The 142819-nt window shown below is 51.0% G+C and overlaps 1 protein-coding gene and 2 long non-coding RNA genes across 3 annotated transcripts; 2 read left to right on the top strand and 1 right to left on the bottom strand.

Moving 5' to 3' along the window:
- The first annotated feature begins 36527 nt into the window (after positions 1–36527).
- Positions 36528–98401, top strand: CASTOR2 (cytosolic arginine sensor for mTORC1 subunit 2). Its single transcript, XM_070566466.1, has 9 exons — positions 36528–36949; positions 76048–76118; positions 85428–85621; positions 86311–86443; positions 86977–87100; positions 87567–87677; positions 88168–88250; positions 92359–92453; positions 92536–98401. The coding sequence occupies exons 1-9, from the start codon at positions 36837–36839 to the stop codon at positions 92599–92601; spliced, it is 990 nt and encodes a 329-aa protein (XP_070422567.1). The 5' UTR covers positions 36528–36836; the 3' UTR covers positions 92602–98401.
- Positions 41688–49697, bottom strand: LOC139074726 (uncharacterized). Its single transcript, XR_011524417.1, has 3 exons — positions 49486–49697; positions 47683–47774; positions 41688–42064 (listed from the first exon to the last, which is right to left on the bottom strand). It is a non-coding gene; the product is annotated as an uncharacterized lncRNA (long non-coding RNA).
- Positions 98402–116407: 18006 nt separating the features above from the next.
- LOC139074725 (uncharacterized) lies at positions 116408–125781 on the top strand. Its single transcript, XR_011524416.1, has 3 exons — positions 116408–116560; positions 125112–125220; positions 125680–125781. It is a non-coding gene; the product is annotated as an uncharacterized lncRNA (long non-coding RNA).
- The last annotated feature ends 17038 nt before the right edge of the window (positions 125782–142819 follow it).

Here is a 142819-nt window from a genome sequence, read left to right as displayed (position 1 = left end):
TGTAAGTTTTACCACCTGGAGCGCAACCAGCTTCTCAAAGTGAAGAGTGGAGAAGTGCTCAAGCTTCGTGCTCCCAGTACTGGGAGGGGGAAGGTGGCCATTTTGAAATGCACCCAGAGCATTCTGTTCTTCTTAACAAGGACTGCTATCTCGGGAGAAACTATTTCACCAGAGCCTAACTGACTAGCATTTTACCAGAGCCTAAATGGCTGGGGAGGGGGAAGGGAAATACCCAACTGCAGCCCCCTCCACCCTTCCTAGCTCACCTGCGGGGAGGAGTGTAACTGGGAAGCACCTGTGCAGGTCACAGCCCAGGGGCACGGGCTCACTAAAAGACTTAGACCCAATCAAAGGACTATAGGATGCTTCCTCGCCCCAGAAACCTCGCCACCACATCCGGTATAATAACAGGGAAATACAGCTAAAAGGATTGCACATCTCAGACTTTAGTAAGAAGATATCACTAGAGAATCTCAAAGACAACAGGAGAGACAAAAACTAGGACATCAGAGGACATTTTAGCCTCTGACACTTACAGCTAGAGCAAACAGTAAACAGGGCCTAACTCCTAGCCAGGTAAGCATAAAGCCTGACACTAAAGGCCTCTTTACATCAGTTCTTTTAGCCCAGTACCTCTAAACTATGAGGCATACTAAAGCCAGAAATCCTGGTTTGCAAAGACAGCAAGCACTGGAACCAGACTCAGATATGGCAGAGATGTTTGGATTTGAAACTCAAGGACAATCTCTTTAAAAAGAAGTATAATTGATACTTGGTACACAAAGAAAGGAGAAAAAATGAAATCACATAAAATGCTCAATTCAAATGAGTCAGAAAAAGAGTGAAAGACAAAAAAAGAAAAAGGGTAATGCTTAGAAAACAGTAACAAATATGGTAGATCACTTTAACCATCGCTTTCCATATCAACAGTCTAAAAATAACAATTAAAAACAGAAACTGGCAGAGTGGAAAAAAGAAAAATAAGAAAAAATAAGAAGAGGGGCCGGCCCCGTGGCCGAGTGATTAAGTTCACGTGCTCCGCTTCAGCGGACCAGGGTTTCGCCGGTTCGGATCCTGGGCACGGACATGGCACCACTCATCAGGCCATGCTGAGGCAGCATCCCACATGCCACAACTAGACGGACTCACAACTAAAAATATACAACTATGTAATGGGGGCATTTGGGGAGAAAAAGGAAAAATAAAATCTTTAAAAAAAAAAGAAGAAAAAAAAGACCCAACTGTATACTGTCTACAAGAAATCCATTTTAAGTATGAAGACACAAATAGATTAAAAATAAAGGGAAGACTACCAATGTAATCTGTAGAGTCAATGCAATCTCTATCAAAGTCCCAACAATATTCTTTATAGAAATAGAAAAGTCTATCCTAAAATACATATGGAATCTCAAGAGACTCTGAATAGACAAAATGATCTTAAAAAAGAAGAACAAAGTTGGAGGTCTTACACTTCCTGATTTCACAACTTACTACAAAGCTACAGTAATCAAAACAGTGTGGCACTGGCATAAGGACAGACATACAAACCATTGGAATAGAAGAGTGACCCAGAAATAAACCCTCACATATGTGGTCAAATGATTTTGACAAAGACACCAAGACCATTCAATGGGAAAAGGACAGTCTTTTCAACAAAGAGCGCTGGGAAAACTGGATACCCGCATGCAAAAGAACCTTACAACACATATAAAACAACTCAAAATGGATCAAAGACCTAAATGTAAGACCAAAAACTATAAGACTCTTAGAAGAAAACATAGGAGGAAAACTTCATAACATTGGATATGACATCAAAAGCACAGGCAACAAAAGAAAAATAGACAAAGTGGACTACATCAAAACTAAAAACTTGTGTGCATCAAGGAGAATAATCAACAGAGTAAAAATGCAACCAATGGAATGGAAGAAAATATTTGTAAATCATATATCTGATAAGAGACTAATATTCAGAAGACATAAATAACTCCTATAACTCAACAATGAAAATACAAACAACCCGATTAAAAAATGGGCAAAGGGGGCCAGCCTGGTGGTGTAGTGGTTAAGTTCACATGCTCCGCTTCAGCAGCTCAGGGTTTGAGGGTTTGGATCTCAGGCATGGACCTAGACACCGCTCATCAAGCCATGCTGTGGCAGTGTCCTATATACAAAATAGAGGAAGATCAGCACAGATGTTAGCTCAGGACCAATCTTCCTCACCAAAAAAATGGGCAAAGGACTTGAAAAGACATTTCTCCAAAGAAGATATACAAATGGCCAACAAACAAATGAAAAGATGCTCACCATCACTATTCGTTAGGCAAATGTAAAACAAAACCACAAAATCACAATGAGATACCACTTCACATCCATTAGGATGGCTACTGCCATAAAAAAAAAAAAAAAAAAAAAAAAAACAGAAAATAACAAGTGTTGGCAAGTACATGAGAAATTGAAACTCTTGTTCCCTTTTCTTGGGAATGTAAAATGGTGCAGCAAGTACAGAGAACAGGATGGTGGTCCCTCAAAAAATTTAAAGTAAAATTACCATGTGATCCAGCAATTCTACTTCTGTGTATATGCCCAAAACAATTGAAAACAGTGTCTCAAAGAGTTACTAGTACATTCATGTTCATAGCAGCATTATTTATAATAGCCAAAGGTGGAAGCAACCCAAGTGTCCATCCACAGATGAATGGATAAACAAGATGTGGTATGTACATACAATGCAATATTATTTAACCTTAAAAAGGAAGGAAATTCTGACACATGCTGCAACATGGATGAACCTTGCGGACATTATGCTAAGTGAAATAAGCCAGACACAAAAAGTCAAATACTGTATGATTCCACCATACGAAGTACCTAGAGCAATCAAATTTATAAAGACAGAAAGTAGCAGGGTGGTTGTGAGAGGCTAGAAATAGGGAGGCATGTGGAGATTTTCTCTAATGGGTATAGAGTTTTAGTTTTACAAGATGAAAAGAGTTCTGGAGATTGATTGCATAACAGTATAAATATACACAATGCTGTTGAACTGTACACATAAAAATTATTAAGATGGTAAATTTGTGTTATGTGTATTTTATCACAGTTAAAAATTTTTAAGTAATAAATTTTAAAAAGCAAAGGGGTGGAGAAAGCTACACCACGTAACACTAACCAAAAGAAAGCTGAAGTGTCTATATAAATTTCAGACAAAACAGACTTCAGAGCAGGGAAAATTGGGGATAAAGAGAAGCACTATGCAAAGATAAAGAGATCAGTTCTCCAAGAAACCATAACAATCTTTAACGTGTTTGCACCTAACTACAGAGCATTGAAATACATGAGGCAAAGACTGATAGAACTTCAAGGAGAAATAGATGAATCTACTATCATAGTTGGAGACTTCAACACCCCTCTGTCAGTAATCGACAGATCCAGCAAGCCGAAACTTAGAGAAGACAGAGTTGAATTAAACAGCACCACCAATGAACTAGATTTAATTGACATCTGTAGAATATGTCATCCAAACCAAAGGCGAATATACATTCTCCTCAAGCTCACATGAAACATTCACCAAGATAGACCATATTCTAAGCCATAAAACATACCTTAATAAATTTAAAAGAATAGAAATCATACAAAGTACACTCTTAGACCACGATGGAATTAAAATAGAAAAATAACTGGAAACCTCCAAAATATTTGGGGATTAAACAACACATTTGTAAATAACATATGGGTCAAAGGATAAGTCTCAAAAGAAATTTTTAAAATATTTTGAAGCAAATGTAAATAAAAATACAACTATCAAAATTTGTGGGATGCAGCAAAAGCAGAGTTTAGAGGGAAATTTACAGCATTGAATGCATATATTAGAAGAGAGGAAAGGTCTAAAATCAATAAGCTAAGCTTTCACCTTAGGAAGCTAGAAAAAGAAAAACAAATTAAACCCAAAGAAAGCAAAAAAAAAAAAAAAGAAACAATAAAAATTAGAGCAGAAATCTATGAAATTGAAATCAACAGAGAAAATCAATGAAACAAAAAGTTGGTTCTTTGAAATGACCAATAAAATTGATGAAACTCTAGCCAGGTTGACTAAGTTAAAGTGAGAAAAGTACAAATGGCTAATATGAGAAATGAAAGAGGGGCCATCATTACTGATCCCATGGGCATTAGAAGGATAATAAAGGAACATTGTGAACAACTCTATGCCCACAGATTTGATCATCTAGATGAAATGGACCAATTCCTTGAAAGATACAATCTACCAAAACTCACACAAGGAGAAATATATGATCTGAATAAGCCAATATCTATTAAATAAATTGAATCGATAATTAATAACCTTCCAAAACAGGAAGCACAAGGCCTGGTTGGGTTCACTGGTGAATTCTACCAAACATTTAAGGAAGAAAGTATGCCGATTTTCTACAATCTCTCCCAGAAAATAGAAGCATAAAAAATATTTCCTAATGCATTCTATGAGGCCAGTATTATCCTAGTACCAAAATCAGACAAAGATATTACAAGAGAAGAAAAACACAGACCAATATATCTCATGAACCTAAATGCAAAAATCCTCAACAAAATATTACCAAGTCAAATCCAATAACATATATTCACAGTCTGCAAAGTATGGTTCAACATTTGAAAATCAGCTACTGTGATCCATCACATTGACAGGTGAAAGAAGAAAAATCACATGATTATATCAACAGATACAAAAAAACCATTTGACAAAATCCAAAACTCACTCATGATAAAAACTCAGCAAACTAGAAATAGGGAGAACTTCATCAACTTAACAAAGAACACCTACAAAAAACCTACAGCTAACATCATGCTCAATGGTAAGAAACTAGATCTTTCCCACTAAGATCAGGAACAAGGCAAGAACATCCCCTTTCACAACTCCTATTCAACACTGTACTGGAAGTTCTAACCAATGCAACTAGACACAAAAAGAAAATGACAGATAGATAGATTGAGAAGGAAGAAATAAAATTGTCTTTGTTCACAGATGACATGATTGTCTATGTAGAAAATCCCAAAGAATCAACAAAAAACTTTTGGAACTAATAAGCTGCTATAGCAAGGTTGTAGAAAACAAAGTTAATATACAAAAGTCAACTGCTTTCTTTTATGCCAGCAATCAACAATAGTATTTAAATTGTTTTCATTGAAATTGAAAACACAATACCATTTACATTGGCACCACAAAAAAAGTGCTTAAGTATAAGTTTAACAAAATATGTACAAGACCTACATGAGGAAAACTACAACTATGATGAAAGAAATCAAAGAATATCTAAATAAATGAAGAGCTATCCCATGTTGATGGATAGGAAGACCCAATATTGCCAAGATGTCAGTTCTTCCCAAATTGATCTACAAATTCAATGTAATCGCAATTAAAATCCCAGCCAGTTACTTTATGGCTATCAACAAATTTATTCCAAAGTTTATATGGAAAGGCAAATAACCCAGAATAACCAACACAATATTGAAGGAAAGGAGCAAAGTTGGAGGACTAACACTACGTGATTTCAAGACTTACTATAAAGCTAGGGTAATCAGGAGAGTACGATATTGATAAAAGAATAGACAAATGGATCAATGGAACAGAATAGAGAGCCCAGAAACAGACTCACACAAATATAATCAACTAATCTTTGACAAAGGAGCAGAGGCAATTTGATGGAGAAAGGATAGTCTTTTCAACAAATGGGGATGGAACAACTTGAAATCCAAGGGCAAAAAATTAATTTAGATGCAGACCTTACTCCTTTCACAAAAATTAACTCAAAATGGCTCATAGACCTAAATGTAAAATGCAAAACTATAAACTTCTAGAAGATAACATAAAATAAATCTAGATGACCTTGAGATTGGTGAAGACTTTTTATAAAACAAAAGCATAACCCATAAAGAAAAATTGATAAGCTGGACTTGATTAAAATTAAAAACCTCTGCTCTGGGAAAGACATTGTCAAGAGAATAAGAAGATAAACCACTGACTGGGAGAAAATATTTATAAAACACATATCTGATAAGGGGCTGGTATACAAAGAACTCTTAAAATTCAACAATAAGAAACAAACAACCCAATTTAAAAATAGGCAAAAAAAGATATACAGCTGGCAAATAAGCATGTGAAAAGATGCTCCCCATCATATGTCATTAGAGAATTACAAGTTAAAACAGCAATGAAATACCATCACGTACCTATTAGAATAGTGAAAATCCAGAACACTGACAATACCAAATGCTGGCAAGGATGTGGACAAACAGGAACTCTCATTCATTGCTGGTGGGAATGCAAACTGGTACAGCCACTTGGCAGACAGTTTGGCAGTTTCTTACAAAACTAAATATACTCTTATCATACCATATGACCCAGCCTCATGCTCCTTATTATTTACTGAAATGAGTTGAAAACTTATGTCCACACAAAAACCTGCTCACAGATGTTTATAGCAGCTTTATTCATAATTGCCAAAACTTGGAAGCAACCAAGATGCCCTTCAGAAGGTGACTGGATAAATAAACTGTGGTGTATCCAGACAATGGAATATTATTCAGCACTAAAAAGAAATGAGCTATTGAGCCATGAAAAGACATGGAGGAACCTTAAATGAATATTGCTAAATGAAAGAGGCCAATCTGAAAAAGCTACATACTGTATAATTCCATCTGCATAATTCTGGAAAAGATAAACTATGAAAACAGTAAAAAGATCAGTGGTTGCCAGGGGTTAGTGGGGAGGGAGGGACGAATAGGTGGAGCACAAAGAATTTTTAAGGCAGTGAAACTATTCTGTGTGACGCCGTAATGGTAGTTACATGTCATTAAACATTTGTTCAAACCCGTAGAATGTACAACACCGAGAGTGAACTGTAATGTAAACTGTGGACTTTGGGTGATAATGATGTGTCAATGTAGATTCATCGATTATAAGAAATGTCCCACCCTGAGGTGGGATTGATAGTGGGGAAGGCTGTCGTGTGTGGGGGTAGGAGATATATGGGAACACTCTATACTTTCCTATCAACTTTTCTGTGAACCTGAAACTGCTCTAAAAGATAAAGTCCATTTTTTTTTAATGGAACACTGAGTTTGGGCAACCAAGAGGGGGTAGGGAAGGGAATGAGGAGGATATATGTCATTTGTAGCTGCCCTAAATATGTTGAACACCTTCCCCATGATTTGAAGACTGCAGTACCCCATGTGACTACATTTCCCAGCCTGCCTTCCCACTGGGGGACATGTGATTTAGACTCTGCCAATAAGAAGCAACGAGGTGAAACTGACCAGGAAATGAATTAGGTGAGGAAACAGATGGGTCGTGAGATGTTCCTTTTGCTTCAATGCAGAGGCTGCATGGTTAAGGTCATTGGCAGGGGCAGCAGACTCCTGGCCATGTCAGAGACAGGGTGGTGTGGAGTCAGTGGCAACAGCAGCTTCCTTCTCGGCCAGTCTGCTGTTCTGGAGACTATTCCTGAAAACCTAGTATAGACTTTGTTCTCCATCCCTTCCAAAAATTCTGTGAGCTCTCTAGTGTTTTATAATAAATTCCGGCTTAAAACTAGCTAGGGTGAATTCTGTTGTCTGCAACTAAGAAAACTGACTGATATATGTAGGTTTTGTTCTAAATTTCTTTTTTGCTATTAAAATTAATTAAAAATAAATAGAGAAAGACAAATGCCATATGATCTCTCTTATATGTGGAATCTAAAAATAAATAAGCTCATAGATACAGAGAACTGATGGGTGATTGCCAGAGGCGGCAGGGTGGGGGTGGGAAAAATGAGTGAACTGTTTTGTTTTCGTTTTTGTTTTTTTTAGTTTGAAGAAATTGAATAAAAAGTTAAATAAATAAATAAAGATTTTTTTATCTATAAATCTTTGTCTGCATTTCTGATTATTTCCTGGAATTTAGGCTATGATTATTTTTCGGTTATTGATCCACAATGTCAAATGGCTTTCCAGATAGTTGAAACCAATTTATATTCCTGTCAGCAATGTATGAAAGGTGTGCCTCATCCTCACTTCTGCCAGAATTGTGTTTTTTCATTGTTATGGCACAAGAGTGAGGGATGCGGGGTGAGATGGGGCTAGAGCTAGGCCAGAGAAGAAGCTGTCTGTGCTTCCTCCCATCTCAGAGAAGGGTCCAACCGGCACAGAGCTCCTGGGCTGTGGAGACTGACGGGGAGGCCAAAGTCCCTGCCCTGAGCTTGGTCACGGTCCAGGGAGTGAAGGCCCAGATGGCAGATTCTGGGTGGAAGGGGGTTCCTGTCAAGGAATTCCAGGTCCTTGAGCTAGCACCTTGCGGGTGGCCAGCTCCTCTTGGCCCGAACTCCTGAGTGTGGTTTTTTCCTCTACTGCTTCAATTCAAATGCCGTGTTACAGAGAGACTGCTATTCTTTCTGCTTCTCCCCTTGGAAGGTTGCATGGTTTCTTTTTTGTTAAAAGATAAAAACAAAAATAACCAGTACCTACAAAGATAAAAAAGGCAGACTGAAATCAGACAGTTATGGGTTTATGTCCAAACCCAGTGAAATGAGCTGTGTGACCTTGAGCAAATCTCTTAACCTCTCTGAGCTTCAGTTGCCTCTTCTTTAAAACAGGGATGAGAACACCCACCACTCAGAACTGGCGTCAGGAACAAAGGTGGTCATATCTGCTCAGAACCTGGAACAGAGCCTGGCACACAGAGACCCTCAACAGATGCTCATCTTCCTTTCCCTCTCTCTCAAGTCTCCCAACAACAGTCAGTTCCTCCAGCTTGTCCTGGGGTCACTACTACGGATGGAAGGAGCTGGTGAGTTCTGTTTTTCCTAACCACAGCTTCCGGGGAGCTGCTGGAGGAGTGTGGGACTCAAGGCCCAGGCTGGGCCTATGTGCCCCACTGGTGCTTCTGTGCTGCCGTTTGCACAGGGTGTCTGGTGCGAACGGTGCACAGCCTGCACCAGGGGCTTCTCCACGCCGCTGGCCCTGGCGCGCAAGCAGCGTCCACTGACTAGCTCTCCCTGCCCTCTAGTCCCAGCCGCCATTGAGAAGACAGAGGGTCTTTGCGGAGAAGCCCCACCCTGTGCATGGCACGGCCCAGGGTCACCTCTAGGACTGTGGAGAAACGAAAGGCAGACTACCCGAGCAGTGCATATGGGCAGATGCTGAGACTGTATGTTTTTGTCAGTGCATATTTGGTATTAGCTGGGAATTCTGCCACAATTTGATGTACTTTTATAGTTCTAAAAATTACGACCCTTGCAAGTTATAAAAAATGTCCCAGGGCATTGTGAAGGGGGCCCTAAACCCAAGCCCTTTTGTGTGTCGAGTAGGCTCATCCCGAGAGGCTGTCATCCTGTTCTGAGGGAGGTGCCCAGCAGGGCGGGGCTTTGACCTCCCTCATGGGACACACGACTGCTTGGGATCAATAGGGGGCAAATGGCAGAGGGTGGAGCTGGGTTAAGCTCTCCACCTCAAGCCTAGTCTTCCCAAACCTGTTACTTTAATGATGCTCTTTGCTTCAAGTAACAGAACAATCAGAAGGGCTTAAACAGTGAGGAATTATCTCCCATAACAAGTCCAACAGAAAGGTGGTTCCAGGGTTATTTCAGTGGCTTAATGATGTCATCAGGGACCCAGGCACTTTCTGTCTTTTCTCTCTGCCACACTCAGTGTGACTGCTGGTGTTTGTCCTCAAGGTTGCCAGATGGCTGCCATTGCTCCAGACTTCACACACAGGCACAACAGTGTCCATCAAAAAGGAGAAAAGGCCTTGCTTCCTGTACATCTCTGGGGTTTGCCCCTTCCCATGTGTCTTCCTCTTCAGTCACACCCTCTTCTTCCCCCTGAGTAATAATCACCATCCTGTCTTTATGATAATCTTTTCCTTGCTTTTCTTTATAATTTCACCATCTGTGCCATCTATGTATGCATTCCTGAATAATACCATTTTGTTTTGCCTTTTTTAAAACTTTGTATGCATTAAATCATATTGTACACAGTAGCCCTCCCATATCCATAGGGGATTCATTCTAAGACCCCCAGTGGATGCCCGAAACCACAGATAGTACCAAAGCCTGTATTGACTATATTTTCTCCTATACATACATACCTAAGATAAGGTTTAGTTTATAAATTAGGCACAGTAAGAGATTCACAACAATAACTAATGTAATAGAACAATTATAACTATATGCTGCAATAAAAGTTACCTTAGATCCCAGCAACCTCAGTGTACAAATTTTTTTTCTTTCCTTATTAAGGCAAGAACTTTCATCTTTCCACTTAAAGGCCGTACGTTCTGGCTTCTCTTTGGCATGTCTGAATTGCCAGCATCACTACTCTTCGCTTTGGGGGCATTATTAAGTAAAAGAAGGGTGACTTGAACACAAGCACTGTGACACCGTAACAGTCTATCTGATAACTGAGACGGCTACTAAGTGACGCATGGGCAGGTGGCGTGTCCAGCGTGGCTCCACAGGACGAAAGGATGAGTCATGTCTGGGTGGGACGGAGTGGGATGGTGCAAGATTTCATCACACTACTCAGAACGGCACGCACTTTAAAATATGAATTGTTTATTTCTGGAATTTTCCATTTAATATTTTCAGTCTGCAGTTGACCACAGGTAACTGAAACTGTGGAAAGTGAAACCCCCGATAGTGGGGGACTACTTTAGACTCTTTTGTGTCTCACTGCTTTGTCTCATCATTATGTTTGGGGGATTCATACATACTGTTGCGTGTAGCAGTGGCTTGTTCTTTTTCATTCCGTGGGAAGAATATCCCACAATGCATTTGCCCATTCTCCTGCTGATGGACACTTGGGTCCTTCTGGGGCCACTATGAATGATATGTCATGAACATCTGTGTGACACGCACACACGTTTCTTTAGACCTCGCACACAGGAGTGGAGTTGCTGGGTCGTAGGGTCCGCGTCGGGCCAGCTCCAGCACTTGTCTCCTGGTGCGTGTGCAACCCCATTCCCACCAGCACAGGGAAGATCCCTTTGCTCCACAGCTTCACCGACACTTAGTATTGATGAGATGGCTCTTCCCGAAAATGTGAATCAGATCATGTCACCCTCCTGCTTCAAGTCCAGTTTACTGGATAAAATTCAAACCCTTTACCCTAGTCCTCAGGGCCCCCAGCTGCCACCTGTCACCACTAGACTGGAGCTCACCATCTATTCTGCTCCAGCCACAGCTGCCTTGTTTGTTCCCAAAATTACAAAATCAGCATATGGGTGGGAATGGAATAGACGAGGCTGGAGAAGGGGCTGGGGCAGGCTCAGTAGCTGTGCCAGGAGCGCCAGGAAGGTCCACTCTGCAGACATGGTCACTCCACTCCGTCTTTCAGGGGGTCACAGGCCCATGGCCCCTGGAAGTGTGGGCATCTCCCTGGCACGGGCTCTATGAACTTTCCTGACAGCATGGCCCCTAAACCTAAGTCAACATGTCACCAGCAACAGAGACCTGCCCCAACTCCAATGCTGGCGGAACATCTGCGGCTGGAAGAAAAGAGCAGCAGGGAGTCATTGAGCATATTGATGAGGCCAGAGTGAAAAGACAGAAGGAACAAACACACAGGGGGGACGTTTTGAAAGAGGAACCAAAGCATAACAAACCCCACTGACCATTCCTTCAGAACACGTTAAAGGTGAGCACCTGAATCCCAGGGTTCCGGGAAGCAGAGTCCATCACCCTCCATGAGTCGGCATGCCTGGGGAGAAGGGTGACGAGCTCTGGGTTTTCCCGCCAGAGCTGAAGCGCTAATATTAAATTGGGCTCCTAAGTAAACGTTTCTCTTGATCAGGACCTTGACTTGGAAATTGTGTCCTCTCCTCAGGTTTCGTCTGACCGAGAATAGTGAGCCATCCTCAAAGTCAACTGAAATCAGTGGAAATCTGAGAAGACATTGGCCAAACATCCATTTGGGGGCTGGAAGAGGCAGCAGGAAGAACCAGCAGGAAGCAGAAGCTTCTTTTCCTGGTGCCCTGACCATGCTGAAGCAGGTGCATCTGAGTTAGGACAGGCCATCAAAGATGGCATCTGGCCAAACCCACCTCAGAACTGATACAGAGGGTGTGGCAGATTGCATCCCAAATGTGGCCACAAGGATCTCTCCTATTCCATGTGGTCTTGCCACTCCCGCATCAAGAGGTGGGGCCCAGCTCCTCTCCCCTTGAATCTCGGCAGGCTTGTGACTGCTTCTACAACTAGAGTATGGTGAAGAGGCTGAGACCCTCCAAGGTTTAGTCAGAAAGAGCCGTGCAGCTTCCACCTGGCTTTCTTGAGTTGCTCACCCTGGGGAAGCTACCTACTCTGTAAGAAATCAACCACTCAGACCCTGCCACACTGGAGAGGCCACATGGAGCAGCTGACAGACAATCCACATCAACTTCCAGCCTTGCAAGTGCGCCATCTTGAACGACTGGCCCAGTCATGCCTTTGGATGACTGCATCGCCAGCCAGCAGCAACTTCAACCAAGTGGGAGACCCCAAGGGAGAGCTCCCCAGCTGAACCCTTTCTCAATTCCTGTCCTATAAAATAGAGAGCAAAATAAAATAGTTATTTTAAGCTGCTCCATTTGGGGGTAATTTTTTACGCAGCAGTAATAACCAGAACCAGAAAGAGAGGAGGGGAAGGGCACAGGGAGGCAGTGTTTGCCACCTTCAATGGAGGACATTAAAGAAGAAGGAGATGAAGATGAAGGTAAAGAAGATGAAGAAGATGGGGAGGGGGAGAAGAGAGAGGAAGATGGATAAAACATTGCTAGAGTCTAAACCTCCTTTTGTGATTAGCTTTTCTAATTTTCTCTTGGCCCTGACAGCAAGGGGATGGTCTGTTCTTTTCTCTTATGTTTAGTCACCTGGCGCTCCTGCCATCTCTCTTCTGACCTCTTTACACCTTGATACACAACTGATTTGTGATGGGGAGCTGGTGGCGGGGCAGGGGTGGGAGGCATTGTTTTCTGTTCCAAGTCCCTCTTTATCTAAACAAAGCCTTTCATCTCAACAAAACCTTTACAGAATCCACACACCACTATGTTTGGCAGGAAGAAGGCCATAGTCCACTCTCCTGGCCCTGCTGGCCACTGGAGGCTGCCAGGCACCTGTCGGGAGGCAGGCAGAACTCCAGCTTCTTCCTTCTTTCCCTGCAACTGTATCCATCTGAATGTGGATGACAAGCAAACACCAACACATATATGTCTACTTGCTGTGTAAAACAAAAACGAAAAAGCAGGATTGAAGTAGGTCAGCAAAGGGCGGCTTGAGATGTTCGGGAGGGTTAAGTGGGCATTTTGACAACATAGCTTCTCTTTGCGTGATGCTTAATGGATGCTCTTGCTGTTTAAACTGTCACTTTAAAAATAAATCCTATCCCAATGATGACTGGAGCCCCACCACTTGACAGCGAATCAGCAGAACGTAAACGATCTTATTTGGAAATGACATTCTGTATTGGAATTTTTATTCTGTTTTATTTTTAAAATTTCTTTTTATGACATGTCTATGGTTTGCTTTAAAACTTTCCAGCCAAAAAAAAAAGAGAGGGGGGGAGAGTAGGTGAAGCAAGATTGGCAGCATGGTGATCGATATTTAAGTAGGTGATGGGTCCATGGGGGTTCAGTGTACTATTCGCTCTGCTTTGGCGAATGGTTAACATTTTTCCATTATAAATAGTTCATTGTTTTTCTTTTTGTTTCTCTGGAAAGAAAAAAGATGTTCCATTTTAAATCTTAAAATGTGCAAGTTATCTTGTTACAGTAAAACCGAATGTGTATACAAAGATTTTGATGCCTCTCAGAACAGATTGTATTTCAGACCTTCCTGGTTTGATTCACTTACTAAATACATTGTCAGACTTAGTTTCTCTAAATGTAGCACGGCTCTGCCCTGTGCACATTGCGAGGCCATGTGGATTGCCCTAATACAACCCCTCAGTGGGTATAGGTCACCAGCAGTTATGTCATCAATATGCACAACCCCAGGGATACCACATTGCTCGGCATTCAGTCCTTGACTTCTGCATTTAATTTTTATTTCAAATTGGTTGTTTAAAAAATGGGCCGTCATATCCACGGAGACGCTCAGATCTACCACCACAGATGGACCTTAGGTGCGCTAATGCCCAGGGACAATCAGAGCGTTTGCTGGCAGGCCTTCCTCTATAAACTGTGTCCAAGGAGATGAAGAGGCTCTCAAGGGCATGCAGTCAGCATTTGTGGAAAGAATTTGGGTAGAGTGTACTTTTTTCTTTACTTACATGCCAGCTATCAAGCACAAAGCAAAGCCAAATGGAAATCATCCCTGTGATCTGGTTGAGGTGATGGCCCTGCTCCATCTGCTAAATGCCAAGGTGCACACATGAAATGCTTTAAGAAAGATGCTACCAAGGGCATACACTTAGCAAGCTGTAAAACTGAGTAGCTGAGGTTCAATTCCACTCAAGGGCAAAAGCACATTAGAGATGTGCGTTAACACCTTTTGGCGGAGGACTCTCGCGGGCTGAGTTTTAGCTCCTCAAGATGTGTATGTTGACGCCCTAAGCGCCAGTACTACAGACTGGGACTGTATTTGGAGACAGGGCCTTTAAAGAGGGAACTAGGTTAAAATGAGGTCCTGAGGGTGGACGCCAGCCCAGATGGCCCTGTAAGAACAGGAGATCAGGACAGACACACACAGAGACAAGACCATGTGAGGGCACAGGGAGAAGACGGCCACCTACAAGCCAAGCAGAGAGGCCTCAGAAGGAACCAACCCTGCCGACATCTTGATCTTGGACCTCCAGGCCCCAGAAATTCTAATTCCAAAACAACGAAATAAATTGCTGTTGTTTAAGCCCCCTGGTCTGTGGCTCTGTCCTGGCATCCTGAGCGGGCCAATGCGAAGGCAAAGGCTTTTAACATATAAAACTTAAGAAGCGTGGATTATATCAAATGTTTCTACGGCACTGAAGATATTTTCTCTAGTAAGCTGTTAATGTAACAAATTTTGTTGATAAACTTCTCGAACCACATTTGCACTCCTGGGATATACGCTGTTTGCTAATAGTGTATTATTTTTGATATATTGCTAAACTCTATTTGTTGGTATTTAGAAGTTCCGCATCTCTATGTATATGTGAAATTGGCATGTATTTTTCTTTTTTAATATCATGTCATGTTTTGATATTTAAGTTACTATGACTTCTTATGATAAATTTGGGTGCTGTTCCCCATTTTCTTTGCCTTGGCATAGCTTACGTAACTGAAATTATGTGTTATTAAAAGCTTAAATAAAGCTTGCTCATGAAGCCAAAAAATAAATAAATAAACAAGACTAGTCCATCAAGAGGCAAAATAATATAACAAAACCTACTTAAATGATAGAATGAAATTTCTCTATATGGATCAGAAATATTGGAAATACAGGAAAAATTTGAAAATAAAAGAAAGGGAATCATTTCATTCAATAAAGGAAACAGATTTTTTAAAAGGCAGCAAAGCCACTCTTGCCGTGGCACTTAATAGCACTCTGGGTTCTCCCCATCCCTTATCACTGTCTGAATTACCTTATTTACTTATTGAACCTCTTCTGTCTCCATAACAGCAAGGACCTTGCCTGCCTTGTCTGCTGTTGAAGTCCCAGCACCTGGACAGCAGCAAGCTGGCTCTCAATAAATATTTGTCTAATGAATGAGCCAGCCCGGAGTTACTCTCTAAGGCTCTGCTATCCCGTTCGGGAGCCACTAACCACATGCAGCTATTTACATTCAGATTAATTAAAGTATTTTAAAGCTGCCCAACACTCAAGTGCTCCAGAGAGCCTGGGCTGTATGTGCTCCAGTGGCCAGCATATTGGGCAGCACAGACATAGAACATTTCCATCACCGCAGAAAGTTCTAACGAGTAGCACTGCTCTCTCTGGGCATCGTGGCAGCAGAATCTCTCAGAGTTGGGCAGGAGGGAGATGGAGCAGACTGTTTTCAACATGAGGAGCCAGCACTGGCCCTTCCCTGGGCGCTTGCTGTACGCTGGGGGCTGTTAGATGCGTTAGAAACATTATCACTGTCCCTTCAAACAACTCTGCTTGGAAGGTAATATCCCCTACTAACAATAAGTAAATTGAGTCTTCAGTGGTATAGGCTCCTAGCAAGTGACCAAGGGATGGGGACAGTCCCTGGGGTCAGGGGCTGGTAGGAGTTGGAGGGGGCATCAGGGGCACAGCCAAGCTGGCTAGATCTCAGGGAGGAACGGCTCCAGTGAGGATGTGGAGCATGAGATGGGAAATTAAGGCAGGAGCTGCCCTCTGTAGTTGGGGGCACTGGATGAGGGAAGGGGACCTCACAGAAGTGGGCTTACAGGTGCCCAGGGCTCCCCCACCCATTGGGTGCCAGGTCTGAGGCCATGAGACAAATGCCAGCCCCAGTGTGGAGGAGCTGAGGCAGCTGGTCCAGGCTCTGTCCTGGCTAGGACTGGGCCTAGCATTCCCCCCACCCCACACCCCCCACCATGGGGAGGCCTTGGTCACCCTGGCTGCAAAGTGCTGAGGAATGCTGGAGATAACAGAATGGCCAGGGTGCCAGGGCACCCTTGAGACCCCAGTTAGCAATGCCTGCACCATTCCTGGCCTGCCCCATGCTTCATGGTTGATTTGTAGAGTGTCTGGGGTAGGCAGCCTCCTGGGGGGTGAGCAGGGGGGTACCTGGGCTCCATGCACCTGGGACCTCAGTGTCCCTGAAGTGAAGGACCTCTATCTGATGATGGAGCCACCCTACTCTGGACAGGAAGCCCTTGGCCTCGACGGTACACTTTGGGTTGTCACCCAAAGCAGTCAAGGGGTGGGAGGGGCCAAAAAGGAAACAACCCCCCAAGAACCCTTCAATCAGCCTTCAGAGGTGTCAGCAGTCCACTCCTGGAGCCCCAACACAACCCGAGTTCTGACTCCAGGCATCTCCCCCTGCCTGTGAAGCAGCCCCTGGGGACTGGTCCACCTCTCTTCTCCTGGGCCCTGGGAAGCTGTACAGAGTTGCAGAGGCCATTCATGTGCCAGACAAGACTTCTCTCAAGGGACTGCAAATCTGCCTGAGGTGTGACGTGTCTGTTTTTAGAATAAGAACGTCACATCAGCAGGAAGCAGTGGCCAGAGATGGAGGGGGGCGCAGGGTGAGGGAGATGACCATCCGTCTTAGAGCCTCAGGGTTGCAGCCCAGGTACCTAGGGCACCTCTGCCCAGCCTGAGGGCTACCCAGCCAGCCCAGCTGAACGAAGTTGCTCCACGCCAGCACTGCTGGGGCCCTCTGCACGTGGTAAGTCACAGTGTGTTCACAACAAGGCTACAGGCAGATGGCATTATCCCTGCTTTGCAGATAGTGAAATGGGAGCTCCAACTTCTGGGTCAAGTGGAAAGCGTGCCCCAGGCTCCCCAGTCCAGGGCCCAGGATCCAGCCTCTGCAGCACTTGGCCGAGGGCTTCTCTGGCCTCTGAGTCTGCTCTGCCTCACTGGGCAGGGGTGAATGCTGGGGAATGAAAGGCCCCTGGGGGTGTCCTTCACCAATGACTGATGGGAGCTGATGCATAAACGCCGCAGCAACCTCATGCCGCAGGCGGGACAGCTCCGGGCCCCTGCGTCTGCACTGTTTCTCGGAGGTCCCCACCAGACTTAGCTCAGCCGCCACAGTGGCACCTTGCTTGATAACAGCCCCCTGTGGTCCACCTTCCTTTCCTCGTCTTGCTTCTCCATGCCTTTCCCTGGGTTTCTGGGATGACTTGTGCTTGAATCCTTGTCTCAGGGCCTACTTCTGAGGGAACTCAAGCTAAGCAGAGAAAAAGAGGAAAAAGCTGAGAACTAGGGCGGCCACTTGTGGCCACCTCACTGTATAGCCTGGGTGGAGGCGGTTCAGGGGTGGGGAAGCCTGGTGCAAGCTGGCTGGCGGTGATGTCCAGGCTGGCCATCAGGGTGTGCAGCCCAGCAGCAGAGTCTCCAGGGATGGAAGCTGCTCAGATTGGTGCTGGCACAGGATTCTATTCCTTGCATACTGTCCAGGTTAGAGCAGGACCTGAGAAAGGGGTCTGGCCAGGCCTGGGAAGTTAGGCCAGGGCTTGGTACTGAGGCATAACCACTGGGTTCATCTCAGCTGAGGCAGAAACCAAGAAGGATAAACTCAACACATTCAGTTAGTCAGAGGAGAGGCTAGTACTGGGTAGAAACAGGATTCTTAGGGCCCACAGGACACCTGATTCACTCAAGACCCCATCCCTGGGAGCCATCTGATATGGCTCAGGCAAAGAACAGGCAAATTATGTGCAGGAGGGTCTCACCTGGATAAGAGGAAGCAAGACAAGCACTTGTGCCCAAACTGCCATGCCCTCCTAGTGGCAGCTGGGCCCTGGACTCCCTCACCACCACCAGCCACTCCAATGCAATCCATCACCACCCAGCTTGTGTCCTAAATATCTCTCCATCCATCCTCTCTCTCCATCCCCACTGCTGCCTTGCTGGGCCTGGCTGCCACTGCTGTCTCACCCAGACTGCAATAGGGCTGGTCTCCACACTCCTGCCCTTGCTCTCTCCTGTCCTCTGCTCCACAAGGCAGCCAGAAAGGCCTGCCAATAGATCAAGTCTTTTCTTGGCTTAAAGCCTTCTAGTGGCTTTCAATTTCCAACATTCTTTTGTTCTTCATGTCACGCATCTTCTCTTCTTGGGAGCTTTATAAACCCTGCTCCCTCTGCCTGAAGGACTCCCTACTAACCCACTTTTCTCTGTTCCTAAATGGCATCCTGCCATCCTTCGGATCCCAACTCAAACACCACTTTCTGAGCACAACCTTCCACGGACCGCCATTCAGATGACCATTCTGTTACAGAAGGTGTCCTGACCACCATGAGTGCAGCAAGAGCCAGAGAGATAAAATAAATAAACGAGCAGTTAGGAGAACTGGAGGAGAGATGGAGGGAATGGAACTTATGTCTAATAGAAGTTCCAGAAAAAGAGAAAGGAGGAAAGGATAGAGAAGCAATATGTAATGGGACAATCAATGAGAATTTTTGAGAGCTAAAGAGCAATATGAGATCTCCAATCAAAAGTACACTCCAAGAATAGACAGCATTATTAAGCCACATAAAATCAAGGATAAAGAGGAAATCTTTAAAATTATTGAAAATTAAGCATAACCATAAAAAAAGAGAGAAATAGCATCTCAACCTTCCAAACTAGCAAAGTTTTATACTTCAAAATGTGTGTGTGTGTGTGTGTGCGCGCGCGCGTGTGTGTGTACATATGTGGCCAATTGAAGACAAAGAAGACAAAAAGGAAAAGAAAAATAAAGTGAGTACAGGGGCTGGCCCAGTGTCGCAGCGGTTAAGTTCACATGCTCTGCTTTGGCAGCCCAGGGTTCACCAGTTCAGATCTTGGATGCAGACCTACGCACAGCTTGTCAAGCCATGCTGTGGCAGGCACCCCATATATAAAGTAGAAGAATATGGGCACGGATGTTAGCTCAGGGCCAATCTTCCTCAGCACAAAGAGGAGGATTGGCAGCAAATGTGAGCTCAGGGCTAATCTTCCTCAAAAAAAAAAGTAAATAAAAGTAAGTAAGTAAATAAAAAACACACAATCAGGGAGGATAAGTCCAAATATATTATTAATCACAATATATGCCATTTGAACAAAGCAAATAAGTCTAATCATATATTTGATACATATATATATATAATGCTCCACCCAACAAATTGAGAATATTCATAATTTTCACACATACATTCAAAATTTAGCATGTATCAGGTCATAAAGAGAATTTTGACAAATTTCACAAAAAATGTATATCATACAGACCAGATTCTCTGCCCACAATTCAATTATTGACCTCAATTCAACTTGATTAAACAGATTTTTTAAAACTTCGGAAATTTAAAAATTCATCCTAACTACCTCCTGGATAAAAAGAGGAAATTGTACTTAAAATTACAAATGTTTTGTAACTAAATGACAATCAGAGTAGCACTTTTCTAATGCAACCAAACATAGGTTTTAGAGGTAAATGTGTAGCCTTATATTCATGTGTTAAAAACATCAAGAAAGACTAAAATAACAGACTAAGATAAATGTTCTGTGATCAGATAAAGGAACTGGAAAAGGGCACCAGAGCAAACCTAAGGAGAGCACCAAGATGGAAATAACAAAGATAGACCAGAAATAATGAACTAGAAAACAAGAAGAAATAGAGAGGAATTAAGAAAGAAAACACAGAGCAGACACTGCCCTTGCCCTCATTTCCACTCTTCTTCCTACAATGTGATAGAATCTTTAGGAGGTGCGTGGCCACCCAGTAACCTTTGAGGCCATATGTGAAACATGGAAATGGGTACAGGTACTGTTTGTAACCTCTGGGTCCCGCCTTTATAATGAAGCAGTGCAGCCCCCTTTCCCTTTCCCTCTTCCAGCTGGCTGGAATACAGGCATGATGGCAGAGCAACAAGACAGAAAGAGCCTGGGCCCGCAATGACCTTCATAAAATTTGGGACATTTATATGAGATAGAGTATTCATTGCTAGGGCTGCCATAACAAAATACCACAGACTGGGAGCCTGAATGTGAGAAATTAATTTCCTCACCTTACTGGATGCTGGGAGTCCAAGATCAAGGTTTTGGCAGGGGGGGCTTCTTCTGAGGCCTCTGTCCTCGGCTTCTGGATGGTCTCCTTCTCACTTTGTCCTCACATGATCTTTTCTCTGGGGGTGCACATGTCTGGTGTCTCTCTCTGTGTCCAAATTCCCTCTTCTTATAAGGACACTAGTCAGACTGGATTGGGGCCCACTCTAATGATCTCATTTTAACTTAATTACTTCTTTAAAGACCCTGTCTCCAAATACTGTCACATTCTAAGGTCCTGGGGGTTAGGGCTTCAACATGTGAATTTAGGTGTTGGGGGAACAAAATTCACCTCATTACAGGTAATAACAAATGCATGACTGAAGTCATTAATCATTTTAGGTGCTGCTTTAGCACTCAAATTTATATCCTATCCAAAAGCAAAACCAAAAGCTAAGGTTTTGGGGGAAAAAGTTAAGATAAAAAGACTACTAGTTATCCTATATAATAAAAAAAAAAAAAAGGGAAGGACAAAAATAAGCAATATAGGAAATGAAAAGAGGGCTATCCATTCAAACAGTAATTACACTAGGAAATATGTTTAATCAATTCAGAAGTTGGCCTCTGCCATCCTAAGCCCAAATAAGTTTAGAGGCAAATTTTCCCAAATGCTAAGGCCAAGAAAACATATACTTTTTACAAAAATGTTTCATAGGATAGAAAAAGAATGAAAGCAATCTATTTGAATTTATGAGGCCAGTATAACCTTGATAGCAAAACCAGACAAGGATAATTTTTAAAAAGGAAATTATACATCCATTATACACTTATGAATATGTATTTTAAAATGTTAAATAAAATATCAGCAAATTTAATTTAGCAGCTAATTTAATTTAACAGTGAAAAAAATTAATAATAGTTGCTGGCCAGGTGGGATTTATCTCATGAATAATAAGTAAATCTATTAACATAATATGACACTTTATAGGATTAAAGAAGGAAAAATGATGATTAAAGAAGAAAAATGAGATGATTATGATCATCTCAATAGCTCCAGGAGAAACATTTGATAGAATTCTATACTCATTCATACTATCAAAAAGTTAAAAAGAAAAAAAACAATCAAGAAATAGAATATAACATCCTTGATGTGATAAAAACTATCTGTTTAAAACTTACTGCAAATGTCATATTTTAGGGTAAAATTTTAGAGACAATTCAATTCAACTCAGGGCAATAAAGGGTGCTTCCTTTTAGCATTACCCTAACGTACTGAGCCAATGAAACAAGGCAAGTAACAGAAATAAAAGACATTAAGTGAAAAACAAAAGTGTGTCTGGAGAAAGTATGATTGTCTACATAGAAAATCCAACAGAATCTATTCACAAACCCGTAATCAGCAAGATTGCTACACAGGAGATTGACACACAAACATCCATAACAGTACATATCATTAATAACTAGAATATACTACTCTTAACAATTCCATTTACCATAGCCAAAAATTACAAAAAGAAATTAAGAACTACAAATAAAAAACTACAAACTAATTCGGGCAAGAGTTGTGCAAGACCTTTACGATGCAAATTACAAAACATCATTAAGACACTCAAAAGAATATTTGAATAAATAAAGAAATATATACCACATTCATGGACAGGAAGATTTAATATCATAAAGGCATCAATTCTACCCAAATTTATCTATAAATTGAATAGAATTTCAAAAAAATATCCAAAAGGATCCTTTGGGAACTTCACAAGATGCTTCTAAAATACATATAGAAGAGCAAAGGGCCAAGGATAGCCCCAGACAGATTTATTAGATAGAAAAGTTCATTGCATAACTAAGATGGTGTTATATCAATGCAAATGTAGGCAAGTAGACCAATAAAAGAGAATAGAGAGCCCAAAAGCATGTATAAACCAGTGGAGACAGAGTGGACTCTTCTATAAAAGATGTAAGATTATGCATGTGGAAAACAAAATTTAGATCTCTACATCATACAAAAAGATCAATTCCAGAGGAACTAAAGACTTAGATGCAAAAAGCAAAACTTTTAAAAGTTTACAGGAAAATGTCCTTTACAATCTTGAGGTAGAGAAGGATTTCCTAGACAGGACACAAAAAAACATGAACCATAAAGAAAAAAGGACTAATAAATTCAATCACATTAAAATTACAAATTTCTATCAACAAAAGATACTATTAGAAGTGTTACAAGACAATCCACAGACTAAAAAGATATTTGTTACCCATACAAGGGATTATAATCAGAAAGATGTTGGGGAAAAAAACCCTCATACAGATCAAGAAGAAAAAGACATATTAAGAAATAGGAAGAGGGGGTGGGGGGACATAGAATATGAAGCAAGTTACAGAAGCAAAAATCCAAATGAGCAACAAACATGAATGAATCTCACCGGTAATCAGGCAAATTGCAAAATAAAACAACAAGATACCATTTTACATTCATCAGCTAAGCAGAAATTAAAGTCTGATTATATCAATTGTTGATGGAGATGCAGAGAAATGAAATTCTCGCTCAGTGTTGTAGAGTGTCTGTTCCTATAAGCCCTTGGAAAGCAAGGAGAAGATGCTCATTACCTTTGCCCCACCTGTTCCATCGACTATCCTAGGTAAACATCCTAGAGAGAAATCTCAGCACCTGTGCTCCAGAATACATTTCCAGGAATGTTCATGGCAACATTGTTTAAAACAGAAGAAAAAAAATAAGACACAAAGTAAACGCCCACCAGCAGGAAAATGAACAAACAGATTGACATATAATATACAAAGGATATGATGTGGCAGTTAAAATGAATGCACAAGAGCTACACATCTCATTATTACACACATAGTGTCAACTTGTATGAATCTCAAAAATCATTAATGGTGAGCCAAAAAAAAAAAAAGCAAGTTGCACAAGGATACATACAGTATGATACCACTTACATAAAATGTTTTTTGGTTCAATTTTTTTAGTCTAGTTTACTGAGATATAATTTGCATGCACTAAAATTTACTCTTCTTAGTGTACAGTTCTGTGAGTTGTGGCAAATGAGTATAGTTGTGTGGTCACCCTCATAGTCCAGTTATAGAACAGCTCATGGCCCTCCAAAACTCCTTAGTGCCCTGTTAGAGGCACCAAATCCCTTCCCCCCACTGCTAACGCCTATAATCATAATCATACAGTATGTAGCTTTTTGAGTCTGGCTTCATCCACTTAGCATAATGCTTAGAGAGTCATCCATATTATTGAATGTATCAACAATTTTTTATTGCCGAATAGTATTCCATTACATGGATATACCAATTTACTTATCCATTCAACAGTCACAGTGCATTTGGGTTGTTTCCAGTTTGGAGCAATTACATGCTATAAACATTTGTGGACTGGTTTTTGTCAAAATATAAGTTTTTGTTTCTCCTGGGTAAACACCTAGGAGGTGGATTTCTGAATCATATATTTATATTTAGTTTAATAAGAAACTGCAAAAGCATTTTCCAAACTTTCTGTACAATTTTGTATGAGAGTTTTAGGAGCTCTGCATCCTAATCAGCACTTGGAATTGTCAAGGTTGTCCATCTGTTTGTTTGTTTGCTTTCTTGCTTGCTTGCTTTTAAAATCATTGTAATGGGTGTCTAGTAGTATTTCATTGTGTTATTAATTTGCATTTCTCTAATAGCTAATGCTGCTAAGCATCCTTTCATGTGCTTATTTTACCATCCATATGTCCTTTTGGCTGCAGAGTTGTTCAAATTTTTGACCATTTTTAAGCGGTTATTTGTTTTCTTATTATTGAGTTTCAAAGATTCTTTATATTCCAGATCCAAGCCCTTTATCACATGTGTTTTGCAAATATTTTCTCCCAGTCTATAGCTTGCCTTTCCATTTTCATAAGAGTCGTTTGAAAATCAGATGTTTCTACTTTAATGAAATCTAATTTAGCATATTTTTCTTTTATGGTTCATGGGTATAGAAGCTATATCTAAGAAACTTTTGCCAAACCTAAGGTCACAAAGATTTTCTCCTGTGTTTCCTTCCTGGAGTATTTTAATTTTAGGTTTTGCATTTAGGTCTGTGATCCATTTTGAGATAATTTTTGCATAAGTTGTGAGGTATAGATAGTCAAGTTTCTTTATTTTTCTTTTTTCTTTCTTTTCTTTCTTTCTTTTTTTTTTTGCATATAGATGTCCAATTGTCCCAGCACCACTTGTTGAAATGACTACCCTTTCTCCACTGAATTGCCTTCATACCTCTGTCAAAAATCAACTGATCCTAGGGGCTGGCCCCGTGGTGTAGTGGTTAAGTTTGCATAGTCCGCTTCAGCAGCCTGGGGTTCGCAGGTTCAGATTCCGGGTGCAGACCTAGCACCACTTGCCAAGCCATGCTGTGGCAGCATCCCACACAAAATAGAGGAAGATTGGCACAGATGTTAGCTCAGGGCCAATCTTCCTCACAAAAAAAAAACAACAAACAGAAAAATGCTATAAAAAGAATAATCAACTGATCATATACATGTGGGTCTATTTCCAGTGTACAAAGTTTCAAAACATGAAAAATAGGATAGGGCTTTACCTGTTAGGGAGAAATGAAGAGAAATTTAGATAGATAAAATTTTTATTTTATTTTATTTTATTGAGGTCATATTGGCTCCTAACATTGTGTAAACTTCAGGTGTACATTATTATATTTCAGTTTCTATATAGACTGCATCATGCTCACCACCAGTAGTCTGGTTTTTATCTGTTTCCATACCTACATGCCCCTTTATCCCTTTCACCTTCCCTCCCACCTCCTCCTCTGGTAACCACTAATCTGTTCTCTTTATCCAGGTGTTTATCTTCCACATATGAGTGAAATCGTAGGTGTTTGCCCTTCTCTGTCTGACTTATTTCCCTTAACATCATACCCTCAAGGTCCATCTATATTGTTGCAAATGGCACGATTTTGTCTTTTTATGGCTGAGTAGTATTCCGTTGTGTGTGTGTGTGTGTGTATATATTATATATATATATATATATATATATATATATCACGCAACATCTTCTTCATCTATTCATCTGTTGACGGGCACTTGGGTTGCTTCCACGTCTTAGCTATTATGAATAATGCTGCAATGAACATAGGGATGCATAAATCTCTTTGAATTGTTGATTTCATGTTTTTTGGATAAATACCCAGTAGTAGGATAGTTAGATCATATGGTATTTGTATTTTTAATTTTTTCAAAATATTTTAGCCAGTGACAATTATACCAGTGAGGTTCCCCAGGAAACAGGCTCAGATGGAGTTGAGCATGCAGGGTGCTTATTAGGAAGTACTCTTGAGATCAACACCTGTGGTCAGAAGAAAGCAGGAGCCAGCAGATGGAGAAGGTGTGCCCCCACTCACTCCAGAGGGAGCACTAGGGCTGGAATGGCCCTTCACAGTTGTCCAACATGGCTAGGTTTTTACACAGTGGGGCCACAAATCCAGGGAAGGGGATCTGAGCAATGAGCCTTTACTGTCAATCACAGTAGGGGGTATGCTTTGGGTTTTAATTTGCATCTCTCTGCCAATAATAAGGTTGACCCCTTTTCATATTCCTATTGACTATTTGGATATATAGTCTGTGAGAGGGTGATAAAGTGACTTGGGGCCTTACTGAGACACAATGGGACCCCTCTGGAGCATCAGCCTCTGCACACAGCACAGGGAAGCAGCCTCCAGGACAGGGGAGAGTCCAAATCTCAATCATCCATTTCCTAGCTGTATGCCCAGGGTGAGTGATTGACTTTCTCTGTATCTCAGTTTCCTTCTTATAAAGTAACTGGGATTATGACTAGAAGGGAAGGCTAGGAAGGAAGGGAAGGAGATGTCCTGGTTTTAATCTAAACTCTGGTCCTTGGGATTGAAGGATGTCCAGTCAATTCCAAAGGACTGGTGAAGTTGCCTCCATGGGTCTGTTTGTGAGAGAGACCCAAGAGCTTCCCAGGAAGCGATTCATCCTAAAGGAAGAGAAATGTAAGGCCCAAGTAGATGGAGCCAAATCAGTGCTTCAGATTGGCCCTGGGCTCAGCCCCACGCATCCAGGTCTGAGTCCCAGGAAAGGAGAATGCAAGAGAAAACTGTAAGAACCCTGTATCAGCGGCCTACTGAAGTGAAACAAACCATGCCAAACTTAGTGGCTTCAAACAAGAACAAATATTTATTTTTCCCATGAATCTGTAGTTTGGGCAAGGCTCAGTGGGGACAGCTCATCTCTGCTGCAGGTGGCATCAGCTAGGGTGGCTGACTGACGCTGGATGACCCGCTTTTCAAGATGGCACACTCACATGGCTGGAAGGCAAGAGCAGGCTGTGGGCAAGGAACCTCAGATCCTCCCCATGTGCTGCTGGGGCTTCCTCATAGCATGGTGGCTGCGTTCTATGAGGAAGCATCCCAAGAAAACCAGTGGAAGCTACATCACTCTTTATGACCCATTGTGTCACTTCTGCTAGTCACAGTCCATCCAGATTCAAGGAGAGAGAGGAGCGTCAAAGTCACCGTGTATGAAGAACATGTGGGACGGGAGATGTTTTTGGAAAATACAATCTGCTGCAAGCCCTTTCCCTAAAACCTTTGCACAGTGCTGACAGCTGATGTGGCACGTTATTTTGTAGTTGTGTGACCATGGACAGTGAGGTTGGAGGGACAAGTGTGGAGAAGAAACTCCTGAGATGGGGGCAGCTCAGAGGCCTGGGCTATGGCCAGGCCAGCCTTCATACAGGAGAGGTCCTCGGCCTTCCAAAGGGCCGCAGAGGAGGAAGGAGACTCTAGCTACAGAACATCTGCCTTGGGCTTAGCAAAAAGTTTCAAGCAGCCATCCCAGCTTGGATGTCGACTGCAGGAGGAGGGAAACAGTGATACCACATGGTGGGAGGACGCTTGTGAGCACAAGTGAGACACCACCTGGGGCTCCTGGAAATAAATAGCAGAAACTTTGAAAGGCATAGAGGTCCCATTAGACCAGGAAGGAAACAAGCCAGAGGAATACTTTTTATTACCATTGATGTAACCCCATTTCTCTCCCTGTACTGGAGAAAGGTAACTTACAAGAGATAATGCATATCACGTGCCCATCACATGGCTTAACACATGGTGGGACCTCGGCAAATGCTCTTCTGAACTGTCTGATATGTTCCCCACCCATAATGAGCCTTGATTATTCTATAGGGGGAAGGGCTAAGCTTGAGGTTCTCTTGGGAGTCCACCACCCAGTGGGCCCTGTGGCTACTCATCAGCAGATAATGCATATGCAGCTGATATAAAAGTCCTGTCAGGACTGAGATCTGGCACTGCAGTATTAAGTGTCCAGGCCTCATCTAAAGGGACAGGGAGCTCCCATCAGGGCCAGGATCATGGGGACCAGAACACGGTCAGGGCCAAGGGCCAAAGTGGACCAGGCAAAGGATTTTCCCAGAGAGGATGAAAGAACACTGTGTTAGTTTCCTGTGGCTGCTGTAACAAACGAACAAAAATTTAGTGACTTACAACAACAGATATTTATTTTCTCACAGGTCTGGAGGGTGGAAATCCAAACTCTGTATTACTGGGCTGAAATCAAGTGTCATCAGAGCTTCCCTCCCTCTGGAATCTCCAGGGGAGAATCCTGGTGGCTGGATTCTGATGGCTGCTGGCATTCCTTGGCTTGTGGTCGCATCACTTCAGTCCCTGCCTCTGTGGTCATGTCACCTTCTCCTCTTCTGTCTGGGTCAAATCTCTTTTGTAAAGATATTGTGATTACATGGGGCCCACCTGGATAATCCCAGCTAATCTCCCTAAAACCTAATTTCCATCTCAAGAGCCTTAATTTACTCACATCTGCAAAGATCCTTTTTTCGATATAAGGCAACATTAACATGTGCCAGGGCTTAGGACTGGGAAATCTTTGGGAGCCATTATCAGCCCACCACAAGTGCAGACACAGGTGTGAGTCTGAGTGATGATCAGGAGGGAGACTAAGGTCAGAGCAGGAGGAGGAGGTTAAAGAGCTACGTGTGCAGAGTGAGCAGAGGAGGGATGGCCACAGGAACTAACCTGGGGTCAAACCTAGGAGACAAGAGCTGGTCATGAAGTCCATCCAAGATGGGGCCAACAGTGCAAGTCCTGGGCTGAGGCGCCCTCTAGCTGGTGCCCCCAGGCCAGAGTAGGAAGCAGAGGGCAAATGCCAGGATCCTACCATAAGGAGAGTGGGGGCTTAAGTGAGGGAAGGCCACTGAGGCAGTGGGGGAAGGCAGCACAAGCCATTCACACATACTGACCTTTGGGCAAGTTGGAAAACAAATCCCTTTCTCAGGATGCTTTACTTCCTTCCTCGGAAAATTATCATCATATACTGATTTTGCAACAGTAAGCAACTTCACTGGTTTTGGGGGAGAGTGTTGTAAAACAAATGTAACGGTGACCCTTAGATGTATCTAGAGCCTGTACCACCACACATGTTGCACAATATGCACGTCTAACAGGAGGTGAGAACCAGGGACAGTGAGCTCAAGAAGCTCCCAAGTCCAAATGGCAGGTTGGCAAAGGCTTGGGCAAGGTGCAGAGATGGACTCTGACGCTGCCCGTGGCTGGCTTTTTACACCCATCCATCCATCACCTATTTGCCTGAGTGGGCTGGCCCCACTGAATGGTCAGACTGGGATGGGTGGATGAGCAGGAGGTGAGGGGCTTGAAGGCTGTTTTATTTTATGCTGATGGCATGATCCCAGTGCAGGGCCATGGATGTGAACATCCCCAGGACCAGCAGCAAGCATGATTTCCTCTGAGAACTTTAGGTCTCAGGGCTGCATTTCACTACACAATGACAACTGCCATTTATTGGTCATCCACCACATGCCAGGCACTGCCCCCTTAGCCATGTCATCTCTAATCCTCACCTCAGTATTATCCTCCCCATTCTACAGATGATGAAACTGGGTCTTCAAGAGAGTAAGTGATTTGCGTTGGGGACACACAGGAAGGAAGCTGCAAGGCTGGGATTTACCCAGGCTGCCTGGTACTCTATGCCACCCTCCACCAGGAGATGGGCAGCTCCACTGAGAAGGCCATCAATAACACACTGAGTGCCCTCAGCCTCCTGAGCCTGAGTCCAGCCTTCCATCCCCTCGGGCCTGAGGCGTGGATGACGCCTGACCTGCTCACTCTATTTGGGAGTTGAACAGTAAATTAAAGGGCTTCATTATCTCATTTAAGAGTGGAATAAAACACTTTGGAAAGGCTGGCACATGAACTGCAATCAAGTTCTGAAAGGTTCTCCATCACTGGAAGGAACGGCCGCTGATAAATTGCTCTTTTCACCGAGATGTGGCTAATATCTCATGAGCGCTCCCAGCAGTGTCCACTGCTGATGTTTCTGCATCTTCACAAAGGATTTTAAAAAAACCAGATTGCTTCCCAAGAGGGCAAATCATCTTTGCAAAAAGATGTCAAAAAGGTGCCCTGGGTCCACTCCACCTCCTATGACCTGCCGAGAAGGAACTCTGGGGCAGCTTCAGATCTGGGGCCATTTGGGACCCCCAGGACACCCCCCAGTTGCCAGTCACCAAACATGCATCGTGAGTCACTCCACAAGCCTTGAATGAACACCACTGTGGGAAGGCCACATGTCGTCCCAGCCCTGCCCTCCCGGGGCTTACAGTGCAAACCGGCTGTGTATTAGTTCCATGGGACTCGGTTACAGTTTTCCTGTCTCAATGATTTAATGACCAGCATCTCATCACCTTCCTGGGAGGCAGCCATCCAGCGACTTGCATTTTCATTTTATCATGAAATTGAGGCACAATTTACCCAAAATCACACCTTCAGAATCTCAGGCCCTGATCCTCTCCGGAATTAGTTCACAGGGTATTAAAGAGCTGCAGTAGTGCTGGCCTGAGGAATTGGCAAAGTAACAACAGCACCATTCACACCACTGGGCACTTCCCACTGGTCAGGCCTGTCACCCGAATCCTTACAACAACCCCAATTTACAGATGAGGAAACTGAGGCACATGAGTGTGAGTGGTAGGGGTGTGGAGGCCCCTCAGCCCTTATCTTCCACCGTGTCAACCTTTTAGATTTTAGAGGCTATGCAGGCTGGTTCTCAGTCATAGATTATGACAATAAAAAAAAAGAAGAAAAAAATGCTGAAAGCACAGGCTGAGGATCTGTAGGAAGGGGGAGGAGGCAGAAAGAGGGTATAGAAGGAAACGATCAAGACGGAGAGCGAGGAGGGAAAGAACTTGGTGGCCTCTTGTCCTGCCTGAGCCCTGCCCAGGGACAGCATGAGCGAAGTGATGGGGCTGCCCCAGTCACCACGACACCTAATGTTCACTCATTGATTCGACTAATGGACATTCCTTAAGTGACTCTGCGTGCTCAGGCTTGCATGGGCCCTTGGGAGACCCAAGAAAAGCTGTGTCCACAGGCTCCTCTCCCCCTCCTCCCCTGGCCTCAGTCTCTCCATCTGTAGAATGGGCATATGAATCCCTACCTCTCTGGAGAACCAGATGCGACAATGCAGGCACCATGGAGAAGGTTTAGCCATACCTGTTTCCTTCCTTTCCTCCTTCACTGAGGGCAACCACAAGCTGGGAAGGAGTAGAGAATGGGAGCCACAGAGGGGGCCCACCCTCAAGGCCAGAGTGCCAAAGAACTGTCATCTATGCATTCATTTATTCGTTCACTCATTCAACAAATATTTACTGAGCATCTACTGTGCACCAGGAACAGTGCTGGATGCTTTCCCAAAGGCATTCTTTCATTTAATCCCCACGCACACATGCATGCACACACACACATGCATGCACTCCCCATAATGAAAGAGGCACCATTATGCCCATGTTACAGATAAGGAAACCAAAGCAGAGAAAGAAGACCTAACTTGCACAGTGCAGAAAGGGACGGAGGCCAAATTCAGACCAGGCCTGGCTCTCTAGGATCCATGCTGGCTGGCTGGCTGGCTGGCTGGCTTCTCATAACCCACACTCTCTGCTGCAGTAGGGCTGAGTGAAGCCTAGTGCCTGTGTCTGCAGCACAGAGGCTGCCATCTGGTCCCTGGGGGCTCCTGGTAAGGCTGGACAGGCCTGCAGCATTGGAGAAGACTCTGTCCCTGAGACCCAGATAATGGTTGGTGGGATTAAGCTGTGACTGTTTATATTCATCCAGTCCACTCACTCTGGGTACCAAGAATTCTGTCCTGTAGGGGTGCAGGGGAACGTGTGGGAGGGGCACCTCTAGCAAAGAATCAGAGAAATCTCTTCTTCCTGCAACCCTGTGGGAAAGCGTGGGAAAGAAAAGTGGCTGAGGCCTGGTTCCCTCAGGATAGGCCAACAGGGCATCCATTTCACTGGGCTCCTGCCCTGCTCAAGAACCCTCAGTGACTCCCCATGGCCCTCGGCTTTGTTTGTTAAACCCAGAGGAGGAGATTTAAGGTCAGCTCACCTAGGGACTAGTGAAGGATCCAGAAAGAACCTGAGCCCCAGAAAAAGACCCCTCTTGGCCAAACAGAGTTACCCTGACTCTTTCCTCCCCCTTCTTTCTTCCACTCCCACCCTGTCTGAGCAGCCCATGCAAATAAAGCTGACACTAGGCCTTGGCTAGGCAGACTGAGAAGTGCTGCCTGCCTTTGGGTGCTGCTTTCCTGTGTCTAGAGACTCTAGGCTTAAGCCGAAAGAGGTCGCTGGAGTCCACACCCCAAACCTCACTCAGCCACGGTGGAACCAGTGGGCCCTGTAGAGCTGATAAACAAGAGACCCAGGCTCCCCAAAGCAGCCTCGGGCCTGGCCTGGGCATTTTTACCGAGTTCCCCCATGATTCTGACACCAACCACATTTGAGAACCACTGGTCTACAGCAGTGCTGTCTGATAAAAATGTAATGCAAGCTACATGTCATTTTGAATTTAAGAAACTAAAAAGAAATGGATGAAATTAATTTTAAGAATATATTCTATTTAAACCAATATCTAAAATGTTATCATTTCAACATGTAATCAACCTAAAAAATTATTAATGAGATATTTTACATTCTTTTTTCTATATAAAACCTTTAAAAGCCAGGGTGTATTTGACATTTCTAGCACATCTCCAGTCGGATGCTTAAGATTCATCCACAACACTTGATCTGTATTTAAAATTCATGGTTTTGACAACCAATTATTTCAAAGTAGTGTGACCAGCTTGTCCCAGTTTACCCAAAACCAAGTCCTGGTTTTAAAACTGAAAGTCCCACATCCTGAAAACCTCAGTCCCAGGAAAACCAGGACGGTTGCTCACCCTATTCCAAACAGACTTGAAGGTTTTCCAGTAACTGAATGGAGCATCGGTTTTTAAATTTAAATTAATTAAAACAAAGAAAATGAAAACTTCAGTTTCTCATGGCACTAGTGATAATTCAAGAGCTCAGTAGCCATGTTTGGCTAATGGCCACCATATTGGAGATCGTGGGTCCCGGAGCCAGGAAGCCCCTTCCCCTGTACATAAGACCACCTGAGGAGGATCTGGGCTCAGTTTTCTTTTTTCTTTTCTTTTTTTTTTTTTTGGAGGAAGATTAGCCCTCAGCTAACTACTGCCAGTCCTCCTCTTTTTGCTGGGGAAGCCTGGCTCTGAGCTAACATCCGTGCCCATCTTCCTCTAGTTTATATGTGGGACGCCTACCACAGCATGGCTGCCAAGCAGTGCCATGTCCGCACCCGGGATCCGAACCAGCGAACCCCGGGCCGCCGAGAAGCGGAACGTGCGAACTTAACCACTGCGCCACCGGGCCGGCCCCTGGGCTCAGTTTTCTTAAGAGACCTGTGGTTTCCTCATGGCCCGTAAAGGGTGTCAGGCAGAGGATTTATGAGGGTAGGGACACAGCATAGAGCAGCTACCCTGGCAACATGAGGAGGATGGAAGGGCATTAGGAGGCCACTGTAACCATCCAGGACAGGAAGTTGTGTCCTGATGTGGGAGCATGATGATCAACATGGAGAAAGAGGCTAGATTACAGAGGTGTGAAATATACAAAATCATTAAGACTTGGTGATTGATTAGATCACCAATTGATTCTAAAATGATTCTTTGGTCAACTTCCACCATCCCCTCAACCCCCAACCAGGTTGATTCCAAGATGTTCCAGTAATCTATTGCTGCTTAACAAACCACCCCAAAATATAGTGGCTTAAAACAGCAATAATTATTTCACTCTTATCTCTCATGGTTCCAGAGTCTGATTTGGTTCGGCAGAGTGGTTCTTGTTTAGTGTTTATCATGTGTTTGTGTCACACAAAGGCTAGGGCAGGAGTCACCTTGAAAGCTTCCTCACCACATCTGGAGGCTGATGCTGGCTGTCAGCTGGAACCTCAGCTGGGGCTGTTGGCTGGAAAACTGCCATGGGCTGAATTGTGCCCATCCCCCTACCCAAAATTCACATGTTGAAGCCCTAACCCCAGCACTTCAGAATGTGACTGTATTTGGAGATACGGTCTTTAAAGAGGGAATTAAGTTAAAATGAGGTCATTAGGGTGGACCCTCATGTGATATGACTGGTGTCCTCATAAGAAAAGGAGATTAGGACACAGATACACACACAGAGGACAGACCGTGTGAAGACACAGGGAGAAAGCAGCCATCTGCAAGCCAAAGAGAGAGGCCTCAGAAGGAACCAACACTGCTGACACCTCGATCTTGGACTTCCAGCCTCCAGAACTGTGAGACAATACATTTCTGTTGTTTAAGCCTCCCAGTCTGTGGTACTTCGTTACACACCCCTAGCTGACAATACAAACGACTAGCTGTGGTCTGTCCATGTGGCCTATGCTTCCTCACAGCATGGCACATGGCTTCCAAGGGTGAGCATCCCAAGAGGACCAGGTGGAAGCAGTGTCGCCTGTTATGACTTAGTTTCAGAAGCCAGGTAGTGTTGTTTCCTCTGCAAACACAGGCCAGCTCAGATTCAAGGGGAGGAAATGTACACCTACCTCCTAAGGGGACGTGATTGTCAATGTCATGTCTTGAGAAGAGCGTGTAGAATGAAAGGGCTTGTCGTGGCCATCCTGGAAAATACAATGTGCCATCCCAGGTTGGTAACTTGAGGGATTGGGGATGGTGTCGTTAACCAAGACAAGGATTACAGGAGGAAGAGGACAAGGTCTGAGTGGGTTAGATGAGGAGGAAAGGTTTGAACAGGTTGGGTTGGCCAAGCCTGTGAACATTTAGGTGGATGTAGCCCACCACTAGGAAGTTAGATATGTGAGTAAGGGCCCTGGGAACACGTTCTGTTTAAAATGAGTTTCCCAAAACACAAAAAAGATAATTGTGACCTTTATATAATATATATTCATAATATATATAATAATATTGCGCAAAGCTCTGTGCTGCTTTTCATTCAATTTTTTTTTTTTTTTAATGCTGGTCATGCCCTGCTAAATTGATTTCACAATCCACCCAAGGGTCACGGCCTACAGATTGAAAAGTACTGACTTGCCCATCCAGAGCAGAAGTCAGAAAACTGGCCGAATCCTGCCTTTAGCCTTGCTAGTTTGGTTTCACCTGTTGGTTGCTTTTTAAAAACTGAATTTTATGCCTTCAGACAGGCCTTCCTTCTCTTCCACCATTTCCGACAGTCAGATACCCATCACTTAACACATCTATGCTACTTGCCTGGCCCCTGAATGCATTGCTGTTTGGGCTGCGTTTCTCCAGCTTCTAAAGGAATAGATGTCTGCATTTACGCATTCCGTGCGTATTGACTGTGTGTCTCTCACACGGCAGTCACATTGCAGAGACTGGGAATAAAGCAGAGAGCAGCCAAAAATCACTGCCTTCATGGAGCAGAGATTCTAGACCAGGGAAACAGACAAGCCAAAAAATCAGAAGAAGAAATATATTCTTTATTAGAAGGTGACAAATTCTTTAGGGAAAATAAAGGGAAAGGAGATAGGCGCGCTCTAAGATCTACCAGATTGCGGGCTTCACACCCCTTTGTGGAAATGAGGAAGCCTAATATGTTCCTATCTAACAGAGGAGCGCTGAGAGAGAATGTGGGAAGCACAGCCAGAATTTTCCTCAAAAGAGAGTCCCAGCCTGCCCCAGCAGGTGAACCTGACCTATCAGGTCCCTAAATTACTCTGTCAAAGGGTGAAGCACCAGTAACTTTAACCTAGAACGTTTCAAAACCAGTCAGCCACTAAGGGGAAATTGTTGCCAGCCATGGTCACCGGCACATTGGCCCTGGGGTCGGCAGCCCTTCAGACGTATTTCAGACTGCTCCCTCATGCGGCCTTCGCAGTCCCTACCCCTCCCTCTCCAGCGGGATAAACGGCCACCTCATTAGCTCTGCACACATGACCCCTCTCGACCGGACTCCTGGTTACCGCGCCTGCCTTATCTCTTGCCTCTCCTCCCTCACATTTTCCGCTCCAACAAAGCCAAACACAGGACCGTGGGCGCTTTCACGCTTCTGTGCCTTTGGACACGCTGTTCCTTCTGCCTGGAAGGCCACTGGCCTCCATCCCTGGACGCCCCTGCCCCCGTCCTCGGAGAGGTCCCATTCATCCCTCAGAACCCAGCCGGGATGTCGCCTCCTCCGGGAACCCCCGTTAGGCCCCTCGGGGGGGCCCCATCTCTGTGCCCAGCACCCATCTCTGTTTTGCTTCTCTGCACGATATTTACCGATTTCTCCAAATCTCTCCCCTCCCAGACTCGGGCCTCCTCCAGCGCTGGAGTAGTGTTGCCTACTGGCTTTGCACCCCAAAGCGCCTAGTCCCGAGGTCTGAGTGACAGAGCTCGCACGTAGGCTCAGGCTGGCTCGAAAGGCCCCCATTTCTGCCCTCTGCCTCCCTAGTGGTCCTGTGGGGGCCGGGGCTCCGGCATTTCGCGTGCACCCGGCCGGCCCCTCGCGCGGCCGCCCAGCGCCTGACATCAGCAGCCGGCAGCGCCCGGGCCGCGCGCGACTACAAGTCCCGGCACGCCCCGCCGCGGCCGCGCATGCCCAGCGGGCCGGCGTTTGAGTGGCAAGTTGTTTGTTACAGCGAACACCAGCTGCTCTCCGCGCCGGGCGCCGTGAGCCGCTGCTCCGCCGGCTCTGCCGCCCTCGCCAGCCGCCCGCGGCCCCTCTGGGCTTGGCGGGCCTCCCCTTTGTCCGCCGGCCCGCCAGGCGCCGAGCTCCCGGTCCCCGGACCGGCTGCCCGCAGCGCTCGGTGCTGGCTGGGCGCGCAGGGGGCGGGGGCCGCGGCTCGCCCCCCGCCGATGAGCCGCCGTGGAGCGCGGGCGGACGATGGAACTCCACATCCTGGAGCACCGGCTGCAAGTTGCCAGCGTCGCCAAGGAGAGTATCCCGCTCTTCACCTACGGCCTGATCAAACTTGCCTTCCTGTCGTCCAAGACCAGGTGAGCGCGCGGGGACGCGGCGCCGGCCGGGGAGAGACAAAGAGGCGCACCCGGGCGGCTGTCCTCGCCGCCGCCGCTCAGAAAACAACTTCGAGCCGCGGGGAGCGCCCCCGCCCCGCCGCTCGCCTTGTTTTTGACAAAGCCACCCAATCTGCCCTCGAACGGGGTCCTTCAACCCCGACCCCCCCACCCCGATGCACCCCCGCCGCTGTCTCCCCTTATCTCAGTCCACTGCTTCTCATCACCTCCCCGAGATCCGGAGGCCCCGGGAGACTGCAGTGACGAATCCGTGAATGAATGAACGAACGAACGAATGAATGAAAAACAGGTGTGGGGACGCGGCAGTGGAAAAAACAAACTACCACCCCCCATCCCCCAATCCCTCGGTTGGGCCGGCCCCCGTCGCCAGGGCGGAGGGAGAGATTCTGCTGAGCGCGGCTGCCCAGAGCAGAAAATCATAAAATCATTAGTGGGTGTTTATCTCAAGGTGCCTGCGAAGATTGCGGACGGCGGGGGGGCTGGGGAAGGGCAGGGCAGGGGCTGTGGGTGAGGGTCGCGGTGGTTCTTGCTCGGGTCCGGGAAGCGGTGGGGGGGGGGGGGGTGCTGAACCCTGGAAGGGGGAGGAGCAGGCGTGTTTATGGCTCAGCCTTGAGGCAGGGCTTGGATGCTGCAGGGGGAAAAATAGTTGAAGGCCTTGGGAGGTTGAAAAAAAAAAAAACCAAGTTGGATTTTCCCAGTGCCAGGTAAGAATCTGACTTTGTGAGCCCCAGTAAGTGCTTGGATTAGGGTGTTTTTTTAAGGAGCCCGAGCCCAGTGAATTGTGAGTGCTAGCTAGTGCTGTAACTTAAATCCCTTTTTTGTCCACCATTGTGCCTGTTGGGAGGGATGAAGTTGTTGCTGGTTGTGGTTTTTAGGGGTTGGGGCGGTGGTGGTTCTCTCTTTGCAAAATGAATGAGTAGACTATGGATCAAGGTTAACATTAAAATGATGGGTCCTCAGGCTGCCCACCTTGGGCACTGAGCTCTGGGGATGCAGGCAAATAATTCAATCTGAGTCTGTTATCTGCCTGTTAAAGTTCTTGCCTGGAAATCTCACTTTGATGTGTGTGCCTGAGCCGGCAGCTCAGTCCCGCCATTGTTTGCGAGATGGAGCGAGATCTGCCAGTGGCATCTTGTTTACTTTCTTGTCTGGCTGCTCGATGGGGTACGGGTGATCCTCGGCTTCCTACCTTGCTGGGCCCTGGCTCCTTTAATTGAAAAGGTAATTATTAAACAGGTCATTTGAAAACAAAAGCCAACAGCTCAGATTCTCAACCCTCTCCCCCCCCCCGCCCCCCCCACAGCCCCCTCTGGCTGTGGACATCCACCCTTGCCCATCCCACATCTACCTGCCCTCTGCCCCCCACCCCCTAGCCTGCCTTAAGATTCCAAGACTGGAGGTAAGAGAAAACGGCCTTGTTTTTCCAACCCTTGGCCCTCAGCCCCAGGCAGCCCCCTGGCTGATTTCTCCGCTACCATTCACCCAGGATGATGACTCAGGCTGCGGCTGTGCGGGGCCTGGGTGCTGGGAGGAGGGGGCTTTTGGGGGCTTCTTAAAAGACAGCAAAGGATGACTGCCTCTGCCCCTTTTCCTTTGTGGAGGGCCTGGGCCTCTTCCCGCCCCCACCCCAGGGTCCAGTTTGGAGGGCTCACAGATAGGCATGTCCCGGGGGTGAGCTCCTGCTGACCTGTCTGACCAGGGAAAATCCACCCGTCAGTGGGTCTCACTTCTCCCTCTGTGCAGGAGGCAGCTGGTCTGAGGCCCAGGTGACCACTCCAGTCTCAAGATGACTCAGAGGTCAAAGGTCATCTCGATGTCTCCAGGGTCTGGCTGTGGAAGGTACTGAGCACAGTTGTCAAATGGCACAAGGCCTGCCTCCCAACACTCTGGGCCAGGACATTGGCTTCAGGTTGTGACCAGCCCCCTCACTGCCTGCGTGACCGTGGCATGGTCCTTTTCTTCCTCTGGCTTTCACTTTGTCCACCTGTAAAATGAAGACAGCACCACTTGGCCCATGAATTTTCACAGAGCTGCTGTGTGTGTGGCAGGGAATGGTTGTAGAACATGGCTTTTTAGTGAGTAACAGGGGTGGTTGGGAGTGGATATATTATTTAAGCTATTTTCAGTAATCAGTCATCCAGGCAGACCTTTTGGTCCTTTTTGATTATTCCATCAGTACCTGTCCCCAAGTAGTGGCCCATGGCCCTGTCACTTTCCCCACCCCACCCCCAACCTAAGTTTAGCCCACACTAGTGGATCTCTGTGCTGCCTGTTGACAGGTTTTCAATCACTCCTTACCAGGAGGATCCTTGGCATGGCATTTGAGGTCTTTTGGGATCTAGATCCCGAATCCTTGTCTTTAGCTACTCCCTGGCAAATACTCTGTTATTAGTGCTGTCGAGTGAATTCTGAATCCTAGCACCCTGTGGACAGCAGAGTGGAACCCTGCCCCGTCTTTTTGTGCCATCCTCTCACCCGCCGGCGCTGTTTCAGACCAGGCTCTGCTGCTATTGAGTTTTCATGGCCAATTTTTCCGGAAGTCACCTCCTTCTTCCTAGTGTTTCTTAGTCCGGAAGCTCTGCTGAAACCTGTCCACTGTCGGGGAGCCTTCGGGTATTTGAAATATCAGTGGCATGGCTTTCAGTGTCACAGCAACACGAGGCCGCCACAGTATGACAACCAACGATGGGTGGTGTGGTTCCCTGACTGGGAAAGAAACCCGGGTCGTGGTGGTGAGAGCGCCGAATCTTAACCACTAGACCACCAGGGCTGCCTTGCAAAAACTCTGGTGGCCCACAATTTACTTTATCCTTCTCTGTGCTCAGGACTTGTACATCTCCCATCTCTGCCTGGACCCCCTCCCCCCCAGTAAATCCCTGTTCAACCCTTGAGATCTAGTGATAGCACCCTGAAACTTTCCTGAAGCCCCCTCCCTCCACCCTCGACAGACTTAGTCCCTCCCTCCCTCTTGTGTCTACCTGGGTGGATGCTTGGGGAGGGATATGGCATTGGTAGATACCCATTCTCTCTCAGGGGTGCACCTGGGTCCAAGAGATGCTGAGATACCCTGCCCCTCCCTCTTCGAAGCCCAGAGCCTGGTGGGAGAGAAGGAAGAGGCGATCACAATACAGCAGGGTGGAGTTGGGGAAGGGAGGTCTAGTGGGGTAGCTGAGGTGTCTGAGGGACTGCCTGAGGGAGCCTGGGAGGCTTCCTGCAGGAGGTGACACTAGATCTTAGGGCTTTAAAATAGGAATTAGCTAGGTGGGAAAGGGGATCCTGGTCCTAGATCCTTCATGTTCCACAGTATAACTTGGAATTAGGTTTTACACCTGCTTTGCAAAGAAGGAATCTGAGGCTCAAATGTTAAGTGACTTGCTCAAGGTCACGCAGTAAGTGATACAGCAGGGATTTGAATCTGCAACTTTCTAGCTTGAGCTCAGAGGTTGGCTGTGCCAGGTTGCAAAGGACGCCCATATTCACCGGTTACATGCAGTCCTTCTCTTGGTTGTGCGCTGTTCTAGAGGCTTTAGGAGCACGGAATGGAACCTGTGGGTTTTCTGTATCCCCTTTGCCTGCCTTTGTGGGCCTTTTCTTCTGCCAGCGATGGTTGTGCCGCACCACCTCCCATCTAGACTGTCTGCATCCTCACCTTAACCCTTCATCCCTTCGCAACTTTCGTCCATAACACCGTAGTGTTTGCTTGTCTTATTCTCCCACCTGGATTATAAACCTTATTCTCGGGAAGCTTTTGGTGCGTCTTTTTATTCACGTACCCTCCCCCCCAAGATAATAAAGCTCCCATTTATTTCACCATCTGTTACAGAGAGGTGAAGACACTGGGTTCGTAGCAGTAAAATGGCTTGCTCAAGGTCACACAGCTGGGAAAAAACAGAAATGGGATTTGAACCAGGCCCTTTCTCCGCTGTGCTTAGCATACTGCTTTGTAGGCACTTAGTAACTGCCTGTTTGATGAATGTCCGACCCGTGCTTGGAGTGACCCAGATTTCAGCCAGAGCCTCTGATGAGTGCCCTGGGGGCTGGAAATGGCTCGGTGCGCAGAATCACACCTGGAGCAGTGTGGCCCAGGGCCCCTGCCTCGGCTCTCGGGGCAGCATCTGGGTGTGGCTGGAATAGCGGGCAGCAGGCTGCTGAGTGCACTTATTCTAGGCACGAGCTGGAGGGTGAGACCCTGGTGAGCGTCCCCTCTGCCCTCGTGCTAAACCTGAGCTTCTGCAGCCTGGCTGAGGGCCCTCTGCAGCCCACCCACCTCTCTCTCCAGCCTCATCTCTCACAGCTCCCAGCCCCACAGATTATTGCATGTGCACACGCACACCCCTCCTCTGATGTCTCCAGCCTCAGGCCCCTGTTCTGTCTGCCTGGAATGTTCCTCTTTGCCCTATTCCGTTTGTCTGCCTGCTTGTTCTTTTAGATTCCATTTTAGCCTCACCTCCTCCAGGAAGTCTTCCCTCAGTGCATAACTGAGCTCAGACCTTTACCCTGCTGTGATGGGCTTACTCTCAAGAAGGTGAAATGTGACTAACGGTGGACTATCAGCAGGATGCTTTGGGCTGCAAATAACAAAAAGCCATGACTTAGGTGGCGTAAACAGTAAGAAGTTTAACCTTTGCATAATAAGAGGTCGTGAGTTGGGCTGCTCTTCAGTTGGTTAGCTGAAAGGCATGATGATGTCATCAGGGACTGATGTCTTACCATCCTTCTTTTATTTGGCTGTCTGTGGCATCGTGGCGGGGCTCCCTGGGCAGTGGCAGGGGCATCTCTGGGCATTATGGGCAGTTGGGAGGAAGTCCAGTGGAGGAAAAGGGTGGTTGCCTCCAGGGTGTCTCTGAGAAAACCTTTCCAGGAGCACAGCCCCCTTCTGCACAGACTTCCTCATCTCATTGGTCAGCACTGGGTCACATGAGCATGCCTACACCAATCACTGGCACGGGGAATGAGACCATCATGGACCAGTCAGGGCTCATTGCTGCAGCTGGGGTCTGCCACCTGGGGGCTTGTGGCCTCAGGAGGGGGAGGCTAGTGTGGCTCTTCTGGGACTCGGATTTCCTCTCTGTGACCCTGTAACACAAAACAGGGAACAATTACAGTCACACGCCACATAATGACTGTTTGATCAGTGACGGACCGCACACAGGACGGTGGTCCCATGAGATTCGTACCACGTAGCCTAGGTGTGTAGCAGGCTATACCATCTAGGTTTGTGTAAGTACACTCTGTGATATTCGCACAACGATGAAATCACCTAATGACGCATCTTTCAGAATGTGTCCCCGTCATTAAGTGACCTGTGACTGTAATAAGTATAAAGTGAAAGCAATGATGACAACTCCAAGTCAGAGCTGTAATGTCCCCATTTTACTGGTGGGGAAACTGAGGAACTTGAGTGCACAAGGACACACCGAAGTGCCGCAGCTGGGATTTGAACCCAGGAAGTCTGGTGGTGGAACCTGTCCTGATGACCACTCAGCCAGGCCTAAAGCACACCAGTTTGGACGCCTTGTCCCCAGGAGCCACTTAGCAGAGGTGTCACTGAGAGGGCATAGCAATGGGGTAAGGGGGCAAAATCCTTGTCCTGAAATGCATTCAGGTGGCAGGAAGCTGCAGTACCCTCTCTTTTTGCGAGTGAAATGCTCTTATCTGTAAATTCCATCTGAGAAAGTCTGTCTCATTTGATGGCGAATCCATCACCTGGGTGAGTATGCCGTGAGCACATATCCACGGAAGCCCACACTTCCCGCCTGGGCCGGGTCGCTGTCTGCAGGTCACGGGGGCGTTTTGGCCTGCACTTGGTCATTCGTGTTGCTGCCTGAGGAAAATCTTGCCAACAAGCCATAGTGAACAAGACGCATTTATGGGAGAAAAGTTCGAAATTGCAAAAAGTCCATCCAAAGCCCTTTGTTTTCCTGAGTGCCTTGGGCTCAGGCCACCATTTGATTGCAGTTTGGGGAAAGATAGACCAGCAGGGGAGTCAGGGCCCTGGGACCCAGCATCTTGGGGGGAATCCTAGCACTGCTCTATCTTGGCGGTGTGGCCTTGGACAGGTTGCCTGACCTCTCTGTGCTATCAGTTTCTTAACTCTAAGACAGGGATAATGATCATATCTACTGCCTAGGTAGTTGTGAGGACTTAATGAGACCAGCCATGACAAGGACTTCGAATAGTTCCTGGTCCACTGTAAGCTCTGCTAAGCGTGAGCTGAGAGAGAAAGTGCCCTGCTTAAGCTGGCAGCACCAGTCTGTGGGGTCAGAGTTTGAAAAGCCTAGGATTAGGAGACTCCTTACGCACACATAGTCACATTCTGATTCTAGAAAGTGGAGATTCTGTTACTGTCCTCTGGGAACCTAGCCGAGGACACTGGTCACTGAGGGCCTCTGAAAGGGGCAGCCAAAATGCTATAGCATCCCAGAGCTGCAAGCAAGGAAGGCTTCCTAGAGGAGGCAGCACCATTTGAGCTGAGTCTGGGTAGAATGGGAGGATTTCAAGAGGTGGAGGTGCTGTGGATGAAGGAAGATGGGCCAGCAGGGAGCAGGAGGGGTGGGCACAGATGGGTCAGGGGTGGGGTGCTGGTTGAGAGAGCACAGGGTGGCCCCAGAGCCATTTCCCACACCTTCCCGGGGTGGCCATGGCCTGCTGCTGCCCCAGAGGGAGAGCTGGCCCAACCCCAGCTCCCAAGTACCAGGTCTGGGAGGCACAGGGTGCTTGGCCTGCCCCACATCCAGCTGCTCCGCATGGTGCGTGCCTCCTCGGCCGTGCCCACCGCTTCTGCTGGGGCCAGTCCTCCTCATCTCCCCCTGAAGATCCACACTGCTTCCCCACCACTCCATCTGCCTCCAGGGCAGTGCAGATGGTGAGCACAGCCAGAGCCCTCTGGACAGCAGCACAGGCCTGGAGGCTGGAAGGAGAATGGTGTCCGCGGAGTCGGGCTATGACTGGCTGGTGTGACCACAGCTGGGGGTTGGTGCAAATTGCTATGTTGTATTCATGCAGAAACTCTGCAGCAGGCACCTGCTGTGTGTAGGGCCTAGTGGGAGACACCAAAGGAGCTTCTTCCTGTCCAGTGAGAAGAAAAGGTGTGTTTTCCACCAAAGGTAGACAGTGAGAGGCCAGAGGCCCAGGGGAGGGGATGGCTGGTGCCACAGGGGCTGCGTGGAGGCCCTGTGGCCCCACCACAGGTTGGTGCTGAGATGGCTGTCATGGTTCCCTCTGAATCCCTGACCGCATCTCTGCCTTGCTTGAAGGCCTTCTCAGATGGCCCCTGCCCTGGGTCACTCTCCTTGCCTGGCACCATGAATACTCCTTGATCTGACTTCTTCTGTCCTCTCTGGGTTTGTCCAGTCTCCATACCACACATGTCCCATTTTTAAATATCCCAGATTCTTTGACGCCCTTCCTTCAAAAGCTAGAGCTCCACACCTTCTGGATTAGTGACTTTCTCTAAGGAGTAGAAGGTGGCAGAAGCCATGCTGCGAGGCTCCTGAGGCTAGGGCACGAAAGGATGGCTTCTGCCTGGCATGCACTCTGCTCTGTGGGAAGCCAGCCACCATGTTGTGAGGACACTCAAGCAGCCCTATGGAAAGGTAAGCAGTGGAAAGGAACTGAGGCCTCCCACCGACGGCCAGTCTGTGAGTGCGGCCTCCCACCCCGGCAAGCCTTCCAGTGATCGCAGCCCCAGCCAGCACCTTGACTGTGACCTCATAAGAGATCCTCAGCCAGAAGTGCCCAGTTGAACCCCACCCAAATTCCTAACCCAGAGACCTGTGAGAGATAGAAAAGAGTGGTGTTGTTTCAAGCACTGAGTTTTCAGGTAATTTGTTATGCAACAGATAACTAATAGAGTGACTATGTAATTTGTCATCCAAATGGGGACACTTTTGAGAATAACAAGGAACACTAAAGAGAATTACCCAGAACAATGGGGCAAACCAGGAAGTAGGATCGCCCTAGCTTTAGTCCAGCCACACAGCGCTCACAGTCCTTAAGCCTAACACAGCCTCTTCTTGGAGTCGGCTCAAGTACCACCTCCTCCAGAAAGCCACCCTGGGGCTGGGCGAGTGGCTCCCTGGATCACCTGTGCCTCGGTTGCAGGTTGAGAGGGCTGGTCCCCTCTGTCCTCACCCCAGCTGCATGTCCAAGCCCCAGGATGTGTGCCCCAGGGCACTGACTCATCTCCTGTGGTTGAGAGAGGCTGTCGTAAAGGACTGAATTGGTCTCTCCTGAGCCTGCACATGGCTGGCAAGTCTTTTTTTTCTGACAGACCTCTTGGGGGAGGAACCAGCCCAGTCCCACCAGAGCTGGAGCGCTTGGATTCGGGTTGTCTGAGGCCCGGTGCTGCACCTGGGCATGAGCAGACAGCCCACCGAGATCTCTGGCAGCTGACAGTTCACCCAAACCCTGAGCCACTTGGTTTGTTGTGAGTGTGTTAAGTTAAAACGTCTAAGGGGAAACTCACCTCTAGAACCCTTACACTCATCCTTGCCTTAAATATAATATATTGGACACACTCTGACCTCTGAGATGTATGCTTAAAAGCTTGGGGTCTTGTCTGTACACCCATGTTCATAGCTGCAGCAGTCACAATAGCCAAAAGGTTGAAGCAACTCAAGTGTCCGTCACCAGATGAGTGGATAAGCAAAATGTGGTTCATCCGTGAAATGGAATATTATTCAGCCTTAAAAAGGCAGGAAATTCTGGCACGTGCTACAATGTGGATGAACCTTGAGGGTGTTATACCAAGTGAAATAAGCCAGTCACAAAAAGGACAAATGCCATATGACTCCGCTTACCTGAGGAACCTGGAGTAGTCAGATTCATAGAGACAGAAAGTCGAATGGCGGACGCCAGGGACTGGGGGAGGGGAATGGGAAGTTAGCATTTAGTGGGGACAGAGTTTCTGTTTTGCAAGGTGAAAAGAGTTCTGGAGACTGGTTGCACAACAGAGTGAATGTGCTTACTACTGAACCGTACACCTAGAAATGGTTAACATGGTAAATTTTATATTATGCGTGTTGCACTAAAATTTTCAAAAGAGAGGCTGCTGAGTGTGTAGAGGCACAGGGCAGTGTGGCCCGTGGACGGCAGACCCAGGCTGAGGGAAAGAGCCAGCACCTGGGGAGACAGCTGCTCTGAGCATGTTCTGTGTTAACTCGTTTCATCCTCACACAGCCCCTGTCACGTCAGTACACTTACTGGCCCCATTTTACAGATGAGGAAACTGAGGCGCTAAATGGTTCAGTTCCCTTGCCCAAGATCATGGAAACTACTAAGTGGAGAGTAGGGGGTTTTTATAGCAGCTTTATTGAGATATAACTCACACACCATAAATTCACCTCTTAAAGTTTACCATTCAGTAGCTTCTAGTATATTCACAGTTATGCAGTCATCTAATTCCAAAACCGGTTCATTACTCCAAAAGACACCATACCCTTTACTCAGTCATTCCCTGTTTTCCAGCTCACCCCCAGCACCCAGCAACACTAATCTACTTTCTGTCTTGATGGATTTGCCTATTCTGGATGTTTCATATAAATGGACTCACACAACAGGTGCTTTTGTGACTGACTTCTTTCACTTTACACAATGTTTTCAAGGTTCATCTATGTTGTAGCATGTGTTGGTGCATCATTCCTTTTTATGACTGCATAATATTCCATTGTATGGGTGGACTACATTTTGTTTTCTTGTTCCATTAAGGGACATTTGGACTGTTTCCATGGTTTAGCTGTTAGGAATAACACTGCTGTGAACGTCTGTGCACAGGTGTTTGTGTGAGTGTTTGTTTTCATGTGTCTCGGGTGTATACCTAGGAATGTAATTGCTGATCACAGGGTAACTCTGTTGTTAACATCTGGAGGAAGTGCCAGGCTCTTTTCCACAGCGGCTGCACCATTTAACACACCTCAGGAATAGGATTGGAAGCCGGGGCTCTGGCTGCAGAGTCCATTTCTTAAACCACCACACTGGGTTAGTGTGGTTGGAGCCTGGAGGCCCTTGCCAGCTGGGTGACCACAGTGTAGGCTCCTGAGCCTCTGGGAGACTTGGTTTCTTTGTGGGCAAACTAGATTATGGGAAATGAGGGCCTGGATCAAGCACCTGGCCCTCGCAGCTTCTTCCCATTTTCCTCCCAGACCAAGCTTGTGGGAATTTGGTGTCACCTAGGCAGGCACACCTGTGAGTGGAGGTGAGGAAGCGTCATGTGTGGGTTCCAGTGGTTCTGGGGCCCTTGGAGACAGCTCCCTGGGACCTCCTGTTTGTCCCCTGTCTTGAATGGGTGGTCGTTGGAGTGGCGGACTCCAGGAGTGTAGGTCTGTGCTGAGGTGGCCACAGCTGGGGCCTTGGTGAGGTGTTGGCATTGGAGGGCGGGCTCCCTCGCTGACCCAGCCCAGGCTGTGGCCGCTTGCTCTGAGCTGAGGCTGCAGAGAGGAGGCGCCCTGCCAGGCGGGCAGGAGGGTGGTCAGGCTGGGCCTCCTCCTCTTGCACAGCCTGGCGACCCTGCACGGTAGCTAGGTGTTTATTCTCAGGGTCCGGTGAACTTCCCCCAAAGGCTGACTCTCCACTGAAAGCAGGCCCTCCTGGATGCTCGCCTGATCGCCTGGACTTTCCTCTATGCCCTCGGGGCCTCTGCGCCAGGCCTGTCTTCCTTTTGATTCCCCCACCCCCACCCCCACCCCACGACTTACTCCGTTTCTTGAGCAGGAAAGGCTGCGGGTGGAAATTTGTTCTCAAAGTTCAGTCTTTTTCCTTCAGAGCTCAAAAGTCGCCGATTCAGTGACTGATAGGGCAGATTTAGAACAAACACAGCTTAACCTTGGACGCCTTTCTTGAGATCCTACTACGCACCGGGCCCCCTGAGGCTGTCCATCATTCCCCTCCCTGTACACGGCTCTGGAGGAAGGAGGGGTCCCCCGCCCCACCTGACAGGGGTGGCTGCCCCGTAACCTGCCGCAAAGCACACAGGGACACACAGCAGACTAGGGTTGCAGCCGGCTCCGCAGCCCCAGCCCTTCTCTGCCTGTGCCCCACTCGGCTCAGTCCCGCTGCTCACTCTGGACGGGAGAGCTTGTGCTAAGGGCCCTTGTCGGGATGTGCACATAACTGTCGAGAAAATGTTTTTAATCCAAAGTCCACCACTTACGAGCTCTGTGACCTTGGGCAAATTGTCAGGAGCCTCAAAGGAGGCTTACTTGCCTTATCTTTAATAAACCAGTGTGACCTCAATAAAATAAAGTAAAAAAATGGGCATCATCTTATCGACCTCTTTGGCTGGTGGTGGGGATTAAATGGAAGATTTTACATCGAGGACTTGGGTGTCTGACACAGCGATCCAGTTATTTGGATGAATTCACGGATATTTACTGAGGACCAAAGTGCCCTGGGCTGGACTGCAGGTGTCGTGAGGGGCAGTGGTGGCCTCTGCCCCCACAGCGGTAACAGTCTGTTCTTCAGAATTATTGGAAGGGCCAATCTGGAGGTTGCAGGATAGAATGACTAGCTCTGGTTTTATTTGACAACGAGGGGAGTTTTTCAGCTTGGCTGAGCTGCAGGGACTGACACAGACTGGCCCGATGGCCCGAGGTCCTGGGGAGGGGAGGCTAGTGGAGGCAGGGCTCTGCAGAGCCCAGACCCCAGAACCTTGGGAGCCAAGCAAGTGGCCCGCTGTAAGAGCAGCGTGTTGGAACCGAGAGCTCTGGTGTCCTGCAGTTGGCCTCACAGGGCACGAGCTCTCTGTTGCCTGCGAGGTCTCGGGGGCCCTTGTCTGGGCAGCTGTGCTGGGCTGCCGCTTGAACACCCCAGACTTGGCATGTCCCAAATGGTGCTTGTTGTCTCTCGTGCACACCTGCTCCGTCCCCATGTCATCTGGCTCTGCCACATCTAGCCCACCTCCAGGCCCTTTCCCTAATCCCCTCCTCTCTCTGTACCCTGACTGCCTCCCCATCCCCCTCCATTCAGGCCCATCCCCTGACCCCACTGCCCTCAGAAGGAGGCCCTTGGCCCGACCCCTCTAGGCCTCTTCCTCAGCAGGGGGGCAGCTTCGATTTGCACAGTAATCTACTCTCATACTGCACACGTGTGAACTGTTCTGAGCTGGGGTCCAGGCCCTCACTGTAGCCCCCAGGGCCTTGGCCTCCTTGTGCCCCTCCCTTCCTCTCTTCTGTCCTGGTTCATTCTTGCTACCCCTCTCCCTGCCCCTTACCCTCTTCTCTGGCCAGGACAGCCTCTGCTTTGCCCCAGATGTACCCACCATCTGAGTTTGGTGTCCCGGCTACGCCAGGTGCAGCTGTGCGGCCTCAGCCAGTCCCTTCCTGGCTCTGAGCCCTGCAGCCCTCATCTATAACACAGGTCAGCAATGGAGCCAGGCAGCCCTGTTTCATGCAGCCTGGGAGGTTTGGCCGCACTGAGAACGGGCATTGCTGAAGGCCGAGCCTGACATGGGTGGGGCCGTGTTTGCAGGCTCAGGTGGGCTTGAGCATCAGGGCTCTTACCCGCTCATCCTTTGCAGGAGTCCCTGCAGGGCTTGGCACTTCTCTGTGGTCTTCAGGGCACACAGGCGGTGTCCATACTGTGGTTTCTGTAAGAGAGTTTATATGTGGCATCAAAGCCCCAGGACAGGTACAGACTTGTCACCCCAGCTTTGTGGGGTGATGTAGAGTGAGCCACAGAAGTAGAGGGAAGCCCCATCCCAGCCCCATTCTTCTCAGGGGTTAGAATTTGGAGCCTGGAGTAGGATCTGGAACGCTGGGCCAGGTGGTGGGGTTCAGAAGGTCCTTGTACTCTATGACCCTTAACTGCCCTAGGGTTGAGATGGGGGCAGGGCTCTCAGGGGCAGGAGATGCCCCCGGGCTCTCCCAGCCAGGAGCTGGGACCTGGGACCTCTGATCCATTTCTTCCCCTCCCCATGGTGTGGCCCTGGGCAGGTGCAGCTCCGGTGGGTGTGGGGGGACCCCACGGTGAACTGCCCGGGAGAACTCGTTCGCACCCACCCAGGCTGGACCAGCCTGAGCTGTGCAGTCCTGGTGGGATGGGTCATCCACGCAGAGTATCACAGTTGGTGGGGGAGAGGGAGGGGCTGGAGGTGTCCGAGGGTCACCTGTAAATGACAAGGTACTGCGTTGACCCTACAGCCAGGCCGCTGAGGGCCCTCAGTGCGCAGCCCAGGTGTAGGGAGAACTTGGGCTTGAAGGCAGTGAAACCGCATTTTTTTAATCTGCTCTTTCCTAAATACTCTTCTGAGTAGCTCCCACCCGCCTCCCTCAGCTTCCCTCTGGCCATCCCCCTTCCTCAGCTCTGCAGTCCACATTAGCCTGTTCAACTGCCGGTAGTTGTCAGTTTCTGCTGGGAAACGGAGAGGGCGATGGCAGCTGTGTCCCAGGGCCGTGCCAAGGAGTCAGTGAGGTTGACAGATGAAGTGCGGAGACCGTGCCTGGTCCGGAGGCCCGGCATAGTGAGAGTGGTGAGATTCCTCAGTGTCCCCTACGCCGCATGTTGTACACTGGTTGTGCTGCTCAAATGTCTGGTGAAAAATCCAGCGACCGGAAAATTGCCCTGTGTAATGCCCCGAGGAGCGTTGCTCTCAAAGGCTAGGGCCCCTGATTCTTCCTGCAGAATGAAGGGTCTTATGTCGCCCCCAGCCTGCACACACGTGTCTGTCTGCAAGGACAGGTCTCCTCTGCAGCCTCCTCCCCTCTCCCAGCAAGGGCAGGGGCCCGTCAAGGAGGGGCCCTGAGGGAGCAGTTCAGGTGAGCGTGTGGGCTGGGGGGCCTGTGCCTCCAGCCTCCCGAGGGCTTGGCTGTCACCCCGAGGGGGAATCGGGCACCTTGGACGGGGCCTGGAGGAGGCAGAGGCTGCACGGTGGAGAAGGTTCTCTCTGGCTGTCTGGTTTCCTCACACCTGGCCTGGGCCCTCGGCTCTCGAGGCTCCCTTCTCCACCAGTTGACGAGTGTGTCCTGACACCCACCTGGCGCTGAGTGCTGGTGCCATGAGGACTCCGACCCTGACCCTGGACTCATGGATGGCACGGTGAGGAGACAGCCCTATAGCTCTTGCTCACGCTGTTGTCTGGTGAGAGGAAAGTCCTCAAGGCACAGAGGAGCTCAAGGTACACAACAGGAGGTACTGTTGTGTCCGTGCGAGTTGAGGAGGGCTTCCAGGAGAGACGGCCTTAAGCCAGGCTTGAAGCATTAAGGTGGAGAACGGACTTCCAAGAAGAAGGGCAAAAGCACGCAGGCCCGGCCCATGTGGCTCATGGTGTGCTGGAGCAGCGTCGGGGCTGGGGAGGGTGGCCCTGTCATGAGGGAGGGCTGGCTGGCCACTGGAGCCCAAGGGCTCTGTCCAGGTTCCTTGGTCGGGATCTGGTTGCTGGCCTAATCCCAGGGCCAGAGAAGGGTCATAGGGGAGGGGAGGGCAGGCAAGGAAGAGGACAGCTGGGGGAAGGGCCCGGAGAAGTAGCCCCGTGGAAAAGGGAGTGAGAGAGAATAGAGTGTGGAAGCTCTAGGCTAGTGGAATCCCACTTCTGGGTACGTGTCTGAAGCAATTGAAAGCAGGGTCTCCAACAGATATTTGTACACCCACGTTCATAGCAGCATTATTCCAATAGCTAAAGCATGGAAGCGACCCAGTGTCCATTGACGGATGCATGGCTAAGCAAAATGTGGCCTGTACATACAATGGAATATTATTCAGCCCGAAATAGGAAGGAAATTCTGACACATGCTACAAGGTGGATGAACGTTGAGGAGATTATGCTAAGTGAGATAGGGTACAGAAAGACAAATACTATATGATTCCACTTATGTAAGGTACTTAGAATAATGAGATTTACAGAGACAGAAAGTAGCATGGTGGGTGTCAGGGGCTGGGGGCAGGGGAGAAGGGGGAGTTACTGTTTCATAGGTATAGAGCCTCAGATGAAAAGAGTTATGGGGAGGGATGGTGGTGATGGCTGCACAACAGTGTGAATATATTTACTGCCACTGAACTGTACACTTAAAAGCGATTAAGATGGAGCTGGCCCCATGGCCAAGTGGTTAAGTTTGTGCATTCTGCATCAGCGGCCTGGGGTTCGTCAGTTCAGATCCTGGGTGCAGACCTATGTATCGCTCGTCAGGCCTTGCTGAGGCAGTATCCCACATAGAAGAATTAGAAGAACTTACAACTAAGGAATATAACTATGTACTGGGGCTTTGGGGAAGGAAAAAACAAAAAAAGAGGAAGATTGGGAACAGAGGTTAGCTCAGGGCCAATTTTCCTCACCAAAAAGCCTTAAAAAAAGTGGTTAAGATGGTAATTTTATATTATGTATATTTTAATACAATAAAATGCATACTGAACAACCACCACAACAAATCTAGGCTAGCGAGAATGAGAAGAAAGTCGGGGGTAGGGGTGGTGCTAGTCACTGTGGAGAGGATTGTCAGTGAGAAAGAGCATATATCCTGGAGTTTTGACAGTTATGAGTTTGAATCCTCACTGTGCCACCTGTCTTATCTGCTTGGGCTGCAATAACAAATGCCACAGATTGGGCGGCTTAAACAACAAATTTTTTTCTCACAGTTCTGGAGGCTGGAAAGTCCAAGATCAAGGTGCTGACTGGTTCACATCCTGGTGAGGGCTCTCTTCCTGGCTTGCAGATGGCTGCCTTCTCCCTGGTCCTCACCTCATCTTTCCTTGGTGCGTGCACACAGAGAGAGAAAGCAAATGAGATGTCTCTCTGTTCCTCTTATAAAGGCACTAATCCCACCATGGGGGGCCCACCCTCATGACCTCATCTAAACCTAATCACTTCCTAAAGGCCCCACCTCCAGATACCATCATGTTGGGCCTTAGGACTTCAGCATGTGAATTTGGGGGGTACACAGACAGCTGGTCTATAATACCACCTTTGGAGAGTTATTTCGCTTTGGTTCACTAAGTCTCAGTTTTCTTAATTGGAAAATGGGGGCGGTGCTGCTGAGCCCCTGGGTATTGTGGGGATCTCATGTGCTCAGGTGTGGCTAGTGCCCGGCATCTAGGAGATGCTGAGCAGGCATCAGCCGTCACCAGTGAGGCTTCCCTGAGCATCTGCAAGACTCCATAACCCTCAGGTGCCCCCGGATGGTCTGGGGCTCAGGGAGATGCTCATTTCCCTCCTGGCAGGCTGTGATTTGGTGCCTCTCCCACTGGCCTTGTGCTCTAGTCCTTAAGCTGAGGGGCTGAGTGCGGGCCCGGTCTCAGCAAGGCTTGTGGGGGCCATTTGTCTTCCCATTGAGTCTGGAGATCTTGGGAAACCTCCCCCACCATTGCTTTCCCACCCCTTCAGGGCCCCGGCTTCCAGGGGGGTGACCCAGCAGCTTCCGGCAGCTTCTTCTGGGAGCCCTGCCTGGAGAGAAGGCAGAGCACCAGGGTCAGCTTTAGGATGAGAGGTCACCTGGCCTGTCAGATGGGTCAGGGTCAGAACCCCAAGCCCCCCGCCCCCCAATAGAGGGTTGCAGATGGGTGGGAGAGGGAGCCTTGTCCTCCTCTGATTCTCCTCCGTTCTCCTGGCATCAGGCTATGGCTGGGATGTCCCCTGCCCTGGACAGGAAGGAGGAGAGGTGACTGCCAGGGTCACAGTGCGGGTAAACCACAGGGCTGGGGTTTGACCCCAGGACTGTCTGGCTCCTGATACCATGCCCCTGACACCCCTCCTTCCTGCACCTTCTCTGCACACCCCACTCACACCCCACTCTTACTTTTGCAGTCCACCCAGTCCTGCTGTCTCCCACAGGAGGGCCTCCTTGCCTCTTTGTTTTGTTTTTTCTCATTTTAAATTTTTGGGTGGATAATAAATTCACAATTTATTAGAATTCCAAAGATACGCAAAGGTGCCCAGGAAAAGCTCCCTCCCACCCCTGCTCCTCAGCCACCCAGTTCCCACCCCCAGAGATGATGAGATTGGGGCGTACTCTTAGTGACATTTCCTGTCCTTGTATATACAGGTATCCCCTGATATCCAAAAGTTCACTTTACACCACTTCGCTTTTAGGAAAGACCTACGTTAGTACCTGCTTTTGCTAACTGAAAGAAATCTGAAGAGGATTTTCACTTTTACAAAAAAAAAGCAAAAAGAGCATTCAGTGTTCCTTTTGCAGCAAGCTCTTGGAGAGGCAGCATGTGCCGTGGGCAGCAAGGGGGCGCCGCCGGGCCCTGTCTGGGACCGCCTGGGGCGGCTGAGCTCCGAACTGCATCTCTGAGCGGCTGTGCTTTGTCTCCATTCATTTTGGTTGGGTTTCTGGGGTCTGGGAACACTTAAAATTTTTCCCACATGTATGAATGGTAGTTGCTTCTTCCCATTTTGGCTTACAAGAGGTTTCATAGGATTGCTCTAGTTTTGGATAGTGGGGGGAACCTGTATATGCCAGGATGCATTTTTTTTTACGTAAATTGGTGTTAAGCCATGCCTACTGTTCGTGGCCTTTTCAGCTGACATTCGTTCTTAGCGCTGATTTGTGTCCTTCATTTTAACTGCTGCACAGTTTGCCATGGAACAGGTGACCATCATATATCCCTAATCTGTCTCCCACTGCTAGACATTTGTCCCCAACCTTTGTTGTTGTTGCTGTGGTTTACAATTAATGCTGTAGTATGTAACTTGGCACACAGACCTCATTTTGCATGCGTGGGAATATGTTTGTGGGGGAATGCCTAAAAGCGGAACTCCGGGTCAGAGCATGTGTGTGTCAGGAAAAGTCCTCACCTGGGGCCTCCAGAGGAGAGTTCCAGTTTCCACTCCCGTTGGGGTGTCTCGGGCCTGCTTCCCACAGCCCCACCAGCCAGCGTGTCCTCAGACAGCCTGGTCGGTGAGAGGACCCCCTTTATGTCCCCTCCCATTCTAGGGCTGTGTGTGTGTTTGTGCACATGCGTACGGGCCCTGAGGCATTTGGTTGTCTTCTTGTTTGGGGCTCTTTGTCACCATTCATCTTAGCTCCCCAGCCAGCTGGCAGGGCCCCGGTGGGCTGCAAGGGTCTTAGGGGTCTTCCACCTCCAGAGCACCCAGGCTGTGGTCGGCCCACCATGGCTGAAGCCCTGACTTTATTTGCTCTTGTATCCAATATTTGCTCATTTCTGTGGCCAGCTCCCCCTCCGTCCCCCCATCTGCAGGTGGAGGCAGCTGTCTGCCACACCCTGAGGCCCAGGTAGCCAGGCCTGTACTTATCCATCGCCAGTGTGCCCAGCCCTTGAAGCCGGGTCCCCAGCGGCTGCCCCCTCCCATGTCCAGAGCTCTCTCTCCTCCACGAATGTTGGACACTGTCCCAGGTCCCAGGTCCCAGCACCCCTCCTTCCCACCCTCCTGCTGAGCTTAGCTGATTGCGAGGGTCGAGGCTTGGGGACCAGCTGGGCCTGAGGAGCACCCTCCCCAGGGCCTGCAGGCCAGCCAGGGAGTGGAGTTCACAGCTGTCCCAGAGATAAGGTATACCAGACCCCATAAAAACACCTTCCAGCCCCTGTGACCGCGGAGGGCTCTGGAAGAGGCTTCTCCTGCTGCCGAAGATGATGGCCCTGGAGGATACCCACCTCCTGTGTGGGCACAGGACTCTGGTACCACAGAGGCCTTGCTGACCTGTCTCCCGTTCCCAGTCACAGGCAGCACATTCTGTCCACTTACCAGCCCCCAGCCTTTGGCAGGGTGTCGACTTCTCCGAGCCTCAGTTTCTTCATCTGCCAAATGGGGTGCTGACACTGACGGGCAGCTAATCAGCATTGCGTTTTTAAGTTGTTATGTTCTGATTGCTTTCTCTTTTTCCTAACCCCACTGTCTCCCTTCCTTTGTCTGTCTCGATGCCTTTGGCAACAGCGGACATGGCCCCGGGGATCTTGGCCACAGCCAAGGGGGAGTTTTAATAAAAGTGAAGGATTTGGCCCAAAGCCCATGGAAGGCTCTCGGGGCCTGGACCTCCTCACTGAAGGCAGGACCGCTCAGCACTGGACCATCACCAAGCTGCTCTGGGCAGCTCAGCCAGGTGATGACAGGTGTAAACAAACTGCCAGGTCCTCCGGGAGCTGCTGGTGGAGGTGGGTCGTGAGGAGCTGGACCGGCCGTGGCCGTCTATGTCTGTAGATTTGAGGCCCCAGTCTTGCCTCCAGGCAGTTGGTGCCACCATCAGCCGAGAGCGCAGGGCAACAGGGTGGCCCTGGCTGGGACTTCGCAGCCTGTTTCGCCCATGGCTTGAATCCCAGGCCAGGTGCCTGAACACTGGAAGGAGCGGGGGCTGTGACCACATCTAGTTAATAAGCAAAGGCCTGCTTCTGGCCAAGCCCGCCCTGGCCTGGGGAGCCAGGGGAGCGGGGTGGGGGGGGGGGAGCTGGGGAATCCAGGGGAGCCTGAGGAGTCAGGGGGAGCTGGGGGAGACTGGGGAGTGGGGGGAACCAGAGGGAGCCTAGGGAGCAGGGGGAGCCTGGGGGAGCTGGGGAGAACCTGGGGGAGACTGGGGAGTGGGGGGAGCCAGAGGGAGCCTAGGGAGCAAGGGGAGCCTGGGGGAGCTGGGGGGATCTGGGGGAGCCTGGGGAGCCTTGGGAGCAGGGGGAGCCTAGGGGATCCAGGGGGAGCCTGGGGTATCCTGGGGAGCCTAGGGAGCAGGGGGAGCCTGGGGAGCTGGGGGCAGCCTGGGGAACCTGGGGGATCTGGGGGAGCCTGGGGGATCCAGGGGAGCCTGGGGAACTGGGGAGAGCCTGGGAAGCTGAGGGCACCCTGGGGAGCTGGGGGGAGCTGGGGAGCCTGGGGGAGCCTGGGGAGCCCGACGGAGCCAGCAGAAGCCAGGGGAACCAGGTCACTCTGAGGACAGCAGACCCACAGCTTCCCTGCCACAGGGCAGGGGGTGCAGGGCTGGAGGCTGGGGACAAAGTGATCACTTACCCCCTCTCCTGCACCAGCCCTGAGGTCTGGGATGGCACCACTTGGGTCCACCCTGCCCTTTGGTGGAGAAGGACAGCACATGAACACCTAGTTCTCGGCCACTCTGGGCTGGACCGAGCCCGACATCTTGAGTTTACCTCTTTTATTTCATGGATTGGGACCTGAGTCCCCAAAGGAAAGGACTTGCTGGGGTACACAGAGGTCACACCGATCCCCAGGGTGCAGACAGGCCCTGGGGAGCCAGGCTGCTGGTCAGCTCAGGCTGTTCCCAGGCCCAGCACGTGGGCCCTGTGGGTGGTGGTCACTGACAGTTGTGTCAGGATGGCTGTGGAAATGGACCTGCAGTAGCTGAGGTGGAGAAGGGAGTTGGGGGCATGGACCCGGCTCCTTACCCCTCACCAACCACACATTTTCCCGCTCCACGCCGTCTGTGCGGGGCCCTCCCCTGGAAAGCGCTGCCTTCTCTCTTGTCCTTGCTGGCCTTAGGGGCCCAGCACAGGGGTGCCATAGAAGGGGTCCCCTTTTGGAAACCTTTCCCAGCCCTCTACCTCCTGCTCTTGTCAGCCTTGGGCATGGCTGTTCATGCTTCCTCTCCTTTCCTTCAGCTTGGGAACCATTCCGTATAGTTTTTCAGGGTCCTATATTCGTTTCAGCCCTTTATCTGTCATCTCTGGCCTTTCATCTAGTTGCTTCACAAGTGTCTCTTCTAAGTAGCCTTCGACATCTTTAAGGGTGCTATGGACCAGATGTTTGTGTCCCCCCAAACTCATATGCTGCAGCCCTAACCCCCATGGGACTGTGTTTGGAGGTCGGGTCTTTAGGAGGTAATTCAGGTTAAATGAAGTCAAGGGTGGGGCCCTGCTCCCCTAGGATTAGTGTCCTTAGAGAAGAGACACCAGAGAGCTCGCTCACTTTCTCTGTGCGTGTGCACAGAAGGAAGGCCATGCGAGGACATGGCGAGAAGACAGCCGTCTGCGAGCCAGGAAGAGAGGCCTCTCCAGAAACCCTGCCAGCACCTTCATCTACTTCCAGCCTCCAGAACTGTGAGAAAATAAATTTATGTTGTTAGCCCCTCAGTGTTTGGTCTTTTGTTCTGGCGGTCCTGGCTGACTCAGAAAAGGTAAGGAGCTGTCCTTGTTCTCTGTGTCCCCATGCCACTCCGGCCCGCCTGGGTCCTGAGAGTGAAGATGGGTGGCAAGAGCCCAGGCTCTGGGCTTGTTCGGCCCTCTTCCTCCCTCTGACGAGACTGTATCCCGGGCCTCAGTGTGCCCATCTTGCTAAGGGGAGGGTGACGAGAGGCCTGTAGGTCAGGTTCTCAGAGGTTTTTTCCTGCCCCTTCTTCCTGTCTTGAGGTTGAGCTCATTAAAAGTGCTCAGTGTCAATGCCAGACATTTCCTCCCACCAGTTAAGCAAACAACAAGGGAACCTTTCCTGGAGAAAAGTAGCGGTGATGTGGGCATCACGCTCAGACCCTGCCTCATGCCAGCAGCTGGTCGTTCAGTCTTGAGGACCTCGGTGATAGTCCCGACATCATGGTGCCCGAGGTGGAATCTGAGCCTGGAATGGCTCCAGGGCCAGTGGCTTGGGGGTTAACCACAGCAGAAGGGGGGGGGCGGCGGCGGGACCTGGAACTCAGGCTGGGGAGGGGACATGGGCTTTGTTTCTGCAGAGGCTGCTGGTGTTTGAGTGAGTGATGTATCGAAAAGTTCTAGGACTGTGCTGCCCAAGTTGGTAGCCTTTAGCCACATGTGGCTGTTTAAACTTAATTAAGATCAAATCAAATAAAAAATTCAGTATTTTAGCCACACTAGCCACATTTCAAAGCGCTCAATAGCCACGTGTGGCTAGTGGCTACCCAACTGGACAATGTGGTGTAGACCATTTCCATCATTCCAGGAAGCAATCCTGGACAGCACTGTTCTGGAAGGTTTGTTTGGGCACAGGGAGGGAGAATGCTTGGCTCATTGTGGCACTGTCTGTCCTGAGTCAGTGCTGGGTGGAATAGGCTCATACCTGGACGTGTTCGCCGTCCCTTGCGGACCTCTGCTGGGTGTACCCAGTGGGCTCCTAGACGAAGTGGTTGAGTATGGTATGGTGTGGTGTGGTTGGGCCGGTGCTGGCAGGGCTGGCAGGAATTGGCTCCGCTCTGGGATTTCAGCGCTCCATCCCCCCTTGTGTAAACACATTGTCCCGTTTGCATCCCCAGCAAGCACAGCCCCGGGCCCATGGAACCGTGGTGGACAGGGCAGTGGCTTGACCAAGCTGGAGCCACAATTCTACCACAGCAAGCCATGTGTTCCTGCTTTGGAGAGTGACAAGGTGCCAGCCCAAAGCACAGGGAGGTACAGGAAATGCCCAGAGTCACTCAGCTTGCAGGCAGTGAGACTGAGAGTTAAGGCTCATGTTCCTTCCTGACTCCCAGCTGAAGGCTCTTCCAGGAGGGTGACAGGGCCAGCCCGACATCCTGGGCAGGGCTGAAGGGGCCAGGCCGGAGGTGCTGTTGCCCAGGCTTGGACTCGGGTGCCAGGGAATTGCAGGAGTCAGGCTGCAGCCCAGGTGGAGCAGTGAGCTGCTGAGACTCCCAGGTGAGTGTCCTGGGCTGGCCGATGGTCGCAGGCCACGTTGTTTTATCTGGTTTACATTTTGCTTACCCTACTCCTGACCCCACGTCAGAGGCAGCCCAGGAGCTCAGAGGAGTCCTGCGGGCCCTTAACCCCAGCCCCCTCAGGGTTCCCCACGAGTGGTCACACGCAGACACCCCTTGCCGTCCAGGAAATTGTCTGCCGCTAAAACCCAAGACAACTTGGGGTTTTTTTGGGGGTCTGGGAAGGGAAAACGAAGCATTATAAGGCCAGACATGTTTTCTTTGGTGCACCCAGTGTGTTTTTAAAAATTACACTAGTGTTTCAACATTGGGAGAGATCACAAAAATCTGAATTTCCATCTTTTCCTGAAAAATTGGAAGATCTTGCAACCCAGGGCCCACATGGTAACAGTTTATCAGAGCCGCGTCTTCCCTCTTTCAGCCAGAAGGGAGCCCTCACCACTAGGAAAGCCTCAGTCCCTTCCACTCCCCGCTGTCAACCCCCCACTGAGATCAGGTACCAGGCCCATTTGTCATCACACTGTTACTGGCCTGTTTCTTGGGTACAGAAGAAATATGTCCTTAATATTCTTTCCCAAAAGTGCAAGGAAGAAAAATAGCCTGAAAAGCCTCGTGTTTTTGGTGCAAGTGAAGAACATTCCTGGGAGTTTAATATGCAAAGGATATCTGACTCCTGGTTCCGTCACCTGAGTATCTCAGCTGCCTGCCCCTTGCAGGCCTTTGAGCTGTAACCCCTGTTCTAGACATTGCCAAGCTCTTCCTTGATTGAGGTCCTCCTACCACGCCCCCTCCCACCCGCTGTGTTTCCTGTCCCTGGGACCCTTGCAGAAGCACCAGCATGTCTGTGTCCTACTCCCCATCTTGAGGGGGCTTGGGCAGATCCTGCTGACTTGGTGATGACAGTGACATCTGGGCATACCTCCCCCTGGCACTCCTGACCATCCTTCCAGGCTCCCACCTGAAGGCGCACAGGGGCTGGGGCTGCCTCAGTGCTGGTCTGACATGGTCAAACTCATGGGCTTTAGTTTCTGGGTCGTGCATCCCAGCATCCCTTGGGGTCCCCCCTGTGGGCTGCAATGGATGGAGCCTGAGCCCTGCTCCCCCTACCTGAGAGAAGACGGGATCCAAGCAGGAGCAGAGAGGGGTGTGCAGTGATGGAGCAGCACGATCCTGTGTGAGAGGCAGGAACAGCTCTCCTCCATGCAGCCAAAGGGAGCTGCCTAAAACAGACCTGAGCTGTTGTCGCCCACCCACAAACATTTCAAAGCCTTTTTTTTTTTTTTAGTAGACCTCAGGTGCACAGAATTTGATTACTCATCATCCTTGGTTCGTGACATACTTATTGATCCTGCTTTTACTTTACGTTTGTTTACTGTTTGAAGAACAGAACCCCCTACTGCGGCCGTGACATTGGTGGTAACTGCCGTTCACCCATGGTTATCCTTCACTTCACTAATTTTAAGAACAGTTTTGTCCCGTGAATATGTATAACAAGGGTATGTGGCTGTGTGTCGTTTTCTGGGGCTGGCTTTCTTCCACTCAGTGTTGTATTACAAAGTATAGAACATATTTGACGTTTCTTCCATGTCTGTAGGCAACTCAGCCACACCCCTGGACAATGTTTCTCTTCCTTGAGTTAGGGGCTCTCTCCTTCAGGGGTCTCTTGTGTGTGGTACTTCTCTTGCCTGGATCTCATTCTCCAGGCCTCAGCTTACACATCCTTCCCCCAGCCCATCCTGTGTACCACACATCCCTCCCCGAGCCCATCCTGGGCACCCCACATCCCTCCCTGAGCCAGCCCAGGCACCCCACATCCCTCCCCGAGCCAGCCCTGGGCACTCCATATCCCTCCCTGAGCCCATCCTCAGCACCCCACATTCCTTCCTGAGCCAGCACCCCACATCCCTCCCTGAGCCTGTCCTGGGCACACCACATCCCTCCCCAAGCCCGTCCTGGGCACCCCACATCCCTCCCTGGGCCCATCCTGGGTACCCTACATCCCTCCCCAGCCTGCCTGGGCACCCCACATCCCTCCCTGAACCTGTCCTCGGCGCCCCACATCCCTCCCTGGGCCCATCCCAGGCACCCGACATCCCTCCCCAAGCCCATCCTGGGCACCCCACATCCCTCCCTGGGCCCATCCTGGGTACCCCACGTCCCTCCCCAGCCTGCCTGGGCATCCCATCTAAAGGATGCCCATGCTGCTCCCTATCTAAACCGTTCCTTGATTTAGCCCTTACCTCAGTCAAACTTTGATAATGCTTTGTGTGCTTGTTCTTGGGTCCCTTCCCCATCTCAGCCTCTGCATAGGGTGCTCAAACACCAGCCGCAGAACCCACCCACTGGAGAGGGCAGGGCTCGTGTGTAGGCTTGATGGGCCCAGGTGTGCAAAGGAGTTCTGTGGGGCGAGCTTGAGTTTCTTTTGTGAAATTATGGGAATTTGGGGCATACGAAGCCAGTCGGATTTTTTTTTAATGAGGATGTTCATAGCACCTTTATTCATAATAGCCAAAAACTGGAAACAACCAAATGTCATCAGCAAGACAAAGGATAAATAAAAATATATTCTTTTTTTTAATGCTTTTTGGTGAGGAAGATTCTCCCTGAGCTAACATTTATTGCCAATCTTCCTCTTTTTTTTCCCTCCTCAAAGCCCCAGTGCATATACAGTTAGTATATCCTAGTTGTAAGTCCTTGTAGTTCTTTGTGGGGTGCTACTGCAGCATGTCTTGATGAGCGGTGCATAGGTCCACATCCAGGATCTGAACTGGTAAACGCCAGGCCACCGAAGCGGAGCGTGCGACCTTAACCACTTGGCCACGGGGCTGACCCCTAAAAATATGTTCTACTACATTATCAATATATATAAGCATAATACATAGTCAGCAATAAAGACAACTACAAACTACATAAAATAAGATGGATTAATCTCAAAAACAATACACTGAACAAAAGAAGCCCGACGCAAAGCAGCACACGCTGTGTGACTTCATGGCTCTGGCACATGAGGCGGGCTGGATCTGTGCTGCTGGAAGCTGCAGCAGGGGTGGCTCTCGATGGTCAGAGGGACCGACAGGAAAGGGACAGGGGAGGCTTTCTGCCATGATGGGAATGCTCAGTATTTTGATTGGGGTGGCAGTTAAATGGGGCGGTGGTTAAATTTGTCAAAATTCATCTAACTGTACACCTAAAATCTGTGTGTTTTGTTACAGTAAATTATGTCACAGTTAAAAAAAGTTTTGGTTATAAAAAAAAACCTTGTCTATAGGAAATTACCATCTAAGCCCAGATTGATCTTAGTAAAAGCATTTCTCACCTAAAACCACGAGTGTCATTCTGGAGCAGCTGCTCAGTACTGGCCCGGGGAGGCGGCTGTCGCCACAGGATGTTTTAGAACCCTCTCTCCTCCTCCATCTTCACATCACCTCCTCACCGCCTCTGCCCCCTCAAACCCTTGTTCTGGGGACCCTTGAGGCCCACCCTGGGGCGTGAGCCACATGGTCACCTCCAAGCAGACCAGCCCACCTGTCTGCTCGATTGTGGCACAGAGAAGACCCACGGAGGAGGAAGAAAGGCAAGAACTTGTACCTTCCCCTCCACTGCCCAGCCCCTGGGTCTTTTCTCCCCTGATAGTGAAGTGGCAGCCGCGTGGGGTGTGCACGATCATACATGTGTGGCTCGCTGAGTTCCCATGACTGCCCACACCTGGGAACCAGCGCCCAGGCAAGACTCGGAAGAAGAGGTTCCCGGGATTCCAGAAGTCTCCCCACTCCCACCTTCCAGTCACTACTCCCCTCTCCTGCTCGCTCTCCCGACTTCTGTTCCCTCCATGTGATTCTGTTTACTTTTGAAGCATTTCTGGTGCTCAAACTGGAACAGTGCCAGGCAGACCAAGATGGTTGGTCTCCCTAGCCATTTCCCTGCTCCTGTCGTGGTGAAGGGGCGTTGCTTGTGCCCAGGTCATCACGCCACCCTTGGTGCCAACAGCCTCCTTGGGAAGGACTTAGGAAGCAGCTGGCTGCAAGAGGTCTAGCAGGCATTCTTGGTGTTGCCTTCCTCCTTGCCGCAGCCAGTGGGTGGTCACCTCCATTGTGTAACATGGTGCTGAGGGCCCCAGGCTTGGTCTCATGGTCACAGAAGTGGAGTAAATGTGGACAGCAGTGAGGGGCATCTCCCTCTATCTCAGAGGCCCCAGAACTGCCGTCCCCACAGTGGCCTTGGGTCTGCAGACATGAAGACAGCAGAGCAGGCCAGGGGCAGCCCCAGGAGGGGCAAGCAGAGGCTCCTTAAGTGAACACTGCCCTGCAGGTAGGCGCTCACCCAGGGTGGGCCGCCAGGAGGTGGCAGCAGATTTACCATGCTGAAGCCCCTGCTTAGGCAGCTTGCCAGTGGCCTCTCCTGGCCAAGAAGGCCCCAGGCATCTGGCGAGGCAGGCTGCCCACCCTGCCTCTGGTTTTCCAACTTTAGCTGTGGGCCCACTGAGTACTTTTGAGAGCTCACCAGGTGAGTTCAATATGCAGCCGAGGTTGAGAACCGGCTTTAAGCAGTAAAGAGCTGGGATTTATGCCCAGTTTCTGCCTGTAAGCTGTTCCCACTGTGGGAAGAGGTGATGGTCCTACTGGGCTACTTCCCTGTCATTTTCCCAGCTGGACTGAACATCCATGGGCAGAATTAAGGCTAGACAGTGTCCGTTAAAAGGAGGGCATGTAGACAGAGCTTTCTAGAAATTAGCTACCCCAGAATGGAAAGAATTGCCTCAAAAAGGAGTGAGCTCCCTCTCCATGGGAGTATGCAAACAGCGGCTGGGGCACCATCTGTCTAGGATTCCATACTGAAGGAGGCAGCACACAGGGGCCTTTGCAGCTTGCTTCCAGCCTCCCTGTACCCCGCCTCCCAGTCTGGGTGATTCCAGGAAAGTGCCCCCTTTGTGGCTTCAATGGTAAACCTGTGGTAAACTGTTCCACAAATAAACAAACCCTTGCAGTTCTCTTCCCTCTGCTGGTTTATCTGGTTCATAAATCTGAAATTTCGCAGTGGGTTTGCTAGACAAGTCTACCTGGAAATGGCCCCCCTCCCCCTCCTGGTTTAAAGTCCATTGCCAGAACAGGGCTCTGACTGGCCGGGGCTCATCCCCTGGATGACTGAGGAGAGGCCCATGTGAGGGCCTCGCTCTGCTGGGTTAGGAATCTGAGAGTAAACAGATCGAGTTTCCAGTGTCAGCGGGCCCTCCATAACAGGCGGCCGGCCGCAGCAATTGAAAATGAGAATGTTCTCTGAGATGACTCAGCCTCTCGGCCCCAGGGTAGGGGCAGTCCCAGGCCTTGGCTCTGCCCTGGTGGTTGGCTGTTGGCCAAGCCCAGGGGGAACAGCAGTGGGTTTTTAGAGCAATTAGATTTCATCCCATCAGGATGAGGGCACATGTTGCAGTCTTGGTTATCTGACAGTTTGCTGTCCTCAGCTTCCTCATCTGTGAAATGGTGATCAACAGTTCCTCTCCCAGAGGGTGGATGTGAGAAATGAATCCAAGACAGTTCCGGCCAGTGTAGGCAGAGAAGTGCAGGTCTGAAGCTTGGGAGAGAAAGTCAGGGCCCCAGTGGCTGGAACCCGGGGAGTGAGAGAATTGGGGGGAGTGTGTAATGTGAGACCCCCTTGAGAGCCATCTATATTGGGGAGGAGAAGTCACTACAGGAAACAAAAGAAGAGTGTTGATATCGGAAGATGGAGGAGGCCATGTGGTAGATTCCAGAGTCCAGGGGAACGCATTGGCCAGCATGTGAAATCCAGCCAATAGGTCAAGGACAGAAGGGCGTGAAGGAAGAGGCTGTCATCCAGCGTGGTTGGTGGAGGTCATTGGTGAGCTGAGCAGGCTCCAGTGGAGGGTGGAGGCAAGGCAGTGTCTGGAGGGCTGGTGGTGACAGGCTGGAGGCCTGTTTGGTGGTGGAGGGGAGGGAAGGGGGTGATGGCCTGAGGAGAGGAGAGGAGGGAGATGTTTTTTTTAGGATGGAGGAAACTTGAACCTGTTTGTCACTAAGATGGGGAAGCCAAGTATGAGCCAGGCTCCTGAGAGCTGGGAGCGAGGTGCCTGTGGGAATGCAGAAAGAGAAACAAGGCTGCCTCAGCTGTATTGTTTTTCTGAGGCCAGAGAGAAAGGATAAGATAGATGAAAACACTGAGACATTGAGAGGGGGCCCTCACTGGTTGGCCTAAATCTTAGGAAACTGGAGGTGTAGGTCAGGGTGCAGAGCGAGCCGTATGTCGGGGAGGCGGGGGAGGGGAGGGTTCAGCTGACCCAGGGTGGGGAGGCTGGGCAGGAGCCAGGCCCTGGGGGGATCTCCCAGCTGGAGGTCATTGCCGAGGAGGATGGTACTGGATAGGGGTCATCTAAGGATGGGGTCAGCCAAGGGGGTCGCCCAGGACACCCTGCCCCAGAGCCAACAGCAGACAGGGCAGAATTGGAGTGGCCGCATAGATAAGAGAGGCACCCAGTTGACCCAGGAGCCGGGGCACTCAGAGTTGCCAGGCAACAGGACAACAGCTCCAGGCCATCCCCCAGCTTGGCTCCAAAGTCCTGTAATAGTGAGCTCTCTAGCCACTGCTGATTCCCAATTAATAGTGTCAGGGACTGGGAGGCGCAGGGGTAAGGACAATGATTGCTTTAGGGTCAAGGACTTTGATTATTGTTTCCAGTGCGCTGACAAACAGCTGTTTGCATCCTTGGGAGAGTAGGAGGTTGTGTGTCTGGGTGTCTTCACTGCAGTCTGAGGACCAGGGCAAGTCAAATAAGCTTCCACTCATGTCAGGAGAAAACCAGGGCCGTGATCCACACTGAGAGGAAGGAAAGCGACTGATGCTGTTTGGGCGCCTGCATGTGCCTGGTGCTCTGACCTGGAGAGGGATGCAACCTCTTACCCTGGCTCCGTGGCCAGTGGGGTCATGCCCCACTAGGAGTAGGAAGGCAGGCCCAGGGACTTGTAAATGTCTCAGGCCATGGGGCTGAAGCCATAGCCCAGGCCCCTGAGCAGACCATGCTCTTTCCAGAGCATTCACCCATTACCTGCATTGCCCTCAGAGGGCTGAATAAGCGGCTGGACTGTGGGGACAAGTTGGGGAGTGAAGAGACATCTATGGAGTCGAGGTGAGCCCCAAATCCCTGACCCGCAAGGCTGATTGAATGACCTGGAGGAGAGGAAGTCGCATCCCTGGGACCAGACCTGCGCATTCATCCTGGGACTCTTGCCTGATTCTGGCGCCTGGACCCCTTCTGGCCGCCTCCTCTTGGGGGCTCTTTAGCTGCGTTTCCTTGCCCCCTTTTGTGGCCTGGTGGCCTGCCCTGGCTCCATTCTGTGGCTGGGTACTCCACACCCTTCTGCCAACCCCTAGGCCCGTTCTCCTGCTGCCTGGACTGCCTCCTGATGCAGGTTCCCCTTCAGGACAAGCCTGCAGTCCCAGTGGGCCTCAGCTCAGGTTCATTAGACTCGCCCGTCGTCTGTCCCTGCATGGCTGCCTTTATTCAGTTATGTAGTGATTTCATGTTGATAAAGTAATCAGCACGTGCAGAGCCAGAGCAGTAGACTCCAGACAATACCCTCCATCTGAGCAGTGGCACAGTCTCATGCCTCATTTCTATTATACGTAAATGTGATGGAGTTAGATTGCAACTGCACGTAGTCTTGAAAGCGTATTTTTTTTGTACCTGCTTTTAACTCTGTAACAAGAGTACCGTGCTGTACCTACTATCTGGGGGCTTATTTTTCCATCTACTGTGACACTGCTGAGACTCATTCATAGCTTTGCAGGTCACTGTGGATCCTTCCTTTGGACTGCTGGGTGACATTCTCTCAGTATTCCCTCCTCTCCCGGTGATGGGCATCGGGGCTGCAGTCAGGTTTTTATTCCTGAGAACAAGCTGTTATGAATTCTCCTGTCCAAGTCTCCTGTTCCACATGTGCGAGGGCGGAGAGCTCCCAGGGGAAGAGCTGAGTCACAGGGACTGTCTGCAGGCCACACCTGCCCCACTGTGGAGACTGCATGGCACGCAGGACCTGAGGCAGTAAGTGCCTTAACCTGACTGGGCTTCAGTTTTCCCATCTGTGAAATGGGAATAATTCATTACGTGACTGCCCATTCATTCGGTTACCACTGATTATGCACAGACCCCGTGTGGAGCCCTGTGGGAGCCCTGTGGGAGGCATGGGGAGCCTGGATGAGAAATACTTGGCCCGTCTCCCAGGAGCAGATGCCTCGCTACAAAGACGGACCTGGAAGTGAATAATCTCCGTGTGGCAGTGGACATTCTCATCACCGGGGAGGTGATGGCTGGTGGATGTGGGAGTGCCTTGGGACAGGACGGCCTATGTGGGAGAGCTGGGCTGGGCTCGCCCACCCCTGCACGAGACTAACTGTATTCCTGGTAAGGGTAGGGTTGGGGGCCACCAGGAACGGGGAGAGCCACAATCAGGCAGAAGTCACTTAACACTGGAGAAGCGCAGAGCATACGAGCAGAAGTGCTGTCTGCAAAGCCCAAGAACTCCGCTGGTGGGAATGCTGTGGGGACGGCCAGCTCCTCACCTCCCTGCATCCAGTGAGCATACACACGTTCAGGCGGGGTCCCGAGCATTTCCACGTGTGCTCTGAGCCTCCTCAAAGCCTGAACTACCCGGCAAGGGAGGTGTTTCCAATCCTCATTCACAGATGAGGAACCTGGGGCCACGTGAGGACCAGTAAGCTGTTCCTGCCTCATCTCGGGTGGGTGGTAAAGCCAAGATCCACGCTTGGGCCTTTTTCGTCTCAGTCACCCCAGGGAGAAAGGGACCCACCAGGCAGCGCCTCCCGTGTGCTCTGCCCTTGGGTACATGTTCACAAAGCAAGAGGCTGGTCTTCCCCAGGCTGTGTTTCCTGCCCTGTGTGAGCCTTCTGCCCTGCCCAGCCGTCCCAGGCCACTGGGACGGGCATAAGAAAGAACCATCCGCAGCTCTCCGTGGTTTCTGCTTTGGCCCTTGGCGAGGGGCCGGGGCAGCCCCATAGCCCCAGGTCCTCTCCTTGCCCAGGTCTCTGTGGAGGAGAGGACTGGAGCCTGACTGCTTCCGTCGATCGCGGCCAGATTCAGAGGGGAGTAACTTGTGTGGATCCAGGTCCCCGCCTCTACCTGCTTGCCTCCCTCCAGAAAGCTGGTGGGGGCGACGGTGGTTCCCTGCCTCCACCTCATGTTTCTCACTGACCTGACCTCCCCTCCCCGAAGTTGTCGAATATTATTTTCTGGCTGTGAATGGGACCACGCCCACCGCCAGCAGCCTGGTCCAGGGCTCCGTCAGCCGTCACCAACCTCCTTGAAGCAGAGGAACAGCCCCCTCACCGGTCTGGCAGCCCTGCCCCGTGCTCACAACGGCCACGAGGGGCACCATCCCTCCCCCTTGCCTCTCACATCGTTGGTTGCCTTCGTCCCCCTCCCCACCCCTCAGCCCCTGCGGCCTGTCTCTCCGGCTTGTCCCCTCCCTCTGGCCTCCCTGGGGCAGCTGCACACCTGCTCTTCCACCCCCTCCAGATGCTGTGGGGACCTTCCCTTCCCTGCTCAATTTCTTTTTTTATTGTGCCAGATATACATAACAAAATTTACCGTCTTAACTATTTTTTTAAATAGATCTTTTTTGTTTTTTGAGGAAGATTAGCCCTGAGCTAACTGCTGCCAAGCCTCTCTCTCGCGCGCGCTCTCTCTCTTTTTTTTTTTTTTTTTGCTGAGGAAGACTGGCCCTGAGCTAACATCCTTGCCCATCTTCCTCCACTTTATATGTGGGATGCCCACCACAGCATGGCGTGCCAAGTGGTGTCATGTCTGCATCCGGCATCCAAACCAGCAAACCCCAGGGCCACTGAAGCGGAACATGTGCACTTAACCTCTGTGCCACCGGCTGGCCCTTAACCATTTTTAAGTGCACAGTTCTGTGGTGTTAAGTACATTCACGTTGTGCAGCCGTCACCACCATCCATCTCCAGAACTTCGTCATCTCAAACTGAAACTCTGCACCCATCGAACAAGTGCTCCCCATTTCCTCCTGGGAACCACTCCCTGCTCTGTTTTAAATTGCAAACCCTGATTCTGCCAGCCCTTGCCCCTTCCCCAGTTTTTTTTTTCTTAAAGATTTTATTTTTCCTTTTTCTGCCAAAGCTCTCTGGTACATAGTTGTGTATTTTTAGTTGTGGGTCCTTCTAGTTGTGGCATGTGAGATGTCGTCTTAGTGTGGCTTGATGAGCAGTGCCATGTCCGCCTCCAGGATTCGAACTGGCAAAACTCTGGGCCGCAGAAACAGAGCACGGGAACTCAACACTCGGCCACGGGGCTGGCCCCTCCCCACTTTTTTATTTTCTGCAGCACATACCACCATCTGACACACTATCTATTTATTCCCCCCATGCAAACTCTAATTGTCCAACTATTTAAGGTGTGTCCTCAGCACCTGAAACTGTGCTTGACACATCAAGACACTTAGTAATTTGTTTGTTGAATGACTGAGTGATCTAGCCACTGCTTTAGGCTGTTGCCTGCATCTTGGGGGCTTTATCTAAACCCTACTGATTCCTTCTGTCTCACTCACCCCCTTTTCGCAGTCCTGCCTGGATATCACTGTAGAATTTTCTAACGCTGTTACCCGCACTGTCTGATTCTCCTGGGCGCCCATGACATGAGCAGGTTTTTTTGTCTTAACAGTAAAGGAAACTCCTCTTCAGGCCTGCCCTTCACATCACAGAACTAACACAGGGCTTTTTTTCTAACTAAAACTTGAAACGGCAGCCTTTGTCATTGAAGACCATAGAAATGAAATGTGAATAACGCGATACAGCTGGAGGAGACCCCGGAGGAATGGATGAAGGTGCTGCGGCTGGTGCAGAGAGCGGAGCCTGACAGGCCATCTGCCTGGTCCTCCTTTGGGAAGACGAGCCCCCTGAAGGCGTGGGGCGGCCCGCGAGCCCCGAGGCACGGCTGTGGCTCACCCGTGCTGTGCCAGGCTCTGTGCTCCCTGCAGAAAGCATGGGCCGGGCAGGGTGGTGGTCCCCAGAAGCGGGCCCCCCTCCTCCCAGACTGCATGGGCTGCACTTTGGGAAACGCCCCTGGCTCTCCAGGTAGGTGCCGAAATTCAGAAGGGGCTGGCGGACCTTGAACCCCTGCTTGAAGGAAGGAATGGGGATGGTTGTAAACAGTGCCTGGAACCTGCTGAATGCCTATCTCAGTCCTGTTGGAGGGGTCCGTCCCATGTGTCCAGTGTGAGCTCACATTAGAGTCTGGCTGGCCAGGCTCTAATTGCAAAGGCCTGGACTTCGTCTGTGGCGCACAGTCGGGGACCTCCATGGGGTCTGGCTGACACAGGGCATTGTGACCCTGCAGGAGGCAGGGTCTGGCCCACAAAGCTGGCTTCTGCTTCCCAGAGCCCCGGGTCCTCTGCGTGCACATACGGGCAGCCTTTGCTGAGCCTGCCTGCGCAAGGGGGTCTCTGTGGTGTCCAGGATGCTGACGGGATGCAAGCTCACCCACTGGCGGTGTGGCAGGCCACCTCCCTGGCTCCCCAGACCTGGACGATCCCTGTGCTCACACAGGCCGGATGTCTGAAGGTTCCTGAGGTCTCAGCAGCACGGCGTGTGAGGGAGCCACAACCAGGTGGGCTCAGGCCCAGGGCTGCAGGTTTGGCTCCAACACAGATTCACTGGGAATTTCAGGCTGAGCCGGTGTCTTCCATCATGAGCCATCATCCCTCCACTGGCTGCCCGGTGGGAGCCGGGCTCCCAGGAAGGTGAAGGGAGACTTTTCAGCCAAAGCTTGTTGCTTGGGGTCAGTGTGTAGGAACCACGTGTTTCAAACAATCAGAGAGTCAGTGCTGCCCAAGCCTCGGAGGTGGCGGAATCCATCCTCCCATCGTGGCAGTGTCACCCCTGCAGCCTGCCCACCTGGTGCTCGGCCCCGTGGAGAACGGATAAGTCACTGCTTCCTGCCAGCCTGCCAGTGTGAGTGCAGCTGGCTTTAGGGCTTTTCTTTACTGGGAACACAGCTGGCCTCCCCATGGCCTCCCCTTCAGCTGCATCTGCCCTCCAAAAAGAGTAAATACCCACTATACTGACTGTTCACACTGGGGATTCACTCACTTGTTCTTTAACAGAAACCCTATGAAGTAGACACTACTATTATCCCCATTATACACATGAGGAAACTTAGGCACAGAGAGGTTAAGTAACTTGCCTAAGCTCACAGAGCTGTAAGCAGCAGCCTTGCTTCCACTCCATGGTCCACAACAGCCCTTTGGAGATTCAAGGGTGGTGGCTGGAATCTTCCTCCTGGCCAAAAGGGACACAGTCCAGAGTCCCTTTAGGGATCCTCACATGCTCCTTACTGACTCTGAGGCTCTGAGCAGACACGGGCTTCCTGGCGTGCCTGCCCTCATCCAGTCCCCTGCTCTGTTCACAGTGCCAGGGATTCGTGGGTGCTCCTGTCAGGAGCTGGCGTGATTCTTGGGGGGGGGGGGTCCTGAACCACAGTGAGCCAGCCTCTCCCCAGAGCTGCTGTTCCCCAGGTTCCCTCCTTCCTTGCCCAGGGCTCTGGAGGTCTGTGTTCCATCTACCTGACTGCTCCTGCAGGAGCAACCATCACACACAGTTGCTTGGGTTGTGCACTGCCCAACTTTCAGGTCGCTTGTGGCATAGACTGTGAGATGGATGAGCCCATCTGCCTGAGCAGCACATCTGTCTTGGATTCTGATTGGAGCTGGTTGGAGTTTTCCCTGCTCTTGAGAGGTGTTTTCTAGACTGACTTGATGGTTCCGGCTTCTTCTCCCCACGCCTCATTTTGCTGGCCAGGACCCTTGAGGTGCACGCTGCTGGAGGGCTGGCAGGGTTCCCTGTGGCCGTGCCCTGGCCTCGCTGGGGCTGGATGGGAGCCAGTCCATTTGGAGCCTGTCCCTCACTGTGCAGAGGAAGGAAGCTGCCCGGGGCTCACCACCCCAGGGGCCACTCTGGGACCAGAACCCAGGTCTCTTGACTCCGGGACTACAGTCATCTTCCCATGACCTGGGTGCTGACTCCGCTTGTTGTTTCACCTGTCCTTAGAACCACAGGGCCTCTCGAGGGCGAGCCCTTCTCCCCCCAGGGGGCCTACACCGCTTAGCAGTGGGCTGGGCAATGGCTGGGTTTGGTCCTCTCTCGGGCTTCTTGTAGCCAAAGTACAGAGAGGCCCAAATCGCGGGTCCCAGCATCCTGCCACAACTCGTTAGAGAGCATGGTTTGGGACTGGGAGCTTTAGTGTCGCCCAGAGAAAGTGTAAGTCAAGGCAGTGCCACACGGGGGCAGGCAGGGTTTCTTCTGATCAGAGCTTCTCTGGCTTCAGAGGTAGGTTGTGGGCAGTTTACCCCTTTGCTCAGCAGACAATGATTGTTGACTCTATGCTCAGCCGGTGTTGGGTACTAGTTGAGTATACAGAGAACCCATGGTCCTTGCTTCTGAGAGCTTATGGTCCACTGGGGGATGCAGACCCTTAAAGTATGCTTTGTAATAGATTGTGGAAAGCACTCAGGACCCTCACATTGCAGTTGCACAGGTTGTGCACTTCCAGATCTAAGGGCATACTTAGATAATGAACTCTTCCTGCTAGAGTTGTGATGCACCACAAGCCCAGCCACCCACAGTGGCCTAAAAGTCCTCTTGTAGACATAGTGTGAGGCAGTGGGCTGTCAAGGGAAGACCACCTCTACGGTGGGAGGTGAGGAAGAGGAGGTAGCTGGTGCTGATCAGAAAAGATTTTACTCCAAGAGAAAATGCTTAAGCTAGGTCTTCAGGGATGAGCAGCAAGTCTCCAGCCAAAGAAGAGGGAAGGGTGTACTTGGCAGTGGAAAGAACATTTGTCACCCTTTGGTGGCATGAGGCTCGGAAGGCAGGCCTAGAGTGGGGGAGCGAGACAAGGTCGGAGGCCGGGACATCTTCTAGGAAAGCGTTCCCGTGGAAGGAGTGGTGGAGGGAGGAAAGACATGTCAGTGACTCAGGAGGTAAGATGAAGTGGGGCCCTGGAGACTGTACCACATCTGGGGGTGATGGAGGGCAGGAAGAGCCTGGGGCTGACTTCCGAGGTCGGTGACCAGAGCCCTAGCTGACTCGCTCTCCTGGAGCCCTGCCCATGCCAAGGTGCGCCTTCCAAGATGGATGTCCAGCAGCTGGCAGAGCCTCAGGCACTCGACCCTGAGAGACGGGTCACGTCAACGGCATATTTATACCCCGTTTACACAGAGGCCGATGCTGCCTTCTGCTGGTGTTCATGTCCTCTAGGATCATTTATACGATCTATTTCTGGAGTGTCCCTCACAGCCCAGAGGGCACAGGGGCCAGCGCCACCTCTGTTTGCTTTCACAGGGCTCTCTCGGACGGCTGGGTGGCCACCCCCAGCCTCCCCGTGAGTACCTGCCTGCTCATGGAAATCTGGAGACTGGGGGTGCTTCCGAGGCTCTCTGAGTGCCTGGGGGTCCCTAAGAAGGAGCTAGGCCAGACCTGTGATTGCCGCTTCCTAAGGTGATAATTTGCCGTTGTCCCCAAGCAAGTACAGATTTCGTTTGTCCGGGCAATAGCTGCAAATTGGATATGAGACAGGTGGCGACAGAGATGTAATTCGAAAGCCAAAGAGCTGGAGGGAGATTGAAGAGCGTGCTGTTGGTTGGACAGAGCGTCAGAGGGCAGGAGAATACCACCTTCGTTTACGACCCTAGCACACCAGTTTTCTTTAAAGTCGGGTTTCTTGAGGCGTAATTTACATACAGTAAAAGGCAGGCTTTTTAGCACAAGTTCTTTGAGTTTTGACAAATGTATATGATCTTGAACCACCACTACCATCAAGATACCAAACCCTTCCATCACCCTAGAAAGTTCCCCGGTGTCCCTCTGAAGTCAACCCCCAACCCCTGGCAAGCGCGAGTCTCTTCTCTGCACTACAGTTCTGCCTCTCCCGGGAGGTCGTATAAATGGAATCATAGAGGATGTAACCTTTTGACTCCGGCTGCTTTAACTTAGCAAACTGTGTTTGAGATTTGTCCACACGGTTGCACAAAGCGGTAGTTCGTTCCTTCTGACTGCCGAGCGGGATTCCATGGTGTGGGTGTGCTGCGGTTTATCCGCTTGCCACTTCAGGGGAGGCCATCTGGGGGTTTCCGTTTGGGGTGATTATAAATAAAGGCTGTAAACATTGGCACGCAGGTCTTGGTGTGATTGTGTTTCCATTTCTCTTGAGTAAAGACCTGGGATTGCTGAGTCGTGTGGTCACTGTAGGTTTAACTTTATAAGAAACTGCCAAACTCTTTTCCAAATGGCTGTACCATTTTGCATTCCCTCCGGCTCCAGTTGCTCTCATTCCTTGTGGAAAACTTAAAGAATGAAGTAAGAGGGTTCTGCGGAGGTTCTGTCGCCAGGGCTTCGGGCTCGCAGGGTGGCTGACAGGAGAGGAGAGCCCGCAGGGCAGAGATCAAGGACATTCCGGCCGCCCCAGCTCTGCAACGCTGCACCCACTCCAAGATCCTGTGCGGTTTAGTCTTTGTGGAGGTGATATTTGGCCCCTGCTAGGGTTGCTCACTGAGCCTCGTCTCTTCTGGCTTCCCGTGATGGACGGCTTTACGTACTGTGCACAGAGCCCGTGCTGGGCCTTGTGCTTGGGAGCTGCGACGCCAGATACATGAGCACGAGGAGGCTTCTGCGCGCCCCTGCTCGTGTGCGCTGTCTCTCCCTGTGGCTGCACGGGGCGTTCTGGGGCCGCTCTAGCTGGATGGGGAACCGGGAGACAGGCACCTGGTACGGGAAGCCTCGAAGCCAGCTCTAGGGCGGCCTGGACCTGGAACCCTGTGTGTCTACCAGGCACCAAGAGCGTGCGTGCCTAAGGCCGAGACCTGTAGGGGAGAGCCACAGAGGGAGAGCGATCGCCAGCCCCTGGCCGTGGGAAACTGATGGTCTCACACACACTCTGGGCTAAGCAGTTTACCAACGGTAACATGTGGTACTTCAGGGACCTGTGCCCCCCAGATGACGGTGAGGGCCACACCCCTCCCTGGTGCAAGGAAGAAAAGTCCCCTAAAATCTGGGCTGTCAGTTGGGTGATGTGAATTAGGCTATAAATGACAATGGGAACTCTCGAGTTCGTGAAGGCGGGGCCGGGACGGTGGTGGAGGCAGCGATGGGGGTGTAGAGGTTGGCATGTGGGGGCCCACGGAAAAGGCAGTTCACCTGCATGGTACCTGCAAAGCCACCCTTCTGACACTTCCGCCTCCTGAGAAAAAATGAGTTCTAAGACCCTCAGGCCTGTCTTAGAGGCTGGCTGGCTCAGGGGTCCCCAAAGATTGGGGGGTACCGAGGAGACTCTCTGAGACCTTGTGAGTCAGAACTGAGGGTATGTGGAGGGAGAGACAAGCAGCTTACCCAAGGTTACCCAGAAGCCTGCAGGCAGAGCTCTGGGTAAACTGAGTCTTCTCCCACTGGATTCCGGTGGGCAGCTGCCATAGGGTCCTACTGGGACTAATGTGGGGCTAACACAATATCCTGTGTCTGTCTGTCTGTCCATCTAACCAGGTGCAAGTTCTTCAGCCTTACTGAGACGCCAGAGGACTACACCATCATTGTGGATGAGGAGGGCTTCCTGGGTAAGTGCCCCTCCCACCAGGGCTGCTTGGCTGGACTGGCCTGTGGTCAGTGCTGGTTGCCCGCCTCCTTATTTCTGCCTACATCCGATGGTGCGTTAGAAAGTCGGCAGCGTCTGTTTCCTTCCCTCCCATGTCCCGGCTGATCCCCCTTTCAGTTTGGGAGCTGCCCCGGGAAGGGCCCTCGGGCTACAAGGGTCAGTAAGACCCGGTGCCTCCTCAGCTGGAACTCAGGTGGCCAAGAGGAAAGGGACATGTTGGCTGAGCCTCCCGGGAGCGTCCTCAGTCCTTTGTAGCAGGCCGCTGTTACCTCCCTGTCATGATTTTCCTTTACCTGTTCTCCAGTTTTTTAAGTTGAGGTGTAATTCACCCACCATCACATTCACCGTTCAAAGTGCACAGCAGTTCAGTGGTTTTGATATCCACAAGGTTGTGCAGCCATCACCACTCTCTGATTCCATAACATTTTCATCACCCCGAAAAGAAACCCTATTGCCCGTTAGCAGTCACTGCCCACCCCTCTCCCACCTCCTGTTAGTTTTATTATTAAAGTAGCTTATGTCTGTCCTGGGTCTGATGAATGCACGCTCTGCGTTGAGGTGGTGCTGGTGTTTGCACTGTGTCAGTGAGGAGCTGAGAACCCAGAGGGGTCACGTGCCCAGGTCACGAGCAGTGTGGCTGCCCTCCCCCCAAAGCCGATGCCCACTCTGAACCCCTAAGTTCCATTCTTCAAAACCTGCAGAGAATGTGACAAATTCCACATTCATGGAAACCCTAGTCCCACCCCAAAGACAACTACCCATAACTTGTTAGTGTTTTTCTTTCTGACTTTTTTCTGTGCACAGTTGTCTCTTTATAATTTACTTACGATCATATTATGTATAGAAATGTTTTTACTTAACATTACAATTAAAACGTCCTGTGGTACCCTGGCCTTTCACAGGCCTGCTTCCCTGCCCTGGCCTTACGGTTAGGATTGAAATTGTCTTAGTTCTTCTTCAGTGATAAATTTACAAATTCCTCAAATATGTAGCATTTATTCTTATTCAGGTTGATTCCTAAGATGAGGTCTGAGAAATGGCATTACAGGGTCGGAAGTTGACTGTTGTGTGGTTCTTGATTCGAGTTTCTGGTGCAGCCGTATTGATGCTCTCTACTGGGGAGAAAGTGGAGGGAGCGGCTTCCCCTGCCACGCTCTGTCATCCTTACAGCACGTGCTCTAGGGCATCCGCTCCTCCCTACCTCCCATCTCAAGGGGCACAGGATCCCTCCCTGCCTCTGAGGGAGCAGGGGCGTGGCTGGAGCAGGGACGGGGCAGGCCCTGTGGGAGGTCCTGCCCTATCTCATTCATTCATTCAGCAGATATGTTTTGAGCACAAGAGCTACAGGTAGGAACTTGTGCCTTAACCACTAAGCACAGTCCCATGAAGACTAGATGCCTGGCCACCCAAACACATTTCCATCTTCTGATGGGCACTCATGCCTTTACCCAGAACTGATGAGAATCATGGCCCCTCATGCAGAGAAGGAACACCCCAGAGTATGTATCCTCTGGAAATAGGTATGCTCTCTACCCCGCCTCCCAAGATGAGAAGCCGCAAATGAGAGACCAGCGTGAGCAGGGAGAGAGGGAGGCTGTGGGACCTGGGGAGCCGGTTTTGCAGGCCCTAGAAGGCCCTGTTTGCAGGAATTGTCAGTAACCAGGGAGCTGTCCTGCCGTTTGAGTGGCTGGTTATTCTGAGCCTGCCCCAGGGGTTGCAAGGAGGCAGTATTTACTGAGCTCCTGCTACCTGCTGGCATCTTGCTGGGCCCTGGAGATGCAGCCAGAATGAGAGACATCCCTTCGTACCCCGTGAGCCTCAGGGCCTGCAGGCTAATGACACCATTTGTTGTTGAGCTGCCATTGTGGTAGGTACTATGTGAGGAGGGTATAGGGGGCTGTCAGAGCAGGTCACAATGGACACCCTGCTGTGCAGGAGACCCCATAGGAGAGGCCCTGGAAAGAGGAAGCAAGACCAGAGTTGAGCCTTGCTCCTGAGTCAACATAGAATGAGTTATTTCCCTACCCCTAAAGTTGCTTCTGTCCGCAGACACTGCGCCACGCACTGGAAATGACTCTTACTTTCCTCATTTTCTCAACAGGAAACTGAAGCACAGAAATGTTACATTACCTGCCCCAGGCCTCACTGCTGGTGTCATTTATGGATGTTTCTCTGGGCCAGGCCTGGGCAGGGTGGGGGCAGACCACACCAGGAGGCACGGGGAGCCAGCCTCGGCCCCTAAGGGACTTACAGACCCTGAGGTTCCCCGGTGCCATTAACAATGGCCTGGGACTCTTGGAATGGTCTCACCCTGCCTCGCCCTGAACCTTTCCCAGTGGCAGGAAGAGGGCTGATGACATAGGGGTCATTGGCTCAGTCTTCAATCCAGGGAAGGCCAGATGGATGAGGGAAAGCCAGTTTAAGTTATTAGCCCAGCAGGGGCTGAGAGGAGGAGCCCAGCCTCTGGGTGTCCTTGACTGTGATGGACGCCTGGGTAAGGGTCTCTCTTCCGGGCTTCCGTTCCTGGTCAGTAGACTGGGCTGCTTAGATCCCCGTTACTGCCTGAGAGAAAGTTGTGTAGTTTATGGAAGGACTAAGTTCCTCTCGCACTTGTGCTATGGAGCCACGGGATACAGGCTAGGAAAGAAGACCCCCTTCACCTGCTGTTCTTCCACTGACTGGAGCTCAGCAGAGATGCATCGTGTTGTGGGGTCATCCCGTGAGCCAAAGGGGAAAGAAGAAAGACCCACTTTACCAGTGAGAAAACTGACATTACCATGCACAGAGTCCCTGTGAGTGACAGGGGCGATTTGAAGCAGGAGGTGCCTTAGGAGCCGCTGAGAAGAGGGGCGGGCCAGTGGCTGGCCCGGGGCAGTGTGGGAAGGCTCTGAGATGGCAGGGTTTGGGGGTAGTGTGCTGCAGTGAGAGGCAGCGATGGTGTCTCCCCTCTTGCCTCAGCTCTGGGGGTGTTTCTTAGGAGACTCCTCTTCAGAAAGGGAGTTATGGCTGCCCCGGTGGGACCAGGGAGGGATGCTGGCTGTCCTGTGCTGTAGGAAGGATGGCGCCCCATCTCCCGGGTCTGCAAACATGTCTTCTCACCAAAGGCCTCCCTCGGCCCTTGTGAACATCAGCGGGGATCCCTTGGTCATTGCTCACTGGCGATGTCACCAGCGTGAAGCTTCCACGGTTAGAGACCAGCAGCTGTCTGCAGTTCACGTGTCCGTGAGTGGCTAAACCTCTCCCGGAAAGGTGGAGCCATTGTCATGACATGAACCATGCAACTCCTTGTTGAATGTGGAATTTAGAGGTTCTTGGCCCAAATGGATGCTGTATGTCTGAGTTTCTAACAGAAGGGGTGTGCGCGTGTGTAGTTAATCTTTTACGTATTTCTTGAGCACTTACAACATGCAATGCTGGGTGTTCTTAGGGACCCGAAATAACCTGAGCAGCAGCCCCTGTCCTGGCCTTGGGGTAGCAGGCAGAGCCTTAGGTTTGCAGTTAGAGGGACCCCTCACTGGCCCTCACCCATCACAGTCTCCTATTTGTGTCATGTGATCCGTGCACACTTAGGGCAGGGCGTGCTCAGGGACCGCAGCGGGTCCAAAGGTGGAGGGAGGAAGATGTCGAGAAGTACCCCCTGGCCTCACCCTGGGCTAAGCTGGGAAGACCCAGGTTCGGGTCTAGGCTCTGTTCCCTTCACTGCCTGTGATTCTGGGCAAGTTGCTCAGCACCCTGAGGCCTCCATGGGCTCATCCCTGACACAGGATTGCCTCCCTCCAGCTCGGTTCTGTGAGGCGTATGCGTGGCCGGATGAAGTGTGTGTGCTCAGTAAGCATCGGGGAGTCGCCGTGTCCCCTGGGCACAGCACAGTGCCCAGCAGAGCTCCTCGCATCTCTGTCCAAGCTCTAAACTCAGAATTTACCATTTCAGGAAGCCAATGGGCAAAGTAGTGCCCCTAGTGGGGGTCCCCTCTGCTTGAGCTCCAGACCAGTGAAGGAGCGCAGATCAGGGCCTGCCTCACTGTCCCCTGAAGCTGGCCATCCCAGGGAACACTGAGGGGGGACCGCGCAGACCTGCATTTGCAGTGTCCCCCCCCCCGTGTGTGAAATAACAGCCTGGCAGCTCCGCCTGGGGCCAGGATGGGGAGCGGCAGGATGGGGTGCCAGCTGGGGGAGGTGCCCCTTGGAGAGGTCATTCTTGAGACACCCCCGCTCCCACCTTCTCCTGTCCCTCCCGCAGCCTCCCCGGGCGGCCTTGCGGCAAAGTCCTCCCTGCCAGAGCTCTGCTGTCTGCGCCCTGGCTGTGGCTGGTTGCAGAGGAAGATGCGTGCGTTTCTGCGTTTCGTCTTCCTCTGCGTCTCATCCTCTCATGCTGGGTGCCCAGTGTTGGGCCACGTTCAGAGGCTAGCTACCTGATGCTCTCTATTGGACAGTTTAAGATCTGCATGACGGCTGAGCGCCTGAAGGGAGCACCCGTGCCCCGCCGAGGACCGGCTCACTGGCGGTAACCTTTGACAACGGCTGTTCGGCTCTCCCTCCATAACCACACACACCCCTGAGCCATGTTCCCTGAGCCACATGAGACCACGACCTCGTGTCGGCTGTCCTCTAAATGCTGGAGCTCTCATCAGCTGAGAGTGAGAGCCTCCCCTCCTTACCACACCTGCAGAACGAGGTGATAATTCATAATTTCTAACAAGAAGTTTATGTTCTCATTTCCTCCATTTTCCAAAAATGGATTTTATTGCTGGAAAACATGTTTTTTAAAGTGACACCTAGTGGGGCCAGCCTGGTGACACAGTGGTTAAGTTCAGCAGGTTCTGCTTTGGCAGTCTGGGGTTTGCCGGTTCGGATCCCGGGTGTGAACCTACGCACCACTTGTCAAGCCATGCTGTGGCAGGCATCCCACATATACAGTAGAGGAAGATGGGCACGGATGTTAGCTCAGGGCCAGTCTTCCTCAGCAGAAAGCGGAGGACTGGCAGCAGATGTTAGCTCAGGGCTAATCTTCTGGGGCGTGGGGGGGGGGGGGGCGGGTGAAGAGAAACACGTAGCAAACATCCTGTCGGAGGTGAACCGTGGTCCTCTACGCAGCCCTGTTGGCCTTTCAGGGAGCTCCCAAGTCTTCATTTTCAATCCCTTTGGAGTGGAAGCTCTTGCCTGTGAATCTTTCTTTGTCCCACATGTCATTACTCCTTTACACATTTTTAAAACTTGATAGTTTTACCCAAGTGCCACCCAGAACCCAGCAGGACTGTCAGCAGTGTACTGACAGAAAGGCTGTGGCTCGTAGCTAAGCGCCTGATGGGGATTCTCTCATTTAATCCTCCAGCATTTTCTGGAGTGATCTGGAGTTCATCCTCCCACGTTTCAAAACTAAGAAACCAAGGGGCAGTGACTTTGCCCAAGGTGACACAGCGAGGATTAAACCTGCTTGCATGACCCCAGAACTTGTGATGTTGCTGTGGACGGAAAAGGAGAAGCCTAAGAAACACAGGCTCTGTGCAGATGACGTGGCCACCGCAGGTCCTGCAGCCAGAACGGGACTCCTGGGGAGGTGGGGGTACAGTGAGGGGGCTTCTACCCAGCGACCGAACCACCTGACTTTGTGGCTGGGGGCTGGCAAGACACTCTTACCTCCTCGACTAGGGAGCGTCCTCAGCTCTGAGAGGCCATTTTTAGGCTCGTGGATGATGGGCAGTGATGGAAATAATCCATTTCAGTCTTGGAATGGTCCACTTGTCCTCTAGGGAAGGGCACACTTGTTGCCCCCTGGCCAGCCTCCCAGGGGCTCATCCGCATGGCCCAGGAGGGACACTTCAGGCACCCCGAGGCTTGGCCCAGGGTGAGGATGGGCCAGGCAGGCCTTCCTCCTCCACATTTGGAGTCCCTGGGATGAGAAGCTGCCAACGGCATGGTGTCTGGCTGCTTCTGCCGCTCTGACAAAGCTCACCCTTCCAGAAACCTTGGAGGGGTGACCACTGGTCTGGAGCTGACCACCCTCTCGGCCCAGGCCTGCTGCTTGAAGAACCTCTCTGGGTTCTTTCTGGGGGCTGAGAGCCAGGAGCAGTGGCCTCCGAGGCTGGGAGCAAGGCAGGTGGACCCATCCCACCAGCTGGGTTCCCAGAATGGCCAGCAGTTGGGTCGAGCTGCGGTCCTCCAGGCAGCGCCAGCCTGTGGGCTGCTCGCCGTCCCCCAGGGCCCCCATTTTCTATCTGCCTCAGGCCTCAACTTCTCCCTGGGGCCACTCCACGACTTGTCCACACTGCCGGAGCAGAGCCTTGGTTATGCCAGTACGCCCTAAAAATGCACACATAGCGGCAACGGCTTTCTACCAGCCTCCACTGGAGAGTTTGGAGCTGGGATTGGAATTAGTCACTCTCTGAGCATGAAGCCTCTGTCCCCCTGCCCCCATGTGCCCCTGAGGACCCCTGCTGCTAAAGATCAGGCCCCCCTGGAATGTGGAACTTGCCCAGTGGGGCGGGGCCCGCGAGGCCATGTGAGGGTGAACACCTGGGTCAGAGCTGCCCGATACAGTCACTTTACAATTCTGAAGCTGAGGAGTTATCTAGACACTGCAGCAGGCTGGTGGCCGAGGGGGCGCTGAAAGGCATTCAGTGCCTGGATGAGACACTCCTCCCACTTGCTGCACCGTGACCTCAAGTCCGTTGCTTCCGTCTCTGGGCCTCAGGTTCTTGGTCTGAGCTGGGAGATGGGCTGGCTTCTCAGGGCTGGTTGTGCGTCTGTAAGCAGATGGACAGCATTCTGCTCAGTCCCCACCAATGGGCTGAGAATTCCAAGAAGGTGGCAGTGTCTGGGCATGGCCTCTGTGGGAATGGCCCTGGCTGCCCCTGGGCCCTTTGCCCCATCCTGGGAAGTCAGGCATAGGCCCATGGGATGATGTCAAAGGCCACCCCCAACCCGAGACTGCACTGGGGGTGGGGAAGCAGAGAAGGTAAGTGCGTGGGAACAGAGGGGCCTGGGCAGAGCAGAGAGGCAGGGCTGGCACCACTGTGCCTCATCCATTCAGCTGGTGCCTCGTGAGCCAGGCACTGAGAGGGGCAGAGAATAAAGCTGACCGAGGCCACTGCCCCAGCGGAGCTGACGTGCTAGTGGGGCTGATTATAGCCTTGCGCTGCCCAGTACAGAAGCCACTCACCGCACGCAGCTGTTGGAATTCAAATGAGTTAAAATTAAATAAGACTTTAAATTTTATTTCTTCCGTGGCACTAGCCACATTTCAGGTGCTCCATAGCCACGTAGGGTGAGTGGCTGCTCTCTTGGACAGCACAGGTGTGGACCATCTCCATCACTGCGGAAAGCTGCCACGCACAGTGTGGGCAGTGCTGGTTTAGAATGGTGTGAGGACTTTAGCTTTTACTTGGAAGGACTTGGGAAGCCAGAGAGTGGTTTTGAGTTACAAGGAACTTGGAATAGGGGGGCAGAGGGCGGGTTCACAAAAGCTGACAGGGTCCTGTTGTGTTCACATGCAGGCGACATAAATGACCCTTCTGGAATTTTCCCAAGAAAGCTTCAGGCATCCTGCCCTAATGAAGAAGGGCACTTTTAAAATTTCATTGTTGAATATATTAAAATGGTGCTTCAGGTCACTGACTGCTGTCCAGGCCTCGTGACCCACGCCCAGCACACAGGACCACAGGAAGCGTGGACGTTGACCATCTATCGAGGCTGGACCATCCAGGCACCCTGGCCCTCGGTGGCTCCATGGTTGTTTCTACCATGCTGCCCCCAGGAAGTCCCCTCCATGGCCAGAGCCAGGCCCCTTAGAATTTTAGAGCTGAGCTGAAACTCCCGGTTCTGGGGAACACATTTCCTCGGTGGTCCTGAGGTCAAGAAATCTCCTTTCTAACACCCCAGATAACAAGTGGAGAGAGAGATGCAGAAGCCTGGGACCCAGGACCTTTTAAAGCTTTTCTCCTGCTCTCCCTTCCCAAACCTTTTCCCTTTTCTGGGAAGTTGCCTGCCTCTCTAGCCAGCCTGGCCTAGGACTGGCCTTTCTGAGCCACCAGGCCCACTAGGTAGTGGTTGCCATGGTGACCCAAGCTGGGCAGGTAGGAGCCTGGGTGGGGCCTCCAGAGCCATTTTGCCTGAGGCCAGCAAAGCCTGCCCTCAGACGGCGGCATCATCGTCATCATCAGCAGCATCCTCATTAGCGTCATTACTGTCATCGCAGCCCCCTTACCTTGGCAGCGTCTGGGCCCCTCTTCTTAGCACCCACCTTTATTGGGGACCTGGCCCTTCTTCCTATTTGGTGCCCAGGACAGAGCACGGGCGTTTGTTTATAAGTCAGACTGGGTTTGAGTCCTGGCTCTGTTATTCCCCAGTGATCTCAGGCAAATCCTTGGCCCTCCCTGAGCTCTGGTGTGTCACGTCTATGCTGGGAATGACAATCCTGGTACAGGATGGGGTCGAGCAGGCCTCTGTGATGTGTTGGGAGTCCTGTGTGCAGCCTGTGCTCTGCTCTGGGGCTGTGTCTGTGTCCCGTGCACATGCTCCCCTGGGTGCCCTTTCTGCAGCATGGGGTGGAAGGGATGGTCTGAACATTTGGATTCCAGGTCTTCAGGAGCTCATCAAGGAGAATTGGCGATTGCTGCCACTCTGAACCTTCCCCCTGCCCCTGACAGTAGCAACCCCAGGACCCGCGGGCTCTTAGGAGGGACTTTGGTGAGAGTCACTGCCCAGGAGCCCGCCTGGAGCTATGTGTTCTCCCAGGGAGGCCCCAAGTACAGGTCTGATCGAAACAGGGAGAGAAATCCCAGGGCCCCCTACCCTGTCTTCTCCTGGCTTCCTTTCCACCCCCAGCCTCATGGGAGGTTCCTGGGAACTCAGTTTGAAAACTATGGGGCCCTTTCCACTAGTATGAGGTGGTGATGGCAGCATCTGACACCCAGAAGGGTAGTGAGAACTAGGAATGACAAAATCATTACTGACTGCTTGAGCCCATCATTTCACGGCTGAGGCAGCTGAGGCCCAACACAGATAAACCACTTGTCCCTGTGAGTCCCGCTCTGCTGAGCCACCTGGCATGTCTGAAGTCCTCTGAGGGCTGTCCCTGCCCAGTCCTCCCAGAACAGGACCTTTGAGCCTGGTCCCATCCTCCGTTGACAGATGACGGTGCTGAGGACCAGAGGGTGGGGCTGGCCGAGGTCACATAGCTGGCCCCAAGCCTCAGTCCCCACCTCTGCAGCCTGGCCTGCCCTGGGGACCTGGGACCCCTCAGTCACAGGCCTGCCTTCCGTGTCAACCTCCAGAACTGCCCTCCTCGGAGCACCTGAGTGTGGCGGATGCCACCTGGCTGGCCCTCAATGTGGTGTCAGGCGGTGGCAGCTTCTCCAGCTCTCAGCCCATTGGTGTGACCAAGATTGCCAAGTCAGTCATCGCCCCGCTGGCCGACCAGAACATCTCCGTGTTCATGCTTTCCACCTACCAGACAGACTTCATCCTGGTGAGCCGCAGCCCCATGCCCCAGGGCCTTGGGCACTGTGGATGCCCCCTCCGACATGTTCTGCAAAGTTCTGTGGCCCCTGTTCCATGCTCAGTGCAGAGAGAGGTCAAGGGTACCTCAGGGTCATCAGTGTGGCTCTGGCTGGGCTCCAGGTCTCTGCCTAGCCCCACCCGCCACCTGCCTTTTACATGGGCCATACTTGGTTGGACCTGGAGACCAGGAGGTGAGGGCTGGGGTCCCGTGTGGGTGGAGTGCCCTCCCAGCTAGACACCTGGCTCCCCTCTCCTACCCCTCCCTTGGAGTGGCAAGTGTATCCGGTCATGGGGCCAGGAACAGTTCTGGCCACCATGTCCTTCATTCTCTCCTCCCATGGGGCATGGCCACCCTCAAGAACATTGGCCTGGGGAGAGGCAGGGACAGCTGTGGGCACAGCTCTCAGGAGGGTGGAGTGGGGCGTGGATCAGCACCTTCTGGCCTTCGGTGCCGTGTCTTCTCCCCTGTGCATCATCCCTGTGCTTCTGGGAGGGGGACACCCTGGTCCCAGGCTCCTGGCCCCCGCTGGAACAGTGGGAGACAAGGACAGAAGAAGCTGGTTCTGAGGGCAGAATCTGAGTGAAGGGGTCAGCACCCCCAGGCCCACTCCATCCAGGGGTCATGGAACACTCACATCCTTGGCTTCCCGTCCCCAGGTGCGTGAGCGGGACCTGCCCTTCGTCACCCACACCTTGTCATCAGAGTTCACCATCTTGCGGGTCATCAATGGTGAGACGGTGGCAGCTGAAAACCTCGGCATCACCAACGGCTTTGTCAAGTCCAAGATGGGTGAGTTGGGATCTGTGCAGGGGAGACCTTAAGGAGTTACTGAGTCCTGCCCCCAGGCAGTCCCATTCCGGAGCATTAATTGAGCGCCAGGTGTAACATGATACAACAGTGCTGGCCAGACTCATGCTCCCAAGGTCTATCAAGGGCACTGGACGTGGATGTAGCCAGTGATGGCCAGAGTCCACTCCTGACCCAGCCCAGGGTATCAAGGAGGGCCTCCCAGAGGCAGTGACTTGACCTGAAGCTTGAGCACAAGTAGGTGCTAAGTCAGGTGGGAAGGTTGGGAAGGGCATTCAATGCAGACAGCATGGCATGTGCAGAGGCCCAGGGGCCTGGGATGAGTCTGGAGAATCAGGAGAGCTGTAGGTGGTGGAGGCTGGAAAAGTGACAGGGGCCTGGGCTTGCAGGGCCTGCAGCCGGGCCTCCTCAGAACAGCTGCCAGCCGACCCCACCCCTCGTCCTGGGCCCTCCACCAGCCCCACACTGCCACTCAGCTCCTTGCCTCAGCACCCCTTGTCTTTGTGTTCTCACAGTCCAGAGGCCCGTCATCCACCCACTGTCCAGCCCAAGCAACAGGTTCTGTGTCACCAGCCTGGATCCTGACACGCTGCCCGCTGTTGCCACGCTCCTTATGGATGTCATGTTCTACTCCAATGGGTAGGGCCCCTTGGGTGTGAGGGGCTGCAGGGTGTGCAGGGGAGGTGGGGCTCTGCCTAGGGGCCCCAGTCTTAGCTGGGAGACACCGACCTGCCCTGGGAGCTCATCTGAGGGAGAGACATCCTTCCTTGGGGACCCCACAAGTTTGTGAGGCCCCATGTGGCTGTTGTACACCCCCTACTGTGCCCTGAGTTCAGGGGGCAGCCCAGTCAGTCCTGGGGTCGGGAACTCAGGGTTTCTCATTTGGCGGATGGCACTGGTTTGCGTTCTCCTCAGAGCAGATTTTAAGTTAGGCCAGCACCAGGTGTGGTGGGGCCAGGACCAGCGAGCAGGTGGTGACTACAGACTGCCCTGAGATGTGGACACCTCATTCATGCTGAGGCCTATGGGCAGAGCAGGGGGCCCAGCTGGGGGTCAGGGTGCAGTGGGGGCCCCACCCCACCCGTCACCAGCTCCCCTCCCCCAGAGTGAAGGACCCCATGGCTGCCAGCGACGACTGCGACCACATCCGCTTCTTCTCCTTCTCCCTCATCGAGGGCTACATCTCCCTGGTGATGGACGTGCAGACCCAGCAGAGGTGAGCCAGGCCTGGGGTGGAGGCCAGGCCCAGTGTGGGCTGGCTCCCTGATGGGCACATCACCCACTTTGTCCCTAGGAAGAACTCACCACAGCCCGTCATCGCATGTGAGCTGGCCTCATCTTACAGATGTCAGGCAGCTGAGAGACTAAGGCCCTGGTCATCCGAGTGCTGTTTGTCCCTCCCCCAGCCCCCCTGTAGCTGGGCAGTGGCATCCCAAACAGCCTTAGCAAAGGGGGCACTGTTCCAAAGCCCAGTGCCAGCCTCGCCTTCCTGTCCCCCCACCCCCCATGAGGAGGGTGCAGAGAGAGTGCACCGGGGCTTGGAAGGGGTCCTTGAGGCCCCTGCAACAGGTGGAGCCCAGCCCACCAGCCACCTCTCGTGTGCTGGCCCCCATCGGTGCCCTGAGGGCAGGGAAGGTGCTGGGGAGGGCTGGCGAGGGAGCACAATGAACATTGGCCTCTGGGGTTCTTGTCTTGCTCCTTTTAAGGTTTCCTAGTAATCTGTTGTTCACGAGCGCATCTGGAGAGCTCTGGAAGATGGTGCGCATCGGAGGACAGCCCCTGGGATTCGGTGAGCCCCGTGGGCTTCCACACTGGGGGCGGGGGGCCTCTGAGCGCCAGCCCTCAGCCTGTGCGTGTGCGTGTGATTGGGAGATGGAGACCTTAGGGACCCTGAGGTCCTCACTGCCTGTGGTCCGTTGCCAGTGAGTGACAGGAGGCAAAGGCCTCCGAAGGATGGGAGAGCAGCTTCGAGCCAAGCTCTCGTTTCTCTGTTAGACGGTCAGTGCCTGCCAATTATTAGAGCATCAGGGACGTGACACAAACTGCAGGAAAAGCAGTCCCGCAGTCCGCTGCTCACACGGTGACTGTGGTCATTTTGAATGAGTTGCCCTCCATGAAGGCACGTCCTCGCTGGCCATCTCCCGCTCCTCGCCCCTGAGCTCGCCTCCCCGCCACAGGGAAAGCATTCTCCTGAGTGAGCACGACGGCCTGAGCGCCGCAGACAGTGTGCAGTGATGCCCCAGGCTCAGCCTGGCCTCTGCTTCCACGGCTGTCCACACGGGCTCTTCGGTAGATCGTTTTCCCTAAGCGTTCTTCCCACGAGCACTTTCCGAGGCGCCGCAGGCCCTGGGCCTGCAGCTGGAGGGCCACAAGCCTGGTCCTCCCACCGCTGGAGCGGCCGCTGGGCACTGGGGCTTTGTCTGCCTTAGAAATGCTTGCTCTGGGCTAGACTTGTTAGACCCGAGAGCTTGGACCCAGATGGGGCTCCTGGGGAATCGCAGGTTGGTGGTTTCCAGGCAGCACCCTCGGCAAACCCTAGTGGGATCAGCGACTCCTGTGTCCCATGGACAGCGCACAGAATGTTCCACATGAAGCTCAGACTGCTTCAGGGGCCGTGGGGTCAGCTCTGGGTGCTCTGCTCCTGGGATGGGACAGGGAGATGGCAGGGCATTCTGACCTGGGGTGAGGGGTCAGTGAGGGAGCCAGGTTCTGCCGCCTGCCCATGCCTTTCTCTGGACAAGCTCACAGATGGACAGTAAGTAGCGGGCCGGACCGTGCTGCCTAACTCTGCTCACGTCATTAAACCAGAGCCGAGCTTGGGGCGGGACAGTGGGCTTCCCTCTGGAGTGCTAAGAAATGGACACTGAAGTCTCCTGGGCTGTGCCTGGGGCCCAGCCTGTCCCTCAGGGCCTCCTCCTCTGTGGACCCCAGCACTTCTCCCGTCCACGTTTGCTGCCCGGTGCAGGGCTGTGGGGCTGTGGAGATTCAGCAGACTGGAGGAACTCGCCAGTGAAGGGGGCTGAACAGTGTGACCTCAAGCAGCTTGCTTAACCTCTGAGCCTCAGTTTGCTAATCTGTCAAATAAAGCTGATGAGACGCTGCCTCAGGGTGGTTCTGAGCACTCCATGAGGTGTCAGGTACATGAGTGCTCAGCAAGCAGCAGTTGCTGTCACTGCCACATGTAAGGACCAGGTGGCTTAGAGAAGGCTCAGAAAGGGAAGGCTTCCCAGGGGAGGTGGCTCCGGAGCTGACCGGTCAATATTCAGCCGGCTGATGGGGAGGAGAGGGTAGTACCAACAGAGGGAGGTGTGACATGGTGGCACCTCTCCACGACACCCAGGTGGCTCCGAGCAACTAGGCCCAGGGTGCAGAGTCCAAAGGTAGAAAGGGTGGGAGAGGATCCTGGCCAGATCAAGGTAATCACAGGCAGAGTTCAGGGCCTGATGCCAGACCAAGGGGTCCAGCACCATTTCTTCCTGAAGGTAGAGGAGACCAGCAGATCTTGGGCAGGCGAGGGGAGCAGCCAGGGATCACGGGGAGGAGACACAGGCAAGAGGCAGAAAGCCTTGCATATCTGCTTATCTTTTTATCCCAGGTTTTTACCAAAATGCATGCAGTATAATAACACAGTAGTCCCCACTTGTCCTCAGGGATACATTGCAAGACCCCCAGTGGATGCCTGGAACTGTGGATAGTACCGAACCCTGTATAGACTGTTTTCCTATACATACAAACCTGTGATAAGGTTTAACTTATAAATTAGGCACAGTAGGAGATTCACAACAACAGTAATAAAATAGAACAATTATAACAATATACTGTAATAGAAGTTACTGTAGATCTCAGCAATCTCAGCTTACGATTTTTTTTTGTATTCAGTCGAGAACTTTCACCTTTTTACTTTAAGATGACATTTCTGGCTTCTCTTTGGCATATCTAAATTGTCAGCATCACTATTCTTGTGCTTTGGGGCCATTATTAAGTAAAAGAAGGGTGACTTGAACACAAGCACTGTGATACTGTGACAGTGGATCTGATAACCAAGACGGCTCCTAAGTGACAAATGGGTGGGAGCGTGTATAGCGTGGATCTGCTGCACAAAGGGACCCACGGGCCTGGGCAGGATTTCATCACGCTGCTCAGAAGAGCACACAATTTAAAACTTATGACTTGTTTATTTGTGGAACTTTCCATTTAATATTTTTGGATCTCGATTGAGTGTGGGTAACTAAAACTATAGAAAGCAAAACTGGAGGTAAGGGGGGACTACTGTGTTACAAAGCAGGAGTCAGGGTGAAGGGGAAGTATGGGGCAGAGTAGGCGGAACTCGAATCATCTCTCCATTGGCAGATGCTGCGTGGTCTGTAGGGCTGCTCTGTGTGAGTGACCTCAGGGATGGGCGACACAGGGAAACGTGTGAGAAACACCAGTGTCAGCCTAGCAGGCAACAGCTCGCTTTGCCTGCCTGGGATGGCGAGGGTTTTAGAGCCATGCTGATAGCTATAAGTAGCCCTCCAAGAAAAATAACTTGTTGAGAATCTGGAAGATTCTAAACCAGTGGATTCCGTATGTTTCTGACCATGGTTTGGGGGAAATATATTTTACATCATAATCCAGCACACACAATATGAAGACAACTCAAACTCGGGTTTCACAAAACTACTCACTCTAGCTCTGTGCTGTGTCATATGGCCTTTCCGTTTTTAAATGCTGGTCACCAGCCTTCTAAATTCATGTCACTAAGGGGTCACAACCCACAGTTTGAAAGTCACCATTCTAGACCCTAATCTCCTATCCGCCCCCCCGCCCCCCGCCCTCTTTTATAGGAATAGTTGTGTCTGTAGCTGAAGTCTCTTAGGACACAACCAGTCTCCACAACAAAGCAGCACAGAGACGGTCACCAGAAGTGCAGGCACGAGGCCTGCGCAGCCACCAGAGGGGCTGGTGGGTCCAGCCAGGGGCCCTGGCAGACCAAGCGGAAAGCAGGAGCTTGAGGGACCTGCAGGGTGACCGCACAGATCCACGGGTGGCTGACAAGAGCAGGACCAGGGCCAGAGAGTGAAGGGGCGAGGGGGATGCTGGATTTGGAGATGATGGGGGTGGAGCCCAGGTTGAGTCCCAGGCTGCAGCCTCAGGATTCCTTGATGAGCTGGTGACCAGATCTGGACTTTCCTACCCAGTCTGGGACAGTGTTGGGGAAATGCATCATCGCCAAAATCGTTACAGTGGCTTTGAGGGAACTAACCCATGGGATTGTGTTGATGGAGAAGAGTGGTCCTCAGATCTTGGAGGTCTTCCTGTAGGAGGAAGCCTTAAGTGGTGTCTTCAAATCAGGCAGGAAGCTGAGGGTGAGGGGAGGACCAGCCCCAGGCAACCCCCAGGCCACCTTATTGGCTGAAGTTTTGGGCAGGCCAGAAAGCATCACTGCTTCAGAGGTCCAGAGGAAGAAGGCAGTCTCGTTCCAGCCCCCCTAAATGCCTGACACTGCCTTTAGGATGGGCCGGGGAGTTATCTGATGGGCACTCTGGTGAGGAAACTTGGGCTCAGAGAGAGGAAGTGACTTGGCCACAGTCATCCAGCTAGAAAAGGGTCAGAGGGCAACAGAAAAGAGGCCTGAACCGGTGTCCTTCCATGGCTCACGCTGCCTCCAGTTCCATCTTAGAGAATTAGAAAGATGGCAGGGAAGGTGGAGTGGGACGACAAGGCACAGAAACAGGCAGAGGGTGATCAAAGTTGAACAGAACTGGGTTCTGTGGAGCTGAGGACAGAAAGCTGGCTGAGGGAATCAGAAGGCTCCTGGATGGTGGGGGAGGGTGGGAATTCTATGGGAAGATTGTGGGCGCCCTGGGTGATGAGGCCACGAGGAGTCTGAGCATGGTCCCCTCCTCTGTCCCCAGATGAGTGTGGTATCGTGGCCCAGATCTCTGAGCCCTTGGCTGCTGCAGACATCCCCGCCTACTACATCAGTACTTTCAAGTTTGACCATGCACTGGTGAGTGTCCAGCAGGGTCCCCGGGGCAAGGGAAGCTCCTTCCAGGGCCTGATGGGTGTCTGCCTCCTCCTGCCCTTTGCAGGTACCGGAAGAAAACATCAATGGTGTCATCAGCGCCCTGAAAGTCAGCCAAGCAGAGAAGCATTAGAAGGACCTCTTCTACCCTCCCCTTCTGTCCCCCAGGCCTGGGCCTGGCCCCCACCCCAAAGATTCTTCTTGCAGTATTTCTCAACAGACTGGAAAGTCGACCCCAGGGCCCCCAAAGAAGGAACCTCTGGGAGATGCCCTGGGTTGCTGATCCCGCCAGGCCTAGGACCCAAGCCAAGGCCTCCCATGCCCTCTGCCTTTCCAGAGCCCCCAGACCCTCCAGAGAACCCCTTGCCTCCTCCCCCCAGCCCTGCCCCAGAAAACGATGTCTGAGGCCCAGGGAGCTTGTGAACTGACTCACCTTCTCATCCCACCTTGCCCACAGCTGAGGGCAGACGCTGAAGGAAGCTGCGCCTCCTACAAGATACTGGGGTACTGATTCTCTTGTCATCTTGGGGGCTGGCTGAGCGGGACTGAGTTCATGGAACCTGGGAAGACCCCTGTGAGGATGGGGGGCTGAACACTGTGGTCGCTGGTCTCTGGTTCCATCAGCTCGGGGCTGGTTCCCGCAGAGTGGAGGCCAGTGGGTAGCCCTTGGGTCATGTGCTGCTGAGGCTCTGATGGAGCATGGGTGGGCCCTGAGCTGGGGGGGGACCCCAGCCACCCAGAACCTCACCTGCCAACCACAGGGCCTGCGCCCTGACTCCCAGCAAGACTGCCAGGGGGCCCTGTCCAGACCCGCCCCACCACAAGTACTCACTCCTGGAGGACGAGGCAGTTCCCAGGAGACCCACCAGCCTGGGGCACAAGGTCCTGTCCCCTCTGGTTTTCCTAGACCCTCCTTGGGCAGGCAGAGCCTCAGTTTCCCTTAAGTAGGGACATCCCCAGCATTCTGGGCTTGGGGTTTCTTAGGTCACCCACACCTCCCCAGCAGTTGACTAGACCAGCACAGGGCTCCCCCTTTGTCAGACCCTCCCCTCCCCCACTTTTGGGGGCCATGGAAGGCCTCTGCCCCCAACTTTCCTGCCTGCCTGCCCCTCAGTCCAGGGACTGTGGCATTCATGAGTACTTGACCTGGGAGGCAGCTTATCTGAGCCTTAATAGAGAAAACCATACCTTGTTTTAGTTTCTTATTTAATGTATCTGTGCCCAGGCTGCGGTGGGCAGCATTTTCAGGGGTTGGGGCCTGCTGAGTTCTGTCAGGGGGCCCAGAGGCTCAGTGTCACTTGGCTGGTACCCTGTGGCTCCAGGGACAAACATGAGAATCAGGAGCTGTTGTGGGGGCCTTGGCCCTCTCTTCAGAGCAGGAAGCTAGAAACAGAGGTCTGTTACAAGGCGGAGGTCCCCGGGACACCTCACACAGGGCTGCCCAGCCAGCTCCACTGGCAGGTATCCAGGCAGCTGTGGTTCTGAGCATCAGAGGGGACCCAAGGGCCACGGGGAGATAGACAGCCAGGCGATAAAGGCTGACCAGAGAGACTAGGGCAAGCCCCGGTGCCACCTCCCCAGCAGGGGCTCCTTTCTGAACAAGGAGGACCTGAAGGGCTGCTGTGGCTCATGCCCTTCCTGGCGCTCTTTCTCAGACGGCAGCTGGCGGTGCTGTCCCTGAGGAGTTTGGAGGAGAAGGGACGTTCTCTTGGTCTGGTGAAGGGCTTATGTGATCCCCACTCCCCCCTCTCCAAGCCCTGGAAGCCCACCAGATGGAGGAGCTCTACATCTGGATCTGTGCCGATCCTCGGGGCCCAAGCACTGATTAGGAACCCACTTTTTTTTTTAAGTTGATTCATTATGCACAAAACAACCAAAATGTGTCAATTGTTTGCTGGTTCCAAAACTGGGGTGGCCAAGTGGGTGGGGCAGCCCTTGAAGCTCCGAGTCCCCTTTCTGTCCCTGAAAGGCCTTGACTTTCCGTGATGCACCTCTCCAGACTCCTTCCTGTAGGTTCCCTGAATCTGTCACTTCTCCACCTTTCCTCCCTGCCGAGCAAGTGTGTCGGCCCCATGACCCCAGAAGCGTGTGCTCCCCAGACCCTCTAGGACGTATCTATTGTACACACCTATAAATACCTGTGTTTTATGTTGATATAGATATATACTGTAAATAGCATATATACTTGAGCAATATATATGTTAATATATACTGTGGGAGCACACACATGCGTGTGTGTGCAGTACGTGGACACAGACCCCACTGTGTGTGCGCCTGTGTGCGTGAGGGCCTCGCCCCGCTGTGTCTGCTGTGCACCCAGCACGTTTTGAGCCACCATATATTTTTAATTCAAGTATATAGGCAATACGATGATGAGAGAAGCCGCTGGCTGCCTCCGCCCTGACTTGAGAGACAAACAAAACCAGCAGCCCAGGAGCTGAGCCCCGGGACAGGAGCCAAGGGTCCGCACTCCCTTCTTCCCCAGCTTCCTTTGAAAGATGGATTCAGCCCCTTCCTGCACCCCTTTCCCATGGCCAAGGGCCCTGAACACCCTCGTTTTCTTTCGGGGATGGTGGCTCAGAGGGAGTCGTTGGAATTTCTTGCTTTCGAACAAAACACACCCCTCCCCAGCGCCCTCAGCCTGAAGACCTGGGCCAGTGGGATGGTCATCCCTCAGCTTGCCATCTGGGGTCCGTTCCCCTCCTCGCATACTTGTTTTCATGCTGACGGCTTACCTGACTTTTTTACCTGCAAACTTAGAAACCTCAGGTTCTTTTCCAGGTCTCCTCCTGGGGACTGGACCTATGCCCTTGACATTGTGTCCGGGGAGGGGTTGGGGTGAGGGCTAGCACTTCAGCCCCGGTGGGTGGCCTGTGGAGGGTTATTTGCCCATTCCCCGTCATCCTGCTGTGTGAAGAGGCTGGGCGCATGCTCTCAGTGTCTGTTCGGGCCTATGGGGAGCAGAGTCAGTGGTTTGGTCTCCACAGCAATTTGGGGAGAAGAGTAAGTGGTTTTCCCGGTGGCCAGCTGCCCCCAGTTGTCTCCAGGTTTCCTGGGTGTGGGGGTCTCAGACCCCAAGCTCCACTTGGAGGGATGATGTGCTCCTCAGCGAGGCTGACATAGCCCAGACCCACCAGAGAATCAGTCTGAGGAAGATGCCCTGTGGGGGCTGAGGGTCTCTGGGCTCCGGCTGGGGAGGCAGGCAGCGCAGTAAAGGAAACGGGGCTCCTGGGCCTGGCTGCCGAGAGGCGGGGTGAGTGGGCACCCGGAGCCGCCACCTGGGCTCTGAGCTTTTGTCTTTGCCTCTGTGCCTCTCCCTGATGAGAAAAGCTCAAACCGTCTACACCACCCCCACCCCTCGCCCCTCGCCTGCCCCATCCGTGTACACTCCAGAGTGGTGCGAGTCAAGGAGGGGAGAGGCAGGGACAGGAGGAGCCCTGGCCAATAAGGCCCTCACCCCAATTAGAAAAATCTGCTCTGGCTCCACCCTCAGCATGGGCTTCCCTGGTTCCCACAAACCCCCTTCTCCCTCAGCCACAGTCCTCACCCACAGAGAGTTGGGCAGGGCCAGCTCTGCACCTCCTTCCTCCACGGGGGTCTCCAAAGTCCCCCAAGAGGTGCTGCCCATGCCACTGCCCTCAGCCCAGGCACTCATCCGAGCTGGAGAGGTGTGCAGACCTCAACTCTCAAGATTCAGGGGGTACAGAGCCCCCCAAGCACCAGCAGGCTCCCCTCCCACCCTCTCCAGGCCACAGGCTCCTGGTAGAAGAGAGGGAGCCGGGGAACCCACAGATGCCCACTGTGGCCTCCCTGCCAGGTAGCATGGCCTCCGAGACCAGTGTGGTGTCCAGAAGGAGATGCAGGGTCTGGTGGGGCTCATCCCCTCTGAGGTGACAGAGGAGGCTTAGGAGGTCAGGAGAGAATGCTCTGGGGAGATAGGAAGATCGTGGCCCCCACCCCAAGCCGAGGACACTATTTGCTGATCATCAAAGAGGAACCTGCACCCACCAGCGGCCCCTCCTGGCAGCATCTCCCAGGCTGACCTTTAGGATCCCATGGCCACCCAGGGCCAGCTTTCTGAGCCACTGGGTCTGGATGTGGGGACAAATAGGGCCCTTCCCAGCCCCAGCTAAGAGAGGGTACCTTGGGGAGCTCGCAGATGAGAGCAGAGCACGCCAGCCCTGGGACTGAGCAAGTTTTGATGCCACTCTGTGAGTAGACACTGGGCAGAGGTTGGAAGGAAGCCCCCCCCCCAAAATATCTGTGCCCACTGTAAGTCAGGGCAGGGGGCAGCCGGTCACTGCTGTCACAACCATGGGTTGGCTTAGTGAGCGGAGCTTGGGGCAGGATGATGGGAACTCCCAGCAGTGGACAGACATGGGCTTTGGCTTTTCAGCTTTCCTAGACGCTGTGCTGAGGGAGGGGCTGGAGCCCTCCCTCCATCCAGAGAGGCCGCCTGGGAGGGGAGCCCAGCAGGGTGGTGGCCGGCGTCAGCCTCGCAGAGGGCAGGCTGGGGAAGAGTGGCCAGGGCTGTCCTGAGGGCAGTGGAGCCCTGGTGTAGCTGGACACCCTTTCCTACATCTCACTGCTCAGCTAGCTTTTTGCTTTCTTTCGTTTTCAAACTGGAGGCAGCAAAAGGACAAGCTTAATTGTCTCTCATCCCCTTTCCATACCTTCAGCTTCCAAATTCACGCCTCCTATGAAGCCCTCTCTCTTGGAAGGAAAGGTGGGAGCTGGGGGCTGAGGCAGCCTCTGTCTTTGAGGCTGATGCACCAGGAGTGGCCTGGAGAGAAGGCAGAAGCCTGTGGCCTGGCCCCTGGCATCCGTAGGCCGCCTAGTTGTAAGGGAGTTTGTGGCTCTCAGTTCAAGGAGGGGGAGGCTGTGAGAGTCAGAGGTGGAGGGCGGCCCCTGCCCTGGAGTCAGGACAGTGTTGTGGGCACTCGTGTGTTTATGCATACACACAGAAGTGTGAACGTGTGCTGGGCCCTCCACAGTGTGTGTGAGCACATGCGTGCAGAGCCCAAATCTGAAGTAAGGGATTTTGATCTGAGCTCATCTAGTATGTTGAGGCCTCGGCAGCGTTCTCAGTCGTGGGGCACATGTGGAGATGATGGGGAGGCGGGCCTCGCAGGCAGGACTGCCCCTCCCCACTTGACTTTGGAACACAGCTCTCTGGAGTGGGGGAGAGGAGTCCCTAGCAGGGGGTCTGCTGTGCTCTACAGAGGCCTGGCTGTCCATGCAGCCCGCCCACGTGGCTTGACCTGCTGAGCTGTCTCTTCAGAAGCATCCAGTCCTGAGGACATTGTTCACAAGGAGAGGTTTTGGGTGCTGGTGCCCCTTCTCATCCCTGAAGAGGATCTAGCAAGGTTGGAGATGAGAAGGGAGGGGGGATGAAAAACAGGCCAAATCCAGGTCCCAAGTCACAGGCCAACCCCAATGTGTTTCCATGTCCACTGCCTCAGTACTGCCTCAGTTTACCTATTCAGAAAATGGTCCAGAATGAACTGAGCACAGTTGGCTGCAAAACTGGGGTCGGGGGTAACACAGAATCCCAAGCCCTCCTCTCGCTCTATGCCAAAATCGTTTCCGTTATCCTGAGATGGGAGTGAGTGGATGCTGGATGCACAGTGTGGCTCTGAGAGGCCTCTCCCCTGCCCATGGCCTTGTCTTGGAGGTCTGGCCCTCACCTGGCATGCCCTGGGTCACCAGCAGTAGCAGTGGCACTCACACCTGTCCCAAGGTCTGGAGAGGGGAGAAGTGGGCAGCGCTCCACCTTGGAGGGGCCCTCATGCTTTCTTTCTTTCTTGAAGAAACACGAAACCCTTGAGATTCATGTACTGTATGATGGAGAGAAAAAAGTACCTAATGTTCCCCAAAAAAGACAGTATATTTTGTACTTTGTAAAGTGTTAATTAAAATGGAGAGAAAAATCATGTTGGCTGAGGGCTGTCTAATGTTGTGCTGATCCTGGGCCACATCTCGTCTCTTTCCTTCTCCAGTCCAGGGTGGGGGGAACACGGGCGGGGGGTTGGGAGGAAGGCAGAACAAGCCTTCCAGTGTGACATCCAGTGTACAAGAGGGGACACATCCCCAGAGCGAGAGGGGCTGTGTTAGTTACCTGACGCTGTGTAACAAGTTGCCTCAAACTTAACAGCTTCAAATGATTATTTACATGTCGCAGTTTCTGTGGGTTCAGAATCCGTGAGCAGTTGGAGCAGATCTGGCTCAGAGGCCCTCACGAGGCTGCGGTCATCTGAAGTCTTGGCTGGGACCGGAGGATCTCCTTCCAAGGTGGTCTCTTCACAGGGCTGGCAAGTTGTAACTGGCTATTGGCAGGAAGCCTGTTCCTTTCCATGTGGGTCTCCCCATGGGGCTGCTCCAGAGTCCTCACAGTATGGTGCCTGGCTCCCCCCACAGCAAGGGACTCAAGGGACAACGTAGGAACCAAAATGGCTTTTTATTCCCCTAGCCTCAGAGTTCACGCAGCATCACATTCACCACACTCTAGCATCACACTGCCCAGCTCTCAGTTAACATGGGAGACCACACAAGGGTGTGAAACCAAGAGTCAAGGTCATTGGGGGCCATCTTGAAGACCCACTACTATGCCCACCGTTCCTCCAAAACCTCTGGCAGAGGGGGGCCTGGGAGTCAGGGGCCTGTGGAGCAGGACAGGGCCTTGCCGGTGGCAGGGGGAGGATGAGGGGCTGGATCCCTTGCCACGGGGCCTCTTCCCCAAGCCTGGAGCGCTGCTGTGAACGTCACAGCCTCAGGAAGGTTCCTTGGTGGTAGAAGCCCAGGAGCTGATGCCTCCAGTGAGATACCCTGAAAACAGGAGGGGGAACCCCATGCCCAGGGTCCCTCCCACAAGTGCTCCGGCATTTGACACCTGCACTTTTGGCAGGTGGACACTGGCGCTGCACAGGCAGGACAGTGGTCCTGGACCTCCAAAACCCTTCACTGCCCCTCTCTGATGTTCTCCATGGAGGGCAGGTGTGAGCAGGGCAGGCTGAAGACCTGGGTCTGCACTCATTCCCACCAACCTCCATCCCCACCCACCTCACCCCTGCCTGCAGGAAAAGAGGCCCTGGAGATGGAAGGGAGTGACAGTGGGGGCTGAGGCTCTCTCTCACCACCCTGAGACCAAGAAAGTTCTAGATTCTATGAACACTTTTCCTTCTGGGGTCTGCACTAAGCACCCCTTCCATCCTTTAGATACCCCATTGGAGCCAGGACATCCATGGAGACTCTTGATGGTCCCCACACTCTCAAAACAGTTACAAAGTCTTCCAGATCCTGACCTCACTTTCCCACCACTCACTCACAGGCACTGTCACTCGGGCGGTGCTGGACCTTGTGCCTGATCCTGGGGACCCAGAGGAACCCATCTGCCTGGTTCTGAGTCGCTCTGGGAGGTGTGAAGACACAGAAAGGAGCTACACGAGGGAGTGCAGTGCCAGGCTAGACCACAAGGGCATGCTGTGCCCAGGGGAGGGAATGACCACTGTCTGGCTGTAGAGGGCTGACCAAGAAGCCAGGACTCTAGGGTTGAGCTTGGTAAGATGGGGACCAAGCAGAGGGAAGAGCAAAGGCCCAGAGGGCCAGAGGGAAGCTTGGCTGGGGTAGGGAGGAGTGGATGGGGTAGGTAGAGGATGAGGCTGAAATGCAAGCTGGGTGCTCAGGCCAGGGCCCTCACCCTCCTACAGGGCATGGGGAGCCACTCAGGACTTTCACACAGGGAACCAAGCTTAGCATCTGAATAGCAGGTGTGGATTATGAACAGGGCTGCAAGGAGGAGGAAGGGGAACAGGCAGCGCTGGGATCCTGCCCTCAGTTCTCAGGAGAGAACTGGCCATGAGCCTGAGCATGTTCAGCTTCTGTCTCCAAGGGGGGACTCACTTGGGACATTTTTCTGATGGGCACAGTGTCCTGAACTCTTCCCCAGTCCTGGCTCTTCAGCTGGCGCCATGCTACCAGAGCCACAGCAAGACCAAGTGTCTCTGCTCCTCCATGGGCAGCCCCCACACCAGCTACATCCCACCTGTCTGCCTCCCTAGCAAGACGGGGGGCTCCTGGGTTGAGGAGGTGGCCACACTATCTGCATTGATCCTTTTAAACTCGACTGTTGAGCATGCCCTCGGTGTGGCCTCAAGAAAGGCACAGCTAGAGTGACTCCAAGCACTGTCTCCAGCTCAGGCTGAATGTGCTGCTGCTCTGTGTGAGGATCACGCTTTGTGTGGAAGAAACACTGGGGTTTCTTGGTTGCTGCAGCATGAGTGTCTGCGGGGAGCTGGGTGATGCACCCTGGGACAGAGAAAGGCATGGGTGGGCTCCTCAGGGGGGGATATTCCTGGGGCTCAGTCACAGGGCAGGGGAGGTCCCAGGGGTCCCTCACAGAGCCACCCCACGCTGGGCGCCATCCCTAGGCCACCTTAAAGGGTCTGTCCGAAGGTCAAGCCACACGGCGAAGCAAAGACAGCAGACCAGTCCCCGTGCAGCCACTGCAGGGAGAGTGGCTCTCAGAGGGTTTGAGCAACTCTGCTGCTGGCTAGGAGAGGCTGGGCCCCTTCAGGTGCTGGGAGCTGGGTGTAATGCACAGAAGAGAACAGTGTGGGTCCTCACAAACGCAACCCAAGTGTCTACCCTGTGCCAGGCTCTCAGCCAGACCAGCACCTGCTATGCCAAGTGAAAGCACTGTCTCTACTTCGTGGTCCTCAGCATCCGACTTGGTCACATGGAACGCAGTAAGTGCATAATAAGGGCTTCCTGAACTCAGGAAATATGAGCCAACCATATATTCAAGAAATGAGCATGGTCAGGACAGGATCCTCCTGAGCATGTCAGGCACTAATGTGACAAGAACAGCAGGCCAAGTGTCTTCTTCACTGATGTCAGGTTCTGCACACCACTAAGAGCCATCCCTCCCCCCAGAAATCATCATGCAGTGACAGCTGGCACATCTGCGAGGAAGACGGAGACCCAGGCACCAGGGCAACTATTGTCCACTGGGGAAGACTAGGGTGGCCACCAAGTGATGAGAGTCCTTCCTCCTTCTCAGGCTGTACCTGCCACTTGGGCTAGGCACTGGCCACAGCTACTGTCCCCAATATACGTGCAAGTACAGAGTCTCAGTCTGAGAAGATAGAACGGCCAGAGGACACGTCAGAGTCGGCCTGTGGTCACTTCATTTGGGTGGCAGTCACAGGCCTGCTGAAGTGAGAGGAGCCCTGAGCCTGCAAACACCAACTTTTCAGAGGAACAAGAGGATGAATCATAGCAACCAAGCTAGTGGTGTGGATGTTTTCTGTCTGTGTGCTAAATGCTGGGAGGGGCTGGGAACGAGGGGACAGCGCTGGGAAGTGACACAAGCACAGCGGAGAGCTCCATCACCACCATCACCTACCGTCCCTGGACACCACTGAGGGACCCCACGCCTGCCCTCCGGGGCGCTCCTCCTCGGTAAATCACGACATGCTTTAAGGGGTGCAGTTCACTGAGGACGGATTATTGTTCGTCACCCTGGGGCGACATGGTCCTCGCCCAACCAGGAGTTTCAGGAAGGAGAACGACAAGTTGTTTTCAGTTTCGATTTCAAGCTTATGGAAAAACTTGGCTGTAATAAACATAAGAACTGGTCCCCCACAGAGAAGTGGAGGCAGCGTGAGCCCAGATGAGGGGTCCCAGGGCTGCTCCCCAAGACACCACTGGCTGTTCCCGCTCCTCCATCCCAGCAAGGCCATCTGCCCGGGGACCATTCCACTGTACACTGCAGCCGGCCTGACCCTGCCTGCCCCGTCACCCGCTCAGTGCCCCCGACAGCCCATAGAACCATCCAGCACACTTTGCATTTGTTTGTTTAGTGGTTATTTCCCCTCCTAGAAGCCAAGCTCCATGAGACCTGCTTACAGTTTTGTCACCCATGACCCAGTGTGACAAATAGGACCTGGCTCATGAGGGGCACACAGGAGGGATCTGGTGAGCGAGTGAACAGAGGGAAGGGGGCACGGGCGGGCAGGCAGGCAGGGAGACCCCAGTCTGTGGCACGACTGCCCCATGATGCTTGTACGTCCCCGTTCCCTCCCAACTGAACCATGGAAGGAGACTCAGAGAGAAAGAGTTTCCAAGGAGGACTGTCATCTCCAGTACTCTTCACCAGCTTCGGGCTGCCTCTTTGTCCAAAAGCCTTGTTTCTGAAAGCTAGTCTCTGAATGAGCAGGTAGAAGAAAAAGAACTCTCTAGTTCTGAGAAACAAAAAGCATAGAATAAACTTTATTCCAAAAGAGATATCGAAAAGATGGGTTCAAAGCAAAGTTACGTTACTAACTCGACTGTTCTTCCATAATTTCCAAATCTTCCTCCTCCAAGGCAGGCTCTCCAGCCAAGCTGTAGCCGGATGTGTTCAGAGCCCTCAGCCCACGAGAATTTAGACTCGATCTTCTTCCTGTGGGGGCTTCTCAACTTTTCCAAGCCAGGCAGTGAGAATGGATACAAGGCTGGTGACAGCACTGGGCCCACGGGGTATGGGGCTGGCGCCCACTGGTGTCCCCAGGGAGACCCGCAGTCCAAGGGATTCAGCATGGGTCCCAGCCGCGAGCTGGCTGGGGCAGCTGACAGGAAGGGGCTGAGTGGGCAGCGGGATATGAATGGAAACCCCAGGCCGACACCAGCCTGGCTCCCTTGGGGGAGCTGGGGCTGGCCTTGATGCCCACGCACAGCCTGCCCAGACACCAACCAAGAGCTCTGCTGTGGGCAGAGGGGCCATGGAAGCTGTCCTGAGCACTGAACTCTGTCAGGCCACCTTGAAGATCCGACCAAACAGCATGCTGGGAGAGCTACGCATTCCTAAGCCCAGCTTCTTGGGCCAGACAGACACCAGAGGCTGTTGTTGTTCCCTAGAGAGAGATGCAACATGTGAATCAGCCTTGCATTGCCAGGACCACACAGCCCTGGGACTCATCTTGGTGGCACTCAGCCCACTAGAGGCAGCCGTCCTGTGCTGAACTCAGCAGGTCTCATCGTGAGCCGCAGAAGGGACTACGTCTCGGGACTTCCAGTACGTACCTGCTGAGGGCTTGAGGAGACAGCGTCACACTTCACGAAGGGCCTGGGCCTCTCTGACCCCATCCAGAGCCCCACTGGCTGCCTCCACTAAGCGTCAAGTGGTTCCAAGGCCAGGGCCGGTCTCCAGTGGGAGGCACTCGAGAACCGGGCACTCAGCTGGGAGATTCAGAGGAATGACCTGGCCAGTCACCATGTAATCCACGCCACACGCCACATCCCCAGCTCCCCAGGCATCGTAACCTGAAAAACAAGGCCCAGCCCACGGTGAGGGAACGTGGCTGGCTAGGAGGCAGACGGGCATGGAGCCCAGCTGGGCCTGGTCCCGGCTCTGCTTCTTGGTAGGGGACTGCCCCATCTCTGACCTGGCTCCTCCCCTGGAAGAGGGGATGCTTATACCTGCCTGGCAGGTCTGCTGGGACAAGTAAACGCCATCACTGTAGGAAGGGCCATCCCAACTCCCACCCGGTCGTCAATGGCAGACATGATTGTTCACGTGCAGCCCACCGAGGGGCCGCTCTGGGCATGAGCACAGAGCCGAGTGCACCGTCCTGGCAGGTGCACGTCCCACAGGGGCTACTCCTCTCTGAGTGGGGCCCCACAGAGTCACCACCTGCTCTCAAGCCAGGGGATCAGTGGCCTTCCCTGGGGTCACCACCATGGCTCACTGGAGTGGCTCAAGGAACCCTTTCTTCTGCCTTCAGGGTCCCCTTTGGGGATGAGGCCCCCTGGCCCAGTGTCTTCACCCCTTTCTACCAGCTCCAGCTCCAGACACAGGCAGGTTTTTCCCCAGTCACGGGCAGCCTCAAGAGGAGGGCTGCTCACTGGGTCTCAGAAGGTGCCAGAGGCCTGCTGGCAGTCATGCTGACACTGCCCGTCTGCACCGACGACAGTCCCTCACAGGAAGGCCAGCCCTCAGGGTGACAAGGAGACAGCCCTCGTGCAAAGGCGGAGGCTCCGGCCTGTTTGCCTTTGAAACGACTCGCCGTGTCGCACAGCCGGGCCCTGGAAACAGAGCCCTACCAGCTCCAGGTGTGCCCACGACCCAAGGATCTCCATGGCCCAGAGCCATGCCGGCTCTCCAGGAAAGGGCCCTTTCCTTCTCGTTTCACTATTATGATTAGTGTTGTCACTGGTATTCTGAATAGGTGATACATCCACGGGACTACAATATAAAATGGCCCTCAGTGAAAAAGAATGAAAAGTATTAAATGCCTTTAGTACCACCGCTGTCACCATCCGCCCCACTCCCCACCTTCCCTCTGAATTGGAAACCACTTTTATCTGGTTTCTCTGTCCTTCCAGAGCTTCTTGATACAAAAAGAAGCCAATGCGGGGATAGTCACACGTCGCTCACCCATGGGGATACATTCAGAGAAACACGTCGTCAGGGGACTTCGTCTCTGTGCAAACGTCACAGAGTGTCCTGACACAGACCCAGATGGTACAGCCCACTACAGACCTAGGCTACGTGGGACGAATCTTACGGGACCCCCGTCCTACATGCGGTCCCTCACTGACTGACACTTACTTCTGCGGTGCAGGACTGCAGGGACCTCTCAGGTGGCGATGCTGAAGACAGTGCGCCTGCCCCACTCCCCACGCAGACCCTGGCCTTGAGGTTGATGCTGCCATTCTGACCAGATCCAAATCCTGCCACCCTTGCTGGTGGCAGCGCTTGGCAGGGCTGTGTGACAGCTAGAAAGGGGGTCTGTCCCAGCCTGTGGAGCTCACTGAGCTTAAGAGGGGAAAAGGCCTAATCTAGATGGCCCGGACTAAAAGCCCAGAGGCAGTAGGCACCCACTGGAGCTCGGCGCCTTTGGCTTGGGGAGAGGAGGCCATTAAGGATGGCAGGTCACAAGACAAATGGATGCCAGCAAGCAACTTGTGCCACCTGCCTCTGCCTCTCTAAACAAACATCTTTAGCAAAACCTATTACAGAAGTCACTCAACAAACAAGAAGCGGTGCCCCAGGTCATTGCAAAGGCACCTAGAAGCAGAAAGTGTGCCAGGCAGGCCGTGTAAGCAAAGAAAACTTGCCACCTCTGTGGCGACTGGGCCCAGGTACACTCTCAGCAACCTCCGCAGGCCATCAGAGCCCACGTTCTTGACCTTCCCAGGGACAGGGCCACTCCCCGTGCTCGCCTGTGGCCAAGCTGCAGACTTAAGCCCCACTGTCCTGGCTCCCAGCGCTCCGGCCACTAGGGCCCAAATCAGAGCAGACCCTCGGCCTCGGCTCCTCCCAGGACGGTGGGCTTGGCGGAAGCTGCCTTCTGAAGGTGGGCCTGGCTCTGAGGGACCTCTCTGGGAGCAGTGGGCAGCTCCCCAGGTGAGCATCCCTCAGCATCTCCATCTCTCAACTCAGCCCCGAGAGGACTGCCCTCGTGCTCTATTTCTGTCCTCGCCAAGGCTGAAGGAGTCTCTATTCTAAACTAGCTCACACTCATGACACTCCTGCAACGCGAAATAGCTCCAAACCCAGCAGCACACTTAGCCTGAGGGACTCTTAAGAGTAGGCGCAGAGTCGGTTTGGAGCCTCTCTCCACAGTGACAAGCGACAGAGGAAGGCTGGGCAACAGCACCCAAGTGGGGTGGGGACTGCCCAGCTGGCTCGCCGCATCCCCCACTTGGCTTCAGCTGAAATGTCCTTTGTGGCACCAAGAGGCCAGGTGAGAAAGGGACCAAAAGCTCTGCCTGCAAGGGGGTCACAGCCACCCAGGGCCCGTGGCTGCCAAGGTGGCCAGAGAAGAAAGGGGCCTGGGACTCCGAGGGTGTCCCAGCCCGTGCTGTGAACCCCACCCAGCCCCAAGCAGAGGCTGCCCAGTGAGGGCGAAGCACAGTCTACAGCAGAGCCCCAGGCTCACACGGTAGCCCCACCCCCTGAGTGCTGGGAGACTGGGCAGCCCCTGGACTCCTCAAGTCAGTGTCCACAGGGGCAGGCCGTGGGGGAGCCCGCCCTCCCTGGGGTGTTTGGAGGATGAGAGAGAAGGAACACGACATGTCCGGCTCCCTGCACAGCTGGACCGCCCCTCAGAAAGGCTGTGCTGTCTGTCTGAGGAAGGCAAGGGCACCTCCCGGGTGAAGGGCATTCAAAACGTCCCCTCACAGCCTGTTCCCATGCCCACAGTGCGGCCATCTAGGTCACAGGATCCTGTAAAGACCAGGTGACACCTGCTCAGTGTGCCCCACCTCTGCCTGCTTCCTTCTATCCAATGCTGGGGACCTTGAACCTCCAGCTCAGGCCCTCACGGAAGGGGTACTATGCTGCAGAGACCATTGTTTCAAGTCGGACACGTCTGAGTCTGAATCTTGGCTCTGCTTCTTACTAGATGTGTGACCTGGAAGAAATCACTGAACGCGCTGAGCTCTGAGTATCAAGGTATAGCAGGAAAACACCCCAGAAAGCTTCCGGGAGGAGAGGTGTGAATCAGGTGGCTCAGTGATCATTTCCTGGGCCTACACACTCTCACAAAGCCCAGGTTCTGTGAGTCCAAGAAAAAATTAGCCGGCCCAGTGGCGTAGTGGTTAACTTTGTGCACTCACTTTGGCAGCTCAGTGTTCGCAGGCTCAGATCCTGGGCGCGGACCTACACACTGCTCATCAAGCCATGCTGTGGTGGCATCCCACAAACAAGAACTAGAAGGACTTACAACTATGATATACAACTATGTACCGGGGCTTCGGGGAGGAAAAAAAAGGAAAAGAAAAGAGGAAGACTGGCAATAGATGTTAGCTTAGGGCCAAGGAAAAAAAAACCAAAAAACTAGTTAGTACCATTGCAGGAGCTACAGATAAGCTTTACTCTTTTTCTTCTTTCTTAGAATACTTTTAAAATGATATAACATATCCCCCACTGCAGATTAATAAGAAAATAGTTTTTTAAAGCATAAAAATCACCTGCAATTTAAAGCAAAAAACGTGAGTACAACAGAATAGACCAGAGTGAGGTCCAACTACCCAACAGCAGACTCATCTCATCTTGAAGGAACCCAACCGAGCTGAGCCCAAACCTGATTCCTGCCCCGACCCCTCTCCCAGAGCCCTGGTCTCGCACCTTCGAGCTTGCACAGAGTGGAAGGGGGAGGCCATCAGCCCTCAGCACCACTCTTTCAGGCCCTGTCCTGTGCCCAATCTTCCCAACCACAAGGTGACAAGGGAAGAAAGTAGCTCCACAAACATTTAGGGCTAAACAAACGTGCGAGGGCGGACGCCAGTGTGGCCAGAAAGCAGGCGTCACAGGGACAGAGCAGAGTGTTCTCTCCCTGATGGCATGGATGCAGGAAGCACGTTTCCGCAGGGACCGCAGGAGTCAGCGAAGGGCCTCTGGTTGGAAGGGCAAGTGGCATCAGCCCCCAGCAGCCTGCTGCCTCCAGCTACACCACAGAGGCCCCAGCTCGGCCCAGCCATTTCCACAGAGAGAATGCCCTCCGATTTCACACCTTATCTCAAGGCGTGTCTTCACTCTCATTTGGAGGAAAAGAGGCAGGTGGGGAGCCCTAGTCACAGCAGTCATTCATTCAAACCCAGGGGCTCCACTGTTTCCTGAGCTTCCCCTCAGAAAGCGGTCCTTCTCGGTGCGGTGGACACAGGGCAGTGAGGAACTACCACGACAACAAGGGGAACATCGACATTACCGATGTTCACGTACCCTGAGCTGCTGTCCAGGTCCACCCACTGACCCTCCATCCCTCACACGTCATGGTATTTCCAGGTCAGCAAACAAGCGAGCGCACATCACCAGCTTGGGATCAACTCTGGGGCATAACCACATTTCTTCCAGAAGTTTAAAGACTCCGTTTGAGCCTGTTCTCCTAGAGACAGCACCTCCAGTTTTCAGAGAGGAGGCAGGGCCTGCCGAAGGCACAGGAACCAGGAGAGCCCGCAGCTGAGGGGGGGGCCGATGGAATAGCCCCTAAAACACCACAGTGCCTCCAAACACGGTGCAACGTGTTTTTCACAAACAGTCCTTCTTTTATTTAAATTAGACATTTCCTTTGCATTTCTGCAAGTGTTTTTTAAATATGCTTTTCACAGTTTCAAAAGTCATCATTAAAATCCAGGCTTCACAGAAATACTCCGGCCTGTGCGTGCACATGGGCACACACGTGCACGGTCTCTGCAGAGTCTGGCTCTGGAGGGACCATGAGAACCAGGACTGGCGGTGCCTCTGGGACAGGAGACAGGAGACTCAGTTTCCATAATACAGTATGTACAAGTGCCCATGTTCTGTGTTCAAACACATAAATAGCTTTGTTTAGAAGAACTCTCAGAAGTGACTTAATAAACAACAGGAAGATAAACCACAGTTCACGAAAGACCCTTTTCCCCTTCAATTCTGAAAAGATCCTTGGTGTGGAGTTGCCTGCTCCTCCTCCCCACCATGAAAGGCCTTAGGCTTCCCTTTGGAGGCCGTGGGAAGGCACTCTAAATAGCACACATCCTGCTGTCTTTTAAATACGCTGTAAAACACTCCTCTCCATGGGCTCTGAAAACAGCTCTAGGCACACCAGCTTGTTCACGTCAAATCTCTCCCTCCTGGGAGCCTCTGTGGGCCTCGGGGCACCTGGCCTGCAGCTTGCTCCTCTCTGAGGCCCCTGTGTCCTCTGTTTCTCTGCTCCACGAGCCCACGGACAGCCTGGATAGTCCCTGAAGAGGCCTCTCACAGGGCACCATGGACTGGAATCTGGGGTCAAGCTGTTCCCTCCTTGGGCAGGCTGTTCCCTCCGTGGGCAGGCTGTTCCCTCCTTGGGCAGGCTGTTCCCTCTGTGGGCAGGCTGTTCCCTCCTTGGGCAGGCTGTTCCCTTCTTGGGCAGGCAGCTCACTCAACAGACCCAGGAAGGCGCTCAGGGCAGTGAGCCTGAGCCTGAGAAGCTGGCACTGGGTGCTCTCTCCGGCTGCTCACCACTACTCGCTCCCTCCTGAGGCCCTGGCACAGGGTTCGCTGGGGCAGGAGGAGGGCAGCCGGGACCCAGAGTGGGAGCAGTGCCTGGGGCCCTGGTCCCAGCCCAGCTGTACATTGGGCGCTGCTGCCCCATCAGCTGAGTCTGCCCTGTGGACACGCCCTCACGCCCACCCAGTCCGGCCTTACCCTCCACGAGAAGTACGGGGCTTCCAGGGGACTGATTCCCAGGCACCCTCGGATGATCTGGCCCCACACAAGCAGCTCTCCTTTGTCTGCAAAGAAAGGAAACGGGGGGCCTGGTTGGGGCTAGGCCAGGGGCAAGTCACCAAGAAGAGGATGGTCATGAGAACAGGCTTTCTAGAACCATGTACAGAGTCCAATGTTCAATTTCAATTTCTACCAGGCATTAACGCTTCCTTTTGAAGGGAAAAGTATACTGTCCCCAAACCAAAGACATCTCCAAGCCCACAGTGACACCGTCCGCCACGTGGGAGATGAGCTCATGCTCAGAGCTGTGGGCCCAGGAGGCTCCTGCACACGGCCCCCTCTGCTCACCCCTTATGCACACCCCCTCACCCACAGTCCCATCCAACCAAACCCTGCCCTCCACACCTCCTGAAGTCAGAGCCCCCTCCCATCCTGCTCACACCCTAACAGGGGGAGAAATAGGTCCATCTCTCATTCCTTGTCTGGGTGTCCACCTCTTGGGAGCATTCGCTCAGGTGACATCTGGTCACTGGGGGCCTCTTTGGGCCAGATCTGTGTCTGTATGCTGGGAGCTGGGACAGGACAGTGAATGAACACGCATGGTTCCTGTCCTCATGCGGCTGGGGCTAGTGAGCAGCTAGAAATAAATGACCAAAGCAGCATATACATGTTTACAAAGTGTAAAAAGTGCCACGAGGGATAAGAACAGACAGAGTGCTATAGAGGACACCCAGGAGACTGAATCTAGAGGAGGGCTCTGGGACCGCCAGCCTCCAGGACGGGCCCCCAGACCTGGGGGGCAGCCCCAACTACCCAGCCTTCGATCCCGACGTTGGTCCACATCAGCCTTGGGCACTCTGTGGCACAGAGGCCTCATTTTGCCACCCCCATCTGGGATGCAGCAGAAGAAGACAAGACAGGAGAAGCCAGGACTAGAACCATCTGGCCTGATTAAGAAGGAATCCTTTGGTTACGGGCTGTCAGAGCCCCTTGGGTCTGACCAGCACCCTGGATCTTCCACTCTCAGATTTTATGTGTTTAACAGAACAATTCAGTCTCGCCCCGCAAATGCTAGCAGACCTCAGGGTAAACCAACCAACTCCAGCTTCCAGCTGAACATATGCAAACGCTGGGCACACAGACAGGGAAGAAATGCAAGTTCTGATGCTCCTTCTACTGAGGGACGGTCACTGGCACTGGAACAGTGGCTGTGGGAAATCTAGAAAGGGATTTCATTTCAATGTGACCCAAAATGGCCACACAGCAAGACAGCAAACAAAAAACAGTCTACTCGAGTTGCACATTTGGTATGGAATTCCAAGGATGTGACCCTGCACTGTTTAAGGCTTAGAACACTCTGGAAAATAGATCATTGATACCTTGAGAATGAGCCCATAGTGACTCTCATTTGCTAAATCAAAAGAACTTTAAAAGACACTGGCAGGGGCAGGCCTGGTGGCGCAGCGGTTAAGTACGCACATTCTGCTTCGGCGGCCTGGGGTTTGCGGGTTCGGATCCTGGGTGCGGACGTGGCACCACTTGGCATGCCATGCTGTGCTAGGAGTCCCACATATAAAGTAGAGGAATATGGGCATGGATGTTAGCTCAAGGCCAGTCTTCCTCAGCAAAAAGAGGAGGATTGGCAGTAGTTAGCTCAGGGCTAATCTTCCTCAAGAAAAAAAGAAGACACTGGCGCCCTCAAGTCATTAGCAAATGGCAGTGCTAACTTGGACAGTGCTGAGGGCTTCTCCCAGGTGATCAAGGCGACCACTAGGGCTGCAGAGACAGTCACTCCCCACAGTCCACACCACAACCGGGGTGCTTTCAGGGCCCAAGATCTGAACCTCAGACGGCAACTGAATGGCAGTCAGGCCTCTGGGCAGAGGGTGAGCATCTGGAACAGTCCTCACAGTAGTGTAGGGCCAGAGGACACAAACAAGGATGACCCAAACTGGCTGTCCCCGCCCAGATGTTTAACAGAAAACAATTACCCACCAGGAGAAAAAAAGATTTTTTAATTGCAAGAAAATAACAAATTTACTTGAGGATCACAAAATGAAATTAATTTAGTGCAGTCTTACTGTTCAAGTCAACGAAACAGCAGCAAACTGAACCAGCGGTCAATGAGGTGGAAGGAGAGAGGCCGTTGAGAAGAGCACACATGCAACAGGTCAGGAGGTCCCTGGTATCTGACAGCTTTGTAATTGGACAAACCTTGGGGAAAAGCTCCGCTTCCGCCTTCCCTTTGATCATCCTCTCCCTGGCACTTTGGAGAAATTGGCCGATTTCCCTCCACAAACCCCAGGACGTCTGGAGAATCGGCCTCCTGCCATCCCGTTCCTGGGTTGGGCCAGGGTTTGGGCTTGGCCTGGAGCGGGATGAGCCCCACACATTCATTTCCTAATGACCCTCCGGGGGATTCACCCAACCTCTGCTGGGATCCCCCAGCACCGTGGCATTCTCAAAGGTCCCCTCTCCTACCACTGGCTGGTGTCCTCTTGAGAAAATTCACTTTCACAGTAGCCCAACCACAAACCAAATGAACCAAAAACAAAACTCCACGGTGAAAGAAGACACACGTTATACAGCCTCAAGCCTAGCAATGTCTGGATTAGCCGTGCTCTGTAACTATCCGCACGGGGCGCCCCTCTACTGGCTGGAGGGAAGCTGAGAGCGCCCACGGTTTGGGGTGAACCTGAGAGAGTGGAGCTCTTCCCATCTTTGGGGCCGCACGGGCTTGGGCACGTAATGCTAAGGGCAGCAGAGTGGCTGAGTCCACAGCGAATACGGAGCCCTGGACTTCTGGGCTGAACTCCGTCCAGCCAAAGAGAGTGGATGGAATCCCTTCTGGAAGAGCAGTTTCCACTAGGTGTGGTCCTCTCCCAGAATCCCGTAGCCCCAGACAAAAACATGCCCTTCGCCTACATTACAGTAAAACAGCGGTCAGTCAGTCAATCCAAGTGAGGCAGCCCCTACTAGAAATTCAAACGGCACCATCAAGATGCAGTAGACCCACAGGGACTGTTGTTTTCTCCTTGCTTGGCAACAACATGCTAAAGATATTTAAAATAACCCATTTCTTTCTCCTCTTTCCTCATGGAGTACATCTAGTCAGCCAACCAACATCAGAATACAAACTTCCCACATCTTGAGGGACGGGCCCAGGCCATAAATAACCCAGAAACCCCCTGTGAACACAGGAGAGCCTTAGAAGGACAGTTTGCCCTGCTAACAGCTCTAAGTTTCACACTGACCAGAAGGGCAAGCCAAGGACCAAACAACTTCTGGCCAGATGCTTCATATTCTCCGAAATGACTTTTTGGTTATAAAAAGCTGAATACTCATCAATAGTGCCAGATGTCAAGTCCCGGAGGCGTGGAGCTCAGCATCCAAACCCTAAGGCTCTTCTCCACCTGCCTGTTTCTTGGCGCAGGCTCTCGGGAGGAGGCAGGCCAGGCGTCGGGGGCCCAGGCTAAGGGAGGGGGAGACGGCAGTTCCTTCTCCATTCCAGAGCTTCACTACAGAATTACTGAGCTCTGTGCTGTCTGTCTGTCTACATATCAAGCGCGGCTATCACCTCTCCGTCAGGAGCATCACCCTCACCCGCTATTCCTGAGCTCAGTCTAACTTAGCTCTGCCCACAGCCACCAGCCCTCCCTCAGGCTGAGGTCTGCTGCCTGTGAACCCAAGGGACCCGACCCGTCCCATCCCGCCAGGGACGAGGGGGAGTATTTGCAAGACACTGCTGGACAGCAGCGAGGGCAGATCACCAGGATGCTGTAGACCACAGAAGGCTCTAGTCTTTATTCTAAGTTAACGGGGAGGCAGCACAGGCTCTAAGTAGGGGAGGGACATGACCTCTAGAGGGGACCATGAGTGGACATGGGAAACAGTGAAAAAGGAGCAGCCGGGGGACGAGCAGTTCAGTCTTGGACACACTCAACTCACGATGCCAAGAGACGGCCAAGGGCAAATGACAAGTGGTACTGAGAGATGTCTGCACCTCTGAAGAGCAGCCTGGGCCTGAACTGCCAGCTGGAGAGGCCTGAACTCACGACAGCGATGCAGCCATGGCGAGGAGGAGCCCTTCGGACGGAGGGAGCAGAGGAAAGGAGAGCACAGTCACTGCACAGAGGACCTCCGACACGGGAAGGCCTAGCCAGGGAAATGAGACCGAGAAGGAACGAGAAAGGAGGATGGCGCTCGGAGAGTCTAGTCCCAGGGCAAAAGGAAGACTGGTCTTCACAAAAAATGGTCAGCATGTCACGGCCAATGTCAAATGCTGTCGAGAGGTCAAGAAAAGTCAAGACTGGACAATGTTCTCCAGGTTCTTTACTATCGTTTTCAGCAACGTGGAGGTCACTAGCAAGGGGCACTCAGCAAAGTGATAAGGGTGGAAGCTGAGTGGACTGGAGAGAGCAATGAGAAGGAGGCAAAGAAATGGAGACAGTAAGTCAATGCAGCTGGGAGAAGTTTGGCCTAGAAGGCAAGGCAGGTGAAGCCAATGGGTGGGGGAACGGGAGGAGATCGAGGGGGTCCACACAGGGCCTCTTAAGATGGAAGACACCTGAGTCAAGTGTAAAGACTGATGGGGAGGGGTCAGGAGAGAGGTAGGTTGAGGCTGTGGGAAAGAAGGCCCAGCACATGGAGTGAGGCTTTGGAGGAGGAGGGAGAGGGATGCAGGGCACAGAGAGAAGCACCAGCTCCAAGAGGAGAGACACACCTCCCCTGCTGCTACAAAGGGATGGGGCCCAGGTGGGCACAGGTACTGGCATGTGGGTGGGAATCCAACTGGGACACTGAGGGCTTTCTCAGCTGATGGCATCTGTTTCCTCAACGATACAGGAGGCAAGTGCTTCTGCTGAGAGTGAGAGATGGGAGCAAGCGTGGCCAGCTTAGCTTTCAGGCAGGATTTGATCTTGCCACTCTGCTGAGGAAGAACTCTGGACAGACAGATTTTAAGTGCTTTAGTGACAGCCATGAGTCTTTACAGAGTCACTTTCAAATGAAGACGGCTAGACAATAAGTCCCTAAGTTGACACAAAAGGAATGAAGGGGCTTAGTGATCCAGAAAACATATGCCTAGATGAATGAGGCTGTCAAAGCCAGGGCCTGGCCTCTGCTGCTTGGCTCCCAGAGAGCTGCTTTACCCACCTGTGCTTTGCCAAAGAGCCTCTGGAAACGCACCCCTGTTGTCATGGACAGGGTGAGGCTCAGGCCACAGGAAAGATCATGGTCGCGGTGGGCCATTTTAAGATGGCATTCAATGATCCGCGTTCTCCTGCTACTCACAGCCATGTGTAATCCCCACCCTTGTGTCGGGGCTGGGCCTAGTGACCTGCAGAAGGCCAGCAAAAGTGATGGAGGGCACTGCCAAGTTCAACGAGAGAACACCAGCTTCTGTCTCGCAGCTCTCTCTCTTGCCCTCTCACTGGCTTGCTGCGATGGAACCAGCTGCCATGTTGGGAGCTGCCACATGGAGAAGCCTAAACCGCTAGGAGGCAAGGAAGGCTTGGCCAACAAACATTAGCTGCACAACTGCCAGTGAGGAACTGGAGCCCCAGTGCACCAGTCCGCGAGGACCTGTAGTTGCTGTCAACCACTGGTATAGTCCTGGAAACAGAGCCTTTCCCAATGCAATCTGAAGATGACCACAGCCTTCAAGAGACTCAGAGCCAAAGACCCAGCTAAGCCCCTCCTAGATTCCTGACCCACAGAAACGGAGATGAGAAATGAGTGTTGTTTTAAGCCACTAAGTCTTGGGGTCATTTGTTACGTACCTATAGATAACAATGACATGACACTGATCTGCCCCCACAGGAAGGCCATGGGAGACAGGTTCACAGCCTTGGTATCAGGAAGAGCAGTACTTCTCCTCAACACTTTATTTACTGTTTATCTTATAGAAACAATGCACCATTTAAATGACCATGTTTTCTTCTTTGCTTTGGCTACTAGGAAGTTCAGAGCCAAATCTGTATCTACTTCTAGCCACTGCACTAGACCAGAGAGAACGCAGTCTTTCATCTTCTTAGCTGACCTTTAGTTTCCCTGTAAGCAGATCTTGATATCTGTTAACATATATCTAAAACCCTTTTGGATGATGGCAGTTTGATGATATTAAGGAAGGTAGTTTTTTTTTTAAAGTACTCATCTTTCAGAGATACACACTGAAACTTTTATGGAGGGAATACGATATTTAGGATTTGCTTCAAAATAATTCAGGGCAGAGAAGTAGATGGAATTATAGACGCAACACAACTGGCCATTAGGGGTATGGGGTGTTTATCTGGGGGGGATAAAGAAAATGTTCTGGAATTACATGGTGGTGATGGCTGCACAACCCTGTGACTATACTAAAAACCAGAAAATTATACCCTCAAAAACAGTGAATTATCACTCTATTTTTAATAATGGGCCATTAGTTGGTAACTGTTGAACATGGGTGATGGGTACAGAGAGAGTAACTGTGTAATGAGCTCTTTTTGTCTATATTTGAAATTGTCCTTAATACAACGTGTACAGTCCCACTGTGCTGTGCCAATGGTGCAGCTTTGGTGAGAAGGAGGGGCTGTGACGAGGAGAGGCCCAGGCAGGGGCTGCAGGGCTGCCAGTGCTCTCCTGCCCGATGGGAGCGGGGTCACACAGGCTCTTCACTAAGCTGCACACTTACAACCTGCCTGCTTTGGGGGCATACATGTTCTGAGGCAACAAAAAGCACACTGTGACATCACAGGAAGTTATATAAACAGCTTCACATCCCTTTTAGAGCAAGAGAAGGTAAAGCCACACCCACAACACTGCTCTCCCCCAGGACTACCTTAGCCAAGTATTGTGAATGAGAGCTTCTGAATCTGAGCTTTGTTTCCAGGCTCCAAGGAGATCACCAAGAACTCCGTACCTGGAAGAGCCCTTCTTCTAACAGGTGAGGCCTGAACAGCACTTTATACATCACCCTTCCGTGAAGAATCTCTTATATGTGTCCTTCACACTGTATTTCCAAATCTCCCAGTCCCGTGCTGTAATTGACCTCACGCCTGTGTGGAGTCAGCGACAGAGGCCAGCTGCAGCTACTCAGTTTCCCCAAGCAAAACCAAAGAGGCCTCCGTCAGCAGACAGGGCTGGCCTCAGCAACAGGCATCACAGGTGGCGCCCTGGACAATATTCACTTAGGCAAGGTCTCTACCCAGCATGGTGGGTGCACTGCTAATACTGCAGTGACCCAGAGCTAACGTAATGGGAAATACTTACTTTCAATTATTCATTCTCTTAGCACACACTTACTTAGACTTGCTAGGTGCCAAACACAGTTTTGAAGGCTTTACAAATACCAACTCAGAAATCCTAACCTGGTCCTCCGCATGATCTACAACTTCCTTCTCCGTGTTCTCTCAGAGAGGGAGAGAGATATAATTGTAATTGGCATTATTTTAAAACCCTTGGAATTTTCCAGGTCTGATTCAAGTTAACAAACTTGGCCAGGTGAAATATCACTAGACAATGAACATATTAGACCTTGCATATATGAACACAAGCAATTTCTAAGGCACCCGTTGGGCTTGCTAGGAAGTAGAGGAAATCTCTGAGAGCCCAGGCCACCTAAGCCCCAGGCCACAGCAAACTGAGACAGGCCAAGTGGCTGCAACTGCGAAAGACAGGAACACAGAGGGCTTCCCAAAGGACAAATGTTGCTGTCAGTGCTGCGATGGAGTGTGAGCCCTGGGAGGATAGCGAGGCACAACATGGACCACAGACTCCTGCTGACACCAGGCCTCCCCAAAGGGGCCTGAGCAGTGTCCGACCCCAGCTCCCTCAGAGACAGGCAAAAGCAAATCCACATCCTCTCGGGGGGAGAGCACCTCCAATTTAGGCCCTTACAGTTCCCACTAATTAAATTCAACAAAATATGAGCTAACAGTCACAACCTCCTAAACACATAAGGAAAGACCCACTATGAGCGAGAGTCAACAGGACCCACAACAACCGATTTCCACCCCGCAGGCCTCAGACACTGGAAAGATGATGCACAAAATAAAAAAGACTTCTCTGTGCAAGGTTCAAAGAAACAGAAGCCGGAACAAGAGACTGTCAAAAATGGCCAGGCAAATTGGAAAAGGAAGCGATTAGAAAGGAGAAAATATAGTTAAAATTAAAACTTCAAATGGATGGACAAAACGACAAGACCCAATCTGGGAGAAGATACAGGCAACCCTGGAACTGATAAAGATACAGATACCGGGTATACAAACAATGCCTAAAAATCAGTAAGAAAAAGGCAAATAAGTCAACAAAAATGGGCAGGGACATCAGGTAGATTTCAGAAAACAAGACTGGCCAGGAAACATACAAAATAATGGTCACTCTCAAGTACTAGTTAGGAAACTGCAAATTCCAACCTCAGTGAGATAGTATTTCACACCCACCAGACAGGCACAAACTTGCAAGTGGACAATACCAAGCCCTGGCGACGCTGAGGGACAACACCCTGCTACTGTGGGGGCCCCTTGTTAACAGCCATTGTGGAAAGTAATCATTTGAAGACGTATGCAAACCCTGTAACCCACTTCCACTCTTCCTTCCCTAGAGCTCTTAGAACTCCTGAACATGGGCACAAGGAGACAGATGGACGGTCATAGAAGCACTCTTGTTATATAACAAAAAGTTGTAAACCATCCAAATACCTATCAACAGGAAAATGAACTGAAGTATATTCCATGGTAAAATATCATGCAGCTACAAAAATGAACGAAAAAAGTCAGCAAAGAAGCAGGATAAAGAATCAACACAAAAAACTCAACTGCATTTCTGTATACTGACAACAACAATCCAAAAAGGAAATCAAGAAAACAATTCTATTCACAGGAGCCTCGAAGAGAATAAAGTGCTTTGGAATTAACTAAACAAAGAGGTGAAAGACTTGTACAATGAAAACTACAAAACACTGCTGAAAGAAACTGAAAAAGACATAAATAGACGGAAAGACATCTAATGTTCATGGACTGGAAGATTTAATGTTGCTAAGATAATACCATCCAAGTGATCTACGGATTCAATGTAATCCCTATCCAAATCCCAAGTGTTTTTTGTAGAAACAGAATATTCATCCTAAGATTCAGATGGAATCTCAAAGGACCCTAAACAGCCAATGATCTTGAAAAAGAACAAACTTGGAAGACTCACACTTCTTGATTTCAAAACTTACTACAAAGTTACAGTAAACAAAACAGTGTGGTACTGGCATAAAGAGAGACAGATAAACCATTGGAATAGACAGTCCAGAAATAAGCCTTCCCATATATGGTCAAATGGGTTTTCACCAGAGTCCCAAGACCATTCAAATTGGGAGACAATATGTCATCTTTTCAAAAAATGGTGCTGCGAAGAATGGATATCCACATGCAAAAGAATAAAGTTGGCCCCTTAGCTAACAGCATGTACAAGAATTAACTCAAAATGGATCAAAGACCTAAACCTAGGAGCTAAAACTGAAAAGCTCTTAGAAGAAAACAGGGCAAAAGCTTGAGGACACTGGATTTCACAGTGATTTCTTGTGCCCCAAAGGCACAGACAACAAAAGGAAAAATAGACAAATGGACTCATGAAAATTAAAAACTTTTGTGTATCCAAAGATACTATCAACAGAGTAAAAAGGCAACTCACAGGGAGAAAACATTTGCAAATCATTTCTCTGATAAGGGATTAATATACAGAATATATAAAGAACTCCTGAAACTCTAGAACAAGAATAACAAACAACTTGATTAAAAACCAGAGAATGACTTGAATAGACTTTTCTCCAAAAAAGGGATACAAATGGCCAATAAGCACATGAAAAGATGTTCAACATCAAGTCATTAAAAAAACGCAAATCAAAACCACAAGGAATATGATAACCACATCATTTCTATTAACAAGGCTCCTATTAAAAAAAGAACAGAAAATAACAACTGTTATCGAGGATGTGAGAAATCCGAACTTCACACATTGCTGATGAGAATGTAAAATGGTGCAGTCGCTGTAGAAAACAGTACAGCAATTCCTCAAAAATTTTAAAAGTAAAATTACTATATGTCCTAGCAATTCCACTTCTGGGTATAAACCCAAAAGAACTGAAAGCAAGGTCTCAAAGAGACATCTGTACACCCATGTTCACAGCATTATTGCAATAGCTAAAAGGTGGAAGCAACCCAAGTGTCTGTCAACAGATGAATGGCTAAGCAGAATGTGGTATGCACATACAATGGAGTATTACTCAGCCTTAAAAAGGAAAGAAATTCTGACACATGATACAACATGGATGAACCTTGAGGAAAGTATGCTAACTGAAATAAGCCAATCACAAAAAGACAAATACTGTATGATTCTACCTATATGAGGCACGGAGACTAGCTAAATTCATAGAGGCGGAAGTAGAATGGTGGGTGCTGGGGGCTGGGGGGAGGGAGTTGTGTCACTGGGTATAGAGTTTCAGCTTTGCAAGATGAAAGAGTTCTAGAGATGGATGGTGGTGATGGTTACACAACAATATCGATGTACTTAACACCACTAAACTGTCCATTTAAAAATGGTTAACACGGTAAAGTTGAAGTTGTGTGTATTTTACCACAATAAAAAATGGGAGAGAAAGAACAAACAACTTACAGGCTGTAATTGGCCTCCCTGGCTGTAGGGAAAAAACAAACCAACAAACGCCCTGCAGACACCAACACAGAACAACATGGCTGAATCTTAAATATAATGTTGGGTTTAAACTGAGTCACAGAAGACTACATAGAGTCTGTCCCCTAAAATAAGCAAAAGTAGGCAAGATATTATTTAGGAGTGTGTGTGTGTGTGTGTGTGTGTACAAATGTTTTCCCATTCAAAGAAAGGAATAACAGAAATAAAATGTAAGACAGTGGATCCCCCTGGGGGAAGGCAAGCGGATGGAACAGGAGAGGAGCGCAGGGCAGACTCTGCAGGATCGGGAATGTTCTTACATTGCGTAGGTCTTCAACTTCTAGCTCTCCAGTTGGGTAGTGGCTTCACAAGAGTTGATCTTATTATCATGTTTTATAATTTTCATTTATGTTGCACATCATCTTTTAAGAGGAAATTCACATAACATAACTTCACCATTTCAACTTTTTTAAGGTGTACACTTCAGCGGTTTTTAGTATCTTCACAATGTACAACCACTGACTTCTAACTAATTTCAGAACATTTCCATCACCCAGAAAGAAACTCCACACCCGCTCAGCAGTCGTTCCCCATTTTCCACCTCACCCCCAGCCCTGTCTACCACTCACCTCTTGCATCTCTAGAGATTTGCCTATTCTGGGCATTTCATACAAATGGAATCACACGGTGTGTGTTCTTTTGTGTCTGGCTTCTTTCACTCAGCACAATGTTTTCAAGGTGCATCCACATCGTGGCGTCTATCGGAACTTCACTCCTTTTGACGGCTGAGCAATATCCCACTGCAGGGATACACTGCATTTTGGCTTTTGCTTGGTTTTGTCTTGTTCTGACAAGGCCCAGCACAATTCGTCTCCAATCCTTTGCTGCAGCATCCAAGGGATTCAACTGTGCAGCTGAGTCAGTGAGCGGTGTGTGCTAACCCAGGGACCGGAGGTTTGCTGGGGGACTCACGTGAGTTCATGGGCCTCGGAAATGTTTCTACAGAAGAGCACACAGTCCGTGTAGCGCAGAATTGGGAAAACATGCTGTGTGCATGACACCTGCTGTGACGCAGCCATCCGGGCCTCTGTGTGGAAAGGACAGCAGGCGTGACAGAATGGGCAATGGACAGCGACGACTGGAATTGTACTTCCCTCTTCTTCCACATGGTAATTTTGTCTCTCTACTTTTTTACCTTTGACCCCCTTCAAACAAACTGGATGCATTTTGTCACTTGATGGACATTTGTGGGTTTTCTACTTTTGGGTTACTATGAAGAATGCTGCTATGAACATTCGTGAACAAGATTTTGTGCGGATAAATGTTTCCATTTCTCTTGGCTACATACCTCGGAGTGGAATAGCTGGGACATATGGCAATTCTGTGTTTAACTTTCTGAGGAATGGCCAAACTGTTCTCCACAGCAGCTGCACCTTTTTAAATTCCCCCCAGCAATGTATGAGGGTTCCAATTTCTCCACATTCTCATCAACACTTGTTATTTTCTGGGGATTGCTTCAAAGCAAGCATCCTAATGAATGAAAAATGATATCTCGTGGTATTGATTGGCATTTCCCTAATGACTAGTTATGTGTGTCTCTTTCCATGCGCTTATTGCCCATTTGTGTATCTTCTTTGGAAAAATGCCTTCACAACCTTTTGCACATTTTTAAATTGGGCTGTTGTCTTGTTATGGAGTTTTAAGAGCTCTTTAAATATTCTGGATAATAGACCCTCATCAGATATATGGTTTACAAATACTTTTCTCCATTCTGGGAGGTGCCATTTCACTCTTCATCGTGTCTTTTGAGGCACAAAAGTTTTTAATTTTCATGAAGTCCAATTTATCCAGTTTTCCTTTTTTTTTTGCTTGTGCTTTGGGTGTCCTATTTAAGTCTAATCGAATCTGAAGTCACAAAGATTTACACCTACATTTTCTTCTAAGAGTTTTATAGTTTTAGCTCTTACATTTACAACTTTGATCCCTTTAGAATTAACTTTCAAAGATTCTGTGAGGTAGAGGTTCAAATTTACTGTTTTGCATGTGGATATCCAGTTGTCCCCCACCATTTGACGAAAAGACAATTCGTTCCCCACTGAATGGTGTTACCACTCTTCTCAAAAAGTAACGGATCATATAAAGAAAATGTCGTCTCTAGATAGATATAAGGGAATACCATTCAGTCATAAAAAAGAATGAAATCTTGCCATTTGCAACAACATGGATGGACCTTGAGGGCATTACGCTAAGCAAAATAAGTCAGACACAGAAGACAAATACTGCATGATCTCGCTTATATGAGGAATAAAGGAAAAAAAACACCTCATAGATTCAGAGAACAGACTGCTGGTTGCCAGAGGTGAAGGGTGAAATGGGTGAAGGGAGCCAAAACGTACAAACGTCCAGTTATAAAATAAGTCAGTCACGAGGATGTAATGTACAGCTTGGCGATTACAGCTACAATACTTGTATCGCGTATTAGAAAGTCGCCGAGAGAGGAAATCTTCAAAGTTCTCATCGTGGGAAAAAACAATTCTGTAACTACATATGGTGACAACATTAACCAGACTCATCGTGGTGAGCATTTCAGAACTATATGCAAATACAAAATCATTATGTTGCACACCTGAAACTAATAGGATGTTGGAGGTCAATTGTACCTCAGTATAAATAATGGATCACAGTGTGTGTGTTTACTACTGGACTCACAATTCTATTCTATCGATCTGTGTGTGTCCTCATGCCCATACCATAGTCTGATCACCGTAACCTTCTAGGACATTTTGGAAGCAGAAAGTGAGTCCTTCAACGTTGTCCTTTTTCAAAATGTTTTTGGCTATTGGTGGTCCCTCGCAATTGTATATGAATTTGAGCACGAGTCTGTCCATTTCTGCAAATAAGGCAGTTGGGATTTGGACAAGAATTGCATTGAATGTGTAGATCAATTTGGGGAGTACTGCCTACACATCAGCTTCTGCAGACACCATAATGGTGATATAATCAAAAAGATTTTAAAAAAGTGACTCGACTTGTTGAAGGATCATGAAAGAAAGGAACAGGATGCTGTGATAGAAACCAGAAGAAAGAAAGAAACACCAAGTTAGAAAGAATGGTCAGGGAAGCCTTCACTGAAGAGATAACCCCTGACCTGAGGCCCAGGAGGAAAAGGGGAGCAAAGAAGAGCATTCCAGGCTAAGGGGATGGCACGGTCAAAGGCCCTATGGCAGTCAGGAGGAGGGCTCTCTCCAGGAACTGAGGGCAGGGCAGCAGGGCTGACTCAGAGCCTGGCAAGCAAGACCGGGGAGGGGGGAGAAGGTGCAGCAGGTGACGGCAAGTTTCTGGAATGGTACCAGGAAACTGATAAGCACGGTTACCTCCAGCCAGTGGGACTTGTACTTTTCACCTTATTCCTGTCTCTGCTTCAGAATCAACTGTTTTAGTAGTTTTACAAAAACCTGATGTTAAAAAATTACCCACCCCAAGACTGTAAAAATAAAGAGAAGCTTCAGTTTTGTAGCTATCAAAGAAAAGCCCATTTAAAGACCTGGTACAGGGGCAGGCTCCGTAGCCGAGTGGTTAAGTTTGTGTGCTCCGCTGTGGCGGCCCAGGGTTCGGATCCTGGGCGCGGACACGGCACCACTCCTCAGGCCACGGTGAGGCGGCGTCCCACATCCCACAACTAGAAGGACCTGCAACTAAGATATACAACTGTGTACGGCAGGGTTTGGGGAGATAAAGCAGAAAAAAAAAAAAAGAAAGAAGAAAAAAAAAAACCTGGTACAGTAATGAAATGAGCACACTTAGATGGACAATACTCACTGCTAGTGAGGATAGGAAGAAAGCGGCTCTTCTCTCCATTGCCGCTGGCAGTATAAACTGCTAAAGTGTCTAGAAAACAATTTAACAATACTTTCTGACAACAATAAAAATGTCCTAATCTTCTGACCCACTCACGGGGTTTATCCTAGAGCAATAATCCAAATGAAAGTAAAAGCTATATATGTACACATGAAAAAGGCCCCGGTATCTCCAATGTCTGCTGCACTCAATCCCCAAAATAGTATACCTGCTGACAACAGGGTAATGACTAAGTAATGACTTGATAAAAAGGGTTAATGGATTAATTGCCTTATGGTAAATTAATCTGATGCTATATCATACAAATATTAAAAACTGTAACTGTGAAAACTGATTGTACCAACATGGAAAAATGTTTTATGCAAATGATAAAACAGGCATATAAAGCCACACCTATGCTACGACGACAGTATAAAAGATGTACACAGAGGAACAAGGACTGGAAGGAAACACGAGACAGTGAGCAAAGATGATCTGATGCGGTGGTAGGATTATCGAGGATTATACCATGTTTAAATCTTAACTTAAAGGCCCTCCTTTCAGACAAATATTGGACACAAAAAGATTAAATATACAAGGATGAGAAAGCTTCTCCCTCATTCCTCTCTCCCTTACCCACATTCTGCTGAAATCAGCTCAAGACGAGCTCCCTTTTAGTGGCCCTTGTTTCTTCTTTAAAAGGCTCAGCACTCTCTCTGCAGAGAGAAAGGCCCTTTGTTGAGGGGCGGCTCTAATCCTCCATCCAACCCTTTGTCAGTTCCTGTCCATGGGAGCTGGGACTGAGGGGACTGGGACTGGACAAAGAGAATGGTGTCCCCAGGAAGTGATAAGGGTTGCAGCCCCTGAGAGCCCTACAGCTCACAGCTCCATATGGCCCCTCACAAGGGGATGTGAGGGGCACTATCTGTTTGTCCATCTGTGCCCCACCCAGAAGAACAGACTTCTTCTTTATTCCTTAGGAACAGACTATGGTCCTGACCACATGCAACCTATCAGACAAACAGAGTGGAGGTTGATGAGAAGAAGTCTCTGGAAGATCAGTGTCCTAGTGGATGGACCCAAAGCACGGTAGCATTCCCTACTGCTCCCCGAAGGGCCTAGGTCCAGGCAGGCTGCCCAACATGGCCTCTACATTGGATTCTTTCTCAATCCACTGCAGCCTGGCTTCTGTCCCACTGCACAGAAAGTGCTCTTGCTAAAGGAGAGTGCCTGACGTCCTAAGGAGCAAACCCAAGAGCTCCTCCATCCCACTGCATCCCCGAGGAACCACTCCCTCCTCCATAAGCCTTTCTCTTCCCCATCTCTCTCTTCTGCCTCTCCAATAGCTTCCAATCTTTGTCATTAGTTGAGCCTGTGCTCCTTACCCTTCAGTGCTGGAATCCTTCTCCAAGGTCTGTCTTCTGCCCTCTTCTCACTATTTACTCCCCTGGGTGGCTGCATCTGTTCCCAAGGCTTTCACTGTCACCTCTGCAGTGGTTTCTCCAGTCCCAAAAACTCTACTGAGTTTCAGACCTACTTTTCTAACAGCCAAATGAAAAGCACCATTTACAGAACATTTGTCATGCCAGTCACCGTGCTAAGACAATATCCAAGACCAGCTAAAAAGAAACCGGATCACAGAGAAGGTTGGTAAGTTGTCCAAAGTTATCCAGTTAATATTCAGGGAAGCAGGAACTTGAACTCACATTCATGTGACTTTGAAGCCTGTGCCAGAAGCGCTACACTCTACTGCAACCCTAAAAGCAGATACACTCTCTACCTCCTCCTCGCTTCCCCCCGTCACCCAACCCAAGCCTGCTCCTCCTCTGGGACTCCCCAATCTGGGCTGAGAACATCAGCAGCCACTCTTGGGCCTGCGGAGTCATGCTGGACTCCCTCTAGCTCACTCCATCCATCGAATCAAGCCCCAAATCTGGTCAATTCTCCTTACAGGTCTCCCCATCTGTCCCTCCTGCCCACAGCTCCCCAAGTGGCCTTCATCACCTCCTCCCCCAACTCTACAAAATCCTGCATCACTCACTCTCCACCTGTCCTCCAGCCTCTCCCACACCGCTGCCCTGGAAGCACACCAAACTCCAGCCGCCCCTCACGCTCTCAGCAGTTAAAGCCTCCCCCTGCCCCTCCCCTCTGCCATGGAACCTTTCCTGCCACCCATCCCCAGTCTACCTGGTAAATTCCCCTGCCACCTCCTCCATGGTGCCTTCTCTCCCTTCTGTTCAACCCTGGGAGACTTACCAATTCCCTTTTTGCTACTCTCACAGCACTTTCTGTTTGCATTCATTTATGGATTTAAGTATTGACTATGGGTACCTACCATGTGCTAGGCACTGCCCCAGGGATGGGAACAAAATGGTGAGCAAGATGAAGGCAACCTGGAACACACACAGTGCTGGGACACTTTCTTCTCTGGTACAGCTAGTGTTTGTAACCTGTCTCTCCCACGAGACTGTTATCCCCCTAAATATGATCCAGCTTGGTACCTCACAATCCACCATACATCCTAGCCTAGGTAGGCAGGCAATAATTTTTACTAAAATAATTTATTAATTCAGAAAATCCCCCTAATGGATTTGCCATCACCCCACCCAAATTTCAGCCTTTTAAAGCATCCCAGGTGCAGAATAAGTGGCTCTCAGCCCACGTCTCTTACCTGGAACACCTGTTCATCGAAGTCCTGCACTCTGTGGACTTCGTGACTGTCACTACAGCCGGGAGCAATCTAGGGAGAAGCAAGAGATATGGTCACAGTGAACAATGTGGGCTTCTGGCCCCTCCCCATCACCCCTAACTGGCGGCCCCACATGCACATAGGAACTGTTAGAGAAATTGTCAAGGTCAGAGAGAAGGCAGAGTTAGACGCGGGTCGCAAAGTAAAACAAAAGCAGCAAATCCCTTGGTGACGTTCACCTGCTGCCAGAGCTGCAACTGGTGGTTAATCCACCAGCATAATGTGAGGAGCTGGGGGGAAGTTTGTTTCAAAGATTAACATGACCAATTTTTGAACTTAGTCAATTTGATTAAAAATAAAAGAAGGATTCAAAGAGGGTCCAGGCATCACAAGACGCTCATGCCCCCTCCCTCCCACCAGGCTGACAGATGGAGCTCTACTTGCAACAGAACAGCCTCCCCACAGCTCTCCGGGGAGGGCTCCCTGTTCCTCTCAGGCACAAGGAACCTGGCTTTCTCTGCTTTGTGGGTTGATCCCATAGTAGCCACTCCAGAAATGTTTAATGCTCAACACAATTCTGGAAGTGGTCGTCTCTGCAGAGGCTCACAAGCAAATTCCATTTTCAATCACCTTCCATCCACACTGCCCGTAAGAGCTGTTTCCCAAGCTGAAGCCTAAAGAAACCACCACCAGGGAAATCAGTTCTGCAGGGTTGGGGATCCGAGAAAATCAGGACTGGAAGGGGGTCTGGAAAGTGGTCCCAGTCCAACTGCTCACCCAACAGCCACTGGGTTTCCTCCTCCAGCACTTCCAGCCAGTGCAGGCACACTCTCAGCTGGGTCACCTCTACTGTCCCTCTGCTTCCCCTCTGGGCCCTCCTCCTGCCTCCCAGGAAGTCCGAGAGAGGTGAGCACCTCCTGTGAAAGGCCTCAGCAACCCTAGCCCCTGGACCTGTCACTAGGCTGCTCTCGATGCCAACTCCCCTCTTGAAAGACTTCCTAAACAACACCATCGCACTTTCCTACAAAGCACACGGCGTCAGAAAAGGAAACTTGAAAAATTCAGCCATCTTAGCCTTCCCTGGAAACAACCGCTCTTCTGGAGAGCCTCAGGGTAACCCAGGAGCCTGGACTCTGAAAGCCCCTACCATGCAGAAGAAGTGTTAGCAAATGGGCTTCTTTCAGTACAAGAGGAAAAGCCATTTGCACACGCAGCCCAGCTCAGTGACTTCATGGCAAAGGGAGCTGGAGGCCCTGATGAGGCTGCCTGGTGTGCGGTGTCATGTCAATAAATACCTGAGACTTCCCAAGAGCCACAGAGAGCAGCGAACAGAAAAGAGTTAGCAAGGTCTGCCAACACAGCTCTCTGGAGCCATCCTACTGATTCGCTTGGGAATGCCCACAGCTTCACAAAGCAGATGTGGCTCAATGAAATGCCCACTTCAGGCTCAATGGCAGGAAAGCGGCTCCCCCCGCCACATCAATCTCCAGCAGGTCAAGTCACCTCCTCCGCTGTCCGCCAGGACGAGAGGGTGGGCTCTGCCGCAGGAGACCTGTAGCACCTGTGTCTCCTGAGGTCTGTCCAGAGGTAGTGGGATGGGTGAGGGCTCCAAAACATCCTCCTATCCCCTTGCTGAAACCACCACCATCAGGGTCAGTGCATTGACAGAGGATCATAGCATTTGTAACACTAAAGGTCATACTGCCTGACCCCCACGTTGTTACCCAGTCAGAGATCAGAATGACTTCCTCAAGGCACGTAAGTTAGAGGCTGAGCAAGGACTAGAAAGCCGGTCTCCAGCTCCAGCACACTGCACCACATCACCTCCATGACACAGTGACTTATTGAAAATCATCCTTAGTCAGTAAAGAAAGCTTCTCCCATGTCATTTAATACCACTTGAATTTTTCAGGAAAGGAAATGCATTTTCTTCCTGCAACATCCACTCCGATTCCTCAGGAAGTTGAAGAACAGCATGTTATATGACACCACTTAACTGAAAAGGAGACCAAAAGAATACGCAGATGCATTCCTTTGCAGATGCATTAAATCTCTTTAGAAGGACAAACTGAAAACTCTTAACACAGGCTGTCCACAGGGGAAAAAAGTCATGATGCTGGGAGGACAGAGGTGGAAGGCAGACTTTTCATCACATCTTCTACTGCACCTTAAGGATTCCAAATTATGCAAATAGGTTATCTATTAAAAAAACACAATTTCAATATTTAAATAAGCAAGTAAGGAGGAAAAATGTTTAGAAGTCACTCTAAAGAAGAACCTTATTGTTCTTTAAAACCCTACTGGAGAAGCCAGGCTGGTCTTCATAAGGAATTCCTCTCCTAAGTTGGTTGTTTGCTTGTTTGCTTGTTTGTTCGTTGTGCTGAGGAAGATTCATCATGATCTAACATCTGCTGCCAATCTTCGTCCTCTTTTTTGCTGAGGTAGATTTAGGCTGAGCTAATATCTATGCTGAGGTAGATTTAGGCTGAGCTAATATCTATGGCCAATCTTCTACTCTTTTGTAGGTGAGCCGCCGCCACAGCATGGCCACCACTGAGCGGTGCAGGTCTGCACCCAGGAACTGAACTCAGGTCACCAAAGCAGAGCACACCAAACTTAACCACTAGGCCACTGGGGCTCACTCCCTCACACAGGTTTTAAACGATGAGGTTTTGAGTATTCACAATGGAGGCTGGAGGTTAGGAGAAGATCTGCAAATACACTAGTTCTCAACCTACTCCCCACTAATGATCCCCTATTTTCTCCTAGGAACCCCATGTTTAACAAGATTTTCCCCACCAAATAAACAGCATTATTACTATTATATACACTTGCCCATTAGTATCCATGAGTGACTGACATAATTTCAGACAGAGCTTTGATCTGCATCAAATAACTGGTTTTTTATAATGAGATGATGTGATTCTAGGCAAAATCAAAGAAACTGGAAAATGATGTTAGCCTATACAGCCCTATAAGCTGAAAACGCAGAATACTTCAAAATACTGAAAAGTGACTCACATCCCCCATTACCACCTGCACAGACCCCTAAGGGCCTGGCAAGCAGTAAAGACATAACATTGAAAGGGAATCTGGCTCTAGGTCCAACTACTAATTGACAGGAAATACAGACGACAGAGGATCATGTCAAATGGCACAACACGGATGCATTCAACAAACTCCAGACTGGAAAACTGTATAGAATAAACAATGTGATTTCATCAATAAATAAATTTCAAGGAGGAAACATTGAAAGAGACTTAAAAGACTTTTAAAAGTCTTATCAACCAATTGCAATGTCTGCACATTATCTGGATCTTGATTGAAGAAAACGTTTTAAATAAAATAAAAATCTTAGGACATTTATGAGACAACCGGCAATGTGAACACTGACTGGATATTTGATATGAAGGGACTATACTCTTAATTTTTAGGTGCAATAATGATGTTGCATTTATCTTCTTTTTTTTGAGGCCATATTTTTTAAGATACACACTGAAATATTTATGAACAAAAATCAATGACGTTAGTATTTGCTCCAAATTTATCAGGGGGAAGGTGGGGAAATGGATAAAACAAGCCTGGCCTGAGCTGATGATGGCTGAAGCTGGTGACGGTCCGTGGGATGCATTATCGTATTCTGTCCAAGTCTGTATATGCCTACAACTGTTCCTAATGAAACGGATAAAGAAACATAATGTGGCATCTCACAGCCCAGAGAGAGTTCAATACTAAGGATAAACGAATTCTGATATAAAACGAAGTGAAAAAAGGCAGAAAATAAAACATATGCTATGATCAGAATTACATAAAAAACATATTTGCAAATGAATGAGGGAACAAGAGAAAAATGAAAAGAAAGGTTTGTCTAGTATATATTTCTGGGTAATTTCCCCTTTATTTTAAAAAACGTTTCTTATTGTACTTATAATATGGATGGACTAATGTCCATTTTTTGAAAAGCCATCATAAATCACTTCTAGCATTACTGCAATCCAATTTCAAATATCTGGAATACATCTATCTAAGATAGAATATCTCTATCTTAAGGATTTCACTGAATTTTCCCCAGAACACATTCTAGGCTCTGCAGAGTGTTTCAGGCTATCTCCAAGCTAGGAAAGAATGGTCGTCTCTCTGGGGCCAAAAGACAACATCTTTCTTATCACGAAACGCCCTTTTGTCTAAAGGTTCACAGTTATCACCAAACAGGCTGAAAAATAATCTAGTCCAGAGAGTTTCAAGCAACGCGCCCTTACAGCCTCCTTCTGTGTTGTTGTTCTGGTTTGGTTTATGTCATCAGATTCCTGAAAGTCAGAGAGAGCTTTCTCAGCCCAATCACAGCAGAGAAAGCCAAGGGGAGAGCACACACTTCTCTCTTTCTGGCTCCTGTGAAATCTAAGCTGAGAACCTTTGAGTCCCATTCCCCAAACTTTCGTCACATCCTTGGTTTTAGAGGACAGCAGCATGAATCCATAGCCACAGGCGGCAGAGGAAATCTGAAAAAGAGTTCCCAGAAAGTATCATACTGCTTGGCGACGTCAAGTGTTTCCAGCAAGAAACGGCAGCTTGTTGACCCATTCCAAGAGCAGACACTATTAACACAGCAACTAACACCACAGAATGTTTACTATGTGCTAAGTGTCTGAGAGGCACTATCTCATTTCACCTGCACATTCACCCAGTGATCTAAGTGTCATATCCTCCCCACTCAGCAAGACATAGGCTCACAGAGCAGTTCAGCTGAAGACCCCCCTAGTTTGAATCTTGACAACACCATGGGACCTACAGCTGTTAGACCCTTACCAGCTGTGTGACCTAGGTAGACTGCTTAACCTCTCTGTGTCTGTTTCCCTGTATGTGAAATGGAGATGACAGCAGCATCTCTCTTATTGGGTTGTTCCGAGAACTAAATGAGTCAAGAGAGCTAAAGCCCCTGGGGTAAATAGTACGTGACGTAACATAAGAGTGACGGGATGTACTCAATATTATCACTGGTGGTGATAATAAACAAAAGCCAACAAAATTGGAAATGAACATGTAAAACTGTCTTTATTCACAGACAACCAGAGAGCATGATCCTATATGTAGAAATTCCTAAGGAATACACAAAAATCTACAGAAATAAACAAGTTCAGCAAAGTCACAAGAGAAAAGGTGAATACAAACACCAACTGTATTTCTACAAACTAAGAATGAACACTCCAACAGTTAAATTAAAAATACAATTTATTCAAAATACCTCAAAAAGAATAAAATGCTTAGGAATAAATTTAACAATACAAATCTAAGAGTTGTATACTGAAAATTACAAAACACAGTTGAGAAAAATTAAACACTACTTGAATGGGGAGATTTTCCATGTTCATAGACTGAAAGACTCACAATTGTTTAGATGGCATTTGTGCCAAAATGCATCTACAGATTCAACACAATCTCTATTAAAATCCGGAAAGAATTTTTGCAGAAAGTGACAAGCTAATCCTAAAATTTGTATGGAAAAGCAAGACTCAGAATAGTGAAAACAATTTCCAAAAACAAGGACCAGCTGGAGGACTTCTATTTCCCAAATTCAAAACTTCTGATAAAGCTACAGTAATCAAGAGAGTGTAATCTTAGCATAAGGACAAACATATCGATCAACGCAACAGAACTGAGCGGTCTCAAATCAATCCTTAGTTTTACAGCCAACTGATTCCAACAAACGCACTAAGACAATTCAACAAGGAAAGGATAGTCTTTCAACTAATGATCCTAGGACAACCGGCTATCCACAGGAAAAAGGGCCATAACACACCATACACAAAAATCAACTCAAGTGGCTGGCTCATAGACCTAAACACAAGACCTAAAACTATGAAGCTCCTAGAAGAAAACATGGGAAGAATATGTTTGCGATGTCGGGTTAGGCAAAGATTTCTTAGATATACCGAAAGCACAATCCAGGGCAGAAAAGCCATCAATTGAATTCCATTAAAATTAAAAAATTTTGCTCTTCAAAGGACACTCTCAAGAAAATACAAAGAAAAGCAGTAGATTGGCAGAAAATACTTGCACATATCCTACATGTCATAAAGTACCTGCATCCATCTGGAACACATAAATCACCGTTACAACTCCCTATTAAGAAGGAAACAACTCAACTTTTCATTCATTTGGAGCTTGAACTCCTGTTTCTCTTGCTCTCGCCCCTTTTCAGTTAAAGATCACTCCTCACCCTTGGCAGAGAAGGCGGAAACCAAACTGGGCCGATCCGCTCCTTCTTCATCGGCCACCAAGGCTTCCAGAACCGGCGCCAAGGAGAACCCGTCCTGACACATTTTCGCTTTTCCGAGCGTCGGCTCCCAGATGAGCCGCCCCGGGGAGCCGCCCTCTGCTGCCGTCTTCTCAAACCTGAGGCAACGCAGAGGCCTGCAGTGCAGCCATTCGAGTGCGTTCGGACCTTCGCTCCTTCCTCTCTCACCCCTGCACCCGCTCGGGCGACACGTCCTTTCCCAGCTGCTCAGCGACTCCAGCCGGCCCACGGCTTCCCTGACCTTTGGCAGCCGCCCTTCCGAACAGCAGAACTTCAGGAGTCAGACGGCCCGAGTGCGGAGCCCACTGTGCGTCCGCCTGCCAGCTGTGGGGCCGGGGCCTGTCCCTTGACGTCTCTGAGCCTCCCTCTCCTCCCTCAACTGTGGTGACAACCCCGACCCCCGGGGGAGGAGCAGATGCCCAGCCGCTCCATCACTGTGGGCAGCGCGCCAACCGCCTTCCCTTCCGGGGCCTTCAGCCGCCGGAGAGGCGTCTGCCCGGAAGCTGACCCCGTGCCTCGCAGCTTCTCCAAGAGACCGAGGACCCGGGGAGCAGCGGCGGAGGCGAGGGCGGACGGAGGGAGGAAGGCGCCGCCCGGATCTTCGGCTCCGGCTCCATTCGGGAGGGCACTGGAGGGGGCCTGCGGCGCGGCCGCGAGCCGGCGGGGCTCGGCCCGGAGCTGGGCCGCACGAAGGGGGCCCGTCCGGTGCCAGAGAGGCTGAAGTCGCAGGAACACGCGCTCGGCGCGGGCCGCGCGCGCCCACCTACCGGACCACGGGCGCGGCCGCCTCCCGCGGGCTCCGCGAGCGCCCGGCCGCCGTCCATGGCCCCCGCCTCGGGCCCGAAGCTCAGCCGGCGCCCCAGACGAGGCCCCGCCGCCCGCTCCATTCCCCTCCTCACGCCTCAGCTGCTGCTGGGCGCCGCCATCATAGGTGACCTTTGACCCCACGCCCAAGCGGAAGCGCCGGCGGCCTTGGTTCCTATTGGCTGATGGGCAAGGCACTGAGGGCGGCCAATGACGCAGGGCGGCGGGAGGGCAGGGCTGGGCTGGGCTGGGCTGGGCTGGGCTGGGCTGGGCGGAGCCGGGGACCCGAGATCCTGAGGGTGTGGACCGTCGCGAACGCGATCGTGGCTTGGCCACCTAGTGCGGGATCTTCCTCTGAGCTCCAGCTCCGTCTGAATGCAGCCCTCCCCGCGCAGCGCACGTTTCCGAGCATCTGCCCGGCTCGTCGGGCGCAGGGCGCTTTCTTTTGCAAGGCCCTTCGCTTCTTGGCATCGGCCGGCGGGACCCTTGAGGGTGGCCCACCCTGCACAACTCCCGGGCAGTGCTGTCCCCTCTCCTGTTTCCTCCCTTTGCCTTTGTCCCTCGTCGTTTCTTACCTGGCCTTGTCGCGGCCTTTGCCCACTGCCATCTGCTACCAGGCCGCTCAGTCCGTGCTCCAGCCCCATTGAGCTAGAGGGTAGCTCCTACTATTGTCCTTCCCTGCCCAAACCCCTGCCGGGCTTCCCTGCTGTCTTCACAGCCCATGCTCCTCCCCAGCTCACCTAGCCCTCAGCCCTAGACTCCGCTGGAATCAGAGGGCTGGAATGTAGTTGCTGATTCCCTGAGCTACTTCCGGCCTCCCTACTTTGACACAGTGCTTCGAATGCCCTTCCAGGGCCCTCCTTCCCTGCACATGTCTGGCAAACTTCTACTCGTCTTGGAAGAGCCAGCTCAAGCACCTCTTTGGAAGTTCTGTGAAGGCAGGAATTCAGTTCATTCAGATTGTCCTCAGCATTGTACTCCTAGAGGTTAGCTTGCAGCTGGGAGCAAGGGACGCCCTCAGGAATGAATGACTGGGGAGTCTGGGCACCTGGGTTCTTGTCCAGGCTCTGCTGCTGACTTGCTATGTGCTGTTGGGAAGTTGTCTCCTTTCTCTGGATCTCACTTCTAACATGAGAGACTGAGAAAGAATCAATACATGAAATCAATCTTTTTAAATGAATGAGGTGTTTTGACTTTAGGGCTTGTTGGATGTCTTCCAGCCCATTAGGATCCATGACAGGCGTTCCCAAATCCTAGTCCCAAATGCTGAGGGCAAACTCTTTCTTTCTTCTCTCCCTTGCTTCCTTCTCTCTCTTTCTCTTTGTATTGCTTGATCCCTGGAAGGAATCCGGTTTTAATCTACTCCTGAGACCAGTTCAAATTGCTTTGCTGTCCTGCAATGTGCCTTGTATCCAGTCTGTGAAACATGATTTTACAGTCTCCTGGTGAAATGCCATTGACCATTCTCTGGGGCTGTTTTCTAGAGGGTGATTGCGGACTACGGACTGATGAGACGAGGTATCTAGGGGACTGCTCGTCCAAGGCCGCCAACTCCAGGGAATGTCAGGAAACAAAGGTGTGAGATCAGTGTCTGCTGGGCCGGGAACCCTACCCTCTGTTTGCACGGAGCTCCTGCTTCCCTTGGACTGCTCCCAGTGACTGAGTGAGACACGGACGCACACTTGGGCAGACCTGTTCCTGGGAGGCATGGACTCTTCTTTTGGTCTCCTTTGGCTCCCGGACTCCCTGGTGGCCTTACCGAGCCTTCCTTAGACTCTGCAGCCATGCAGGTCCCCTTTACCCAGCCTTCCCTCTATCTCTCCCTCATTTAGAGTCTGACTGGCCTTGTGGCCTGATGGCTCTCCCACATTCCCAGGCTCCTCCACCCCGTTTTCTCTTACAGAGGCATTTCCCCACACAAAACCCTTGCACGTTTAAGCCTGTCTTGCTGTCTACCTCTCAGAGGACACTTGAGCCAAGGCACGAAGCCATGAAAGAGTGAGCCATGTAGACATCCTGGGTAGAGGTTCTGGGCAGAGGCTACAGCAAGTACAAAGGCCCAGAGGTGAGACTGCTTGGGTGTGTGTGCTGCAAAGAACCCAAGCAGTTTCAGCTAACCCCTAATAGTCCTGCTCAACATTTCAGTTGTTTTTCTTAGATGACAATAGGTACCAAAACTTTGCCTTGATAATGGTTAGCTAAGCACCCACAACCTATTATCAGATTATAATGAAAGCAAGTCTGACGCCCGATTTTGTCACACAAATGGACATTTACTTAAATAAATTCAGTAGGAACCTGGGAACAAAGCAACTCATAAAACCTATTCTGTAGCTCAGTAAAGCCTATCTCTGTCCTTTTGGATGAACCTACCAGCCCCATGGTGGACAGATTTTCTCATGACAAATAGAACATTCCGGAAATAGAATTTTTGTGTCCTTTTTAACTTCAGTTGGCATTAGGCTTGATAGAACTGCTTGGGGATCAAATATCAGGTACTATGTCTAAGAGTAAAGGTCAAACCTGATTCTCATGCCCTGTTCATGCAAGGGAGAGAATAACTCCAAAATCTGCTTTCCAAGTCTTGACGACCACTAATTTCACAAAGGCAAGCCCGATTCTCCCTTCTTCCAATGCCAATCATGTCAGGTATCAGTGTCTTGCCTCTCAGCTCCAAATCTACTCTTCATGGCCTGCTTTGGGAGAATGCAGCTGGGCCCTTTATGTGTTTTTCTTGGAAAGACAGAGCCAGAGAAAGAGGACTTCCTTCCTGGTTGCGGGTGCACGAATGGCTTCTCCAGCACCAGACTCCTGCCCTAGTGCTCGCCCACAGCACAGAGCCGCCAACAGCTTCCTCCAGCAGCCCCCTCAGGCAAGGCCCTAGCTGAACGCCTCCCATAAGGTCCCTCCCCTCGAACGCCTTTCTCGGCCCCAAAAGGGTGGATTTCCATAAAGTTCCAGAGTGCACCTTTCCTGTGAATTTGTGGATTTTTATATTAAACTTTCTCTGTTCATTTGTGGGGTTTTTTGTTTTTTTAATTATTTTATTTTATTTTTTTATTTCCTTTCTTAAACTTTCTCTGTTCAAATCACTGTTTGATATCTGTCTCCTCACTGAACCCTGACTGATACACCAATTAACATGTCACTCATTTCACCAAACCCATTTTCAACACTCATGAACTACTGAGGAAACCCCAGCAACATGCCCAGACCTACAGCATGAAGGGGAGAGATGCCTGACTGGTGGTCAGGGGTCCCCACGGTGCCCAGGGGGATGCCTTGGCAAGGCCCTCCTGAAGCAACCTGCAGAGGACAAGGTCTGGGGTCCTGTCTCCACCACTCTGGGCACCTGGAACTAGGATGTGACCCCCGCTAGTGTGGAAGGGGGGCTACAGGATAGCAGGCCTCAGGTTACTCCTCCGTCAATAAGAGGAGTGAGTCCAAGGATCCCACAAACTTGTAGAAGAATCTATGGGCCTTAGTTTCCGTCCATGACCCACTGTGCTCCGAGGCCTTGGACAGGGTCTTCTACTCCCCCAAGGTCTTTCTGGGCAGAGGGCAGCCTGAGAGTTAGGGGGATTGGGGACCTGGCTAGTGCAGAACATGGCAGAGCACTGGACCACTCATCTAGAGAGCAGGGCCAAGGCCATCCTTGTTGGAGGCTCCAGGTCCTCATTTGGACATGGGGTGGAGTCAGTGCCCTGGCTGCGGTGAGGAGGCCTCCTGGGGAAACTGCACACACCAGGGCCAGTGCAGGGAGCGAGGGAGCAAGAGAGGCTTCGGGGGACCCTCACATCACCCCCGGAGCCTGCAGGGCCTTCTCCTTTGTGCCCTGGGCCCTGGTGGAACTGCCACCTCGAGGGCCCCAAACTAAGGTTTGTGTTTTGTTTCCTGATTTCCTGCCTGGGGCCTCAATACTGGCACTGACCACCACGGGGGCTGTGCCCACTTGTGCTCAGTGGAGCAATTGGAACTGGGAAGAAACCCTCACGGGTCATTCTGGGACTTCCCCCATCCCAAGCAACAGGCACCTTTGATGATTCATATCCATGGCCACGATGGGAGCTGCTCAGAGGCGGAAGGGGGCTCTGAGATGATCTCCTTCTTTTAGATGCTGTGGGCCCCGCACTCACCCTGAGAAGGCAGGGTGTGAGCCTGGGGGCCGTTCTGAAAGCCCCCACGTGGTCCCTGTCCTCCAGGAGCTCACCGCGTGCAAGGGGAAGGGACAAAGTGAGGAGAGCAAATCCATGTGGAAAAGATGAGCAGGTGCTATAGGGCAATGAAGCAGGGTGCTGGAGGGAGGGCCTGGAGCCCTGAGGTGGGTCTAAAAGCCTGCATGCGGACATTTGTGCTGTCACCAGAAGGACAAGAGGAACCAGCCCTGCACACATCCCAGAGCAGTGTGCCAAGGGAAGCTCAAAGGGGCAGAGACTCAGAGGCAGAAGAGAATTTGGCCAAGAGGAGGTGAGAAAGGAGCTAGAGAGGCTGGTGATAGCTGGGGAGTTGAGGAGGGGAGGAGGGAGAAGGGCAGGGCCAGACTCAGGCCTGGAAGGAGGTACTAGTTGTCTATGCTGGGTGACAGCATGACCCTAACTTAGCAGTCATAAGAACAAACGTGGACCACCTCCTAGTTTCTCTACCAGGATCCAGGCTCAGCTCAGCTAGGAACCTTTGCCTCTAGGTCTCCTGGGAGGCTGGGGCTGCAGTCTCAACGGAGGCTCAAGGGGCAGGGTCTTGTCTCTGACATCATTGCCAGGGTATTGGCAGGACGACGCAGTTTGGATGGAGTTTGGGGTCTTTTCTGTCTGTGAGCTGCGACCCTCTATTAGTTCTTTGCACGAGTGCCTCATGGGGCATCTCATACTATCTCATCTTGCTTCTCCTGAGCAATGAATCAGAGAGAAAGAGAGAGAGACCAAGAGAGAGAAAGAGACAGAGACAGAAAGACAGAGAGGAGAGACAGACAGAGAAAGGAGAAGAGACAGAAACGGAGAGAGAAAGAGACAGAGAAACAGAGACAGGGAGAGACAGAGAGAGACAGAAAAAGACATAGACCCACAGAGAGAGACAGAAGCACAGAGAGATGCAGAGAGAGAGAGAGACAGACAGACAGACAGAGATGGAGAGAGAATGAACACAGGAGAGAGAGAACCAGGCAGAAGGCTTGTCATGAACTCCGTCTTGGAAGTGACATCCCATCACCTCGCCCTATTCTACTGGCTGGAACCCAGTTCATTCCCCTCGAGGCAGGATCACATAGGATGCGTGGCTAGGAGGTGGGAACACTGGGAGTCATTGTGGGGTCTCCCCACCACATAGGCAGAGAGGAGACTCTTGGACCTGAGTCTCAACACAACAGGACGACCCGGAAGGTTGTAAGCCAGCAGAAGATGATGTCTGAAGATCATTTCATGTCAAGCCTCCCTGGGAACTCTGGGAAACAGGCAGGAGGGGCAGTGCCTTTCCCAGACCTCAGAGCAGCCCCAGGCCTGTTGAAGTTGTCTTCTCTGTCCTGCCCAGCCCTTTCTGTAACCCTTCCAGTGCTAAGTCTGGGCAGGAGCTTCACAGAATAGCAGCCCATGGGTTTGACAGGCACTAGAGGTATTGATAGGTCTAGACACCTGAAGACATCCCTAGCAAGTTAGGTGCTAGAATGACCTCCACTGCACAGATGGGGACATGGGGAAGCCCTGAGAGGCACCTGGCTGTCCAGGGGGATATCACTGGCAAGAAGGAGGAGCCAGATCTGAAGCCAGCTCTATGTCCCCAACGCTGGGTTCTGACTGGGCCTCCTCGGGGGCTATGGGATGGGCTGCGTTGGTGCAACTGTGTATGGACGTGGTGTGGGGATGGGGGATGAGCAGTCAGCGGCCCAGGGGGCCCTTAGGGAGGTCTTGTGTGTGGAGGAAGCCTAGGTAAGGGGACCACAGGCAATGACCTCAGTGAGCCCAAGAGAACTTGGAACCCTGGTCTCTAGGCACCCAGCTCCTAGAGACAGCCCCCAACAGCTCACTCGTCTAGCACTTGTCTAGAAGGAGCACCATGTTTTCGTGTTGTCTGCTCATCTGCCAGGGCCGCAGCCTCAGCAGAGCTGGCAACAAGTGCCCAGGATGCAGATGCGGGCTCCTGTCCCGCTCGAGACATCTCTGGGTGTTTGTGCAGAGGGACACAAAGGTAACACAGGGACGCCCAGGGTGGGCCAATCCAGGCCAGGCCACCACTGTGGTCCCACTTGGGCAGCCCTATGTGCCCTCCCTGTGTGTGTGTGTGTGTGTGTGTGTGTGGAAGGGGGGTTCATGTGAGTGGACCACTGCGAACAGGAGCAAGCTGATGAGGGGTTAGAAGCCTGGTGGGCGGGTCACATTCATGCCCCAGGTCATGGCTGGTCGGGTGGGACATGGAGTGCTGGCTGGCACCATCTGCCGGAGGTTTATCCCAAGCCCCTGAGGTATATCTGTTTCATCCTGGGGAGAATTCTGCGCAGACACAGGCTGCTGCCTGATCTGGGAGCATTAGGTCCAGAGGGCAGAAGAAACAGCAAGGGCAGCTGAGCAGGGCTCTGATGCTTCTGGGCCGGCTATTGGTCACTATCTTTGCAGAGGTCCACTCAGGAGATCAGCGCCGAGCTGGTGGAAGGGGACAGGGAGTCCATCTCCCCGAGGGAGGAGAAGCTGTGCAGGAACAGTGGACCGGCAGGTGTGGGGAGAAGGCCAGCGTCTTCAATGACTATTGTACAAGCCTCAGAGGCAGCACAGGACCCACCACGTGTGTGGGGAGAGCAATCATTTTCAGCAACTCCTGCAGGAGAGCAGGAGGCAACTGGGGCCACATGATGGGAGCAGGGAGAGCCATCCCCCGCTCCAGCTCCTGCAGGATCCCTGCAGCTGGCTGAAGCCGCAGCCGCTGGACAGGGAGAGCCATCCCCTGCTCCAGCTCCTGCTGGAGCCCTGGAACCTGCTCAGGCCCCAGCCTTGGCCTGGGGAGAGCTCACTCTGCAACCTCTGTCAGCCCCAGCTCCTGACCCATCCCTTCTATCTTCTCCTTCACCACAACCTCCCTTCCTCTACCTGGTTACCGTGTATGTCTGTTGGGCATTTTATTTTTTTCGGTTTTTTGGCTTTTTTTGGTTATTGTTCAAATTCTAGAATAAATTTATTTATATTTTAAGAAATCTGTGTTTTCTCCTTGTAAATTGTACAATTCCTGAGCATTAAGTACAGTCGCAATGCTCGGCCTCCATCACCACTGTCCAGTTGCTGAACATTCCCTTCACCAAAAGGGAACACTGATCCAAAAGTGCTCATTCCCCATTCCTCCCTCGCTCGCTCCCTGGCAACCCCTACTCTGTGTTCTGGCAGGTTTTTTTAATCATTTCTGGATGTTTCCTATAAGTGGAATCATGCAATAGGTGGCCATCCTAGTCTGCTTACAAATTTTCAGAAGCTCTGATCAATTTTTCATTTCTCTTTCTACTTGAATAGCATTTTTGCTAGCTGATAGGAAAGTCCCAGATGGATTATGGATTAGATGCTTAAAATGAAGCCCTTTTAGTAAATATGTCATTATCTCAGGCTACAGACCATTGTTCTAAGGGGGTCACCAGAGCCACAAGTCACACAGGAAATGCCTGGTTCTTCCCGTGGCCAAAACAAAAACAAGAAAAATGGAGACAGCTGGAAAGAGAAACCACAAACTAGAAAGCATTCCTTATAAACCAAGGTCAGAGAAAGGTGAAACCTCTCTCTGAACCAAAAAACTCTCGAAAGTCATTGTTTTAAAAGGGACAGAGAGCAAACACACGCAATTCCCCCCAGAGGCAATGCATAGGGACACCATATGTCAGAGATGCTCAACCTCCCCCAGGAGGACACGTGCAAATGTAAACACCGTGGAGACAGCATTCGTCACCACCAGACTGGCAGGTTTCTGGTCTGGTGGCAACCAGCCCTGGTGAGATTGTGGTGAAGCAGAAGCCCTCGCAGATCCCTGGAGAGCAGGGGGAAAGGACACTGCTCTCTGGGAGAACAGCCTGCAGGATCCATCAAAGTTCCCCAGGAGCCTGCCTTTGCTGGCGGTGCGAATGCCAGGAGTGTGGCCCACAGGAAGTCTTGTCCAAGATTTCCAAGATGTCTTTTCAAGAGTACTCATGACAGCACTGGTTGCAATAGCTGGGAGCTGGAAACAACACTCAGGTTCATGGAGAGGCAATGGGACCCATCCAGCCCATCCGTCAGACCACAGATATGTGATATCAACACACATCTATGAAAATGAATGTGCATGAGAGAGAGAGAGACAAACAGAGACGGAATGAGAGCAACCGCGCTGGAGAGATATGCACCAAACTGTCCATGGGACTCTCCTCGGGGGTGCGACTTTCCATTCTCTCATCTGCTCCTGTCGGGATGTTTAAACTTCTTAGAATGTGTGTGCATTCCTTTCATAATTCTAAAAAGGTTAATATCACAGGTTAAATGAAATCCATTTATGATTCATCTTTGGAGTAAAGTACATTATTTAGTTTTATTTTTGAAGATTTTTATTACAAGACAATGAACGTTTATTGTAGTAAAATAACGAATTTTAAGAGACTGCAGAATTAAGTAAGTGGCAACTCAGGAGTGCCCTTCACAGGTGGTCTTCACCTTTCCAGTCTTTGCCCTTTGTGTCCACGTGTGTGTGTGTGCATGTGTGTGTGTGTGCCCGTGTTCCCGTGCGCGGGAGTGCATGTGTGTGGGCTGGCGCATGTTCACATCTGTGCTGCGTGTGTGCACATGTATATGCCGGTGTGCACGTGGGAGTGTGTGCATCCTGTGGGTGATGTGTGCAGAGGCCTGCAGGGCGTGTGCTTGTCGGGATCTGATTTCTGCAGCGGCGGACCCTGGTCAGACAAACTT

The sequence above is a fragment of the Equus przewalskii genome, chromosome 12, assembly GCF_037783145.1.
Source record: "Equus przewalskii isolate Varuska chromosome 12, EquPr2, whole genome shotgun sequence".
Lineage (NCBI taxonomy): Eukaryota > Metazoa > Chordata > Mammalia > Perissodactyla > Equidae > Equus > Equus przewalskii.
The sequence above is the reverse complement of the archived record's forward strand: the minus strand, read 5'-3'. Positions and strand labels throughout refer to the sequence as shown.

What these genes read in the sequence shown, in the direction of transcription:
- CASTOR2 (XM_070566466.1), top strand. Translation starts at nt 36,837, where the DNA reads ATGGAACTCCACATCCTGGAGCACCGGCTGCAAGTTGCCAGCGTCGCC. An exon ending in ACCAGACAGACTTCATCCTG is followed by an intron (nt 85,622 to 86,310) that starts GTGAGCCGCAGC and finishes TCCCGTCCCCAG; the next exon opens with GTGCGTGAGCGGGACCTGCC. An exon ending in CTTTGTCAAGTCCAAGATGG is followed by an intron (nt 86,444 to 86,976) that starts GTGAGTTGGGAT and finishes GTGTTCTCACAG; the next exon opens with TCCAGAGGCCCGTCATCCAC.